This window comes from Microtus oregoni, unplaced genomic scaffold (assembly GCF_018167655.1).
Source record: "Microtus oregoni isolate MIOR12 unplaced genomic scaffold, Mior012 000054F_ref0000373, whole genome shotgun sequence".
NCBI classification, from domain to species: Eukaryota; Metazoa; Chordata; class Mammalia; order Rodentia; family Cricetidae; genus Microtus; species Microtus oregoni.
Genome location: NW_024543830.1, coordinates 9,310,569 through 9,441,382, shown reverse-complemented (window position 1 = coordinate 9,441,382; position 130,814 = coordinate 9,310,569). Strand labels below are relative to the sequence as shown.

Genomic DNA, 130,814 nt, shown 5'->3' with positions numbered 1-130,814 from the left:
ATCCTGGAGTCTGAACACCCTTGAGAGAGCGTGTATACCAGGGCAGCACACTGGATAAAAATGTCATTATTTGATTCCTCCAGATTCCTTGTCTTCTTCCGTCTTGCTGGTCAGGATTACCTAGTTCCCACTTTGATCATTACAGATATAAAGAGCCTTTACTGTTTTATTTCATTTAATGTATTTGAATACAAGCTTTTATTCTCACCCTTCCCATCCTTCTCCTACCCCCACCCACAAACAGAAGGCTGGATTAGCTGAGACCCACCTCCATCTGGAGCAGGACAGTGTGGGCATGAGGAGGTTGGCTGGCCCCTTCCTGGTGCCTGCTCTGCAGTTTCAAGTTACTTACAAGTACCAGCCATGGGCTGGGCAATGGTGGTGCACGCCTTTAATCCCAGCACTTGGGAGGCAGAGGCAGGCAGATCTCTGTGAGTTCGAGACCAGCCTGGTCTACAGAGCTAGTTCCAGGACAGGCTCCAAAGCCACAGAGAAATCCTGTCTTGAAAAACCAAAAAAAAAAAAAAAAAAAAAGGGCAAGTACCAGCCATGAATGAAAGAGAAATGTTTCCATTTTTGGATCCAATCCCCGCCCCCTTTTGGAGACTTCGTGTATGTTTGGTGCTATCCTTCTCACTCTTTGTCCACTTGGGGCCAGCAGGGGGAAAACACTCTAGAAGAGATGAAATCCATTAAAATGTAAGTTTGGGTATGAAAAGCATACTGGGAAAATCTTAGAAGTTGTGTTTTTATATTGTGCACTTTGGTTCCCTTTCAAAACATCCTTCGGTGGCTTGGCTTTAGATCCACTGCAGAGTGCTGATCTAGCATGCTTGAGGGCCAGCATGACAAAAAAAGAATCAATGAAGCATGAAGTCATCTTTCCATTGTCAGAGATTACAGCATCCAAGAGTTCTACTCTTGAGAGCTTTCTAGGCTTTCCTGGTCCTTCGTTTCCCGAATCATTTTAGGTTGTATCTTGTATGTTTTAAATGTTCTGCTATAAAACTTTAAGTTCTATTCAAATCTTCAAAAAAAAAGAAAGAAGAAAGAAAAAGAATTGATTCTGATAACAGTTAAATAGTCCCTTTAACTTCAGCTTGCATACACTGGGCCATTTTTTTTAAAGCATCCACAATGCTAATCTGGCTATTCCTGCCTGTGTAATGCCCTGTCTGAAAGCTGGGAAGTCTCTCCCCAGGGTTCAGTGTTTAGAGTCTTGACAATGATGACTCCAGACAGAACCCATGCTCTTTGAAACCATCCCTGTCTCCTGTCTGCTTCGCTGTGATGCTCCACGCTGCCCTGCAGCCTCTGGATTCCAACATCTTCTTCTCCACATGCTCCAGTTAGAAATTCCAAACTTCCTCTGCTCCTCCCCCACACCAGGGCCAGCAGCCTCCTCTTGGCTGTCACTAACCTGATGACAGGTAAGAGGGTCAATAGGACTCTGCCCTTGGGGAATCCTCTGAGTACCTGGGGAGAAGTAGGGTGCCAGTTCTTGGCTGGTGTTGTCCTAGGATCTGTCTTGTAAAAGGTAAAAGCATTTGCCCCCTAGAGCCCTCCTTTCCAAAGAAGCTGGCTGGCTATCCTTTGGGAATCTTCCTGCTGGTCCCTTGATTTCTTGAGCAGGTTGCTCTAGCTCCTGCATCTCATGTATGTGTGTGTGTATATATATATTCTTCACAGACCTCAAAAGAACAGTACTCGACTACATATGGAAAAGCATAAAACCCAGGATAGTCTAAACAATCCTGTACAATAAAGGAACTTCTGGAGACATCACAATCCCTGACTTTAAACTCTACTACAGAGCTACAGTACTGTAAACAGCCTGGTATTGGCATAAAAGAAGACAGGAAGAACAATGGAACCAAATAGAAGACCCGGTGTCAATTCACACATCTTCGTACCCCTGATTTTTGACAGAGATGCAAAAAATATAAAATGGATAAAAGAAAGTATATTCAATAAACAGTGCTGGCATAACTGGATCTTAACATGTAGAAGAATAAAAATAGATTCATATCTATTGCCCTGCAGAAAACTCAAGTCCAAATGGATCAAAGACCTCAACATAAAGTCAGCCACACTGAACCTTATTGAAGAGAAAGTGGGAAGTACACTTGAACACATTGGCACAGGGGAACATTTCCTAAATATAGCCCCCAATAGCACAGACACTGAGATAAACAAGTAATAAATGAGACTGCCTGAAACTGAGATGCGCTTCTGTAAAGCAAAGGACCCAGTCAACAAGACAAAATGGTAGCCTATAGAATGGGAAAAGATCTTCACCAACCCCACATGAGACAGAAGGCTGATTTCCAAAATATACAAAGAATTCAAGAAACTGGTCATCAAAAGAACACATAATCCAATTAAAAAATGGAGTATATCCTACTGCACGTACTGGCTTTGTGGGAGCCTAGGCAGTCTGGATGCTCATCTTACTAGACCTGGATGGAGGTGGGTGGTCCTTGGACTTCCCACAGGGCAGGGAACCCTGATAGCTCTTTGGGCTGACGAGGGATGGGGACTTGATTGGGGGAGGAGGAGGGAAATGGGAGGCGATGACGGGGAAGAGACAGAAATCTTTAATAAATAAATAAATGGAAAAAATTAATTAATTAATTAAAAAAGAGAGAAAATGAATATTTGAGAATACATAATATATAATAATACAATATAATGTAATGGTATAGTATAATATAATATATTATATAATGAGAATAAATAAATAGAAAAAAATGGAGTATAGACCTAAACAGAGAACTCTCAACAGAGGAATCTAAAATGGCTGAAAGATACTTAAGGAATTGTCAACATCCTTAGCAATCAGAGAAATGTAAATCAAAACAACTCTGAGATTCCATCTTACACCTGTAAGAATGGCCAAGATCAAAAACACTGATGACAACTTATGCTGGAGAGGATATAGGGTAAAGGAAACACTTCTGCATTGCTGGTGGGAGTGCAAACTGGTACAGCCCCTTTGGATATCAGTATGGCGATTTCTCAGAAAATTAGGAAACAACCTACCTCAAGACCCAGCAATACCACTCTTGGGTAAATACCCAAAGGATGCTCAATCATACCACAAGGACATGTGCTAAACAATGTTCATAACAGCATTGTTTGTCATAGCCAGAACCTGAAATCAACCTAACTGCCACTTGGCCGAAGAATAGATAAGGAAAATATGGGACATTTACACAATGGAGTACTACACAGCAGGAAAAAATAATGACATTTTGAAATTTGAGGGCAAATGGATGGATCTAGAAAATCTCATATTGAGTGAGGTAACCCAGATCCAGAAAGATAATTATCATATGTACTCACTCATAAGTGGCTTTTAGACATAAAGCTAAGAAAAACCAGTCTACAATTCACAATCCCAGAGAACTTAGACATCAATGAGACCCTAAGAGAGACATGCATGGATCTAATCTGTGTGGGAAGTACAAAAAGACAAGGTCTCCTGAGTTAATTGGGAGCATGGAGACTATGGGAGAGAGTAGAAGGAGAGGGGAGAGGAAGGGGAGAGAGAGGAGAAAAAAATATATATAACTCAATAAAAGCAATTAAAAATTTAAAAAAGAAAACTTGCAATGAGGAAGATGGTGGTGTAGGACTGTAGAAGAAGATCAGGGACTCTGCAACTCTGCTGAGTCGAGGCTCTTCTGTGTTGGGAGTCCCAAGTGTTTGGTCAAGACTTGCGGAGTGTAACTTTACTAGCATAGAGTGTAACCTTCATCCAATGGAGGGGGGATCTGTGAGTTATGTATGTGAGTGCACGAGAGAGAGAGGAGAGAAGAGAGAGAGAGAGAGAGAGAGAGAGAGAGAGAGAGGAGAGAGAGAAGAGAGAGAGAGGAGAGAAGAGAGAGAGAGAGAAGAGAGAGAGAGGAGAGAAGAGAGAGAGAGAGAGAGAGAGAGAGGAGAGAAGAGAGAGAGAGGAGAGAGAGAGGAGAGAAGAGAGAGAGGAGAGAGAGAGGAGAGAAGAGAGCGAGAGAAGAGAGAGAGAGAGGAGAGAGAGAGAGAAGAGAGAGAGAGAGGAGAGAAGAGAGAGAGAGAGAGAAGAGAGAGAAGAGAGAGAGAGGAGAGAAGAGAGAGAGAGAGGAGAGAAGAGAGAGAGAGAGGAGAGAGAGAGAGAGGAGAGAAGAGAGAGAGAGGAGAGAGAGGAGAGAAGAGAGAGAGAAGAGAGAGGAGAGAAGAGAGAGAGAGAGAGAGAGAGAGAGAAGAGAGAGAGAGAGAGGGGAGAGAGAGAGAGAGAGAGAGAGAGAGAGAGAGAGAGAGAATCTCTTAATTCTCCCTAGAAGAAAACAGGTGTCTGTAACTCAAAAAGTAGAGAACCTGGTATGATAGACCTGATACATGAGGACCTAGAGCAGAGGACATGTCTCGTGGATTTTAGAGGAAGTCCTTTATGGAGGGAACAGAGTTGAATGTGTCCTAGGCTGGAGAGAGGAGGTAATGGGACATTTTGTCCAGGTCAGAGAGACAGCATGTGAAGGTAGGAGGTTAATGTAGAGTCTGGACCGTGGTATTTGTTCGATGGATAAAGTAGCAAGCTATGAAGGAACATTCCAGAACCCTGTAGCTGAGTCTAACTGCAATTCCCTGGCCCTTACCCCCATCCCAGGGTGCAATAGCCCTTGTGTAGGGCAGTGGTAACTCTGGCCATTCAATATTAGTCATTTAAGTAAAAACTAAAGTTATTATCTCTGAAGTTCACATTGTAAAAGTTTTATTCCTTAGAGATTTCTAGGCTAATTTTGCACATTGTCATTGAAACTCAGCGGTGGGTAGGAACCTAGAACTAGTTACCCCAAAGACACAAGAAGTGTTTTCTTGGGCTGGAGAGATGGCTCAGAGGTTAAGAGCATTGCCTGCTCTTCCAAAGGTCCTGAGTTCAATTCCCAGCAACCACATGGTGGCTCACAACCATCTGTAACGGTGTCTGGTGCCCTCTTCTGGCCTGCAGGCATACACACAGACAGAATATTGTATACATAATAAATAAATAAACATTTTTTTTAAAAAAAGAAGTGTTTTCTTCTTGCCAAGGCTTCCAAAGATATTTGTAGAGACTAATTTTTGAGCAATGTAGAATAAATACCCTCAGTCTTGTCTCTCTGTCTAATTGCAACCCCTGAGTCCCCAAAGCACATCACTGAACCCTCATAAATCTCTGAAAAGTGGGCTGAAGGCAAAGGGGGCAAGGATCCCTGCACTCAAGGGATGTGCTCGTGATGATTCCTTTAGGGATTTATAAAATCTCTTTATATATGGAAGATCTTTCCATTTTCTGATGTCTTCTTCAATTTTTTTATTCGAAGATTTAAAAGTTCTTGTCATACAGGTTCTTCCACTTGTTTGGTAAGAGTTACTCCAAGATATTTTATGCATTTGTGGTTATTGTGAAGGGTAATGTTTCTCTGATTTCTTTCTCAGCCCATTTATCATCTGTGTAAAGGAGGGCTACTGATTTTTTTGAGTTAATCTTGTATCCTGATACATTATTAAAAATGTTTTTGAGTTGTAGAAGTTCCTTGGTAGAATTTTTGGGATGACTTATGTAAACCATTATATCATCAGCAAATAGTGAGAGTTTGACTTCTTCTTTTCCGATTTGTATTCCCTTGATCATCTCATTAGATGCCGAAAAAATTTTCGACAAAATACAACATCCCTTCATAATAAAAGTCTTGAAGAGAGCAAGGATACAAAGAACATACCTAAACACAAGCCAACTTAATACAGCAAGATAACAGTCAACATCAAACTAAATGGAGAGAAACTCCAAGCAATCCCACTGAAATCAGGAACAAGACAACTCTCTCCATATCTATTCAATATAATACTTGAGGTTCTAGCTAGAACAATAAGACAACAAAAGTAGATCTTTGCTTTATTGGAAACATCTTATTGAGTGAGATAACCCAGATCCAGAAAGACAAATATATCTATTCACTCATAAGTGGCTTTTAAACATAAAGCAAAGAAAACCATTCTACAAATCATAATCCCAGAGAACCTAAACCACAATGAGGACCCTAAGAGAGACATACATGGAACTAATCTACATGGGAAGTAGTAAAAGACAAGATATCTTGAGTAAATTGGGAACATGGGGACAGTGGGAGAAGGTTGAAGGGGAGGGGAGAGGCAGGGAAGGGATCAGAGAAAAATGTAGAGCTCAATAAAATCAATAAAAACAGAATTTGTCTCTTTGCTATGTGCACACCATGTCACTACCACTGCTTAGAAGTCCCATTGTCTGTGACTATAAATAAATTCCTCTTCCTGACTCTTCTGACTTAAATACCTTGGTTAATCTTGGCTCCCTTGCTCTTCCACATAGCCTTTGAAGTCAGTTTTTTGACTTCCAAGACATGCTGGGATTTTAACTGAATTCTTGAAATCTGTGGATTTATTTCTTGGAAAAAAATTCTTTGTATCTGAAGTTTCTTAACTACAAACATTGTTTCCATTATGTTGTTCATCTTCACTAATAAATGAATAAAATGGTCTATATATCTCTTATAGATGTTATAGTCACTTTAGTTTTAAGTTGCTCTCTCTCTCTCTCACACACATGCAACAAAGAGAGAGAAATGTAGTAAATGTTACTTTCTTTTAGACTGCATTTCCCCCTACTTTATTGCTAGTTTATTAAGAATGCCCCTGACTCTTTGTGAGAAAACAAAAACGTTTGGTGGCAATAATGGTGAGGGTGGCAACGACTCACTCATTGGCTTCAGTTCTGTTCACAGACTACACTCTCTGTTGGCCACGGCACTCCAAGTTTACACACAGCTTCTTTGCTCTCGTTGCTGACCTTTGAGTGTGAACAGAGTCCAAGGTTAGACAGGCAAGCCACACAGAAGCAGAGGCACGAGGCCAGTCAGTTGAGTGACGAGAATTGAACGGAGCCAACCTGAGTCTAACGCATCAGTTGCGACAGCCCTAGCAACTGTATCACCTGCCTTAGCTTTAACGGGAACAGTAAGAGCAAAGCAAACACCACAAGGTCTTCCACTGTTCTGTGTTTTCTGTCCCTCTGATTCTGTATACAGTGGTATCTAATGTGGCTTAGATCCACTGTCTGCTTTAACTAGTGTAGACCACGGGTTCTCTAAGAGCCTGAAAACCACTGCTTGCTTAACAGAACAGCCACTGCCCTCCCTACTGGCTGCAGCCTCCTTCCACTGCCGCCTGGCTCGGTGATAATTAAGACCCTGTGATTTAAAAAGGGTTAAGGAGAGGGCTGTGACTCCCAGGATTCCATTTCTCCTCAAAGAGACAATTGTTCTGGTTTGTTTATTTTTATGTGGCTTCACTGATCATGTGTTAACCGTGGCACACACCAGTCAGCCAGCTTCGTGATTAGCAGAGAAATGCTTTTATTTGTGAGCATGCTCTTACTCCCCCAAATTACATAGCAGATGAAAACAAGGTCATGCAAGATTTCCATCCTGATATAATAAGCAGCCAGCATACAGTAGATGCATAATCATTCACTGAGGTTTGCATTATAAAGCAACTCCATTGCAAACCTGGCAAATTTAATCCTCGCTGGGCTCCAGGAAGCAGATTGGGCAGGTGCCACTATGCCCCTTTCATAGTGAGGAAGGTGAGCTGTAGAGAAAGTGACCTGTCCAAGGTCACAGTGCAGCGGAGCACAGCTACAGCTGGACCCCTGGGGACTGACTTTCAGCAGCCCGTCCTCTTCACCCCCACCTGTTTCCTTCACTGTAGCTTTTGCCTTCCAATGTGCAGGGGAAAAGCACACCTCGTCCCTGCTCAGATTTCCCACACTGAAGGTCATGTCCTACTAAAGCTAACACTGAGCATAGAAGCCAGCCAGCCCAGCCCACCCAAACCCTGACAAGGACTGCTTTGCTCCTTGTATTGTTCAGTTTCCTAGTTAAAAAATGTTTGGAACCAGGTGTTCTAATCAGGGTGCTGTGAACCCAACTCTTCCCCAAGACCGGGGGGGGGGGGGCTTCTTGTGTGTTGAGTCTTGAAGTCACACAGGAATGTTTTAGGACCTTCTGATGCTAAGGACAGTCTGGAAGGCAACGGTTCCGAGTGTTTTCAAAGGGCATCCTGTGGGAAGAAGCATCTAAACTTCCTCAGCAGTGTATCTGTTCTCCTCGGAACAGGAGTGTGCTCAGCTCCCCCCGCTACCTGTGTATGTGTCCTGTTTTATTATGTGATAAAATCATGAAGTGTTAAGCTTTGTGAACTTTTTAAATTTTATCTTTTTTTAAAAAAAGACAACAACCTATCTTTTTCATTTTACATGCCAATGCCAGTTCTCACTCCCTCTCCTCCTCCCATTCCCTCCACCTTCATACCTTTCCTATGTCTACAGATCCAGTTCAGTGAGGTCCAAATGCCAAGGAGTTCTACGTGTTACTCACTGGGGTATTGCTTTATACTTTTCTCAACCTGCTCCTTAGGCTCGGTGTCGGGAATCTGTCACTTCCTGGAAAGGTGGCCTCTGCCCATTCTGTAGGAGATTAACATGGGTGCTGTTTCTTCTTCAAGTGTTGACAAGCCTCCTGTTAAACCTATCCTCCTCCCAAGAGTTGTTTACAGTGACCCATCCTTATCGTGTCTGGAACTTTGGGTTTTCATATGGTCGCTGACAGTTTCTAGTTCTCTCTTAGTCGATGGCATTATCAATTTCGTTGATCTCTCTTTTAAGATCATTTTTGGCTGTGTTGATTTTCTCTGTCCTTTGTTTTCCATGCCACCGATTTCCAGGCTTGTCTGTCTGTCATTTCTGTCCTTCTGTCTATGGCAGATCAACTGTATGCTCTCTTTCTCTTTCTAGCTTCCTAATGCAGAAACGTGGGTCATTGATTTGGTCTTTTCTTGTTTTCTAATGTAAGCTCTCAACTTTTCTAAACTTTAATATTAGTAACACTTCAGTTATATCCTACAAATCTTGCAAAGTGTGCATACAAATGTCATTTAGTAAAAATATTATGTACTTTTTTGCAATTTCCTCTTTAGAAGTATATTATTTAATTTCAAGGTTTTTTTCTACATCAGGGATTTTTAAACTCTTTTGTCCTTGTGATCCCCTATTGCCTCAAAAAATGTTTATGTGACCTCAGGTACATAGGTATATGAAGTAGTCCTATATTTGTTGATAATAAGCCATAAATAAATTAATTTTATTCTAGAGCAATGGCTCTGTGATAGAGAGCACTGGCTGCTCCTGTAGAGGACCTACTTTTGCCTCTGAGCATCCATATGGCAGGTCACAGCCCTCTGTACCTGAATCCCCTTCCAGTACCGTCTTCTGACCTCCACGGGCACCAGGCGTGCACATGGTGCACATACAAGCATGCAAACAAAACACTGATTCACACAAAAATAAATACATCTTTAAAACAAATTTTAAAACATTTGTTTGATATTTGACCAGTTTTTAAAATTTTTGCATGTAATTTTAACAATTATTAAAGAGAAAGCAAATTTGCATACTAAGGAGCTGGGCATGCTCATTTGTTAATACAGTCCAACAATATGCTAATTTACGTGCTGAGGAATGATTGTAGGAAAATATTAAAGACTTTGCTTTCAATAAGTAAGCCACTGTATTTATGTATAAGAGCAGACAACTTTGTATTACAGTAAAAAGCAATGAAATTCATAACATACAGTACTCTGGGGTGGGTGTTTCAGGCAGTGTGTGCTGGTGTTGTATGGCCCAATGGCATGTACTATACAAAGAGTCATATGGTATGTGTTCACAACCAAGGCTGTGGTGTGGTCACTCACATGAGTTCTCATGGGGCTGTGACCCACAGCTTGAGAAACCCTTTGCTCTAAATATTCTTTTGTTAGTGTTCGATAGCTGACTCCATTGAGGGTTTAAGATGTACACTCTGCACATCGTGTTATCCAAAATTTTCTTAGTGTTACTACAGGAAATCTATTCCATCTGTTCCCTTGCTGCCCAAATCAGAACTTTCCCTATACTAACTTAACTTAGCTGAAATCGGATGTTTCCTGTCCTGATGGCCTGGTCCCAAATCATCACTCAGAGGTTTATATTAATTACAAATACGTGGCCCATAGCTCAGACTTATTACTAGCTAACTCTTACACTTAAATTAACCCGTATTTCTACTTATGCTTTGCCATATGGCTCACGGCTTGTTACCTCCTTTTTTACACATCTTGCTTATTCTGCAGCTGGCTGACGACTCCTGACTCCACCCTCCTCCTTCCCATCATGCTCAGTCTGGCTTTCCAGCCTAATTTCCTGCTTGTCAACTTTTTATTAAGCAATGAGAGTAATACATATTCATAGTGTAGAAAAGGATTTTTCCACAGCACTTAGCTCTTTTTTGTAGTTCAGAGAACTGAACTCAGAGCCTCATGCTTGCTCTATGCACAGCTCCTTGAATCTTTTGAAGGAAAACAATTCTACCTTGCTGGTTTCTGCACAGTACTGCATATCACACAGCAGAAATTAAATGGATTAAAAAATTAATTTATGTTGCAGACAGAAAGGAAGAGAGAGAGAAAGAGAAAGAGAGAGGGGTAGAGGGAAAGAGAGGGGTAGGGAGTAAGGGAGAGAGAGAAGACTCATGGCAAAGAATCCAAATTTGCCCTCTGGTAACTCAGGGTAAGGTGTGAAGGCAGTATATAAACATTTGACTCCCTACAGTTTGTTGATGTTGTTGTTTGTTTTTTACTGATGTTATGGTTCGATTTGGTTTTTCTGGCTGGTTGGTTGTATTTTTTTTTTTTAGTCAAGAATTCCTATGTAGCCCAAGGTGACCTCAAACTCACTGTTTTCTTACTAGTGCTAAGATTAAAGGCATGAGATAGAATAAAGGTGTGTGACATCTCACCCAGATTTTTCTAACAGTTCTTTTTATTTTAAGAGTTGTGTGTGCATATCTGAGTTTATGAATGAGTTACTTCATGCATGCAGGAGCCCATGGACATCAGAAGAGGGTGCTGGAACTCTTGGAACTTCAGTTATAGGCAGCTATTGTATGCTACCATGTAGGTGCAAGGAACCATATTCAGGTCCTCTGTAAGAGCAGTCAAGTGCTCTTAGCCACTGAGCCATCTCTCCAGGCCTTCCCTTCAGTCATGAAAAGAACCCTAGGAAGACTGAAAATGCACATGGAGTTTGAACAATGGGTTTTATGTCTCAGTTTGCTAGGACTTCACAGCTGCAGTCTCCTTTGTGCAAGTAGGAAAGGTTGTTGGTCTTTTCTGACCTGCTGGTTTTTATGGGAAACATTTGCCTTTCTCGGGCAAGGGAGAAAGCTGTAGTGAGTTGTAAAGGTGCAGAAGCCCAGCCAGAGGAATTGTATTTCTGTCTCCTTCGAGGGGTTGAGGCTTTGGGGAAGCTGGTATATGCTGCCCCCACCCATTGGCACCACCCCCGAACACACATAAACACAAGGAAAATTTGTATTTCCAGACAGAGCTCAGGTTCAGGCAGTTTGGAAACTCTTTTGCCTGTTGATATGGATGTTGGTCCCAGGTGTGGGGCAGGGCTAGGTTGTTTCCAGATTGGTTTTCCAGGTATCATAGATCCGGTGTGTTTGGACGGTGGCTATGCAGTGACAGATAGAGTCTCGGTCCTTCAAGATGAGATACACCTCGGACAAGGGCTAGTGGCAGCCAAGTCAAACAGATGAGCAACAGATTGAATGCAGAGTGTTAATGGACTGGTGTCTGTCTCCAGAAGGGATCTTTCGCCTCACCAGCTTCTGGCTTCTGTCCCGCCTTATTAAGCATTTTTATTAATGCTTTAGATAAAGACATTGATGGCGCAGTGATAAAATTTGTGGCTGACAGGAAGTTGGAAGGGATGGCTAACACAACCGACGGCAGAACTGCGTAAAAGGATCTGATGGTCTGAAACAGTGGATCAGATCCAACAAGGTTACACATGGTTAAAATAAACAAGCCAACGTGACAGGGTGCAAAGCGGTGGGACAGACGCCGTCTGATAACAGCCTCGATGAAAATGTTTCAGACGTTTTAGTTGATTCTAAGTTCAAAATGAATCACTAGTGCCCTGTGAGCTTCAGAGGGAAAGGTAGCCAGTCTTCCCAGAGCAGGTCTGTAATCCCAGCACCTGGGAGATAGAGGCAGGTGGATCTCTGTTTGAGGCCAGCCTGATCTACATGGTGAGCTCCATGCCAGTCAGGGCAGTGAGACCCTGCCTCAAAACAAATAAATAAAAACATGAGGCTGATGATGCTCACTCGGATGGCTAGAGAGAGAGTGCTATGACCCCCACCCTGTATGTCATAAGTTCAGCTCATTCCTTACTGGGAGAAATTACAAAGGGCATCATGCCCAGGCGTCCCAATAACTAGAATGTTCTGACAGTAGGTTAGAATGTCCCCAGGCCCTGAGGCCCCAGCAGCACAGCCACCCTGAAAAATTTTCAGGAATAGACATAGGACTTTCGGTTCTATGTCAGATGGAAGACACTTTCAGACACAAGGGGGATTCTCTGGGGTTCTAGCGTCTTCCAGTCAACAAGGAAGCTTTGCTTTTTTTTTTTTATGTTTTTGTCTTTGTCTTCAGACTTTCTGCTTTTTTGTTTGTTTCAAAACAGGATCTCACTCTGCAGCTCTGGCTGTCCTGGAATTCACTATGTAGACCAGGCTGGCTTTGAACTCCCAGAGATCCACTTGCCTCTGCCTCCCTAGAACTTGGAATTAAAGGTGTGTGCTGCTATGTCTGGCTCAGAATTTTTGTTTGTTTATTTGTTTTGTTGTTGCTTGTGTTTTGTTTTGCTTTTTTGTTTTTTTGTTTGTTTGTTTTGACAGGATAGCAGGCCTAGCTGGCCTGTAATTTTCCATAGACCAGACTGGACCCGAACTAGCAGAGATCCGCTAACCTCTCTCTCCCAAGTTCCTATATTACTCAATGACTCACTTGGCTCTGGTCCTAAACCCTTATTCTCGGGGATGTCTGAGTATGAGCTACTGTTTGATCACAAACAAAAGCCCCAAGCCAATGCTTTAGACCTCCCCCTGTGCACAGAAAAACTGAAGGAAGGGATACCAGGCCAAACAAGCAAGCCTCCACCTCCCTGTGGGTGGCCTGTCTTCTCGGTCATCTTACCAGGTTCCTCTTGTCAGGATTTCATATGCAGGCTACAGCCTTCCAACCCGGCTTCCTCATCCCATGACTCCTGTGTCATTTCCACTAATGGAGAGAACTGCAACAGGAATGATTATAACTGCAGGCTGAAAATGAATGGATACGTTCAGCACTGGGGGCTGAAGACATTTTGCATTGGTAAATTACATGATCTATATATATGGACATTGGTTCCACCATTTTGTTTGGTTAAGACCTCCTTTCCCTTCCAAAATCCTCAAGTGGTTTCTTTTTTTGTTTTGCTTTCTTTTTAATCTTTGCTGTGTGAATAATTAAGATTTGTGGCTTCAAATCAAATGTATTTTAAAATTACAGCCTTTTTCTCCTTGTAAGGGAAGGAACAATGAGTGCCAGCAAGGTGGACATTTCTGTTATCCACCCAATCCCCAAAGCCACCTGAACAGTTTCCCATCTCTCAGCCAGGGCTGGAGGAAGCAGGCTCTGCCCAGCGTAATGAGACAGCACAGGCACTGTAAGTAAATAGTCTTGGGACCGCGTGTGACAGTCTCAGGCTGCTGGCACATTTTGCAACGGAACCCCACATCGTTTTAATCATGCGTGCCAGAGAAGAAATTCTCTTTTTCCTTTTTCTTCTCCCGCCCCCAGGACACATTTTCCTCCATATCATTTAAACATATTAACTCACTGTTGGTACGCAGAGTGGGCGGCGGGTTAGCACAAGATCTAATCAGACCGCGTCTGCAGGTCTCCCAAGGCCTTATTCTTTCTGTCTCTTCCCTCTGTTTTCTTGTTAGAGTGAAGAGCCCTTTTTTGACATCCTCGTTTGTTCTGCTGTGTAATAGCACAAGATCTTTCGGAGCTGTCGACATCCACTCCACTCTGGAGAGCTGCAGAGCCAAGCCAGCAGAGCAATCATAATTATGCCCAAGCGGATGGAAGGGATACAGGGGCTGAAAAGGAAAACAAGAGAAAATGCGGCTTGGTGTGTGTGTGTGTGTGCGCGCGCGCGTGTGTGTGTCCATCCTCTGTGAACATGCACACACACTAAGGCCATGCATACACTTAGATATCCTTGTGGGTCTATCTTTTTATTTTAATGAGAGTAATAGTTAACTACTAATAAGTCTCAGAATTTTCAGGGTCTCCACACACCTCCATTCCCCAGGTACATGAAACCATGTATGCAGTGACACACTACAGGACACTGTGGAGGAGAGATCTTTCACCTTCCGCCCCTTACCCCTGTGCACAGCTGGGAGGGAAACCTGGAGAAGTCTCCTTCCCAGACACTGCTTTCTGCGGGGAGTGAACACGCTTGTTGGAAAGCTGCTGTGAATCTTTCTTGGTTGTTAAGGTATTTGTTATAAAATAACTGGTCTGATGAGTTTCTACCAATATTAAAAAGAAAAGCTGGCATTATCAGATGCCGAGTGATTGCCGGGCGTTCAGCAAGTAATCACATAATCATGTGTCCTTCAAGAACCTGACAAGATGAGGCCCGAGGGATGGCTTGGTGGTTGAGAGGGCACACGGCTCTTGCGGGGGACTCCAAGTTCAGTTCCCACCACCACCAGCTCACCAACATCTGAAGTTTCAGTTCCTGGGGGTTCTCTGGCCTCCGAGGGCACCTACCCTCACGTGCACATGTAAGTATACACACTCATGTGCATACAAAGGGTTCTTTAGTAGGCCTGAGCATGGCTAACATGGCACCAACAGGTTTTGCCTTTAATCCTTCTCTCTCCCTTGCTAAAAACTAGCTGTTAGACTATATTCCTAAAGGTAGCCCCCAAGGTTTATTCCCTTATTTGGCCACTGACTCATTCCTAAGACTGATCACTAAGTGTCAACTATCAAAACACCAAGGCTCAGAAATCAAAATTCACACTTTGGCTACACTGGGCAGCTTGTTCAATCAGGACTTACCAACCTAGCACAGACTCCCTCATTTCCCCTTAAAAACCAACTCCTACAAAACATCTGCTGCTGCTGCTGCTGCTGCTGTTTGCAGTCTGCCTTTGCCCTATCCAGAGGCAGCCCCTGCCCCATGCTTGTTTTTCCAGGATAATAAATCTCATTTGCGCTGAGAATTTGGTATCCGGGTATGTCAATCCAATAAAGTGTATATAATCAAAAATAATAAAAAAATACATTAAAAACCCAACTCTATAAGATAGATGTTTCTCTCACCCCATATGTAGATAAAATACTAGGCCCTTTTCCCAGGGAGAGAGTGGTAAGTCCTTAAAGGCTCACAACCAGGAAGACAGAGAAGCCAGCTTTCTGAAGGCTGTGTCTACACAATAACAGAGGGACTGGCCCTGTCATTTCTTTTGTGTCTTCATCAAGCAGAAGAGTTACCGGTGACAGGTCACTCCATCCCAAGAAGCTGCCTTTCAATGAGGAGAACAGAAAAAGGAAAGAGGTCCACAAATAGAGGCCAGACCTTTTCATTGGGTTAATAGACAGTTTTGCAGAACCTAAGAATCCCACTGACGTCAGTCAGGGTCTGGGACAAGCTGTGACCGTGCCTGAGTCTTGGGAGGCCTGCCCCTCAGCAGAGGTGAGATTCAGCTTAGAGAACACACCCTTCTTGCCTCTGCCTTCTGCCTCCCTCACTCAACCTGATTCCTGCTCAGAGCTTAAACTACATCGGCACTTTCCACAGCCCAACCCCTCTCACCTCCACAGGACTGGCTTCACAAAGTCACATGACTCGCTGCTTTTACCAAGCCCCTTTTGAAGCATTCCTTTGAGCTTAGGAGGCCAATGGGACTGCATTTCCAGTGTTGGCATCTCAGGTGTCCTTGAGCTAGTAAACCAGTTGAAGTATAAAAGGAAAGTTTCAGTTGGGTCTGGTGGTACACACCTCTAATACCAGCACTAGGGAGGAAGAGGCAGGGCTGTCTCTGTGGGCTCAAAGCCAGCCTGGTCTACATGAGGAGCTCCTGGCCAGCCAAAGCTACCTAGTGAAACCCTGACTCAAAACAAACAAGAAAGGAAGGAAGGAAAGAAGGGAGGGAGGGAGGGAGGGAGGGAGAGAGGGAGAGAGGGAGAGAGGGAGAAAGAAAAGGAAAGAAAAGAAAAGTTTCTGTTAGTCAGTTTCGTATCCTTGGGATAAAATGTCTGAGACAACGCCCTGTAAAAGAAGTGTTCATCTGGGCTCCTTTCCTGAAGTTACAGCTCATGATGCTGTTGCTATGGGCCTGGGGCAGCTTAGATTATCATGGTGGGAAGGTGCAGCTGAGAGACCCTGTGCACACTGTGGCAAGCAATGAAGCAATGTCAAGAAGGACCAGGGTCCCAGGTTCCAATATACCCTTCACAAAGCCACCCTCAATGGCTTATTACTTTCTTCACTTGGGCTCTGCCTCCTAAAGGTTCCAGTTGCCATTGGTAACAACAGTCTGGCCACCAAGCCTTCAACACTTGGGCCTTTGGGAGTGTTCAAGATCTACACTCCAGTGGTCTCCGTGACATTTTGACTATTGCTGTCCATGGAAGAGGGAGGAGGAGGCCTTCGGAATCTGCGTACAAGGCTGGACAAGACTGGGACCATAAGGAGAGGCTTTGCTTGCTAGCCCTGCTCGAGATTTTAAAGTCAGGCATTTTTGCACAGGAAGGCACTTTGCAAAGTTACCAACACTCAGCGATGTTTTAGCAAAGGAAGGTAAAATCGTAGGATGAAAAAAGAAGGGGAGGGGGTGTTAAAAAAAAACAGCCAAACAGGGATTACTCTTAGGAGAGAGAGAAAAATTCTAGAGCCAGAGAAGGGGAATCGTGTGCACCATCCTGTTAGCAGCTGCGCTACTGAACGCCACCCAATGGGGAGAGCCAGCAGCCAGGGAGACTGCCAGGGCAATAACGCATCGAGAGCCGGCCAGGGCCACTCTGAGCAGAGGAGGAAACCGGAGCACACCTGGGACCAAGGAACAGCGCCAGAGTCCCTCACAGCCGAATTAACATTGATTAACAGCTATGGGCATGGCACCCTTAAGTGTGTCTACGCACAGGGCCTGGAGTAGTTCACCAAGGAGGTACACTGAACCTGCCAAGCTTGGGTGGGAGCGCATTCCGTACTCATTGTACAAACAGGGAAGCTGCCCCAGCTCTTTGAAAGTGGCTCACTAGATACACCACCCAAGAACTCCAGTGACAAAGAATTCAGAGGGGCTTCGTAAAACTCTGCACAGTGACCCGGCGTTTCGCACTAGTCTCGTAGTCCCTCACAGTCTTTCTAGAAAGTTCAAATAGTGCACCAAGTATTTCCCCTGCTCCCTCCTGTGAGGTGGCGAGGTCTCTGAGATCTCCCAGGGGTGAACAGACACCAGGACCTTGTTGTCCTTCCTGTGAGGTGCACAGATGCACAGGGTGCACACCGGAGCAGCTCCTCCTGGTGGGCCTTGCAGTCAAAGGCCACTGCCTGGCTCAGGCCTATTCAGATCTCACATTTGCATATTGCTGCCCTGCGGGATGATGCTCTTGATTTAATTAATAGTTTGTTTGTTTGAATAATTTCCCTCAGAAAGGACTATTAGCACTTCCAAAGGATGTTAACAGGACCCTCTGTGATGCTGAGTAAATACAACTCTAGAGGCTCTCTTTTTCCAGTTTGAAAAGACTCAGTAGTGTGAAGGACTCAAAAAACGTGATCTTTCCCTGGGGAGGAAAGTGGAGGCAAGTCCAGTCTGGAGCTAGCACGCTGTGAAAAGGCAAAGAAACTTCTAGAATGAATTGATTTTTTTTGTTTGTTTTTTTGTTTTTGTTTAAAATTACCTGAAGTGGGAGGGGCCTTTGCTGACTTTCTTCCCCCTCCCTCCTCCCAACTTAAAGCTCTTAAAAAAACAAAAACAAAAACCTGCTGGGCTGTTGGCTCTTTTTTCTCAAGTGAATACTATTTTCACAGCTGGAGCGGTTGGTTCTACATCAGGGAAAAAAGTTTGCAGAACAGTGAGTTTCCTACTACTGCAGGGAAAGGAAGGACCAGAGGGAGGTAAGAAGGAACGAGTAAGAAAAGCGTGGGTGTGTGTGTGTGTGTGTGTGTAGGGGGGTCCTTTTAGCCTAAACCCCATTTCCAGTCCACTCTCAGCAGAGGAAATATTGCATTCTCCTTGAGCTTCTGAGAGCCACATTAATGTTTAAAAAAGAAGTTTCATTTGTGTATATTAATACAGTTTACATATTAAATAACACCATGGGAGGATGACAATTCATTGTAGTTTTAAATAGGAAAAAGGGGAGAGAATTTGCAGGTTACAAACCCCTCTCCCACAAACAAATTTTTTTGTTTATATTTATTTTTTGGTTTTATTTTTACATCCCAATCAAAGTTTTCCCTCCCTCTTCTCCTCCCAGTTAAAAAACATTATTTAAAATTACTTTTTCTAGGGAGCTGGAGAGATGGCTCAGTGGTTAAGAGCACTGACTGCTCTTCCAGAGGACCCAGGTTCAATTCCCAGCACCCACATGGCAGCTCAAAACTGTCTGAAGATCCAGTTGCAGGGGATCTGACACCTTCACACCAATGCATATAAAATAAAGTTAAATAGAGCATAAAAATATTTTTAAAAACTTATAAAAAATTACTTTTTCTAAGTGGGTCAATGTGGCAAACATATTCTTGGTGCCACTCATGGTTGATGGGATTAAAAGCCAGCTCAACTCTCACAGTCTCTGCCTCTCAGGAACTGCACTCGTTCAATTCTTTTGGAATGCAGAAATGGTGCTTGCTACTTCGATACCCAGAAATCTGGATTCACAAGGCCACTGTGAAAAAAGAGAGAGAGGGGGAGAGGGAGAAGGAGAGGGAGAAGGAGAGGGGGAGGGGGAGGGGGAGGGGGAGAGGGAGAGGGAGGGAGGGAGAGAGAGAGAGAGAGAGAGAGTTAGAGAGTTAGTTTTGTCTTTTCCCATTTCGCCCTTCCTCATTACCTAACTGTAGTACTCAGGAGACAGAGGCAGGCAGATCTCTATTAGTTCAGGACCACCCTGGACCACAGGAGACTGAGCAAAGCTCACACAAAGGAGATCCCAGCACTTGGGATCCCACACCTTTAATCAGCACTAGGGAGGTGGAGACTGGAGTGATCTGGCTGGGCAGAGAGGAGAATATAAGGCGGGAGGAGACAGGAGCTCAGGGCAGTCTGATGGCCCCTGGAGTCTGAGGTTGCAGTCTGAGGACAGGATCACCCCTTCAGTCTGAGGCTAGCTGGCTACACTGTTTCTCTGATCTTTCAGTTTTTGCTCCCTAATATCTGACTCTGGGTTTTTAAGTTATTAATACCAACTAGAATTCATGACATTACTTTTTCTTGGTCTCCTTTCTAAACTGTAAACTACCTAAGGTTCTACTCAAGAAAAAAAAAAAAACGCCCTCATAGCAGGAAGCCCAGGAGAGCTGGCCAAACCTCGAGGGGCTCAAGCCTCAGATTAAACAAAATCTGACCTGGGGCTTTAGTTCAGTAAAGAGTTGAAACCCTGCAATCCCTCCCTAGGGCTGCAAACCCAATGCTCGATATCCGGGGCATGGAACTTCATGGCATCACGCCCACATCACGTGGTTTCCGGTGGGCCTGCTGAAGGAGCATGCTCTGTAAAGTCTTTCCTGCCTCTTCGAGTACAGGTTGGCAGCTAAGATTTTTAAATGTATGTTTTACTTGTTTAAGTACTGAATTTAAATCTTTTTTCTTTTCTTCGTGTGTGTGTGTGTGTGTGTGTGTGTGTGTGTGTGTGCGCGCGCGTGAACATCTATGCATGAGCAAGTGGAAGACAACGTGTATCCTCCTCTCTTTCCACCTTACTTCCTGAGACAGTGCTGAAAGGCCAGCTCATCAGCTGGCTCCTGAGATCTGCCTGTCTCCACCCGCAATGCTGGAATTATAGGCAAGCGAGACCATGGCCCACTTTTACGACTGTACTAAGGAATCAAACTCAAGTTATCTGGCTTTCGTGGCCAGTGCTCTTGCTTACTGAGCCATCTCCCCAGCCCCCAAGTCTCGTTTTCTGAGGTACAGTGCCAGGTTCTTTCTTATGGTCATCAGTCGGTGTAGAGGAGGACGTGTGACCCCACACTGACAAAATAAGTTCCGATATTAAGAAAATGTCACCAAGGCAATTGGAATGACTTCTTCGCTTCTTCCCATGGGGCCTCAGAGAGTGGTTATTCCTGCCTCTCCCAGAAAGCTTGAGGCTCCTCCAGGGAATCTGCCTCCACCTCCTTCCTACCTGACTACCCAGAGGAGGGACTGCATTCTTCACCTCGGCTGCTTGCCAGCATCTGGTTCAGGCCAGTGAAGGAACAGGAAATGTACCCTACATACCTCTGGGGAAACCATGAGTATTCTTCAGAGATTGCCAGCAGTCTTTCTGGCCAGCTGCTATTTCTGGGTGTGAGGTCAGCTGCCCCGAAGCTACTCTGCTACCAGCTGGGGATGAAGCCTCAAGAGGAAGAAGGCAAAGGGAAGAGACGTGCAGGGTCATGGGGTCAGGGTGTGGGCTTCCATGCACTGGAAGCTCGATGCGCCACTGGATTTCAGTTTGAGGAATTGTTTGCCATCCTCTCTTACGAGCCTGATGAGTTTTCTGCTGCTCGCACATAAAACAAACACTGCACGTTGTCAATAACTGAAAACTTCTAAGCCATGTTAATAAGAAGGCAACGAAAGATTGTCTGCATGAGTCGGAGCATAGCACCGACTAACCGGAGAAAAAGTGAGGAACAGACGGCTACGTAGCCAGGAGAACTTCCTCAGTACAAATGTCTAAGCTGTGGCTCAGCACTAAGTATAAGGCACTGCCGTCATTTCAGGTACTTAGAAAATGATTGAGTGAAATAACCTAAAGTGTCATCATGAAGAGTTGTACTCAACCTTGCTACATATGATGTTTTGTTTGTGTTGCTATCTCGACGGGATTTGGAACGACTTGGGAGACATACTTCTGGTCATGCCTGTGAGATCTTTCCCAGAGTGGTCCCACTGAGATGGGGAGACCCATCTTGAATGCAAGCAGTACCATCTCGTGGGCCTAGGTCTTGGAAGAGACAAAAATGAGAAAAAGAGCTCAGCGCCAGCCTTCATGGCTCTCCCTCTGTCCTCAGACGCCATGTGACTGGCCCCTTCATGTTCTTGCTACCATGCCTTCCCATCATGATGAACATGTGCTTTTGTCTTGTATTTTGTCTTAGAAATGAGAACACTAATACAGCACAAGTCTGTTTGCAGTGCGAAAGGTAGCTACCACATAGCATGCAAGTAAAAATGATCCTTAAGATACCTGGATTATAGACCAGAGACTTCTAAAAGCCCTAATAAGAACAGTTTATTTTCAAGTAGAGAAACACAGCGAAGTACAGTAGTCGGCATAAGTTATGTGCACCAATACCAGTTTAATACCTAAATATAAATGGAGGGCCTGTTCCCCATCTGGAACGCCTCCCCAGTCTCTGGTGTTTGGAAATGTATCAACATAGGATTAAGAAGAGTGTCTTAACCTCTTTGCTCATATTATCGCTCCTCCCTCTCTTGGGCTGGTCTCTAGTAGCTTGGCCCAGTGCTTCGCTGTGGATCACTCTATCTGCTTCCACCAGTTGCTGGATGAAGGTTCTGTGATGACAATTAAGGTAGTCATCAATCTGACTACAGGAAAAGGTCATTTCAGGCGTCCTCTCCACTGTTGCTTTGAGTCTTAGCTGGGGTCATCCTTGTGAATTCCTGGGAATGTCCCTAGTGCCAGGTTTCTTGCTATTCCTTGATGTTGATACCCACAGAAACAGATGACCTGAGCTAGCGAGAGCTCACTGACTCTGGACTAACAGTGGGGGAACCTGCATAGGACCAACTAGGCCCACTGAATGTGGGGGACAGTTGTGAGGCTTGGGCAGTCTGTGAGGCCACTGGCAGTGGGAACAGAATTTATCCCTAGTGCTTGCACTGGCATGTACAAGCACATTCTCATTAGAGAGCTTTGCTCAGCTTAGATATAAGGGTAGGGCCTTGATCTTACCTCAGAGTCAAGTGTCAGACTTTGTTGACTCCCCACGGGAAGCCATATGCTTTCTGAGGGAGTGCATGGGGTGGGGTGGGGGACAGGGTGGGGCAGGAGGAGGGGAGGGAGGGAGAATATGGATAGCTATGTAGAATGAGAAAAGAATGTATTGGCGCACGCCTTTAATCCCAGCACTCGGGAGGCAGAGGCAGGCAGATCTCTGTGAGTTCGAGACCAGCCTGGTCTACAAGAGCTAGTTCCAGGACAGGCTCCAAAAAACCACAGAGAAACCCTGTCTCGAAAAAAACCAAAAAAAAAAAAAAGATTCTTAATAAAAAAGAAAAAAATAAGGTCTGGTGTGGGAGAATTGTCTGCCTTCTGTCAACCCATACACTGCCTCTCTGTGCAGTACACACCAGCCCAAACACTGCTGCCTGCAATCCCCACGGTGTACACAGTCCACAACTCACACTGATGGAAAACTTTGGGTTTTCTTTTTTTTCCTGGGCCCTAACTTTTGGAATTGTTTGATCACCTTAATAACTGCTCTTAATTTTTTAAACAAAGCATATTTTTCAGTACTTAAATAAGGAACACATGCAAGCATCTCTCAGCCATTGGCTGCAACTGCGACACCTGCTGGCCGATAACGATTATTACACCTACTCCAATTCATTGTAATTACTTTATGACAGGTAAGATCTGAAAAACTACAAAAAATGACTGATAACATCCAGGAGTTCAATAATTATTTTGCTTATATTATGGAAGGTATTGTGCAAGACTTATGCTATCTTCCTTCCCTTTATTTGATTCTAGGAATTAGCTTTGTTTTCAATATTATCTTACAACATTCTGGCCAGAACTCCAAATAAGAACTTCAAAACAAACACACAAAAAGTCCCTATCAACTACTCAGAGACCATCTGTACTTATAGAAAACAGCAATCTTGAAACTTAACCATCATTTTACTTTTACAGGATTCCATAGACAAAACATCACCCCATGACAGCAAGAAGCAATTCTAGAAAGCAACATCTCCGCTCCCAACAAAGTTTGTCCGAATGGTTAGATAAACCATTTAGGGGTTGATTATTACTTGCATAGGGTTGGGGGCTGGGGTGGAAATTATGTAGGCCCAGAGATCTCAAAAAAGGGGGAGAAGATTGAATGGGATAATAGGTAAATTTAGTGTGAACTTATTTAAACTAATAATAATAATAATAGTGAATAATAGAGTGAATAATTGTGAGCTATTATTTATGGACAATTTATACTGGTAGAGTTTCTTATATATTGATAGAAGTTCAAATGATATTTGTTATTTCTGTTTCAATATTTGTGCATCTATGCAAAGCTATTTTGTCATATTATATGCATGCATATTTCTACCTCTGTTTAAGAAATTTTGTATATTGATATAGTTTTAGGATATATTTATCATATTGAATTATGTATTTCTATCTCTGATTAAGATATTTATACATTGTATACATTTTGATGTCATTGTCCTCCTTTACTGCACAGCTGTTTAAAGTTTGTTTAATATTCTGATATGAAGTTTTAGTCTTTAAGTTATATAGGTATTATTATAGGTCATTAGTCATTCATGTTTGTTATACTTTTAGTCAGACTAATTAGGTCTTTAGATACACAGAGATTGTATTCTGCATAAATAGGTAACCTTTATCCACTTTAAAGATCTGTAGAACATGGCACTTAAATAACTTAGGGTTCTGTTGATGTGAGACATGATTGCTCCTGGCAGCACCGATCTATTTCCAAGAGAATGTAGAGCACTGAAGACACTCCACTTGGAGTTTGTCTTCTTCTTGGCACAACAGGCCTTTTGGGCAAGAAACTGCCCATGCCTCGACCACTGACAAAGTGCACAATGTCCAGATTGGACAGCAGGATACAAGAAAAAAGACCGTAAAATCTTGCCAAGACAGGGTAAAACAGTTTTGAAAATTTTCCTGCCTGTGAAAATGGTCTGTCAGTTACTCTAGGCCTTAGCCAAAGTTGGTTGCTTCAATGTTGCAAATGACAGTTTGGGTGATTGCTCAGGCAGCTAGTTGTCTCTGTCATCTACTGAACATTTTGGAAGCTGTTTGATTGCACTTCCTGCCTAATCAAGTAATAGTATCTCTCGTCTCAGGCCTTCAATGGGGTTGAAGATTAGATAATCGTAGTTACCATCATTTTATGAGCTAGCCAAGACATTTCCAATATAAGACTTAGACTCCTTAAGATAGAATGTTTATTAAAACATTTAGCATATGTTCCTTGCTTAATATTCTTTATGCTGGTTGTAATTCTAATCTTATATTAATATCTGTTTCTAGCATATATAGTTTTGTATTGGGTTTGGAACTCTCTTATTTAAACAAAAAGGGGAGGTGCTGTAGGAGCTCCTTCCACTCCTTTAGCCAATAACCTTTAAGATATCGGCACACTTGGGCATGGTCTTTTATACTATAAATGCAGCTGTAAAGCCTGAGATGACTCTCTTGCTTCCAGCTCTCACTTCTGGCTGCTAGACTCTGTTCCAGTTCCCCATTCATGCAGAGGACTATGATCTAGGACAATGATCTCCCCTGAATAAATAACCCTTTATTTATTTATTTATTTAATTCTGAACTATCGTAGGATTATTATTCCACCATCACCAGATCTCATTACAGATGGTTGTGAGTCACCATGTGTTTGCTAGAAATTGAACTTAGGACCTCTGGAAGAGCAGCTAGTGCTCTTAACCTCTGAGCCATCTCTCCAGCCCCATTGTTACCTTTTTCTATGTTGTTTAATAAAAGTATTTTCATGGAACTGAATACAAAACCAATATAAATTATCCTAACACTCAGAAGTAAATTATAGCAAAAAATCGATTCTTTTAAAAGCAGTAAATCATTAGGAGAGAAAATTAAACTGCTAATAGACATAATCAATAGGTTCTTGGCTACTTGCCTTAGAGTTTCTATTGCTACTAAGAATCATTCATAACTAAAAGCAACTTGGGGAGGAAAGGCTTTATTTGGCTGACACTTCCACAGCAATGTTCATCATCAAAGGAAGTCAGGGCAGGAACCCTAACAAGAGCAGGAGCTGATACAGAGGCCATGGAAGGGTGCTACTTACTGACTAGCTCCTTCTTTATTATGGGTCTGCATAAGAGCAGCCACTAATAACCAAGCAACATTGCCAATACTAGGCTGTTTGGAAATCTCCCCTGCCAAAGCTGCCTAATAACTCTTCAGTTTAGCCTCAGGCAGATTTTTTTGGGACAAGGGTAAAAAGCAGCCACATTCTTCATCAAAATATTACAAGAACTGTCTCTAGGCCACGTACTAATATTCTTCCCATCTGAAACCTCTTGAGCCAGGCTATCATAATCTTCATTGCTCTCAGCACCACTGTCTTCTAGGCTCCTACTAGTATGGCCCATCAAGCTCCACTTAAAATGTTCAATTATTTTTCTAATCCAAAGTTCCAAAGTCCACATTCCTCCAAACAAAAGTATTATCAGGTGCTAAAATCCCAGTCCCTGGTACAAAATTCTGTTCTCTAGAGTAACAGAAATTGTGGAATGAACTCTCTCTCTCTCTCTCTCTCTCTCTCTCCATATATATATATACATTATATATATATATATTACATGTATATATATATATACACACACACATGTAATCTCTCTCTCACTCTCTATCTCCATGTATGTGTGTGTCTATCTGTCATCTATCTCTTTCTCACTTTCTATCTCTATTTATATCTATCTATCTATCTATCTAGCCATCTATCCATCCAGGAGATTTACTGGGGTGATTTATAGGTTGCAGTCTGGCTAACTTGGCAAGACTGGCTGTGAAGGGAAAGTCCAAGAATCTAGTAGTTGCTTAGTCAACAAGTTGGATACCTCAGTGGGTCTTCAGAATTTGCTGGAATCCTGAAGAAGTAGGCTCTATGCTCTCATGCCAGTGAAGGAATGAATGTGCCAGCAAGGTGAGGGCAAGCAGGCAAAGGGCAAAAGCTTCCTTCTTCTATGTCCTTACATAGGCTTCAAGCAGAAGGTGTGGCTTCCCACCTCAAGATCCAGATCAAAGGTATCTATCCTTCTACCTCAAAAATCTGGACTAGAAGTGAATTCCTCCACTTCACACTAAGAAAGAACTGTCATAGGTGTGTCCTCCATTTCTGGATTGGAGTTCATACCAGATGTAGTCAAGCTGATGACCAAAAATAGCCACCACAGCTATAGAATGATTTAATCAGCAAGAAGAGTGGGCTATATGAACATATTTTAAAATATTTAAATTTGTTTGTAATATGGCAAGAATATTCTTATTAAGAGGAGCAGTAGAAAGTCTGTGGATGTGAAGGTTTACCTCCCTAACACAGTGAGTGCTTAGGGTATATGGGGACCTGGGTTCAGTCACCAATACCCATCCCCTAAGACACTTACAGGGGCTGGGAAAGATGGGTAAGAGTGCTTGCTGCTCAAACATGAGCCCCTGAGCTCAGAATCCTAATACTTATTAGAAAGCTGAGCACGGCCAAAGGCTGGGGTCAGACACAGGAGAATCACTAGGACTCGCTGACTGTCCCTCACTGAGAGACTGTCTCAAGAGAATTAAGTAGAGTGTCAGAGAGCACGTAATGTCCTCTTCTGCATACGCACATGCACACACAACAGACACACAACATGCAACACACATGTACACACACCATAAACACATATACATGCACACACACATACACACATAACACACACATATAACACAAACACTACACACAACACATATATCACATAATACACATGCACACACAACATGCAGCACACACACCACACAACACGCATATACACCACACACAACACACACATGCACATACAGCATAAAACACACACATGCACACACACCATACAATACATACACATGCACACACATAACACACACATATAACATACACATCATATACACACAACACACATACCACACAATACACACACAGCATGTAACACACACCACACAACACACATATATAACATACACACATAACATGCAACACACACATCCTCACACACAACACACACATACGATATAATATGAATCTGTCACTCCAAGGAGACTGAGAATAAGGAAGTGAGTGTCAATACATCAAAACATACCTAAGAGTCAGTCATGAATGATAATAAACCAGAAATGCCCTTAAACTTTTAGCTTGTATATTACAAAAAAATTGTTAAAAATTTCTCAAAGCTGATGAGCATCTTAAACACACATGTGATGATACCATCAATGATCTTTGAATTTCATAAGCACTTTCCTAAACCATTATTTTAAAAAAATTGATCAGCTATGTTGTAGAAAAAACTGACTCATTTTCATATGCTCTTAACATATTTATCATGTGAAGAAATAATTTCCCCTTGGCCCAAAAGGAAAAATTACAGGCCTATCAGAGAAGTTAAGCAACAAAAAAATTTTAATTTTTTGGGGGGGGATTTTGTGATGTTTGTGGTTTAAATATTTTTAAATGCACAATTTTTCTTAAATAACCATGTTTCTTTCTCCTCTTCCTCCCCTTTTCTTTTCTCCTGGGTGACCCGAATTCCTATCTACCTGCCTTCATCATACTGGGATGCCAGGGGAGCACAATCACACCAGATTGCTTCCCCTGTGTACTGGGATCACAGGCAACACAGTCACACCAGATTGCTTCCCCTGTGTACTGGGATCACAGGCAACACAATCACACCAGATTGCTTCCCCCGTGTACTGGGGGTCACAGGCAATACAATCACACCAGATTGCTTCCCCCGTGTACTGGGATCACAGGCAACACAATCACACCAGATTGCTTCCCTCATGTACTGGGGGTCACAGGCAATACAATCACACCAGATTGCTTCCCCCGTGTACTGGGGGTCACAGGCAATACAATCATACCAGATTGCTTCCCCCGTGTACTGGGATCACAGGCAACACAGTCACACCAGATTGCTTCCCCTGTGTACTGGGATCACAGGCAACACAATCACACCAGATTGCTTCCCCTGTGTACTGGGGGTCACAGGCAATACAATCACACCAGATTGCTTCCCCCGTGTACTGGGATCACAGGCAACACAATCACACCAGATTGCTTTTTAATCTTCTTTTATTTAAACCTCTAAAATTATATGAGTATCAGATGCCAAAAGAAATAACTTAAGAGGGAATGATCCTAGCTCCATCTTCTTATTTTTTCATGCCAGTCTGGATTGATTAAGTCATTTTTACATAAAAAAAAACTCACATAGAGTACATTGAAACACAAAACAATTATTTCTAAAGAGAATGAAATGAACTGCATGGATTTTCATCACCTTCTCAGTCTTGGTGACTCAAATTGTGACCCCACTCTGGGTTCTGGTCTGGAACAATGGGAGGTGAGTGTGTTGGGGATGTATGTTAAAGTGGTTAAGGGTAAGGTTCTGGAGGCAGAACCTCTTAGGGTTTGTGGAGGGGAAACGTCCATGGGGATCATCTTCTTTCTTGGTCTCTTGGTTTCTTGTGGCTTTGATGACACAATAGCATTAATTCAGGGGGATTATAAACAGCAGAAAAGTGGGCTGACAATTCTGGGGCTGAGAAGATCAAGACCCAGTTACCATAAAATTCAGTGTCTGAAGAGGGCCAGCCTCCTTGTTAGCACAAACCTTATCAAAGGAGGAAGAGGGGGGAGTTTTCAAAGGGGTGCTAACCCCATCTCATGAGGGAAAAACATACCACCCTCAATGCTTTCCCATCTACTTAAAGGTGAGGGTTCCAACTCCAATTAAAATCCTAGCAGGACTGTCTAAAGAGCAGAGAGAAACTACTTTGGCCTGGTCTAAATACCAGCCATGGTACTAGGATAGTTTTGCGGTCACAAGTCACAGCTTCTAAATCTGAAGAAGTAGATGGAATATTAGATGGTTGCTTAAAGTTGTGTGAGGTTGAAATGGAGCTACAACTGTGGAGGGCTGTTTAAAGAGATACCATGATCATAATATGTATTCACAAATGTTACTTCCTTCAGAAATATATGTCACAGGATACCCGCTAACACACCGTAAATCTGTTCTGGTCATAAATTTCAATTCATCTTTCCTCTTCACAATGCCAACGAATTTGAATGGATTATTTGGATTGTGTTTCATCTCCCCGCCTTATCCTACAGCGAATACTAAACTTGACAATGATGACATCGATGTGCAATTTACAAAACAAGCAAAGGCGTTTAGTGACTCGTTCAACACACTTGCCCTTCAAAGCAGTGTAAACATGCAGGTACCATTTCATCTTGTAGACTGACTAAGAAGAACTGCTGTTGGCAGGAGAAGATGGGAAGCGCACACTCAAAGCATGAGCTGGTTGGAGTTCAGATGGGCACACTGTTTGGAAGGCCCGTGTGAAAGTAGATTTGCATTTACCCTGCACTGGAAACTAAACAGAGGCCTGCTCGGTGATTGTATTCCTAGCTAACATAAGAAATGGAAAAACCTGCCCAGGCACAGCGATGTATACCTTTATTTTTAAAAATTAATAATTATTTTTCAATTAAAATTACATCATTTCCCTCTTCTTTTTCTTCCCATCCGCCCCTTCCATGTAGGGCTCTGTCTCTCTCTCTCTCTCTCTCTCAATTTCCTGGCTTCTTTTCTTTAGTTATGGGCAGATAAAAGCAAAACCTGCTCAATCTGTTTAATGTTCCTACGTGTATATTATTTCGGGGCTGATCAGGCTCTTTCCTAACAAAAATTATTTCTCCTAATCTCAGCATTCCTTAGTTGCCTATAGTTCTTTGTTTAGGATTGAAGCCCCTTGAGATGCCCCACCTCCATGTTAGCCCGTCTGTTGATCGTCCTGGTTCTTGGGTTTTGTTTAGGCAGCCACAATGATGAAACGCCATGGATGGCACTTCCCAGCATTTGGTTTCAGGTTCCTGGATGGCACTTCCCAGCATTTGGTTTCAGGTTCCTCTGGCTCTTACAGTTTTTTTCCCCCGTCCTGTGGTGCTTTCTGAGCCTTCGTAGTGTTATGTATATAACTATTTCATCTGTCTCAGATTTATTCACTTTATTGTACATGTTATGTCTCAATTAAAAAAACTTCAAGGAAAACAAAAGTCTTTGGATTAATAATAGAGCTTTCACCCCCAAGGAGCAAGCAAGAAGACTACAAAGACATTTGCGCTAATTGTAAGATCATCGCTTGTGTTGTGAGCAACAATCTGGATATAAAGACACGAGGATGCCACTAAATAAATTATGACACATTAAAAAAATGACAAAGCCTTCATTAACTTTAGCCATCACAATACCTCAGGATGCAGGCTGAGACTCCTTGTTACCAACACTGACTTAATTAATGGCTCTTGTCTTTTTGCCTTGAGTTTCTGATGGACTGGCTATCATGTCTCTCTTGAAGGGATGACTATACCCAGCCTCGCCATGCCCATTTGTCTGAAAGGCCTCATCTGAGCTGACTAGCGACTCTGAGAGCTGGGTCTGGGAAGTCGATGGATACATCAGCTTCCAGCTGTCACCGAGAGCCACAATGTCAAGCTCGTGAGGGTCCCTCAGAGGAGCCTGGAGTTTCAGGGTCTGTGCTGCTCTTTGTCACTATGTAGAGCGACATAGCAGCAGAAAGTCAGGTGAGGCTGATGCTTCCCCCTTAGAGGATTTTGCCTCTGCTTCTCACGCCGGAGCCTGGTTACATGGCTGGGTGATAATTCGGTTTCCCAGCCTGTATCTCCTCTGCCCTTGCTCAGCTCTCCTTGTTTTCTGTGTGTATCTCCACTCTTCTCCCATTTTTGTCTGCTTCTGTGTCTTCCCTGGGTGAACCCCCTCCCCCACCCCCACTCTCCCTTCTCTCTCCTTCCTTCCCTTTTCTCTTCCTCTTAGTCTCTCTTGAGACAGGTCTAGTGGCCTGGTTGCCATCTGCTGCCTTTTTTTTATGAGGTTGAGATCAGATGGCATCTAATCGATCGTCGCGGTCTCCATGGTTACCAGGGTGACAGAGTACTTGGGAGAGACACATTCTCCAGCCTGGGGCTGTCAGACCATTCCTGAGAGGGGAAAGAAAATAAAACCTCTTCCATCATATTTACACATTTACATCTTTCTCAGAAGTGGCAGAACACAGGTCCTGGGTGTGGTTTTACATGGCTACCCAGTGGCTTGAGGCCAGAGGACCCAGAGAAGCTTCTGTTTCACACACACACACACACACACACACACACACACGCACGCGCGCACACACACACACAAGCACACACACACGAGACAGGGAGGGTTTTTTTTTTTTAAACCATGGAGTCCACTATCCAGACACAGAGACAGTCCCCTGTCTGTATGTCTGGGAGCTAACTCACTCATTCCAATGAGTTGCTAGCCTTTCAGTAGAGTACGGTGACAATTGCCAGCTATTTGCTTCATGAAAAGAAACAGCTATGCTGAAAATTACCATCACATAATCTTTAACTGGGATCAAAGGTCACGTTAAAGTTAGTTGCTCTTTGGCCAAGAACTGGTTATAATCCAGGAAAGCCATATGATGAGATATGACCAAAAGGACCTTTATTCTTGTTTGAGATATGACCAAAAGGACCTTTATTCTTGTTTGTAGCCCAGATTGATCTGTTGCTGAGTATGACCTTGAACTCCTGACTCTCCCACCTCTAAATTCATGCTGGGCCTTCATGTGTGTACCACTACTCTTGCCTCAGCATGAACCTTCTTAATGCAAAAGGTACCTGGGCTTGTCTGTGGTCTGCAAGGCTTTAAGACCTAGGGACTTCCCAACGTGCAGAGCCACACACGGGCCGTCTTATGTGTTGTGGCTCACACTCCAGTTCTGATTGACAGAGATCTAAGAAAGGCTTTGGTACTGAGGACAGAGAGCTAAATGGAACCAGGGTTAGCTATTTGAAGTAACTCTGAAAAAGGAAAACAACCACGCTGGTATTAAATAGTCAAAACTGCATTGGAAGTAGTGTACCTGACTAAATCCTGTGCCATTAGCAAGAGGCACAGATGATGGCGGCCATAGCCCGCCTTCCTCCTTTTTCTTCCAATTGTTCATGCTTTGGAATAACTACCTAAAACTCTGTTCTTTTCCAGCTTCCTGGAGAAAACCTGGGAAAATAAAGCTATAGTCCAGAAATGGGCCTACAAGTTAAGTAACATCTGTCCACTTAAAGAACAGATGTACCACACATGGGCAATGCTTCCTACTCCTTCCTGTCTCTGATTCCTCCAAGCCTTTTGCCTCTCCTCCTGTGCAGAATCTTAGCAAGATTCAGATAGATTCATCTGTAGCGCCTTTGGCTGTTAAGCAAATATCACACTGATATTTGAAATAGAAATGAGCCCATCAATTGAAGGAGAGACTTTAATATAAAAGGGAAATAATTTGTCATGGTCATGAACCTTCTATTCATTTCTCACCTCTGCATCTCGGTTAGTGCTAGCCTCCCTGTACTTCTCCCTACTGCCCCCAATTGTTGCTGCGGTCTACAGTGGACTGGCCTGGGAAGTCATCTTATTGGAGTCATGTCTTTCCAGTTCACCTTTTCTCCAGTCCCCATCCCAGAAAGCTGAACTCCCAATGTTCTGTCTATGCCTCTTACTCAGCATACACCATTATATGATACTCACCGCACATCCTTATATGATCATTGGGTATTCTCATCTCTCTAACTCGTGAGCTCCAGGGGGCGCACGCCCCTTATTTGTGGGATCTCCCTTAACTTCGTATTGAGATGCCACTCACTCTAAGTTTGCTAAAGACAATTGCAGCTTGTGAAACCTCGAAGGCAATGCACACCTGGCTTTCAGAGTTTTGCTTGTTTGCATTCATTCATTTATGTGTTTTGGATCTTAGTGTGTGTGTGTGTGTGTGTGTGTGTGTGTGTGTGTGACAGAGGTCCACAGAGTAACACTGGCTTCCTCAACTACTCTCTATTTTTTGAGACAGAGTCTCTCTCTAAACAAACACTCCCTGATTCTTCTAGACCGCCTGACTGTCAAGTTCCACAGGCCCTTCCCATCTCTGCTTCTCCAGTACTGGGGATACAGGCCCTGACCACCACAGCCAGCTTTGTATGTGTATGTTGGAGATCTGACCTCAGGTTCTCACTCCTGGGCTGCAAGCACTTTATAGATTGAGCCATCTCCCCAGCCCATTTTGTTTTGTTGAGACCAGGTGCCTCTCTCTGTAATCAAGACTGGCCTCAAACGAACAATCCTCCTGCCTCAGCCTATGGAGAGGCTTTTCTTTCTAAAGCTCTGAGCATTTCTTTGGCTTCAGTTCTTGACTCTGTGTCTGCCAGGAGCCTTTTCTTCCCTCCCTGCCCGTGTCACGCTTCTGCACAATCATGCTTCTGCCTTGGAGTGAAATAAGTCATTTGCTTCCTTCAGGACAACTGCCACAGCGCGGTATCAACTCATGCTCACCTTCTGAAAATTGAGTTTGTCAGCACTCAGCCACACAGCTGAGTGAAATGTTGTGTGATGCAGGCTGTCTCCTGGGAGGGAGAAACTGGCATAAACTACATCCTAATGGGAACCAGAAACAAAGAATCGCGAATGAAGTGTTAATTGCATTTATAAAGACGTTAACAAAGGAATTAAAATGGCAAAAGCGTCCATCCCCCACTCAGGATTCAGAAGAAAGAGCAGCGCCCAAAGAGGAATTTAACAATAACCGTAGGTGGCTATTGCTTGTCCACTGCAGAAAGAACTCTCAGCAAACACTCACGTTTCAAAGAATACTTTGACTCCATTGTCTTGAGTATATTAAGGAATGGATGTTCTAACCCATCTCACCTCCCCTTCTCTCCTTGCTTTTGGGTGATTTAAGTTTCCAGGGAATCTAGAGGTCTTACCACATTGCTCTGCCCGCTACGAGGATGGTGGTGAATGGTTTGGATCTAATCAGCCCTTAGGTTCTTATTGGGACAGGACACTTGTTGTCTGGGACACTTTGTTTGTTTGAAGTAAAATGACAAGACTAGGGAGTTTTTGTGATTCTTCTTGAATATTTTAGAGATATCCGCAGTGAGGGTGACCTGGGGCTCCATGCCCCGCCCCTTCCCTGGGCCTGCAGCTACTGACAGCAGGACTAAGTGAGCAAAAGGTCAGAAGGCTGCGTTGACTGAAGGTAGACCAGTAGGTGAACTGCCCGGTTTGATGAAGTCAAAGGCATGGACCTGAGCCTTTTATGGGTCCTCTTGTTGCACCCAATTTCACCTTTACAGATCATGCTACTAATGCCGGACAGTCACTGCATTGTTTGTATGCAACTGGTGACCAAGAGACGAGCGAGGTCAGTGAATCCCAGCTAATCCAGTGACCGGATCTTTCTCTGCTGGACATCACTGTAGCTAAAGGCTGTGTTTGCTGTGTTCACATAGGGCATGTCCTCTGACCTTCATGAACATTCCGAGACACAAACAGCAGAAGAGAAAACAGACACGCCAAGCCATTAAAAAAAAAAATCTGGGGTCAGAATTCAAGTACTCCGACAGTTTCTCTGCTCATGCTACGGTGTGCAGGAGTGTAACTCTCCCAGGATCTCATTTGCTTCAAATAAGAAGCCGGTGAGGGAAGACAAGCTGTATCAACAAGCAGGTCAATTTTTCCTGGTGTTGCATCAACTCACCCAGAGGAGAGGTCCTCGCTGCTCACCACCAGGCTCTAGCTGACCCCCTGGTTCCCTAAACAGTCACGTTTCTCTGTCTTTCCTGAATCTGTCGTATCGGTGGAGGAGGCACCCACCTGATGGTTGGTTTAAAATACTCTATCATGTTGGCTGCCTTTACGCTGTTGGGTGCAGGGTAAGTCTGTGGGGCAGAGGCACAGAATCAGGGACCTCAGGAGAACCCCCTCTCCAGCCCTCATATCAGAGGCTCTTTTCTGGTCCCTCCCAAACTGGGAACTCTGCTGAAAACATTGGAGACATTTTCTTCCAGACATGATCTCTGTGCTAATTTTGGAGATATCATAAATCCTAAAATGAAATCTCTGGATGATTTCTGGCTTTGCATTTGTTTTGGTTTATTTTCATTTTTTATATGCACACACATACATGTATGTGTGTAAACAACCATTGTTATTGTCTTATTTGTGCTTCATCATGTCTCTCATGAGCAGATTGTCTCTCTCATTAGAGCATATTGTTTGTAACACTTCAAAGTTTTCAAAAATGGAAGGTTTAATCCAATGCAGAACAGGATCTAAAATTATCTAGAGGTCATTCATGGTGTTATTTATATTAGAGTATTAGGTAGCTGCAGCTGGCACGAACTAGATATAGAGCCTAGGATGACCTTGAACTTTGAACTTCTGATCTTCCTGCCAACACTTCTGGAAGGCTGGGATTATGCTGCAGGATCTCCCATACGAAAAGCAGCTTAGACACGCATATGTAGCTGATCATGCCCCATAGCTCCTGATCCTCTTGTTTCTACTTCTGAAGAGGCGGGATTACGGGGTGTGCTACCTGTTTGCCACCATGCCCAACTCCGTAATTTGAATCTTGTGAGTCTTTTGTGTTGCTTTTAAGGTTAAAAGAAAAAAGGTTTGGCCTTAGCTGTCTATGGCTAGGAATAGGACATGAAAATGCAATGGGGAGAAAGTCAGGGGGAGCAATTGGCAACTTACATATTAAGTCAAGATGGCCGACTTTCAGGCCTTGCTCTGTGGGTAGCAGGATCCCTGATTGCTTCCTCTCCTTCCTGGCCTGGTTGCGCCTAAAGTCAGAGCACTGCTGGAGGACAGGGAGAAATGTGGCTGCAATGTGACCGTTGTTGCTCAACCACCTGCTAAGAGAGCGAGTGTTTGCAGCCATCTTTCTGTCATGCTGGTACCGGGCTGTGGAAGACACACGTCCTGAGATGCTACCTAATCCTGGGAAGAACAAGTTTCAGACATACATTCATTCTGCCTATGTTAAAATTATGAGAACCGGTTCGCATTTCTGAGTTACTCTCACAGGGTGAGCATGGCTGCTTTCCCACTTCCAGAAATCCAATAGACGGAGGGAGTTTCTCTGAGAGTGGGTCCCTGTGTACGTGACAGCCTAAGTTAGACCAGACTAAAGTTAAATCAAAACACAACCGAACAGCCCGTGTTCAACTTCACAGCATTAAGCGGTGCAGTTTTTCAGGCTATTTTCCTTCCCAGCAGAACATGTTATTGGACGGAACCATTCTTGTGCAAAAGGCGAACCCACGCATGTCACACAAGTACATCCTACCTAGAGGTTTGTAAAGAAATAGGTAAGGTTTCATTGACAATAACTGTGCGGTTAGTCTACTAGGGCCTGGCACGGAGGGGTGGCTGGGAGCCTTCTTTGTCAGAGTGTGAACTGGTCCTGTGTGTCACAGCAGAAGAGCCAAACTCTCTGGAGAAAGGGCAGGTGCAGACGAGCCATTTCCATTTTCCACTCCTGCAGCTCCCCGGCCCTCCATCCAGACCTGCCGCCAAGACATGCTTGTACAGAAGCCCAAACTGAAGCACACTTTGGATTAATTTCCTGGCCGATGTTTCTTTGCAAAATCCAGCCTGCGCTTCTGATTAAGGGCTTTCTTCCTTTCTGTCATGAATTTCAATGACTCTGGACTTTAGCGGCTTTTCCTATCAGCCATGACATTTAGTATCAGTACTGACCAAGAGAAGTAAGACTTCAGACCAGCCAGTTCTGTATCCAAGACCTGAAGATAAGTGCAGGATGCTGGCGTGGACATGGCTAGGTGAATGCCTTTAGTTCACGGTGGCTGACAGTTAGCAATCGGAAATACCCTGCAGACTAAAGAGAGGTCTCTCCCTACAAGGAAAAGATGGGGATCTTCTCCAGTCACCTGCCACTTCAGAATTGTAAAAGCTAGTCATAAAAAGCAAAGCACCGGCAAGCCTCTGCCCCTCTCCAGTGTGTCTCATTTCTGAGAGCATCTTTCCCAGGTCAGAAGATGGACAAGAATGCTTCTACAGGACGGCTCAGAGTTGTTCTTGGTGCGCTCTTAAGATATACAGATCTCTTGATTCTTATCCATTTTATTCTTCAGAGTGGGCTCTTTGGGCCTGTTTTATATTTTGATAGTCTGCAAGTCCCTTCAAACTGATTTTCACATGTGAGCATTTCACCCCTACCTGACACGGTGCTGAGCTCTTTGGTTCAGCTCCATCAAAAAACCAATATTTATTTGTTTACTTTCATTGTGTGTGCATACACATGTACTTGAGCAAATTTTCCAAGGCAAAAAGTACAGAGCTCAGAGGAGAAATTTTGGGGGTCAGTTCTCTCTTTCCCATGGAGTCTGTAATAGAATTCAGGTCCTCAAGTTTCCAAAGCGAAGGCTGTTATCTACTGAGCAATATTGCAAGTCCGTCACTAAATCTTTATTAAATGAATGAGCAAGCACGAGAAGATTCCTGACAAATGTGTCAAGGCAGAACTGTGTCACCTCTCAGCTGATGTCACAGAAAGGTGGAGAAAAGGAGAGGTGCGAATTTGAGAGTGTGAGCTGACTAGAAAGGAGTCCTTCTCGAGCTTCTTTGTGTCTTCAGAGGCTAGGACACTTGAGGAGCAACTGTGTGAGGCTGGAGAGATGGCTGGACAGAGAAAAGCACCAGCTTCTCCTTCAGACCTGTATTCAATTCCCGGCACCCACATGACAGCTCACAACAGCCTGCAACTCCAATCCCAGGGGATCCGACACCCTTTTCTGGCACCTAAAGGCACCAGGCACTTTGATCCCAGTACGCAGGAGGTAGAGGCAGGCAGATCTCTGTGAGTTCGAAGCCAGCCTGACCTTCATGGCATTCCAGGCCAGCCTAGGGCAACATAGTGAGATCCTATCACAAACAAACAAGGCAAAATACCAAAAAGTAAGCAATGACTATAAGTTCTGTATGGGAGAAAACAAAAAAGAACAACTTTGTGTTTTAGTTTCTAGAACCAAAGCTCTGAGAAGGCCAAGCCTTATGCCTCTCTCTTCTGGTTGACGCCCCCTGACTCTCGCAGGCTGCAGGCCCTCAGACCAGTGCATTTATTTGTGCTGTTTGGTCCTAATGGCCGACTGGAACGACGATGGAGTTCACTGAAACCGAACACGATTGGCATGGCTGAATTCAAGCCTGTGCACCTTTCCAGGCAGAATGAAAACTTATCGTGAGGATAAAGCGACCCCTGAACAGCCCCGTTAGCACATCCGACGCTTAAAGCCATTCCTGCCAGATCAAGCGCCAACTGTCTCCAGGGCTTCCAAGAAAACAGAACGTTAAGGATGTGTTAAAGGCCACGCAGGGAGGGACAAAGCACACGTGTAACCTCTCTGGGGTCTTGTCATGGCGGCCACCGACCGTCCATGCGAATTCTGCGACGCAGCTTTCCAGTTCGTGTGTCTTTAAATCCCTGCAGCTCACACTTGTTCCCGTTCCAACTGTTTTCTGGTGTCTCTCTTGCCGAAATGGTTTCAATTAGAGCCTGGAAAGGGTTGATACGGAACTCTCACACCATGCTTGCCAACATGGGAATTGGTTTTTCAACACTGATGTTTTTCGTCCAAAAAAAAAAAATCCCCTTTCTCACCCTTGAGTTAGAAGAGATTATTTTCAGACAAGCATTTAGCTGATTTTGAATGTCAAAGAAACTTGATTTGCAAACTCGTTAGAAACTCTTTAGTAAAAGCAGCCTAGTAAAACAGATGATTAATATTGGTAAGCTCCTCATTTGCATATTAATTAGTCTCCATACTCAACTAATTAAAACCATGCTTTAAGGACTATTTTCTAGATGGCTCCCCTTGTTTCAACATACATTCATGTACTTTAACTCAAATAGGATTTAGTGAGTGAGTCCGTGCTGAATACACTAATTCTGTGTGTGTCACCTAGGATGCAGCTCGGCACATCTGAGCAGCCATTTCAGGGGCCCACATTGCTTTTGTCTCAGGTGTATGTTCTTCTGGGTATAGATGAGTGGAAGGAAAACTATTGGCTTGTGAGCATTGAAATCATTAAAGGTACAAGAAAAGTACCAAACTTGTTCCCTCTCTAGTGGCAGATATACACACGTTGGAGGGGTGGTCTAGGGATCAGGGCCTCTTGACAAGTGTGTTTTCAAAAATACTTAAACTTAGCTAATGTAATAACTTAGTCCACTTTTTCATCCTTTGACAAGAACTAGTGTGTCTGGAAAATAGACTGACCTGTTCTAGGAAGTTAAACCTACAGAAACCTAACTGCTCAGGACTGCAAGAGTTTAGTTCAGAGACGTTGAAGGACTTAATTCATGGAGGCTCCGTGGTGGTACATATTTGTTTGCAATGTTCAAGAGCTTGGGTTCCCAGTACAAAACAAATAAAACTGCCTAGGATTTGATCTCTTATTGGTGAGAATGCATTTCCCTGCAGGCAAAACAAAACTAACTAAATAAATCAACAAAACGCCAAAAATATTTATGGGATCAACTTTGAAACGTACACTCTTCAACTGAAATTCAGGAGAAATTCTATTAGTGCAGTAACTGAGTGCCTTTAGCCGAACTGCTGAATTCTTATAGTACCCAAAAACAAGAATCTGTGTGGGACTTGTGTAGGAATGGTTATTAATAAGAAACCAGAAAAAAAGAACAGGTTCCAATCAGGGAATTTTCACAAATTTGGTTCAGAAATCCCGAATGGGAAACACCTACAGTCAGTCAGCGAAGGGGAGTGCCATAACCCGGCATGGAAGAACATCAGCCCTGTGTGCCTGTGACCCGAGTCTCTGCTGTGAGAATGACCTCCAATCAACCAGAACTGCCCTCATTTGCATGACCCTTCGTGCATGGCGACAATTGCAACAGTGGAAATTGTTTGCACAGCGGCTCAGGCTGATGTCCCCAAACTATACACTGGCCAATACAGACCACACCTTCATCTTTTTTTTTTAATTTATTTATTTATTAAGGATTTCTGCCTCCTCCCGCCACCGCCTCCCATTTCCCTCCCCCTCCCCCTCTCCCTCATCAGCTCGAAGAGCAAACAGGGTTCCCTGACCTGTGGGAAGTCCAAGGACCGCCCACCTCCATCCAGGTTTAGTAAGGTGAGCATCCAAACTGCCTAGGCTCCCCCAAAGCCAGTACGTGCAGTAGGATCAAAAACTCATTGCCATATCTTTAACATGATGTGAATTACAAACCAGGAAACTGGACACCAGGAAACTCTCTCTAAGAGAACAAACACTCTAAAATGGAACCCCCCCCCCCCCACACACACACCTTATTCTCCCCCAACCGTTAGTCTATCGCTCTCCGGGGCACCATGGAGCAATCAACTCTTTCTCCTGCTCTGGTTAGCCATGCAGGGATGCTCTTCTTTCTTGTTCATCGTCATCTCTCGGGAGCAGGTACTAGGTAAACGCTGAGTAAGAACAAGAAGGCCAGGCGAGCACCTGGGGACAGTAAAGCCTGCGTTGTGATTGTTGCTCACACTGTGACCTAAAGCCCCCAAATTTAGAAAGACTAAAACCAATCATCCAATCGTTCTCATGACTCTGTGTGGTTTGGGAACAGTTCTGTTCTCACCCCGTGTCCTGCTTAGCTTTGTTGTCAACTTGACAATACAAAGGGACACTCAGGCGAAGAACTGCCTAAAGGGATGCTCAGGCAAAGAACTGCCTCCCTAGACTTAGTCTGTGGGGCATGGCCATGGGGCAGTTTCTTGATTGCTAATCGACACAGGAGGTTGTTGTAGGTTATTTGTACACTGTGGGCAGATGTATTGCTGTGATTGGTGTAATTAAAAGCTGGCCGGCCAATAGCTAGGGAGGGTGTATAGGTGGGACTTCTTGGGGGGGGAGGGGGAGCGCTCTAGGAAGAAGAAGGCAGAGTCACCAGCCAGATGCAGAAGCAGCAGAATGGGCAGTACAGAGAAACAGCAATGAACCATGTGCCAGCACATAGATTTAAAAAATATGGGTTAATTTAAGTTATTGGAACTAGTTAGGAACAAGCCTAAGCTGAGGCAGAGCATTCGTAATTAATAACAAGTCTCCATGTTGTCATCTGTGTGCTGGTGATCCCAATGAGAAAGTACTGCTACGGGAGGACCCACTCCAATGTGAGCAATGCTGTCTCTAGGCAGGTGGGACTGGGCTGTGTATGAAAGGTAGCTGAGCAAGCCAGAGGAAGCAAGCCAGTAAGCAGTGTTCCTCCGTGGTCTTGGCTCCACTTTCTGGTTCCAGGTTCCTGCTTTGAATTCCAGTCTTGGCATCCCTTGATGATAAACTATAACCTGTAAGCAAATAAATCCTTTTCCCTACAAGTTGCTTTTGGTCAGAATATTCTAGAACAGCAGCAGGAAAGCAGAGTAGGACATGTGGGCTTGCTCCTGGCACTATGTTGACCTGGGGTCCGCCTAGGGGTCTGAGCAGGGAGGGTCGAGACTGCTGAGAATCTGGTACTTTGGCTCTGTTATGTCTTCCACCCTTAAGCTGGCTCCGAAGGCTTCCTGACGTGGATGTCACAAAGGCAGGGCTGTTTGGAGACCCTGGAAATAATGAACTGCATTTCTCAGCCTTCAGGAAGTTGTTATTTAAGGCAGATAAGTGAATTCACCACCATCCTACACTGGCAAACGTGCTGGAGGACAGCCAGCTCCTGGAAATACCAATGTTTACAATCCTAACCACTGGTAAAGATGACCCTTGTTTTCTCCAACAGCCAGAGTTTTTCCATTCTAATTCTGTCAGGGTAGTAGGGATGATGGGAAAACTGTTTTACACAAAATTCTTAACTCTATGTAGACACGAATTTAAAATATATAGCCTTTGTTTTGGTTTTACTTTTAAAAAAACTATAGCCATTTAAAAATCCAAATCAACCTTATAAGTGAATTAGATGCCAGCTAGGGTTTATAAGAAGAATTGTAAATCTGAGCAATTAATTATTAAGCACTCAACCACCAAATATAGTACCTGTGGGCAGAAAGGCCTCTCCTGTGAGACGGCGGAAACTAATTGGAAAGCGGAGTCTCAGGGACGCCACACTGGGAGACATGGGGTGCCCAGAGAGGTCTGTTTACTTGGCCACATTAAAAGGTAAAGTGGAAATGTAAGAAGAAAAGTATTTAAGCCCCCATGGGAAATCTATTCACTCGGCAAGGATGAGAGGGGGTAAAAAAAAACCTTAGGTGATAATGAGAATCGGTGAGAAAGAGGGACAGCAGTGAGGGTGAGGGGTTTACCGCGGGCTGTAAGAGTTCAGAGCCTGAGGACTTCAGACCCTGAGAGAGCACAGACTTGACACACTACACTGTAGATGCTCAAAGCAGGAACACAGTAGATGAGTGTTTGCCCTCAATTTGAGAAAACAGGATTTCTTGATATTTATACATATTACCGAAAACTAATACTTAGCGTAGACTGAATGTTTACGTTTCCCCCATCACCCCAAAATTCAGTGGTAGAGACCCCAGTGGCCCTTGTGATCACATATGGGAGATGGAGCCCACTGACATATTAGGGTTATATGAGTTCACGAGGGCCAGGCTCTGGTCTGCTGGAATCAGTGCCACTGAAGAGGAGACGGCAGAACATGGTCTGTGTCCCTGTTTGTGCATGTAAGCACCAACAGAGATGGAGGCTACTTGTCCACAAGCTGGGAACAGGGCCCCTACCTGACTTAACAGTCAGCACCTTGATTCCGGACTTTGCAGTTGTTTAAGCCACCATCTGGGGCTTTTTGTTACAATGCTATGTTATGCCAGCCAGAGCAGACCAAGACAACACCCAGATGTAATGTTTTTATATAACTAAATTTTGGCTCTATTTCATACACACATGATTATATAATAGTGCATAGACAATACACTGTATATAAATAAAGCATCCTCAGTTTGTAACATATTTTTTCAAAAAATAAAACGGCAGAAAATGTACTTAGCATGAGTGAGGTTCTGGATTCAAACTTGAGCACCTAAAAATATAAAATAAAGTGACAGAAATGAAGCTATCGGTGAAGGCAAAATTATTTGCCAGTTGGATAAAAACTGGCTATGTTCATGGGTCAGAGGACTTGGGTCCTGGAGTCCTGGTCAGGACCCATACATCAATGTGGTCGTGTTAGAACCAGCAAGTCGGGGGTATAGCAAGGGAGTATTGGGTTTAAGCACAGATGAGGAACAAAATCTGTGCTTTGTTTTCTCTTGTTTTTTTGTCTTTCTCTCCAATGGACTAGTTTCACCATTACTTCCAAGGGCATGCCTCCAGTGGCCTAACTTCCATTAGGCCATATCTCCTAAACAGTTCCAGGGACCAAACTCTGAACACCATACAGAGCCAAATGAAAGAGAGTAGATCAGTGTGCCTTGGGTTTAGGTGAAACTGTAGCTACAGATTGAACATGAAAGCAATGCGCTATTTAGTGGAGTGGTTCAGTGCCTATAGAGTATGTATAAGACCTGGAATTCAGGCCTTAGCGACACACACACACACACACACTGAGGGCGGGAGTGATGACTCAGAAGTTAAAGCATTGGCTGCTCCTTCAGGGGACCCATGTTCAATTCCCAGCACTTACATGGCAGCTCATAACCATTTGTAACTACAGCTCCATAGTGTCTGACACCCTCTCCTGGCCTCCATGGGTACTGCATACCCATGGGTGCACCATAGACATACATGCAGGCAAAGCACCCATACACATTTTTTTTTAAATCTCAAAAAATTAAACTGACATAAATCATAGGAAGTTGAAATCAAGAATTGGAAGAAGGCAGTCTATAGGATTTTCTGCTGCTGGGCAGGGTCTTCCTCCATGGTGCCAAGATGGCTGTCATGAAGGCTGGAATTCATGAACATGAAAAGAAGCAAGGACAGTGAGAATCTGTTTGGACTCAGGACTTCCCTGTGGTAGTACCATGTGCTATGCTGGGCCAGTGGTGGCCAGATGGGGCCTCCTGGGATGAGTAGCAACAGCCATAGACACTGACATCATCTGGGCCCTGGCTCTCCCTGCCTGGGAAGTGAGGAACAGGAAGGGCCCAAAGGTCCTGCTAGAGTTTGGAGAACTCCAAATCCCTACTAGTTCATTTTAATATCACTCTCTCAGTTCAATTTAGGCCAATAAATCCTGAACTATGATCAGGGACATGAGCACAGAGACTTACAAGTAACATTTTTAGAGTTGCTTTTTGTGGGGGTGATGGTTTTAGTATTGTTGTTGTTGGCGGTGGTGGTGGTGGTGGTGGTGTGTGTGTGTATGTGTGTGCGCATGTTATTGAGCATGTATGTGGGTGTGCAGGTATATACATCCATGTACATACATGCACAGGCCAGAGTAGGACATTAGCTGTCTTCTATGACCCTCCACACCTTATGCCTTGAGACAGGATTCTTCACTGGACCAGAAGCCCACCTTTCAACCAGCCTGGCCAGCCATAGAACTCCTGGGATTTTCTTTCTGCAGCTCCCCAAGGCTTGTGTTATAGACACACATAGCCACAACCAGTTTTTTATATGGGTGCTGGGCATTCCAACTCAGGTCCCCACACTTGCAAAGCAAGTGTTCTTTCCCCTTCAGCCATCTCCCTGGAGATTTATTGAGTTCTTAATGTGAGCCAGTACTAGGACAAGTCCTTGAGTTTGACATGTCTGTGCTTTAAAGATGAGCATGCCTCTGTAGCAGACACCGGTCTCCTGAAAAGTCCTGGAGCTCTTCCAGAAAACCAGCTTAACTTTCCCCCTACTTTCTCTAGTATAAATTAAGGTCATAGATTGTACTCTATAAAGTGCACACCACTGCTTGCTACTGTAGAAGTTGGTATCAAAGGCATTGATCTTGGAGCCCGTCCAGAGGATTCTGCTTTGGAAGGGCCTTAAAGATATTGATCATTTCTTAGTGTATGATAAAGTCACAGGCCAGAGAGCCAAGGTTACCTTTAAAGTATGGCTCCAGGCAATGGACTCATCTTAGCCAAGTGACCCCTGACCTGCACTGGGCGCATTGTGCTTGTCTACCTCCAAGGCTTCCTGGGAGCAGCACCCACCTCTGTTTAGATCTTGTACCTTGGGCACACATTTTTTACACTAATTGTCATAATGGAAATACAATGGACAACTTGCCTGAAGCCATCAAATTAGAGTGACCCGTGGCTCGAGCAGCCCCTCTGGAAAGCTGAGCCATAGAGATAGCTCTTCTAGGAACTGGGAATTGGGAAGCTGAGAAATTGAGGATGCTCTCAGAGAAGCTGAAGGTACAGGGATGGATGCTATGATGTCAAACACTGGAGCATCCTAGGAAAGCTCACGTGTTCTCTGTAGACCAGAGGCTGGGATGCAGATGCCCTCCGGACAGACCACCAACAGAATGCAGGCACTGAAGGGCAGAGCCTGACAATTTCATGTTAAAAGCTGGGCTTTTATAACCTCTTTGCTCCCCTCTGTGGATGAAGGCAGAACTGAGAGTCTTCTCACTCTGCAAATGCCAAAGCAGAAACAAAGAGCCATTTTTTTTTCTTTTAAAATTTTTGTTAGCACACTCTAAGCATCCCATTTACTTTATAGCAGAAAATAGACATTTGCTGACCCAAAACCCATCCAACTTAAATCTAAGGTGTTCCAAATGTTCTTAGACCCTTCCTCTATAATCCCAGGCGAGGTCTGAGGTAAAAAGTGGAGTGGACAGCCATCTTGCTATTGCTTAGCTAACAGCTACCACAGTCCTCTACACGGGAATCCCCCATACACAAAGGCCAGCTAGTGAAGTAGTGTGGAAATAGATTAGGGTGAAAAATTGAGGGGGGGGGGCGTCTCCTTTTGCCCAAAGACAACTGCCCTGTGTGGAGGCTCTACAGATGGCTTCACCTCAAGCTGTTCTCCACGCCGTTCACGCCCTGACGCAGAGAAGCTCCCTTGGCTGTCCCTTCCACTCCCCTCCTCTCGGGGCCCTTTACTATGCCTGGCATAACACAGAGAGAAGGTTAGTAAAGAAAGAACTGTGGCACAGAGCTTCAGCCCCTAGACGGCAGAGACAAACCAGGTTCAAATCTTGCCTGTGCAGCTGAACAATACCTTCAGTTTTCTGAGCTTCGTTTCTGTCATCTGTAAGCCTAGGTGACATTATACATTTCTACCTGCAGGACAGAGTGAATGGATTCACCGAGCAAAGTACCTCCGTGAAGGGTCCAGGAAGGTGCTTAGTGCACAGCGCCCTATAGAAGGGTGATTGCTAAGCCAGTAATCAGCTCACTCCACGGAGACAGCATCTTCTAGGAAAGATAGGCAGGCTGCGGCAGAGCTTAAATGAGGTAGATGAGCTTTCCTGTTACAGGAACATGTTTCCCTCGCAGGGAATTTCCATTTTTCTAATTAGTCTCTCCCAGGCAACTGACTATTCTAAAGTAAGAGAGTATTTCAAATTATAGGTAACTTGCTTTTTGGGGGGAGGGGGAATTAAATACATAAATGTACCATCTAAATAGAGGTTAATTAACTGCAATTTAGTCCATGGAAATCAGTGCAAAGGAGGGGAAACAGGGAAGTTTTGAGGTAGTCAAGCTGAAAGAGTTGGAGCTGAATCCCAGCTCTGCAGCCCTTAATGATTTCATCTCAGGAGGGCTCCACCCTCCTGCAGGTCAGTGTTGACAGAACACACACGTGGCTGTCTCTCAGAGACATGCCATGCCAGTGAACTAGGGTAACCTAGCACCCCAAGGTCACAGAGCGTTTAGTAATGACTCTCCAGATGTTTGCATTTAAATCTGGGAACAGATCCATCAAGCCTGAACACAGAGCCCGTCTGTATTTGACCTAGGACCTGGTGGCTTCTATTGGTTACAATTCTACCTAGTGGGATATTCAGGGTCCCCAGGTAGCAGCCTGCTCTGGAGCACTACAAGAGAATAAATACATAAGAGGACTGGATCATCAAGGGCCCCTCCATTAGGGAAAACCGCTCTACAGGTGCAAATGGTCTCTGACAGGTGACGATATCATAGTCTTCTGCAATGGTCGACATTTGTGTGATCGTCTCTGAAAGACGCTGAGAGAACAGAATGTGCCCGCGGTCAGGGGAAAAGGGTCTCAAACAGGGCATCACAGTATCACTCCAAGGTATTTGAAAACGTGTCTCATGCAGACTGGGAAAGAGGCCCAGCTCCTCACTTGGGACCACCAGAGACCATGAGAAGAGTCTTGCACGGAGGAGGAGAACGTCAGGTGGAAGTATGCTCCTATGCACTGGGGGATGAGGTGGGATGCTGACCTTTGAAAAGGGGAAGGTCGGCAACACCAGACTGTCAGGGAAGGAGTGAATGGACACACGACCCGTGTGCTGCAGACACCATAATATGGAAGGCAGGTGGTCCCCAACCATGGTGTTCTGTGATTGGCTGCAGGAGCCAGGTGCTTGAGGTCAAGCCCTGTTCTCCAACTTAACCTGACAGTATCCTCTGGGTGAAACAGATGCCATCAGCAATGTGAGGGTAACGATATTAACACACAGGTGTGCCTTCACGACTGCTGGGCACACTTCAATACTCTGATGCCTGACACTGTCAAACACATCCCTTGAAAACAACTTCCTTCTTGCTCCCAGTAGTAGAGGGTTGAGTTGCCCCAAATCTACTCATTACAATCGTTGTAATTGATACCTTTATGTTTTCATTAACTGTGAATTTACTGAGAGACTGGTAAGTGACTGACGATGCTTCTTTTCAAGACTATGCAAGGCTTTACCCAGAGACACTAGCAATTTCATCAAATACCAGCACCCTGTTCACAAATTCACGCCAGGGCCGCTGTTCTTCTTTTTTTTAATATTTATTATTATGTATACAATATTCTGTCTGTGTGTATGCCTGCAGGCCAGAAGAGGGCACCAGACCCCATTACAAATGGTTGTGAGCCACCATGTGGTTGCTGGGAATTGAACTCAGGACCTTTGGAAGAGCAGGCAATGCACTTAACCTCTGAGCCATCTCTCCAGCCCTAGGGCTGCTGTTCTTGTGTCCCCATGTCAAGACTCCCCACACTCAGATGGTTTAATTTCAGGTAATCTGACTGGGGGAAAGTGGCAACTTAGTTTTCAGTTCTGAGGAGAGCAAAGTTGAGCCTGTCTTTGTATTCTCGTAGCTGTTCTGGTATCTTCTTCTGAGAATTGCCCACATGAAGGTTTACCCCATCTATCTATTGGGTTTTGTTGTCCTTGTCGCTGTTCATTTAAACTTGACTTTTATATTTTAGGCCCGCAGCACTTGCTAGTGTTGAATGTTGAGAGTTCCTCCTCTCAGTTAATCACATTTGTTTGGGTTTTCATAACTGAGCAGAAATCTTGCCTTGTACCATAGGGAGGAAACTTGGCTCATTTATGGATTCCTTTAACCTTCCATGAGGCTAACCTGTCAGGAAAAGAAGCCTGCCTGCTTAGGGACATGTGTGCTATTTATCTCAGTCTCCGCTGATCTCTTACACCCAGTGTCTGACATTCAATCAAAACATAGGCTTGAAAAAGAAAGAAAAGAAAAATCAAGGAAGAAAACAACAGCACCAAGCAATTGAAGACCTACTTCAGAGATGGCTTGATGCCCAAACTAGCAAAAGGGACTTCAAGGAGTAACAAGAAATATGGTGAAAGGTCAGCCCTCTTGAAAGCAACTAAAAGTCAAGAAGTTATGAAAACTGAGTCTTATAGAGTGCTACCTAGCACTAATAAATGCGTTCTGACTCTGCTCCCTACCTACATCCATTCTGTTTATTATCTTTATTTCTGACACAGACCTGTTCTACCTCAAGACTGAGAATCTAAAACAGAAAGTGAGGAAATATAACTGGACTGGCAGAAAGATATTCTAAGGAGATATTTGTGTCTCTCCATCTGACTATCAACTGTTAAGACATCCCTACCCCACCAAGGCCACACCTCCTAATCCTCTCAAACAGTTCCACCAGCTGGAGACCAAGGGTTTATATGCATTCTGATTCAAACCACCACACTAAGTCTCTAAAAACTTTTCTTATTGTAAATATTTTCTGTTTTGTCTTTCTTTGTCACTAATTATTTTGATGATTTGATCAATTCATTAATCTCTTAGTTATCTGGCATCCCTGGGATGAAACTGAAGGAATGAATGAGGTTTACTTTCTTATCAGGAATAGAAAACCTTGCCTTTCATGCCTTAGCTATGATCTTCAAGCAGTAACCACGCTGAGGGAAGCAGCCTTCAGGAGGACCCCTAGAGCTTGCGAGACAGACAGCCTAGAGGCTTCTTGGTGAGCTCCAAGCCAGAGACCGTGTCACCAGAAAGAGTGGAGGGCACCTGAAAAAGAACACCTAAAGTTGTCCTCTGGATTCTGCATACAAGGGCAAACACTCAGCAGAAATGTGCACCTACGTACACATAAACACACAAGCACACACATACACACACATGCGTATGTATGTACACACAAGAAAGCATCGTAAGTGTAGTTAAATGGAGAGAACTGTAGTGTTCTATGAAACAAATAGAAATATTTCATTCGAGGGCACTGCCACAAAATGAAACATTGTCTAAATCTGTGATTATAGTATCATCAAGTACATTATATAAGCGAAAGTTCAATCCAGTATTTGTATCACTGTCCTCACAATCAAGCAGGCTTATTTTCCTGCATAGGAAATTGAGACAGCTGAGGGGAACTACATTCCTCTGGGGGCACTGTCAAGGCACTATTAACAGCTGTTAAAATCACTATTAGCACGGTGATAATTTCCCCAAATTCTTATTGTAAATACTTTATAATGTTCCTTTTCCTGTAAATAAGCAAAGATGTTGGGAGGTGCTGCCAGGTGAATCCATAACGGCTGGACTCTTCCCTTGCTGCCCCGGCTACCTTGAACAAAAGGACTGTGGGCCAAACAACCAGCCAGATTATTCTTATGCCCGCACCAGCATAAGAACACTCCACCAATGCCTTAGGGAAACTATACCACGATCCCAGCTAGTTGCCCCAGCTTCTGAAGGCACCACCTCAGTCAGGCCTGTCTCAAACAGTTTGTGCCCAACATTTGATGCCATAAGACTTGATGAAGTCTAGATCACCCTGCAACCATTTCCATCTGTGCCAGAGGTAGAGTGCTTTTCCTTCACAACCTAGCGGAGCCGGAGCTAATGGAACCATGCTGTGAACCAACCTTCAACTTCAACGGAGGAGGTTACTGTGATTGGTGCAACCCTTACTTCTGTGATTGTGCAAGCAAGCTGTTTGGCTCCCTTAGCCAGTTGCAACAACCCTTCTATGCCTTCTCCCCTGATGTGGCAACATTAAACCACAGAAAAGGTTCAAGTGATCGTTTTCAGTAGAGCGGGCTGTGTGCAGAAGGTGCAGGAAAAAGAAGCAGACAGTGACAGGGGCAGCAGAGCAGCAGCCCGAGCTCAGCAGATTCCTGTTGAGATGCAGAAATGGTGGAGGTGGCCAGAGACTTGACAGGTGAAGAGGCTGACCTGCGAACGGTGGAGAACAACCAGTCACCGAAAAGACGGAGCCCGAGACTGTCAGCTGAGAGCTGCAGAAACTGCAGCAGCAGAAAACAAGAGACACGAGCAGCCCCTCAAGGAGATGCTACTGTAACACTGGTTGTGATGAGAGGCAGATGAACAGGCCTAGACAGAAGTCAGCACAGGAACCAAGATGGTGAAGGCAAAGAGATGGTGGAACCAGAGGAGAGAAATGTCAGGCCCTGGTAACTGGAACAGTTCCAGAACTGTCGAGTTTTTAGAGTCAAAGGTCTCAGACAGTCCGGGCCCAGGAGCTGTAACTTTGACAGCTGAGCAGCGCTAAAGAATCTTGATACTTGGGCTTGCCAAGATGCTGCCGTGCCAGCTGCTGTCAAGGGCGAAGGCATCCCGACTCCCTGACTCCACCAGAACCACAGAGCTAAGGGTCCATCTACCTGAGGCCTACGTGAAAGCAGCGGGGTGACAGCCCCCAAAGAGTAAAGAGTAAAAACCCAACAACATTTTGGTGTACCAACATGAGCCTCAAAGTTCCATGTAGGGCCTGAGAAAGCTGGAAAAAAAATAAAAAAAGGATATGACTCCTTTAAGAACCTCCACCATAAAGCAGAGCACTTAAACAGCCCTTTTCAAGCTAAGTAGTAACAAAAACGCCTGTCTCTGGCATTCCAGAGCTGGGGGAATGAATGCAGCTCTCAGTCACCTCCCTCTGACTGGGCACACCATCTTTAGGCTTGGCTCTCAAGCTGGGGAAGAGGTTCTAACTGCTCTGCTTATCAGTTTAAAGGCTCCTGCGGTCGAGATTAAGAGATACACAGTAACCAGGTCGAGACTGAAAACCGCTAAACAGGTTACAGTGTAGTTAACAATGTGGGTAGGCCTAAGAAAGAAAAGAGAAAGAATGTAGACAGTCATAGAAAGAAATGTGGAGTTGGTTTTTTTTTTTTATTGTTTGTTTGTTGGTTTTCTCAAGACAAGGTTTCTCTGTAGCTTTGGATCCTGTCCTGGGACTCACTCTGTAGACCAGGTTGGCCTTAAACTCACAGAGATCTGCCTGTCTCTGCGTCCCTGAGTACTGGGATTAAAGGCATGCACCACCACCATAAATTATTTAAAGAGAAGAGTGAAGTAATATGAAAAAAAAAGAATAAGCCACATAGAGATGGAAAATATACAGGGAGTTTGGATTCTGTGTGTTGCTGTATTGACCTTGAATTTTTTGATTGCTACTTCTTTCTCTTTTCTTTCTTAGGCCTATGCACATTGTTAACTACACTGTAAGCTGTTTAGCGGTTTTCCAGCTGGACCTCGTTACTGTGTATCTCTTAATCTTGACTTCATGAGCCTTTAAACTGATAAGCAGCACAGTTAGAACCTCTTCCCTGGCTTGAGAGCCAAGCCTAAAGATGGTGTGCCCAGTCAGAGGGAGGTGACCGAGAGCTACATTCATTCCCCCCAGCTCTGGAATACCAGAGACATAGAACTGAAAGTGGGACTGCTGAAATAAGTCAGACTATATACTTTAGGAATGCCTTAACTTTAAAATGGAAGTAAAAAATATATACTTGTCAGATGGAAGTAAAAAATGCTTTGGGGAAGAGGTTATGCTTTTGCTTCTACAGGAAATGAGAGGCTGTGGATTCATTCCAGGTTAATATGGCTCAGGTTTGACTGGGGGAGTCCTCCTAAATCTTGACACATGATACATATCAACAAAGTTATAGCTGGTCTTCCCAGGACTTGGCTATTATCTCAACTTTTTCAGGATCCACTAAAGATAACTTCACTCACAGAAAACAGGAAGCAGTCTAAAGAAGAGGATGCATACATTCCCAAGAAGTGGGATGGGTGATTGTTGGTTATTTGGTGGGTTATGGATGTTTGTTATCATTTAGGGTAATAAAGGAACATAGGATAAAAAGACAACTATTAATCTCATATATTTTGCATTGGCATGGATTTTGGAATACAAATTTAAATTTATTTTTGTTATACTGTATGTATACTTCTACACTTGCTTGGAGTATTGTGCTTGTGCAGCTCATTTTAAAACGCAGTGTATAATTAAAGAACGAGGTTAGTAGTTAATCTCTAATAATCACACTTGTAGTTACATTAGCTATGTTTTCAAGGTTAAATGACATATTTTAGAGAGATAGTCGATTTTCAAATATTTCAAAGACCCATAGACTATGGCAGTTAAGCTGTTTAATAACCTAAGGTTTTTCATGACAATGAGACACATCTGCTACTGGCAGCACCAATTAACTTCAGAAAAGGATGATGGGCATTAAAGAAACTCCATTTGGAGTTTGCTTTCAGTGTGGTAATGCTGGCCATTTGGACAAGAGACTGCTCTTTCCTTGACTGCTGACAGTATGCTGTACAAGAAGGACACATAGGAAAAAGACTGTTGAATTTTGCCAAGACAAGGTAGGACAGTCCTTCAAGATTCCTGTTTCACAGAAGAGTTTGATAGACATTCTGCAGGACATACAGGAAAGTGACTGCTGAACTTTGCCAATTCAAGGCAGGACAGTTCTTCAAAATTCCTGCTTCACTGGAAAGCCTGACAGATAGTCTAGGCATTTAGGCTGAAGATGAATACCCCAACATTGCAACTACTGTCCAGGCATCCAGATGTCTCTGTTGCTAAATAATATTGCATTGTCTTGGGGTCTTTGATGGAGTTAAAGACTAAATAGAGTTATAGTTTCCTTAGTTATGATAGAAAGCAAATTAGGTATAAAACTTTGGAATCAGTAAAATAAGACAGATAATGGACTATTTTCTGTGAATTTGCTAAATAAAAATGGACTGAATATTATAAATGTAATTCTTACTCTTGATGAATGTTTTGTGGTATATAGTTTTCACTATGTTAAAGTTAAAACCTTTCATTTTTTTATTTACACAAAAGAGTGAAATATTGTGGAATAAATTAGTTTAAGATGTGTTACATTCATTTATTCTATGGAATGTTTGTTTAATGATGCAAAGATGTGTTGCATTCCTTTATGTTGCATTTGTATAACTCTGTAAAGCTGCGTTGCTTTGCCTAAAACAATTGATTGGTCTAATAAAGAGCTGAACAGCCAATATTTAGGCAGGACAGGGATAGGAGGAGCTGCCAGGCAGAGAGGATAAATAGGAGGAGAAATCTAGGCTTGAGAAAGAAGAGAGAGGAGTGAGAAAAGGAAAAGGAGAGGAGGATGCTAGGGGCCAGCTGTTAGGATCCAGGCATTATGCTGGCCCCTATCACCTGGCATGATGAACCCAGGCAGTACCCTGGCCAGCCCAGGGTTCTACATGCAAAGGTCCCTTTAAGAGGCAAACTTTGCCCACTCCCGTTCTCTCTTCTCTTGCTGCTCTTCTGAAAAGGCAGGCTGGTCCTTGCCTCTTCTTCCTCTTTCTCTCTGTATTTCTCATTCTCTCCTCACTCCCCCACTCCCTTTATCTTAATAAAATTCCCACATAAGCTCTGCCAGCAAGGTCTGTCCCTCACCTGCTGTGGGCTCTCACCTGCCGCATGGCTCCTTGGTCCGACAGCCAAGGTCTCTCTCATGCAGTGCCGTTTTTACAACATTAGCCACCCAGCCATACAGTCAGCCATGGCGTAAGAAGGGAAGAAAGACATAAATACAGAATAAAGACAAGTAAAAAGCCCAGAGGCAAAATGTGGAAAGAGAAACAAGTTGATTTAAGTTAGAAAAGCTGACCAGAAACAAGCCAAGCTAAGGCCAGACATTGGTAAGTATGAACAAGTCTCCATGTATTTATTTGGGAGCTGAGTGTTGGTCTGCCCCTCCCCACACCATGGGGAAAAACCTACACAGAGGCATTTTCTTAATTAAGGCTCAATCCTCTCTGATGACTGTAGCTTGTGCCAAGTTGCCATAAAACTAGCCAGGACAAAGGGTAGTGGAGTCCACACAGCAGAGCAGCAGAACGAAGAACAGAACATCAAATGCAAGGCCGAGAGTCAAGAAGTTGAGAGCAGGAGCAGATGCAGAGCAGGGGGATAGAGGCATGGGACCTGTTCTCACACGCTGTGCTTGATATCCAAGAAGAAAGACAGTGAGGAAGTAAGATGGTAACTGGTGGCAGTGGTGGGGGTGGAGCTTAGAAGAGAAGCCCAAGACTGAAACATACATGTACACTCACAGCACACTAATAGTAGATCTTCTTCCAACATCCACACAACACATATACACACATCCACAACATACAAACCCACAGTATACACAGAGATTTTGTTTCTGGTGTATAACGAGCGTTGGAAGAAGCCATGAACCTTAGCTCCATAGAGGAGAGAAACAGGCTTGAAATGAACGCTCTGGGGAGTATTTAAAGATGGGGTTGAAGGATCAAATATGAAATAGCCACGAAAGTAAGAGGGAAACAGAGGGGTGCCATAGGGTGGACAGCACAAGGAGGAGTGTTCCAAAAGGGTAGAGGTGCAAGCAACGTCAAATGCCACCAGCAAGATGTCACACACATGAAGTTTGGAAGGTATATTTCAGACTAAAGTCACTATGATCTCAGAAAATGCAACTCTAGGGAAGGCTGACCTGCCCTCTGGGAGCCATACGCACCCAGGATAGTAGTAGTTCATCACATTTGTAGAGGATAACATCATGTGGCAATCTCTAAGACTGCACACCCTAACTGCACACCAGGTGAGTTTCTAGAAGCTTCAGTAGAGTTATGCTTTTGTAGGAGGGCATTAGTAATGGGTTCAATTTCAATGGAGCTCAAAAAACAAGCTTCCCAAGGCTCAGGCTGATAGACTAGTAAATGAACTACCACACGAACAAAATCCACCTCCTTTGAAGGAGGATGACAAAAAGGGATATATATTTCTAAAGTGCAATAAAAGATTGTGAAACAAAGTCAGAAATGAAAAGATGGTGAATTAACACAATAGCAAATAAGGACTTCAAACCAGTTATGAACAAAGCACGTATTTAAAGGAAAACATAGATATGATAAAAAATGGTAGGCAAAAACAAAAAATAAAAGCAGTCATTTTGAAGTTCTTTTTCAGTAACACCACCCTATACACACACACAGAGAGGGGGGGGGGGGTAGAGAGAGAGAGAGAGAGAGAGAGAGAGAGAGAGATGCTAACCCTATAGCCTCTTTTCTGTAAGATTTTTTTTATTGCAGGTAATTTTGAGTTTGTTTTAATGTACAACTGTTTTTTAAAATTACCTAGAGGAACATACCATCTACACGTCTAGAATGACCTGACTCATGTGATAGCAGGTGTGATTATGAGAGGAATGGAGACACACTTCTGCTTTCCTTGTTTCCCAGAACTTGGAAGACTTCTGCACCCCAGGCCTCTGCCCAGTGGTCCCCAGAACAGCAAAGTAATTAAGGCTCCCTTACCTAGTTAGTCCTTCGTACCTGACCCACCCATTCTAGTGCAGGTTCTCTTGACTGCTAATCATAGTCCCCCCCCCCACACACACACACACACTTAAATTGCATTTGTTTGTGACTAGATCTTAGTTTGTACCTCTGGTTGGCCTTGAAGTTGCTCTGGAGGGCAGCAGTTTGTCCTGGAACTCTCAGAGACCTGCCCCTGCCTGAGTGCTGGGATTAAAGGCTCACCCCCCCCCATTGACCCTAATTTTTATTTTCTTTATTGTGTGCATGCGTGCACCATGGCACATGTGTGGAGGTCAGAGGGAAATTTTGTGGAGCTGGTTCTCTCCTTTCACCTACGTGGGCTCTGGGGATCAAATTCAGGCTGTTAGGCCTGTGTTGCACATACCTTTCTCCTCTGAGCACCTCATCAGCTCTCTCTCCTGTGTTACATGATCTTCTGGGAACTTAATGGAATGTAAGAGATGTGTAAAGTAAATATATATATATACACACACACATCTCAATTGGAAAGAGATTCGCCTTCAAAAGCTCATTTGAATTATTTGTGAGCCTATGGCAGCAATGCTGGGTTTAGAAAATTTGGAGTCTCTCGGGATGCCAGCTTTTCTGATTGTTCACATGGTTGAGCACTCGGGATCCACGTGTCCCTTCAGTTTACATGGTTTCTCTACAGGTTGAGCATCTCCAGTTGCTCCAAAGTCCAGAACTTCTTCAGCACGTGCATAAAAACACTAACAGATAATCCTATATCTGACCCTGTGGGGCTGGCTGGTCAGAGGACAATAAGACAATAAGCATACTATAAAATAGCCACCAGGCTGTGTGTTAGGGGTATATGGAATACGAATAGACTTCATGTTCAGTTTTGGGTCCCACCCCAAAACATTCCATCGTGTATTCCTATATTTTTGAATCTGAAAACCAAACAGAGATCTTGAAACACTTCTGGCCCCGAGTATTTCAGATAAGGGACTCTCATCCTATCCTACAGTTAAACTTTAAATTGCTGGAGCTGTTCCTCTCTAGAACCTTTAACTGGAAACTCATTTACTTCTGTATGTCCTCCATGCAGTAAGGGGACTAGAGGTCATGTTTTTAGCTACTCCCTGGTTGAAGGAAAATGGAAACATGGGTCTCAGTTGAATGCGTCAAGCTGTCATGCTTATATCCAGTACCAGCTGGGCACCTGTTGGCAGGCCAGCGAAGAGCTCCGGGGAGAAATTCATCTTGCCCTTCTACACTTGACAACAAACAGACTGTCTCTCTCAGACCGTCCTCCCTCTGTGCAAACCACTTCATTACATGAAAAACCTCTCTGCTTAAGTGTTGTTTAGATATCAGCTTGCATCTTAATATCTCACAAATTAAAAAGAAAATTAACACGGGGCCGATATCTTTCCATTTTATGTTGTTTGAAGAGACAACCATCTCCTTGCAACAGATCACGTTTCGTTTTTTTGTTTGTTTGTTTGTCTGACTTGTTTTTGCCTCAGAAGTAAAGCTGAAAAGAGTCAAGAGAAAAATAAAACGTAAAAACAAATGACTTTACTTCAACTCTCTCTAATTATCATTGCTACTATTTCATTTTACGCCACAGTCATTTTGTTGCTAAAAATATCACCTTCCTTACTATCCCCCGCAACTTAGTTGTCATTTCATTCTTAACAGACAATAGATCCACAGTGGGAGGATGACAAAGAGGAAGAGGATGGTCATCAGGACACAAACTGGCAAACACCACATTATTAGAGGCATGCCATTGAACAGAGAGGCTAAGAGTGCACCTTTAGCAACCCAGCCCCCAGTTTATGATCCATCATTATCTTGTAGTAATAAGTTCTCCAGTGGAAACATTGGGTTCTTTGCCTGCAAAAAGTGCCACACAGAGTAAGTCAAAGGGATTGGATAGCATTTAGTGGGTTGTAGAACATTTAGGGAGGTGGGCACCGTAACTAGCCATACACTGGACTTATAATAAGCAGGTCTTGAGGTATAGTTCCTTTCTAGGTCAAAGGCAGGATGGCCATTATATAAGGAATAACTCTCCATAGACACAAACAAACACAATTCCATTTTTTGGCTTCAAATACAATAGACAAGGACTCTGCCTGTGCTTGTGTCTGTAGTCCCATTGTTGAATTAATATGTGTGTCCAGCTAGGGCTTCTGGTTTAGGAGAAGTGGCAAAGTACTTATTTTTGCTTAAGTCAGAACCCTGAAACTGTTGTGGAAATGGGGACACAAAACATTGATTTTCCTGACAAAGAAATCAGAACACACGGATACCAAGCTAATGTGTATGAAGAGGAAATGGTCCACAGGCAGCAGCCTGTACCCGAGAGTGTCTGTGGTAGGGCACACGGGTGGGGACATACACTTTTGAGAAGTTACTTTTATTCGCATCTCTATTGTGTGACTTTGCATATATTCAGTAGCCATATATTCCAAGCCTCTTATTTAACCTCCCTCAGCCTTAACCCTGTGTGTGTGTGTGTGTGTGTGTGTGTGTGTGTGTGTGTGTGTGTGTGGTGTATAGATACATAGGGGTGCTCATGCACGTGTGTACCCCTCTTCCCTTCTGCAGTTAAACTGCTATACCTGGCTTTTACGTGGGTTCTGGGGACCCAAACTCAGGTCCTTTATGCTTGCAGGACAGAGATTCTAATGACTAAGCCATCATCCAGATCCCAGACTTACATTTGTAGGTAATGGGGGCAGGGGTTCGATTCAGTGATTGCTTAAGAATATGGTATTCTTCCAGGCCAAAGAGGCTTGGCTGGAAAAGGTGCTTGCCTTGAAGTCTAGCCAACTGAGTTTGATCTCAGGAATCCCTGTGTGGAAGGAGAGAACTGAGGCTTACAAGTTACCCTCTGACCTCCACATGTGTGCTGTGCATGTATATACATAATAATAAGTACCAAGAAAAAATTTAAAATGTGGTATTCAAATTATGTTGGTATTTCTGGGAGTGCTCTGTCCTGTGCCCTTGCTTTTTCTGAGAAAGTCTATTACTTTTTCTAGATCAGCAAAATGTCCAGAGGCCTAAGAGAAAGGCAAAGAATAACCTTGGCCATCTACTGCCGAAGACAACACATATGTCATCAAGAATGGAGAAGTCCAGCTGGTGTCTAACTAAAGCCTTCACCCCTACTGACTAGTATTCATGGTACTGGAAGGTACTCTGCATACTATCAGAGGAGAAATAATCAATAGTAGTCAGTATCCTCAGCTATAAACCTCTTGGCCTATTTTAGTGACTTGCCTACAAGATACACCAGTGCAATAGTGGCACAGATGTTATAAGAATAACCAACAACTTTCCGGTGGATTTAAGGCCCATCCCATGACATGGAACTCATCCCTGACACTGCTAAAGGGGCCAAGAACCTGAGACTAGGTAAGTTGTAGGCCTAGGGGCAATCTAATACTATCATTCTGTTATAGGAATATAATGATAAAATGATCCCTAATGGCATGCCCATAGAGTGGTGCCTGGCTCTGACCTCATCAGAGAAGCTTCTTCTTGCAGTACACTGAAATTAACACAGAGCCTGCAACCGGACCACGTGCATAGTGTAAAAAGACGTTGGAGCACTCAGTTCTAAGTGTGATGTCTTCATCAAAGCCCTCCCTTCAAAGCTCAGGGATCTATGCAGAAGAGGAGGCAGAAAGATTTTAAGAACCAAAGGTGATGGCTGACTCCAAGAAAACAGTGTATTCAAGACAACAGGGCTGGTGTACACATGAACTCACAAATACTGGGGGCACCCACAAGGCCTGTACAGGCTCAAGACAGATAGGGTCCCAGCACTGAGAGTGGGTGATACCTGATGGCAAAGGAAAAATCAGTTTACTCCAATTGAGTCTCACTGGGTATATTAATTATATTCAGGGCAGGCCTCACGCCCAGGCATAGTTGGCCAACCCGAAACAAACTCAATAGTATTTTTGTAGACTTTTTGTTTCATTTTGCTTTGCTTAGACATTTTTTTTTTGTATTATTGGTCTTTTGCTTCTTTGATTTCCATTTTTGTGGGGTCTGTGTATGTGTTATTTGTTTATTTGTTTGTGTGTTTGTTTAAAAGAGAGAGATGAGGAAAAAGATAAAGTTGGGTGGGTAGGGAGGTGAGGAGAATCTGGGAGGATTTTGGGAAGGGGAAAATTATAATCAAAATATACTATATGGAAAAAATCAAGAAAGAAAGAATGTTGGCTATGGCAGATTATCTGTAGAACTGAAAATGGCACTGAGAATATTGAAAGTTGTTGGTTGGAGGAAAGAAGTTACAGGAGGACTTGATTTGCTCCATTTGGCTGAGAGCAAGATGCCCTTCTTATGTAAATTAAGACTGAGAAAGACAATGAGTTTGTATTGTTTAAAATGCAATATGATCTTTTGGCTCAAATAGCTGTAAGGCAGTAAATTAAGGATTAATTTGGTTTGGAAAATCATGTAAATTCTCTTTGTGAATTTGTGTATTAATATAACTTTATAGTAAACTTCCACCACAGGGGAGAAGATCCCAATTCATTCTTCTGTGGCAGATAACCCTAGGGAACAGAGCCATTGGACCAAAGAAGATATAATGGGTACCATCTTCCTTTACAATCTGCTTTGGCCACTGTTTTGATTTGGGATTGATTTCATGTTCAGATAACAGAGCAACTCTGTAGTTCTCCTAAGCTACAACTTCTTCCTCTTCCTTGCTCTCAACCCTCTATCCCATTCAGCATTACCAGGAAGAGGAGGTCCTAACCAGGAGTCTAAGTGAGCTCTGTGGTCGGAGACTGCTCATTTGTTTCCCAGCCTCCCAGACCTAAATAGTCACACAGAAACTATATTAATTACACTGCTGTTTGGCCAATGTCTCGGGCATATTTCTAGTTAGCTCTTACATCTTAAATTAACCCATTTCTATTAATCTGTGTATCACCATGAGGCTGTGGCCTACTGGTAAGTTTCTGGCATTCCAGCATCTTTCTCCTTCAGCTGCTACATGGTGTCTCCTTGACTCCACCTACTCTCTCTCTCTCTCTCTATACATATATATATCTCTGTTTAGATTTCCCACCTGGCTTTACTCTGCTAAGCCATTGGCCGAAATAGCTTCTTTATTAACCAGTGGTAATAAGACATATTCACAGCATACAGAGGGGAAACTCACATCAGAGCCCAACAAGATAAGGACTTTACCTGGTTGAATGCTTTTGTTACTGCCAGAGCAGACTAACTTTTACTGAGTGGGCGATCAGCAATGCTGCAATGATGGGAAAACGTGGGAGATTTTCAGAATCATGACAGTTTATTTCTGAGCCTGAGTAGACCAAGCATATTAAACTCCATCCTCTGAAACCTACAGAAATTTCTGTTTCCCAAAAGCAATAACATTGCTGTTCTCGATTTATAAACCGATGGAGGTCAGCTCAGTGATACATGGGTTATTTTCACCCTTGTGCAATACTCCACCGGCTGTGCTGGCTTGGGGTAATTCCAGTAAGTCTCCACATTTGATACTGGGAAACTGTGAAGCATTTACTTCTATACAGGGCAAATTTTCATCCATCCGATTGAATCAGAACCTCAATCCATGGAGCCCATGAGTATAACAAATTCATCATTTCATTCTCTTTCCCCTAGTTATAGAACTCTTCGATGCAAGAAACAGCAGCAGCAGCAATAATAGAAACAGCAGCAACACTGACGTTTTCATTAAAGATGGGCACTCAGGGATGAATCAGGTGAATTAAATGAATACCCTATTATCTAGGCTCCGTGCCTCTTGGACAACATGTAAAATTAGACTCTTAGCAAGCAAAACACTCTACTATCTAAATTCAAGCATAATTAATGACTAATTTTCTCATATTTTATCTCTCTCCTGTAACCTCCTGGATCTCAGCATAGCTCTGTTTATATTCTGATTTTACTGCTAAGGTTAGAGACCCAGAAATGGCCAGTTTCTCCATATTAATTGGGGGGGGGTCCGTTTTAAGGTTTTTCACCCATTTGACAGTGGTTTGTGAATGAAAGTTGCTGCTTCAAGAGCCTAGACAAGAGAGGCATCCATCCCACTGGAAATCCTGTTTTCTTCTTTCTCCCTTGTTTTCCTGCCTTTTCCTCGTTGACATCCTAGACATCTATCTGGGAATACTATTGTCTCCCTTGTGGCCTGTTCCCTCCTATCATTTATGGTATATGGATTTTTTGGGTCAATTTACTACTGACACAGATATGTGTAGACTCGCTGTCTTTATCAAGGTAAGTTGTAATTGTACACTGCTCACAATATAGTGTTATCTTAGTGTGAATGAAGGTTTGGTCCCCCCATCCCCAGAGGAAAATGTTCTTCAGATGAAAGAGAGACAGTTGTACCCCTGGGTATATGTCGCTTGCTTAGAATACTCACCATACACTAAATCTGTTATCTCATAGATCAAACTTCAGTAGTCATCTGGGACACCAAACTACCATTGAGACAAAAGGCAGGCCAGTGTTTAGCAGCACAGGTTCACAACTGAAGAAGCCAATGATAGATTACATCTGCTTCAAGGCTGATCTCTTTCTTTCCTCTCATGAACCAAAGGGTATTTAATAGACACTATATTCCAAACATTGTTCAAATTTTTTAATTATTAAAAATATCAATGTGTATCGTTCCTGATTTGTAAACAGAAGATACAGGTATTATAAAATGATGGTAGAAAAAGAAAGACTTAAGGAAAATCAAAATGAGGTGGGGGGACTGAAGGTCAGAGGGGGAAAATGGAACTCATTGCTGGGAGCCACAGATGCAATACCTTGATCCTCAGGAGAGCTTTAATTAGTCTGGCTCCTTCCTGAGCGCATGCTCAAAGGCTCTGCTGCTAACTGTAAATTAGGGCATGGAAACACAGCAGGGGCCTGGCTGGGTTAAGGGGGGGGGAGGGCAGCATCTTAAAGGGACAACATTCATTTAACAGAGCAATGGCCTTTGGTCCCACCTTCTGCCAGAAACCTACTCCACAGTTAGGGTTCCTCCCTCAGTTGACAACACCCCAATCTTTGAGTCTGGCTTTCGGGGCCCAGTGAGGAGGTGATGCATGGCTTCACCCCAACTGAATTTGAAAATGTTATCTCTATCAGTTTGGGCTGACCACTTTAGGTTTGACTGTGTTTCTCCGTTCTGTCATTCTGCACAGTTAAGATCTCCAGCGGGTCTGGCTTTCATTTTCCCACTGCCCTTACATGTGTTTTTCAGCTCACTGCTGCCAAATTGAGATTATTAAAATCAGATCTCTCCAATTTAGAGCAACACCACAACCCGCTTAACAGGTAGGGCAGTGCCCAGCTTCTTGCTGCTACTATTTTCAGAAGACCTTTTCTTCTTCTGGCCTGTGTGTCCATATATATATATGTGTGTGTGTGTGTGTGTGTGTGTGTGTGTGTGTGTGTACATAGATATATATATGAATGATTTAAAACAGGGACTACACAGAATAGGCTTTAGTCAATTTAAAATGTTTCAGTATTTGGGTATAGGATACAAGAGTACACCTTCTACATAAAAATATAATAATTTAACTATATGTCATATATAATGTTAATTATATTTTTTTTCTCACTTAAACATTTCATGATGTCAAAAAAAAAAAGGTTTAAAGTTAAATACACATTGTTTCTGGATCTCTGAGTTTGAGGCTAGCCTGGTACAGAGCGAGTGCCAGGACAGACCCGGCTACACAGAGAAACATGTCTCTTGGTCCAGAATGGAATGAAGCCTTGTTAAGATTTCACGTAACTTGAGCACAGATGAGGGAACTGGAGGGAGACAAAGATGACCCCGCAGGCTTTGAACGAACGCTTGCACACAAAGCATGAATGTCAGAGTGCTGTTGCTAGATTAGACACCGAGTGAATTAATATCCCACAGGGCAACACAATCACAGATCATCTTTCCTGTTAAGTGTAATCGTTCTCCTCTCTCCACACACACAAAATCTGTAAGCCGACCCATCAATTCCCAGTTTGTTATGAAGAGCATGTGGGCTTGGCCTGTTAAGTAATACACCATCATTACAATAAAAAAAAAAACAGTTGTTTTTGCCTTATCATTTCTATGTTAAGGATAATTAGTAATAAAAATTCCTGTTTTTCCTAGCCCAAACCCTTCACACGAACCTTGAGTCATTGGGTTAGAGATTTGGGAGCAGAGAAACTAAGACTAGTACATTATGCTCTCTGTTTTCCTTCATCCTGAAATGGGGACCCACATTCCCTAAACATGGTCCTCTCTGCTCTTCCTTCATCCTGAGATGGGGACCCACATTCCCTAAACATGGTCCTCTCTGCTTGTCCTTCATCCTGAGATGGGGACCCACATTCACTAAACATGATGCTTTCTGCTCTTCCTTCATCCTGAGATGGAGCCCACATTTCCTAAACATGGTCCTCTCGCCGGGCGGTGGTGGCGCATGCCTTTAATCCCAGCACTTGGGAGGCAGAGGCAGGCGGATCTCTGTGAGTTCGAGGCCAGCCTGGTCTACAAGAGCTCGTTCCAGGACAGGAACCAAAAAAAGCTACAGAGAAACCCTATCTCGAAAATAAAAAACAAACAAACAAACAAAAAAAAAACCACATGGTCTTCTCTACTCTTCCTTCATCCTGAGATGGAGCCCACATTCGCTAAACATTCACTTCTGTTAAGTCTTCCTAAAAATAACCTCACAGACATAGCCAGAAGGTTCTCCTAGGTAATTTTAAAACTTGTCAAGCTGGCAGTATTTATCAAACACTTCCGGAACCTGACATGATTATATTCTCCAGAGTTTTCTCAGACACAGATTCCTGAAACCTTGTATAGGTTTTTAGTCACTTTGCAAAGAGAATATACAGGTTCTATCTATATAGAAGGTATAGATATAAACATTGTGGAAAAGTGCATGGTTATGTAGGTGTTAAAAATGTAGATGTAACTTCCAAAACATTAATAGTGATGTGATCCATAGCTCCCAGAGTAGCAAAAGGAAGACAGATCACAAAAGTAGATATAATCCCAGCACTCAGGAGGCAGAAGCAGGTGCATTCTGAGATGAAGTTCATCCTGGTCTACAAAGTGAGTTCTTGTCTTAAAATAAATAAAATAATCCAACCGATGGTCAAGAAAGTTAAAAAGAAACACAGAATGGGATGGCAAAAATAGGTTTGACTATATACTTCACAATAAATAGAGATTTATTCTCCTACTAAAAGCCCTGCAGCAGTGGTATATGTCTTTAATCCCAGCACTCAGGAGGCAGAGGCAGGCCAGTCTGGTCTACATATCAAGTTTCAGGCCTGCAAAGGCTAAATAGGAAGACCCTGTCTTCCTATTACTAGCTGCTGAAGTTCTTGGTGCCTTGACTTCCCCACAATAATAAACTGTAACTGGAAATGTGAGCCAAATAAACTTTCTTCCCTTGGTTGCATCTGTCACAGTATTTTATAACATCAACAGGCAAGTTGAGTTATGGTTTTGATCAATGGTCCTCAACCTTCCGAATGCTGCGACCCTTTAATACAGTTCCTTGTGTTGTGATGACCTCAACCATACAATTATGTCGATGCTACTGCTATAAACTGTAATGCAAATATCTGATATGTGATCCTTGTATAAGGAAGGGTCTTTCAGCCCTTGAAGGGTCCTGACCCACAGGTTGAGAACGACTTGTTTAGCTGCTTTGAATAGTAAGCAACTGCTAAAAACAAAACAGGATTAGGAGTAGGGGTATAAGGGGACAAACACTGGTAATATGTCCCCACACCTCTCCATCCAAACTCCACTGACAGACCTTGGCGACCGTGACCACCTGCCCTGTCTGTCCCTTGTCCGTGGCCTTCCTCTGCTTCGTGCGAAGGGGCGAACCCCGCGGGACACGGCGTGGAGCTCCCGGCCCCTCCCGTGAATCCCCGTGGCCGCCCGCGCCGCACCCACTTCCTCTTTCCTTTCCGCGCGCCAGCCAACCGCTCGCCCCAAAAATTCCTGTCACTTCTGACAGGAAGCGGGGAGGCCGCGCCCGAGAGACCAGCCAAGCATCTCCGGGGCGCCCCGGGACGGGACGTGGTCGTTCTGCAGCAGCGCCCGGCCTGGCCTTGGGCCTGGACCTGAACCCCGCCGGCTCCTCCACCCCGGTCGGCCAGGTCCTCGGTCCCCGCCCGGGCCCCGGTCGGCCCGGTGCTCCCTCCCTCCTGCCTGGCCCGATCCTCCCTCTCTTCCTCCCCGCCCGGCCAGGTCCTCCCTCCTTCTCTCCCTCCCCGCCCGTCAGGTTCTCGGCCCCCTCTGAGCCTGATCCTCAGGCGCGGTGGCGGCCAGGTCCTCAGCCGCCAGCCCGCCATGGAGGTGGAGGAGGCGTTCCAGGCGGTGGGCGAGATGGGCCTCTACCAGATGTACTTGTGCTTCCTGCTGGCCGTGCTGCTGCAGGTGAGTCCCTGGCTCCCCACGGCCCACCGGGCGCTCCGGGCTGGGGCCCCAGGTACCGAGTGAGAGCGGGCCAGGAGGGGTCGGGCGCCCCGCACTGGCGGGCCAGCCACTGAGCTCTCCCAGCCTGTCACCCCAGCACCGACACATAAGCGCCAGAGCTAGTTAAGGGACGAAAATCATTACCTGCGATCTGCCGCAAAAATGAAAGGGGATCGGTACCCTAAACCATGGCTCTATCACCTTGCAGTCTAAGACAGACGGTGCAGATCCACAAAAGGTCAGATCTGGAGGCCCTCTCTGAGCTCCAGGGGACTTATGCACGGGATTCATTTCTCTGTGGTTTAAAGTTCTACTGGGTTATTCAGCGCTGAGGCCAGCTTTGGTCTGGTGCTATAGGGAAATAATACCATCTACATATTGCATAGAATTCTCAGAACCCAATTGCACTCCTCAACCTAAAACTTGATTCTAGGGGGCCTTAGAGATTCTCTCTTGTCATCCCAACACTGTGGAAACTGAGACAGGAGGATGCCTCTCCTTTCAGGCATATTGAAGGCCAGCATGAGCTACTTAGTCCCTGGGATGCAGGTCGATGGTAAAGCCCTAGCATGTGCAAGACTCTGATTTGATCCCTAGCACCAGGGCTGGAAGGTGAAGCTAGCTAGCTCCCTTCCCAGGAGTCTTGAATTCCCGGCATGAAGTGGGGCGTGTTGAGGAAGGCTGATGGCTAAGCCAGTAGTTGAGGTGTGATGGTGTTGTTCCAAGGGAAGTTCTGGCTGGACACGGATCTAAGCAGAGCCTACAAGTTGCTTCAGTGTTTCAGTGATACTGATGCAGGAATGGAGGCAGCGAGGTAAAAGCTGACTTACTCATTCTCTTTTCCCATTGAAACTCCAGAAATTCAGTCGATTTCACCACCAGCCACAGAAAATGGTTCCAGCGATGATATATGGAAAGCCTTCTCTGAGCAGACTGGAAATTAGTTAATACAGAGAAATAGACTTGTAACTGTGATGTCTGATCTTTGTAGAATGGTTTCTTTGACAATAGTCTGTCTAACCAGGAATTCCAAGTATATACTCCCTCTCTGGGCAATCCCTTTGGACCACCTCTCTATCCACCCTCCACTTCCTACGCTTAGTGTTCTCATTTGCTTAGCCAGGTGTCCACCAACTTAGAACAAAATTTTCTTGAGTGTGGTACTGAAAAGAGAGCATTCTGGGCTGGGATCTGTTAACTTTCCTGTACGTTTTACTCCCCAACTGCCAGCTGGAGATCCAACCCCAGAACCTTGTGCTTTCTATGCCAGAGTTTTTCTGCTGATCTCCAGTCCACCCCAGTCCTCCCATACATGTATTAATGATGGACCTAGTTCGTTGTAGTTTGTTAAGGAAGAGTTCCAAGCCTTGATAGCTCACTAACCCGTGATTGACATATAGTCATTATTTGCCAGGTTTCAGGGTGTTGCTGGTAGTGGGTGGTTGTCTTGTAGGTGTGGGCTGTCTCTGTCGCCGTGTCCCTTCCTCCCATTGAGATAACTGGTTCTTCTGAAGTCCTGTTATAAACAAGAGGTAAGGGGCATACCATAAGCATCAATAAAACCCTTAGTGAACCATAGTCTAAGCCCAGTCTGCAGCAACACAGGGCTTCAGCCATGAAGAGAATCTCTTCATATCTAGGGGCTCAGCTATAGAAATAGAAATAGAAAACCTATTTGTACCTAGCAAGAGATTTCTAATTGTGACTCCGAAACATAATGGCTCATCACCAGGGTTCTCTGTGAATTGGGATAAGTTTTATGTTGCTTCTGAACTTAGAACTTGATTGAGCCTTGTATTAGTCTGGGTTCTGTAGTGGAAAGAATCTATCTTTCTATCTATGATATATATGTGATATATCTATATATCTATATATCTATGATCATATATATATATAGATAGATAGATATAGATATAGATATATATCTGTGTGTGTGATTTATTAGAATGGCGTACAGGCTGTGATCCAGTTGGTCCAACAATGGCCAACAAAGGTCCAAGAATGTAGTAGTTGTTCAGTTGCTGAGGCTAGATGTCTCAGCTGGTCTTCAGAAGCTCAAAGAAATAGGCTCTAAAGCCAGTAAAGGAATGGGCTTGCCAGCAAAAGCAAGAGCAAACAGGTGAAAAGCAAAAACTTCCTCCTTCCGAGTCCTTTCTATAGGCTGCCAACAGAAGGTGTGGCCCAGACTAAAGGTGGATCTTCCCAGTTCAAAAGATCTAAATTAAAAGAGGCTCTTTCCACTTCAAATGACTTAATTAAGAAAAAATAGCCCTCACCAATGTAACCAGCCAAGTGGGTTTTAGTTAATTCCAGATGTATTCAAGTTGACAACCAAGGATAGCCATTACAGGCCTCCTGAAGGTCATGATGACCAGGGGACTTTTGGCCAATTGTTTATACCACTTTAAGTGGGGGGACGTGAGCCATACTTCCCTCAGTTACATTCTCAGGAACAATGGTTGCCTTGGTCTACGCAGGTGTATAGCACAGATAAAATTGCAAGTCCTTTAGATACCTTCCTTTTGGGGAGGCAATAGAGATATAAGGGGCTCCAGGCAGTATAGCAGGCTTCTTAGAATCTGGGATATTTCAGAAGTAGAGTGTGGTTTGGAAAGCATCTAGTCTGATGCTTCCGCAGCATTTAGATCTCAGGAGCATGCTTGGCAAGGCCACCCACAGCTCTTTGACAGAGCAGGTGTCACCTTCCAAGGAAGCACAAAAGAAGTCATTACAAATGGGAAAGCAGGTGATGTGACTGGAGTAGAAAGAACTCTGGCCCTGGCATGCTATCTCTGCTGCAGCACGGTTGAGTGAGCTTATGCAAATGACCCTCAGTCCACACCCTGCCTTTGGAGGTGGCTGTCCACAAAAGTTCGCTTTGCAGATTTGGAGGTATTTCCCTAGTCCTTAGCAGTCAATACTCTATCTGATCAACAAGACTATGAGACCAGTATAGAGCCAAACAAATTAATTAAAGAAGCATTTATAGCTATCCCTGTGGATTCCAGTTGGAAGTAGTAGTAGTAATTGGCATAATTCGTAGACCTTGAGGTTTTTAGAACGTTAGATTGTGTCCTTACGACAGTCGGAAGCTATTTTATGACCTGTAGGTAATCAAACTGAAAGGGACACAAGTAGGGGAAAAAAAAGAGAGGTTGTAGAGAAAAGAAAGAAAAACGAAACAGTTCTTCAAAGGGCCTACCAGGGTCACAGTTTGGTATATATCCCTTCAGAATTTTTATTAAGTAAATATGAATATAGCCCTTCTTTTGCAGAAATGTATATTACCGCCAAGTTTTGTCTCTTGGCAATGTTTAGACGCCTTGCTAGTGTTGAGAGGTAATACCACCAGAGAACACACACAGACACCCTTAAAACCCAATAGAAAGTCTATATTGCCAGCCAGCAGCTGCACAGGGTACTTGCCCAAATCATGACGCCCCAAGCCTCAGTGTTCTTTTTTCTTTATGCACAAACTATCACATCCTGACACACTTTGGTTACTAAGAACAGTTAACAAGAAGCCAGAAGGCAAGGTTGATACACTTTACTGGGTCCTGAAACTACGGACTAGGTCTTTGGTGGATTTGGTCTTTGTTCCTGTTTTGGTAGGTGAAGGGGCCTGGCTGATAGGTTCTAAGGTCAGAATGGTGCTTTCCACATGGCATCAGTTGTGCTAAGGTTGGGAACCTGTTGCAATAGTCACAAGTCAACAGCTTCCTATTTTATTTTTAACAACTGCGGCATACGATCCATTTTATAGGACGATACCTTAGCCTGCTTATCAGTTTCTCGTTTTCAGTTCAGAACCACACCCAGTGGTGCTGGGCCCTTCTTTGTTCTGGACTTTACCTCTTGCCTGTTGATGGGCACTCTTCTTCTCAGACAGGGAGAAAACATCACCTAATAACACTCCTTTATTTCACTGTATTTGTTATTCATTCTGTTTAAATATTTTAAAATAATTTTAAAGTACTTCAAATAATGTAGAGAGTAATTCACAAACACCCATATACTTAATTTCAGGTTGAATGATACTAATATTTTTCCATATTTGTTTAAGATTGTGTTGTAGTTTAGCGTGTAAGGCAGGACAAATAACACCTGAGGTGTGAAATTACGCACTAACTAAGGAATGACTGCCCTGTTGGGATCTTACCATGCATTGTTACAGGAGCTGGTGTGTGTGGTGTTGGGGCTCAGACTTGGCAGGGCAGGCTGTAGGGAATGGAGGAGATGGTCAGAAGCCTGTCAGGACTGACTAGAGTCTGTGCTATTCCCACTGCTTGCCTTCTCAATGAAAAAGATGACTCTGATCATAGACTTAAACATTTGCCTGGCCAAGAAATCAGAACAGGTAAAGCAGATCCGGATGAAGGAGTGCTTGCAGGCCCAGCTGCTGTGCTGGTCGACTTGAACCAGCTAATGTATGGCAGTGAACGTGAAACACAAAAGCACCCACCCCAATTCAGCACAAAACCAAAAATAGCTGCCCTTTACATCCACACCTCTCCCTCAATCTTGCTTGTAATATCTCTTTGCGGTCATCCTAGACAAGAACATCCTAGGCAGCACTTGACTTAGTGATGCTGTAGGTATCTTTGGGAGTTCCATCTGTCAAATGACAGCTGTATTAATAACAAATTGTACTTTTATGTTTATTTACTTGAAAACAAATTTGAATTGAGGGCCGGTAAGTTAGTTCAGCCAGGTAAGGTGCCTAGTACTAAGCCTGAAGCCCCGAGTTGGATTCCCTGGACCCACACGGTAGAAGAAGAGAACCAAATCGTCTTACAATTTGTCCTCTGACCTCCATACTCACACTCTCCCCGCAGAATAAGTACAAATGGGATAAAACTTTAGAAATTGAATTGATTTAGAAGAAACTCATGATTATAGCACATAGAAAACAGACGAAGGGCACTTGCAGGGACATCGCACGACGGAGTCTGGAAGAAACTTGAGTTAGCTCTAGGATGTTTCCCTGAAAGCCTAAGCAGTGTTCTCTTAGCTCTCCCTCCTCTGACTGGCCTAGTGTTTTTGCCAAGGATTCCTTCCCCCAAGCTTTACCTCACCCTGCAGCAATCTAATCCTTATATACTATGGCATACACTTTCCCTGACCACCCTCATTTAACTTGAAAGAGAGAAATAGTTACTGATAAGAGAATTACCCCAGAATCTTAGTAAATAGTAGGATAAAGAACAAAATGCCAGAACCAGTTTTTTGGCTTATTTTTTATTGTTTTAATTTATTTGTTTGTTTTTATGCTTATTTTTCAGACATGGTCTCAGTATGTATAGCCTTGGCTGACCTAAAACTCATAGAGATCCTCCTGCCTCTGCCACACCAAATGTTGTGATAAAAGGTGTGTGCCATCATGCCTGGCCCAGATCACTGGGTTTGATTATCTTTCTGCCATACCATTCTGTAAGGAATTAGTTTGAACATACATATGTATGCTGTTCTAACAGTAGTATACAGGGTGTTTAGAGGGATACAGATTGGCATGAATGTATGAATGTTACTTTCCTCTCTCTCTCTCTCTCTCTCTCTCTCTCTCTCCTTCTCTCTCTCTCTGGTTTTTCAAGACAGGATTTCTCTGTAGGTTTGGAGCCTGTCCTGGAACTAGCTCTTGTATACCAGGCTGGCCTCAAACTCACAGAGATCTGCCTGCCTCTGCCTCTGCCTCCCGAGTGCTGGGATTAAAGGCCTGCTCCCCCCACTGCCTGGCAAACGATAATTTCTTTACAGTTCTTTAAAAAGTTAGCGTTAACTCTTATCTATACATATGGTCATGCAGAACACCAATTCCCCAGTAAGTGATGCACCAAGCCATTGACAGTAAGGAAGGAGACTGGGCTTTTTTGCAGTCTTCAGAAAGATGAAGCTTAGGTTTAGAGAGAAATTTGAAGATCATTTTAGATGGAAAACACCATGGCAGAAGTGGAGAATACCGCATACCTGTGCTCCAGTGCATATCGGATGGAGCTGGAGCAGCGACTCAAAAGTTAGGAGCCCTCGCTGTTCCTCCAGGGAAAAGTTGTGTATGTCACTCTGGGAGAGGTACAGGCAGGCTGCTGGGGAGTTAGTTAAAGTTTAGGGGAAGGAACTCTTGGCATAAGCAATACTCTAGTCAGAGGAGGGTAAGCAAATAGCACACTCCTTAGCAATCCTTGAAAATATCCTAGAATAAACTCAGTTTCTTCCAAACTCTGTCATGTGCTGGACCTGAGTTTGCTCCTCAGCACCCGTATGAGACAGCTCACAACTACCTCTTCTGGTCTCCACTGACACCTACACACACACACACACACACACACACACGCACTCACGCACCACGTGGCATACATTCACAAAGATGCATGCACACATAAACTCCATTAAAACAAACAAATAACCAAGTGACACAGAGTCTATTCTTAGATCTGGTAAGAGACAGCGTGTCTTCGCCCTGACCAGGCAGTCTCTGCTGATTAAAGTCTGGGAAGTCCTGGGTGACACTGTTGGCATAGTACTGTACTACTTACTGTTCAGAAGAGAAGCATCCCATTGGACCCTCTGGAGAGGCTGGTTAGATAGGAGTGCCTGGGCAAAGACATACCGTTAAGATCCAGTTGTCCTTCGAGAAGTCGTGAGGTTTGGAGAGCGTGACTGTGGCTAAGCCTCAGTCTCAGGTTAAGACCCGTGTGCCCTCACAGCTCATGGTAAGTCACGCCTGCGAGTGAGTAGGCCAGTGCAGACCTCTTCTGTGTGAGATAGTTAGCAAGTGGGTCGTAGGAAGGTAATCCCGCACCCATTGATCTGACCAGAGCAGTTTGCTGAGGAGTTTTGGGAATCTGAGCTGGTGATGCGGTGTAGATGGAAGAGAGGAGAGACGAGAGGCACCGGTGATTTAGGATGTGTGCATACTACACTTTAAACCTCTCAAATACATCCCCCTCAGCAAGTCCCTCAGCCAATAGCTAATAATGCTCTCCACTCCAGACGCCGGGCATGTGGTCTTGCTTTCACGAGTAGGGGCTTATCCACACAGTGCTTCTGGCTGACCAGTTAAACAGCAGAGTCCTAAGTGCATAAAATGCCAGCAATGGAATCAACTTTGATTTTTGTCCTTTCTGCTCCCCTGAAAAGGATCTGCCCCTAAAGTTAGGTGAAGCCATTCTCATCTTGGTTTTGTGGCTAGAGGAACCCTTGAATGGTTTTTAATTGCCCCGTCTCTTGTTCCGACTCACAAAGTAAATGCCAGACATAACCATGACTTCACAGTCTAGGGTTGGGATGGTTTCCTGGGAAATATTATGAAAGCCCATAATGGTGTTGCTACAAAATTACTTTAGAAACCTTCACTTTGAGACACTTAAATTTTCAATGCCCTCGAGTCATTTTTGTAGTTGTAATTACACTGGGGCGAGGGGCAGGATGGGAGGAATCCAGTCATCTGTGGCACTTGTTCTTCCCCGGAGCTGGACCCGGAGGAGATAAGGATTTATGTGAGATGCTGTTCGTCCCACGCGGAAGGAGAATAGATAGTGGTTTCTTTACTGCGGCCCTAAAGCACCTTCGCTGATAGGTGTGATTTCATTAGACAAAAATGGGGGTGAGTAGGCACATGGTAGTGGCCGAGTGATAGTAAAGAACGAGAGATGGCTTTTGTTCCCTGGTGGGGGGGCAGAGTCGGATGTGTGAACTGTGGGGAAGTGTCACAGTCAAAAATGGCAAACCAAGGAAAGGCACCCCTATGTTCCGTGTGGGTGATATAGCCCAGGGCTGCTTATGTCACCTTTGACTTCCTGTGACCATGTAACCCCAGGATGTACCGCAGTATGGAAGACCAACATTAATGTAGCTATGGGTTTGGGGCTCCACCTCGCTGACCTAATCTCACGGTGCTCTTGTATAATGTCTATCACACAGCATGGCTGCTACCTGCCTGCTGTGTCTCCCTGGTGAGAGCAAAACAAGCATGACCATTGGCGGGCACTGCGTAGAAGAGCTGCATAGTTTTTTTAGCCTCTCTGTTAACATAAGATGATGAACCCATGTATTAAGGACCTTGAACATATATGTCTACATGTATGCATGCACACACATGCTTGTTCATAGAAGGGGCCCAGATGACATAGTGAGAGGTGGGAGGAGGGCAGAGGGGATGAGAAAGATAGATAATAAAGCTTATTCTGCTTACAGACAGCTAGGAATGAGGTGGGGGTCACACTGCTTCAGACATGCTGATTAGCTGGTTTCCATCGTTCCCTATAAATAAAGCAATATAATGGCACCCCTTCATTTTGAACCACTTTCCCCAAATTGTAGTATATCCCCTGAACAGTGACCTTCATAGTGAGGCACACCTTAGGTGAGAGATCCCTTTAGAGCATTTTCTCTTTTCTCTAGAATATTGCTTATCCTAGAACAATCCAGACAAGAATATTATGTGCTAATATATATTCAGCAGAGACCTATCCTAGGAATGGAACATAGCCAGCATTATAAAAGCACATGCTAATGTCCTTCTTGGTCACTTATGCATCCTCCTGTTGAATAGGGGGACCCTGGATTATTTACTTTGGAGGCCAAAAGGTGAATCCGAAAGAACAAATGTGCAGGAGCACAGCTTCCGAGCCACTGGAGAGGAAGCCGAGTTGGTGAGGAAACCAGTCAATGAGGCTGACTTTCAGAGGATGGGAAGCATTTTAACATTGCTGACAGGAGATGGTGCCTTCAGGGAGAGGAGCGGAAGGCACAGCCGTAGAAGGGGGCACAGTAGAGCGGGAACGTGGCCGGTTTGTTTTGCCTGATGAAAGGCTACGCTTTGAGTCATCTCCTGTGTTCCCTCGGCCCATGTTTTTCATTTCTGTATACCCATCAATTAGATCTCAGCAGATTGTAATCAGAGGGGCAGTCACTAAATGGATGAAAGCGGCTCCATGATTATAGCTACTGCTAGATGTGTAATCTATTTGTTCTTGTGATTATTAAGGTTTTTATTGTTTTAAGCTGATTGCCTCCTCTTCTAAAATGTCCTTAATAGTATGCAAACAAGGTCCAGAGAGCATGGAAGCCTAGGAACATATTTTCCTTTGCACCTTATAGTAATCTCACAGTGTGTGGATCCATGGTAGCTTTGCCCTTCTCCCAAAACGTCCACAGTCCATCCACTCAAAATAGTTTGGGACGGCTTTATGTCCCCTCAGCCTTACCAAGAGGGGAAGAGTCATAACCCTGGTTTTGCATTAGCTTCTAAGAAATGCACAGAATGTCATGACTCCGTTTCTCTTCTGGACTAATTCCATTGCCTACCACTGATAAATGACCCCACTGTGGGCGTCTGCTTGTCTACTGTGCAAAGAGCCCCCAGCTAGAGTTCTTGGTGAACTGAACAGGAATCTTCTGACTGACAGTCTTCATGTGCCTCGGTAGCTCTTACAGTGAGTCAGCTCATGGCCAAACACTGATAGGAATCACATACTCTGTATTTTTTTAGACACTCTGTTTAGCAGTATTTTAGGCCAAGTTCAAAGTTATCAGGAATCTTTGTTTTTTCTTTTTTTATTCTTTCTTTCTTTCTTTTTTTTTGTTTTGTTTTTTTGTTTTGTTTTTGTTTTTGTTTTTCGAGGCAGGGTTTCTCTGCAGCTTTGGGACTCTATCCTGGAATTCACTCTGTAGACAATGCTGGCCTCTAACTCACAGAAATCTGTCTGTCTCTACCTTTCAAGTGCCGGGATTAAAGGTGTGTGCCACCACTGCCCGGCTTTGGAGAATCTTGATTGTCGTAATTTTCACACTAATTATGTATTTTGATTTTTAAATCCGAAATAATCATCCAACAGTGAGAGCTAACATAAACAGATATCCATATTAGTAAAGAATGGCCGCAACACCCCATAAACCCAACTACGAGAAGTCCCCAGATCTACAGAAATCGGCAGATGGCTTATGTATTCAATAAATATTTCTTAAATGAATTGGTGCTTTATCTTTTCTGTTAGTGGACAGTTATGGTTAGATTAAACCAAGATTGTACAGCTACAAGCTGTAATCTGAATATGCCTGAGATTCTGAATCCTTCTACGTGTTATGAGTTGCATGTTACATTTTAAAACAATGTCCTCTTTAGGTAATGAGTCCAAAGCCAACAGCTCCAGGTAAGTGATTATTTGAGCTGAAAACACTGTGCCGAGAAGGAAAATAACTGGAATACAGTCTTTTAAACCAGAGCCAGTGACGCGGGCTTTGCTGCCAGTGTTTACAGTATCACACAGAGCCTGCAGCATCAAACACATCCCAGATGTGGAAGGCGAACTGACTGAAGAAACACAAAGTGCTCCCCGGTGGACTGCTGATGGCCCTCTCATAGCATGGGATGCTGCTTCTTCATGTTTTTCTTCCTGGCTTCTTCTGTAGCCCATTTCTAGCTAACACAAAACAAAATACAGAAGCAAGACACCCCTCTTTCCTCCCCCTCCTCTCTCTTCCTCCTCTCTTCTTCTTTCTCTTCCTCCTCATCTTTTTCAGTTATTTATTTTCACTTTGTGTGTGCATGTTTTGCCTGCATGTATTTTTGTATACTATGTGTATGTCTGGTGGCCTGTGAAAGTCAGAGAGGGGCATAGGATTCCCTGGAACTGGGGTTGTGGATGTTTCTGAACTGCCCTGTGGGTGCTGGGAATGATATCTAGGTCCTCTGGAAGGAGACCTAGCACTCTTAACTGCTGAGCCATCTCTACAGCCCTTTCCCCCTTTTCCTGTCTTCTTCCTTCTCTTCTATGCCTCTCTAAGTTAGGGTATCGTGTATTTTAAGCTTTCTTGAACTCACTGTGTAACTGGGGATGAGCTTGGACTTTGGAGCCTTCTGCTTCTACCTCCTAAGTACTGGAATACAGAAGTGATGTACCAGGCATGGTTTATGCAGCCGTAGGCAAGCGCTCTACCAACTAAGCCACACCCCTAGCCCAGTCACTGTATCTTTCAAGGTTTGCAGGCTTCCCAGGTTTTCCACACAGATGCCCACGTCTGCAGCATTGGATTCTCTGTGTTTACTTTCAGCTCTATGTGGCCACAGAAGCCATCCTCATTGCACTGATTGGAGCTACACCATCGTATCACTGGGACATGGCAGAGCTCCTGCCCAACCAGAGCCACAGCAATCAGTCGGATAGCAAAGAACAGGCCTTTGGGGACTGGCTCCTGACCGCCAACGGCAGTGAGATCCATAAGCACGTACATTTCAGCAGCAGCTTCACCTCCATCGCCTCCGAGGTAAGCAGACCACCAGTAGGCCGCCACATTAGCCAGGCGACATGGGGATAAGTTCCGAAGAAGCCTCTCTTTGACTGTAGAATCCTTTTAAAGGTAAATTAAAAACTTGTGTCTCTCTTACTACAAAGCAAGGGGACTACAAGTGGCCTAGCTGTGCCTTCCAGAACTTGTGTTTTGGTCCCATGCTGTATGTAGACACAAGACACCTTGATCACACAAGATAAAGTACAGATGCCTCCCCGAGTATATGCAGGAAACCCTGCTCTGGGGGTCCACTGCTGACCAAGGGACTCTGGTGCAGCATAGACACCAGAGATGAAGCAGTTGAGAGCTGTCTGCCGAGGGTAGCCTTAAGAAATCCTGCTTTGATCTTTGTATCTCCATGGCCCAGTAGCAACTGGTAGCCACCCACCACTAGCCTCTTAAAAAGACAAGTAGCATCATTGATTGTTTACTATAGAGCAGGCATTGTGATATTTTATAGGTTTGTCTTATTTACTCAGAGCAATTTTATGGGGTGGGCTGTTCTCTCCATTTGGCAGATAGAGACACCAAGACTGAGGTCAAGCTTGAATCCTAAGGACAGTGTTGGTATTTAAATAGATTTGTGCTGAGGAGCCTGTGTTCTTCATTCCGTTTCCAAGAAAGAACATGCAGTCTGCATCCAGACTGGGTGCACATGGCTTAGGTTCTTTTCGACTGGTAACCACAGCCAAATATTTTTTCTACTTACCTGAGAATAATTTCAAACTGACAGAGCCGGGAATGTAGCTCAGTAGTAACACGCTTGCCTGTCATATGGGAAGCCCTAGGTTCTATTTTTAGAACTCTTCTCTTCTTGGAGGAGATTCGGGAAGACATAACAGGCCTCTTCTGCCTTATTTTCAGCATGGGATTGTTTGTTTTTCCCAAAGACTTACTCTGCGTCTGCTGTATGCACGCTGTCTCCTCATCCAGACCGCGTGAGTCACACGTGAGCTGTCAGGCTGCTCCTGCCTGGCACCTCCGAGGTCTGTCGGGGTTGATTGAATTGGTAGGTAGAGGTGGCTTCCAGCCTCCCTGTTGTTCTGCAAAGCACCATTCCGGCAAGAACTGGCAACAGAGATTAATGGTTCGTGAGCATGGCTGGGAGCTCAGGCGGATGGCACGCTGGCCACTCACAGGTCTATGCATCACGTTGGGTTCATCTTAATTGTGGTTGACATGCAGCTGCAAGCCAACCCCCACTCCACTTCTTAGCACTGATTCATTTTTGGTTCCCCCTCCACGTTTCAATTGTTTCCACAGTCTTCATTTTGGAAGTATTGCAACAGTCTGTGGTATATGCATAGTCCAAGACATGGCTCTTGGTGAAGTTCTTTAGTCTAAAAATCAACGTTTAAAAGCAAGGTCTTGGGCCAGCATGATAACGATTCAGAGGGTAAAGGCACTTGTTGCTTAGCCTGACGACCTGACATGCTAGAATGAGAAAACCAACTCCTGCCAACTGTCCTCTGACTTTGACAAATGCCGTGGGGCATACATGTCCCCCACCCCACTAAATAAACGCAAATAAAATAAAATAAAATAAATAAGAACTTTCATTTGCCTGTGTAGAGAGAGACCAAGCTAGTGTTTATAGAGCTTTACAGTCTAGGATAATGTGTTAAAACCCACAGGTTATAGCTTCTACCAGCATTTTATTGTACTTCTTCTTGAAGGAACTGTTTTATGGGGGGCTTGCGAAGGGTGAATAAAGGGTTATGTGATTAACACGGTATTTAATTTTTTAAAAATCCTCTAATCCAGGAGTCTTGACTATTCTCAAATGAGCTAATAGCCATTGGGGTGGATTTCTGTGGCAGATTGCTGTCTGCTGTATTCAAATTATTCCCTGAGCTCTGAATCCTACAGAAAACACCAAATATCATGGAGACACACAATTATCATGCTTAATTAATGTTTGCAACCAAAAAGCGCAAGGTTGGAATCTTTAATATCATTGTGGATATTGAAGAGCTGAAGTTGACTGACTATTATCTTGAGATTAATATATTTTTCCTCAAGCAGGACCCTGGGGTCAAAAGACAGAGTATTAAAACTATTTGAAATATTCGCTGCAATTAATTGCTGCCGGGGCTAATTTTTTTTTAATGTCTTGCTTCCTTACGCCTGTGCTACTGATTGTTATCGCCTGCACACTTCACCCATTAAGTGGTAATTCAGAGTGACAACTACATGGAAATGAAGCGAGTTAGTTAATCACCATGAAACCGCTCTGGAAATGCCCTGTCCAAGTACTCTTCAGTGGCGGGAGCGCTCACTGCCTGATTGGCTCCCGGAGGGAGGCTCCCTGCACAAAGCTATTTGTGATTTTCTTTTTTTTTTTTTTATTATGGAGAAGACAAGGGCAAAGGGGTCGGTAAGGATGTTTGTGTGGACTTGTTATCAGTACCTGCTCAAGGTCCTGGAGAGCCCTCAAGGTCGTTCTTCAGGCGTTTTAGGGAGCTGCTGTTGGCTCCAGCAGGGCAGTCTTGAGATACCCACAAGATAAGAGTCTGGCCTGCAGAAGTGGTCTCTGTAGTTTGGTTTTTCCCCAAGTGTGACTTCAAGCCGCAGGGAGCTGTATCAGTGAGCATAGGCCAGTCTTGTTTACCCTTGTTTAGGTGGCCTGCCATAGCAACCAGGGACATTAGCTACCTTTGTCTTCCTTTGCGTTTTGACCTGGTGGGCTGAACAGCCACCGCTCTGCCCCCATTTCTTGGAATGCTGAAGAGGTACTTGTGAAATATACTGAGTCCCAGCACAATCCACCAGAGAGTCATGGTCCCATCGGCTGAGGGGTGGCATGGCTCTCAGGCCAGCTGGAGTCATTGCTCGCTGCATGCTCATGGCCATTGTTCTTAGTAGAAATCTTTGTTCACTAATGAACAGGCTTTCACGAGCTAAATTAAAACACAGTGTTCTTTAGACGTCAGATTGGGTATTGAAAGGATAGCCCCTCAAATTCCAAATGTCTCCCATACTTCGTTTGATGAGAATGCCACCCAGTGGCTCTGAAGTAAAGATAGTCAGGTAGTCTCTGGGTACTCATAAACCCTATCCTAAGGCTTGACGCAATGACACCACAGTGCTGTCGGTGTGAGGCCCGGTAGCACAGGTTGGAATCCCAGCAGTCAGGGAGCAGAGGCAGGAGGAGCACTGCCGGTTCAGGGTCAGCCAGAAACAAGAATCTACTGTTTGTGAAGATGCTCACTCGTTGCATACATAATTCAGTGAGTGTTAATTAGTGCCGGCAGGCGCTGTAAGATTAGCACGCGGGTTACAAATGTGCCCTCAGGAAGCTCAGTGTCATTTGGGAGAGACCAGGGAACACATGGCCCACTGCATCATGCAGAGGAAAGTGTGGGACGATATGGCAGGGAGGAGAGACGGTCAACTCCACCGGGGAGTGTCAGTCAAGCTGGGATGTGGACATTGTTACAGAGGATGAAGTGCAGCAGGAGGAAGCTGGCTCTGTGGGGAGAGGGAGGCCGGGGCCTACCTATGTACAAAGAATGGTTAGTTCCCGACAGGAGTCAGGCTTTCTGGCAGAAATGGAAATGTTTGCTTCCCTCCGGGTGGCCATGCTCTCACCTGGGCTCCTGCCAGGCAGGTCATGCATCACTCACCTGCCCTGGGCCTCCTTGGAGGAGGGAAATGATCTATACTTGTCAAAACCTACTATGCACAGCTTTTACTTACCACATACGGCTCCTGTGTTGAGATCGTGTGTCTCAACTACTTCCATGAAATGCCACCATAAACTAAGAGGATAAGTAGAAGAGAATAGGCCGTTTAGGCCACAAGGGGAACACTAAGCAGATAGACCTGTGACTTTCCTGATTGGCTGAGAGTCAGGCTGCCCACACTGAAGTTCTCAAAGCTAGCAGAGAGGTCCTTCTGCTCCCCCCAGATCGCTAGGAGTATGCTTGCTGGAGAGGCATGCGCTGCCGTGTCCGTGCTCTGGGGCCGTCTGGGAGCACGGGGCAGTCCGGGAGCGTGGGGCGCTCCGGGAGCGTGGGGCGGTCCGGAAGCGTGGGGCGCTCCGGGAGCGTGGGACGGTCTGGGAGCGTGGGGCACTCCGGGAGAACGGGACAGCCCAGCAATACGCAATGTGGAAGGAAAAGCGGGCATCTGGGGCCAGTGTCATGTGGAGACCTGAGTATAGCACACAGACTGCAAGTCGGTGTCACAAACCCAGCACCAAACCAGAAACTGCATTGGGCATCTGCATTTAAGACATACACACCACAGACTGAGGCACACCCTGGGGCATAATCCTAGCCGAATATGAAAACTTACAGTAAAAAGTGCTATGGAATGTAACTCCAAAGCATTGTCATGTTTGCCCCCCTGTCAATCTTCTGTTTTCTGAGCAGAGGGCACAGAGCATCTACTGCCTTTCTCTCTCTTCCTTTCCAGCAATACCTTATACTTTTCCTCTAAGTCAATGCTTCTCAGCCTGTAGGTCACGACCCCTTTGAGGTCAACTGACCCTTTTACCGGGGTCATCTAAGACCATCAGGAAACACAAATATTTGCATCATGATTCATAACAGTAGCAAAATTACAGTTACAAAGTAGCAATTCAAATAATTTTATGGTTGGAGGTCACCACAATGCAAAGAACTGTATTCAAGGGTCACGGCCCTAGGGAGGTGGAGATCACTGCTCTAAGTTACAGGACCTGCTTATCCCTACTTTCCTTCCGATGGCTGATTTTCCCGCATGTTTCCCGAGTAGAACAAATGCTGAGGGCTAAAAATAGAAAGTCTTTCCCCAGTATATTGTCGAGTCTGTGCGAAGGGAGGCTGTGGGGACAGGAGGAGAATAATGTGTAGAAGTCGGTTGGATAATTATCTAGCTGTAAACTGTGCAGCCTGCCTTTTGACAGCTCTTTGATGTCTGTATTTCTCATTACTTGGCTGCTAACTTTGCTTTTCGAATTATGCCTTAGCACGGAGTCCATTTTAGGGAAGTGCATTGTTTTTCTTCCAGATGACCATATTTCTGCCACGTCAGAGAAATCATTGCTTCAACTTGACATCTCCATAAAGATGAAGGCTTGATGAATTGAGGACATGTTGAAGACACATCTATGGCCCCCTTTAAAACTCACCACTAAGCTTTCTTCCACGTTTGGTTGGCGTCATCCGCTCCAGCAGGCATTAGTAATTCTTATCCCAAGATAACACAGCCTCTCTGGACACCAGGTCTCCATGCCTAGCTTGAGTCCGCTCTCTTCTAGAGGCCCCCATCCTGCCCAGGTCAGCCTAGGCTCACTCGCAGCCTTGGACGAGCCTTCCCACTGTCTGCTTGCCATCTCCATTCCATACTCTGCGTCGCAGCCAGGGTAGGTTTGTCCTCCGTGGATCCGTACGTAAGTCCCGTATTGGGACACCCATCTCATCTCAGCCTTTAAACCAGTAAGGATGAAGTCTGAACAAAATCCTCTCCCAAATATGTCAGTGGTAGCCGGCCAAGAGTCGGTCTGTCTTCTCTCTCATCACCTCTGCTCTCCCACCTTTCCTCCCCTTCAAAGAGCTGGAAGGCTCTGCTGAGCACCTGTGCGAGTCCCGCAGCTGTGCGAGTCCCGCGGCTGTGCCAGCCATGTTTATACTCCTTTCAGCCTTTATGGCGGGGGCACCTGCTCTTGTTTCTGCCCTGAATTATGCCTGACCCGTTTTCTGTAGAGTGAACGAAGATGTCTCTTTTTACCACTAGGCCCTTCCAGTCCATTTTGAAATAGAATATAATAAAATACTCATAGGGTCTATTTAGTGATTAGAGAAGACATATCTATAAAAGTAGATGTCTGTTGGCTTAGTCAGGTAAACATGAGAGGCTAAAAATATTTGTCTTTTTAGTCTTCCTTTCCTACTAATCCATGTGAAGAGAAAGCGGGATTTTGCATTTTGATTTGCAAGTGATTTTTTTTTCAATTTGAAATGAATTAGTATAAAAAGAACATTCACTCTCACTGCTTTAGAATTTGGCCTTCAATTAACAACAACAAAAAAATAATAGGAGAGTCACTACTTTAGTAATCTCTAGCCAATAAGAAATGAGTGACTTACACATTTTGATTTTTAAAATCTGAAGATTCATGAAAATGTTTCTGGAGAATGTCAGAGTCACAATTATATTTTGATTGTTATAGCTTAATTTCTTATGTCCTGGTGATTTCCTGGTTTGGATTTTACCTTGGTACTAAATAACAACCACAGAGTCAAAGAATGAGCTAGCGACTGATGGTCTTCCAAGCCACTCCACGCATTGTGTTAAGATACAAGGATCATCTCTTACTGCATCTTAGATGAGTTTGGACAAAGTAAAACCATTCTAATCACACGATAGCTAAGTAATAAGAATTAACTGATGCTTTAGAGGAGTTGAAAACAAAATATGTAAACCAGAGCCAGGGTAGGGCTGTGGAAAACTTCTGTCAGCTGATGTTCCTGAACACTCACTCCCCCGTGCCTCAGCGCTGAATTCATGGAGCTCTGCTCGGGAGAGACCCCAGACTCTAGCTAGCCACTCTCGAGTTAGCTTTGCAAAAATCTGCTTTTCCGCCTTTATGCTCATTCTTGAATGTAGTCCAGGAGAAATGGGAGGGTGCCTTAGCCTAACCAGCACTGACTCGGAGAAAAATTAGTAGAAATTCCTTTCACACTTGGAACTGGCAGCCCGAGAAGCAGGATTTGGAATTTGCTGGTTAGCCATCCCTTGGGCCATTTCTTCAGAAAATCCTTGTCCAAGCTGACAGCTATTCAGTTGCTGAGGGATGGCACTGTAGCCTTCTTAGCGGCTATGAGAAATCTGGTAAGTACAGTCAATGGACTCGTCGTTTCCTCCTGACTGACAGACCTGACTCCCTGTCCACCCGAGTATCCTGGAAACAGACTGGAATCCTAAAGCACAGAGAAATTAAGACTAAACTTTCAAGCCAGTTTTTAAAAGCGTTTAAGCCTGAGCATGAAGGGCAGGATGGATATAGCAAGTGTTTGAATTAAGAGGTTAATTGCACTTAAGAGCCATTCCATTTGGCCCTGTTTCGTCTGTCACGGGAGCAGGGCTGTCTCTGGGATGGATGCTGAGCTGGCTTCTCTAGGACAACATGGCAGCTAACGTCTCATTTTCCCATTTTGGAATATGTCACCCTCGTTATTCCTTCCGCATTAAACATCCGTCTACAGAACTACCAGTGTATCCAAAACGAATTAACTTTCCGCAAAGCAAAATTCTTCTTCAAATGCCAGAGCTCTCTTCATCTCTCTCTTATATGAAATTCTAGCACGTATTATAGCCCTGTCTGTCATGATCCTTAGAACGGACTTATCGAGACCTTCATCAACCCAGGCTTATAGGAGATACAGAGCAAGGAGAGAGATTAGATGTGCTTCTGAGGCCCCAGTGAGTCGTCAAAGCCTGGGGAAGGGGCAAAATAAAAAAATAAAAACACAGACAGGCACCCAGAAAAGTGCCTCCTTGTGCCTTCTCAGTGAGAAGGGCTCTTAGGTGGCTCCGCAAGGGGGCTAGGAAGAGAAAAGGCACACCTTTGCGTCCTCTGAGGGTCCACCTCTGGGGCGTGCTTTACTGCCCTTCACTGGTGACCGTCACTGGCTAGGATGTCAGAAAATGGTGCTGAGCAGAGTGAGGCTGCCTTGTGCTGAAGTAGATCACAGCCCTCTGGGACGTTTTCATCGTGCTAAAGATGCATGGCACAAAGGTTGCCATTTTAGTGTTTAAGTGTGCAATTCTGTGGCCTTAATATATTCACATTATTCTGCAACCATCACTGTGGTCTGTCTCCAGAATGTTTTTATCATTCTACATGGAAAGTCTGTTCTCATTAAACAGTGACCCCCTTCCCCCTCTTCCCCTAACCCCTGGAACCACTGTTCTCTGGGAAGCTCACTCTTGCAGATATACCTCAGATGACTAAAGTCATGCAACATTTATTCCTTCTAGCCTGGCTCGTTTCTATAACGTCTGAAGTTCATCCAGGCTGTAGCCCCAATCAGATTGCATTAGTTATAAAGGTTGAGTAATATTTTATTTACGTGAGTATGGCATTCTACTTGTCTATTGATCTGTTGATTGACGCGGGTTACTTTCACTTTGATTATTGGAAAGATGATGTGTTAACCTGGGTGTTGACAGAGAACCTGAATTTAGAATATGCTGCTCATGGATACTCACCCAGAAGAGAATTGCAGGATCTAAATTTGTGTTATTTTTCTGTGCCCAAATGTTTTGCCTGCATGTATGTCTGTACAGAGCTCTCAGAAACAGAAGACAGCATTGAATCCCCTGGAACCAGAGCTACAAGACAGTTGTCAGCCACCATGTAGGCCCTGGGAAGCAAACCTCTGTCCTCTGCAAGAGTAACCAAGTGCTCTAAACCTTTTGGGTCATCTCTCCACCTCCCTCTCCCATTTTAATATTTTGAGGAATGTGTTCAAGGAAGTTTAAATATACTAATCTGCTAAACAAAAGATTTATTCGTTGACTACTTCATATGTGCCATGTGATGTCTAAGCATCAGAAAAATGGAAATAGAACAAGGCTTCTCCTCTCTGGACACTGCCAAGGAGGACTTGGGATAAGGCCACAGTCAGCAGTCACACGGGTAATTAGCACCTGAGTGCTGTGTTTAGTTCTGTTAGGAGTATATGAAGAATATTCTAGAAGTATACCGTAGCATCAGTGGTTCCCAGTGTTTCTGAAGCTGTCTCCTTGGATGTTGTCTATGGTGAATATTGTACCAGATCTTGGCTAATGGTGACGGACGCGGTGGAGTTCCAGTGTCTGAGTCTGTGTTGGATACTAGGCTTATTAGTTCTGTGTATATATTGTTCTCTGTGGCCTAAATGGACGCCTCGTGTTTTTTTTTTTTCTTCTAGTGGTTTTTAATTGCCAGCAGATCTTATAAAGTCAGTGCGGCCAGCTCCTTTTTCTTCAGTGGTGTGTTTGTTGGCGTCATCTCCTTTGGTCAGCTTTCCGATCGCTTCGGAAGAAAAAAGGTCTATCTCACAGGTAACCTGTCACCACGCCCTTGCACTGAATAAGAGGTTTCGTTTCCCTGATACTCTTAGGAAATAATAAGGTATCCTTCAAGTTCTCTGAGTCCTCAGGTGGACAGAACTTCTGTTAATACACTGGCGAGAGGCCACACTGCAGCCAGCCATGGCTCTGGCCAAGTGGTTTTCCGGAACGAGCTTATTTCGGTTAAAATACATTTTTTTTGACAATGCTTTCTACAACCCCCAAATCTAAGCACTGCCCTGCTTCTAAAGAGAGCAGTGGAAGATTGCCACAAGATTGCCGCAGCTCCCCTTCCTTTGCCTGCATCTCCCTGTGTTGGTTTATTTCACGTGTGCTCTATAGGCTTTGGCGTAGCGGTCTTGACAGGCAGAGTACGAGCGAGGATTTTCCTCTCCTAGCGTTATTATGAATAACTGAAAAGGGTGTGTGACTGACAGAAACTGTAAAACAAAGAAAGCAACCCTGGCTTTTCTTTGTAGTTTTCAGGGCAAATTGTTAGTGGGGAAATGAACAACATAGCTCAGGACATTTATGTTTGCAAAGGTTTGTTTTACAAACTGATGAATAGAATTTATTTATTTTTTTCAAATGCTGCTTTGCTTCTGGGTCATTGAATATTGTTCCTCTCTTCCCAGGTTTTGCTCTTGACATCTTATTTGCTATCGCAAATGGATTTTCCCCCTCCTATGAATTTTTTGCAGCGACTCGCTTCTTGGTGGGCATGATGAATGGAGGAATGTCCCTGGTGGCCTTTGTCTTGCTCAATGAATGCGTGGGCACTGCCTACTGGGCACTTGCAGGTACTGCATCACTTGGTGCCGCTCTGGGTGTGAGTGCCTCTGGGAAGCCATGCTGGGAACCAGCTTAACCAGAGTCTGAAAACACACTTGAACTTGAGGCAGTTCGTATCTCCAGGTTGAGTATTCCTTACCCTAATGCTGGGGGCCAGAAGTGTTCCACATTCCACATTTCTATGCATGACGAAATACCTTGGAGATGTGGCCCAATTCTAAACACAAAATGCATTTCCATTTCACAGATGCTTTATGCACACAGCCTGAAGGTGATGTTGTGCAGTATATTTAGGTCTCTATTTTGGGCTCAGACCATCACAACCAAGGTAAAATATGGATTTTTTCACTTGAGGAACGGTGTTAACTCTCAAAATGTTTCAGATTTTGGACCATTTGGAATTTTTTTTTTGTGTGTGTGTGTGTGTGTGTGTGTGTGTGTGTGTGTGTTAGGGATGCTCAGCCTGCTCAGACTTGCCTTCTCCAGTGTGTTCTCAGGATGCCAGCGATCATGTTATCATGTTCACATTCTTTGGCCTGCCTCACAGACGGTGTGGTGGCCACCCACCTCATGACCTGTCTGCAGATGACTGGGAGTGTCCTAGTTCTCAGAACAGCATTCATCACTTTCCTCTTCCCCTGGGAAAGAGTGCAGGGCGGAAAACACTGGGTGTTTTCCGCATCCTATGGACCCTTACTTATTTCATGGATTTCCTCGTTTTCACTCCTCTCTCTGGTCACTAGAGGGCATTGGTGTAGCATTTCTTACTGAGGCTGAATTTCTAAGTCGAGGCCATATTCTATATTATTTCTAATCATTCCAACTAATGTACTCTTAACGCCACACATACACCAAAAAGAATTACTTGAAATTTTTACATTTATTTATTTCACGTGTGTATATGTGTTCACACACACACATGTGTGAGCACACGGACTCGTATGCGCATGGTCAGAGGACATCTTCAGGAGTCAGCTCTCTCTCTCTCAGCCCCGTGTGGGACTTGGGATTGAACTCAGATCATCAAGCCTGGACAGCAAGCACCTTTACCCACTGAGCCATCTCACTAGCCCTTTGAGAGGTCATCTTAGGTAGAGTTTCTATTGCTGTGATAAAACACCATGACCAAAATCAACTTGAGGGGGGGTAAGCGTTTATTTCACCTTATTATTTATAGTCTATCATCCGGGGAAGCCAAGGCTAGGACTTAAGGCAGGGAGGAACTGAGGAAGAGCCCATGGAAGGGTGCTGCTTATTGGCTTGCTTTTGATGGCTTGCTCACAGCACCCAGGACCACCAGCCTGGGGGGGTCATGTCCCACAGTGATCTGGGACTCCTCATATCAATCACCAATCAAGAAAATGCACCGCAGGCTTGCCCATAGGCCAGTCTCGTAGGGGTGTTTTTCTTAGTTGAGGTTCCCTCTTTCAAAATGACTCTAACTTGTGTCAAGTTGACTTAAAAACTGGCAAGAATAGAGGTTGGGGACTGGAGAGATGGCCCAGTGAGTAAAGTGTTTGCTGAGTTCAGATTCCCCACCCAGGCATGACAGTATGTCTGTCCCTTCTGCTAGAGAAATGGGAACAGTAGATCCCTGGGGCTCGCTGACCAGCGAGATGAACTGAAGTGCCAAGGTCCTGATTCAGTGAGAGACCCTCCCTGTTCCAGACTATAATGTGGAGAGCAGTAGAGGAAGACATGTCAGCCTCTGACCTTCACATGCACAGGGACATGCACCTGCACACACACACACATCCCTACACCATACACACACTCAGACACATGCACACACGTGCATGCACACACATAGACACACACATTATGTGACTTCAAATATCGTCTGAGAATGCCTGTCTAAACATCTACATCTTAGATTATAAATTTGCTCTGATAACTTTTTAAGATTTAAAAAAAAACTTTCATTGACTTAGAACTAATTCACTTATTTAAAATATTTCAGATTGTAATTACATTTCTTCTTTCTCCCCAAACCGTCTCATATGCTTCTCCCTATTCTTCTTCAAATTCATGCCCTCTTTTTTATTAGATGTTATTGTATGCACATATGTATGTATGTGTGTATGTATGTATTGGCATACATATATATTGGATTTTTATTCAAAATGCAGAGGAAGGTCTTGGAGCTTATGTTAGGGACCTCATACAGAAAGATTGTCCTCATTGGTCGGTGACACCAGAGAAGAGAAATATACACTGTGGGATCTTTCAGGGACTGTGTGAGCCCGGTGGTGGTTCAGGCAAGGTGGGGGCTATAGCAGAGAAAGAGGGGGAAGACTGAGTTGGATTTGGGTGGCCATGACCTGGAGAGGAGTCAGCAGAGAGAGGGAGAGAGAGGCCTAAGGGAGACTTTAGGGTTTGGGTCTGGAAACTGGGACAGTCACTGGTGCCTTTCACATAATAAAGTCAGAACTAAACAGTATTTTCTGATCTGCCGACATTTAGCCAGGTTCTCACTGAGCAGGGACAGGAGACTTGCAATGTTTAAGAAATAAGTGGCAAACCAATGTGAATGGAAGCATAAAGGCCCCCCAGGTACATAGACATTAAGTGAACTATACATGGCATTCCAGAATTATAATAAAGGACTTGAAATACCAAATTTTTCATGGTTTCAGCCAAATTTCCCAGAAGGACCTTCTTATCTGCCGCTCTTTGCCTTATGCCTGCATTGACGCCACCGTCTGGACCCCTCCCTCTGTTGTCATCACACTGTGTAAGGTCGCCAAATGACAACATATCTTTGAATCATCTCCTCTTGCCCACCATGTCCTTTTGGTGGTACCTTCTTCCATTGGCTGTGGCAGAGTTTAGCTCTAAAGAGGCAGATCCAGGGCAAGCATTTGCTCAGCATTTCACGACAGTGCGGCTTTGCTTCGGAGGTTTCTGAAACCAGGAAGTCTGGTGTTTTCCACCTCTGCTCTTCATCCTCTCCGAAAACTTTCTCAGTTGGAGATGAGACCCAGAAGTTCCTAGGGCAGTTTTTGAAATTACAAGTTCTGATTGGTCAAGATAAGGTTACTCTTACAGCTAAGGGAACTGTGATCGGTTCTCTCGAGCTACACAGCCAGCTCTCCAGGATAGTGTGGTTGAGAGGTTGACATTAGAAAGGAAAGTAAGGCAGAACCATCTTCTAGAGTGGATGCTCATAACCAGAGGCTTCCAGATGTCCTCCCTGCCCCGCCCTGATTAATGGCGAGAGAGTGTAAACCCAAACCCACACTGTGATAGGGTGCTGTGGTAGCTAACGCAATTGTCAGCTTGGTGTGTCAGGAAATACTTCAGTGAGCACACTCTGGGGCATGTCAGAGACTAACTGAGGAGCTACGACCCACCCTGAAGAAGGTGGCACCAGCCCATGGGCTAAGGGTGCAGGCTGAATAAAGAGGAAAGCAAAAGAGAAATGAGTGCCAGCATTCACCTCTCTGCTTCCTGCTGTGCCCAACCGGGAGCAAGCATCCTGACATTCCCACAGCCATGCTTCTCCACATGACGGACTCCAACCCTCTCGGAGTTACTGCTTCCTGTCAAACACATCACCACGGCGAGGAGAAAGGCAGAGAGACCACGAGCATAGCATTGTGTGACAAGCCTTAATTTGAGGAAATATTGGTAACAAAAACTACCTTTTGAGATCAGTGTTGTTATGTTTCGGTGATGAGAAGATGGAAGCTCACGAAGACAGTGACTTGTTCAAAAACACACTGCTGCACAGTGGCTCTCAACCTTCAGTACAGTTCCTCATGCTGTGATGCCTTCCAACCATAAAACTGTTGTTGTTGCTACTTCATAACTGAAATTTTGCTACTTTCTGGGTCATAATGTAAATATCTGATAATGCGGGATATCTGATATGTGACCCCTGTGAAAGGATCGTTTGACCCCAAAGGGGTCGTGACCCATAGGTTGAGAACCACTGCTGTAGGATTTGGCAAAACTCAGGTTTCAACTTGATCCCTCTGAAACCAGCCTGTCCTGTCCCCCGACTGTGTTCCTTTTGTGTGTGTCATCATAGGTGAATACTGCGTGGCTGGGGAGCCTTGTCCTTGGAAGCCAGCCAGGTGCTATTTGATGCAGTATAATAAATCCAAACAGCTATTGATTGTCTTAAATCTCCAGGGGACTCCATACTGTCTCTATTCCTTTACTTGCTGAATTGCTACACACACACACACACACACACACACATACACACACACACCCTTTGGCTCTTTCTTTTCCTAGACAGGGTAAACAGTATATTAGTCATCTTGTGTCATACAGTGATAAGCTCTGAATGGTGATCAAAGAAAACATTTGCTTATAAGATCGTCATAGAAAAATTAAGATGAAGACAAGAAAAGCCCATCCAAAAGCCGCCTTTCCATAGAAACAAGAAAGGAGAAGGGAGTGGCTCAGAATGCCAGTGGACCTTGTACAGAGCCGGGCTTTGCCAAGTACAGCACACTGTGTCGCAGACACCTGCCCTGACCCTCACGCTGTTCTATTGCTTGCTCTGACTATGAGAGTTTGAGCTGTGGAACCCACATGGTGGAAAGAAGGAGCCAGCTACCACAAGTTGTCTTCTGACCTACTGAAGTGCACCGTAGCACCGTGACACACATAAGCCACACACATAGAGACACACGTACCATAAATACAAATAGAATAAACCTTAAAAAAAAGAAAAAAAGATTAAGACCAGCATTGCTGGAACTGCATGACTTGAGAGTCCCATCACCCACATTGAAAAATACCTCCAGCTTCAGCCATAGATGCAGGCAGAAGTCAGGGCAGCAACCAGTCCAGACAGCACCTGGCAGAAGCTTTGCACTCCATCCTGTCTACACCAGCTGCCCTTCCTCCAGTTTACAGGTTTCTGGCCCCTCTTGGTGTTATAAATTGAAGCTGGGCGCCTGCATAGCCTTTCCCTGTGTTCTGCCGCACACATTAATAGGGCAGGACTGATGACTCAAAGGAGGGCCTGCACACTGATCAGGGCGGGAAAGGGTGCTGTGGGTGGTCTTCGCCAGTGACAATTCTCTTTCCCTGCATTAGGATCCATCGGCGGTCTCTTCTTCGCTGTTGGCATCGCACAATATGCCCTGTTAGGATACTTCATCCGCTCCTGGAGGGCCCTAGCTGTTCTGGTCAACCTTCAGGGAACAGTCGTCTTTCTCTTATCGTTGTAAGTAGACTTTTCTCGTGGAATTTTTGTTGCACAAACAGAAGTATCTTAGAAGGATATGAGTGAGCAAGTAAGCAGCGTCTCTCCTTTCAAGAGCTTGCCTGCAGTGAATTCTGGGAAGAGCTAAACTGCAAACGCTCAGTTCTTGTCAGCTCCTTGGAAGAGAGAGATGCTATTTAGTTATCTTAGGATGCAGGTGTCTCATGTTTAGAGTCATCAACTGCATTTGGCCTTCAGGGGATGGACATTCCTTTCTTTTCTCCTTCCTTCCTTCCTTCTTTCCTTCCTTCCTTCCCTCTCTCCCTCCCTCCCTCCCCCCCCCCCTTTCTCTCCCTCCCCTTTCTCCCAGTGTCTTAATCTTAAAGCTCTTCCATCCAGATCTGGCCATGTGTGCAGCCGAGATCTGACGCTGCTGTGGAGCTGAACATGTGTCCACAGCTGTTCCTCTTACAGGAGTCTCAGTTCAGGGCCCCTAAGTGCAAAGTCCACATGAGATCCCTTGTCAGCAGGAGAGTTCCGAGCAGTACCAGAATGATTCCCCAGCCAGGGAGAACTCCAGTTCCCAAGCCGGGGTGAACTCCAGTTCCCAAGCCAGGGCGAACTCCAGTTCCCAAGCCAGGGTGGGTGCCACAAACAGTGACCCAAGTGTCACCTTACGGTGCTTGGCCCCACCTTCGGTCTACCTAACCAGCTTTAATGTGGCCAGCGAGCGCTGTTTCTTCCCTACAGCATCAGACTAAAATCTTTTGTGTAAACAAGAATTTCATCCAGTGATATCTGGGGTCTCTTTCTTTTGTGACTTAAAGTAAAACAGACCTGTGGTAGTATCTTAATTTCAGTTGCTCTGAAATTTGATAGCCCTTTCTTCAGTTTCTAAGTTGAGGTTTGGTGGGATCTGAACCTGAAATTCTCTTCCACGGTGTCTTTGAGAACAAGAGAACTGTTAAATGCAGAAATGAACATAACAGAATAGTTAACCTGTATTTTAAAAAACTCCATTAAAGGATTGAGTTTTGTGAGCTATAGCGAGGTAGTTTTATTATTATAAAGGGAAATAACAATTTATTAGCTTGCACATTGGACATTTTTGAAAGTAATGAAAGTGTGCTTCACATAGTAGATGGAGTTAATAAACAGTCATGTAAATATTGGTGAGTAAATGAGTTTTCTTTTCAAATATTTAACAAAGCTCATGCTCCTGCAACTAGCCTGGCTCTCATGACTCCTTCAGTCCAGGCAAATTCAATGCGTGATGTGAGCCATTGGCCCTTTCTCTCTGAGTCTGCAGTCTATGTTAGTTACTGCTGAGTGTAGATGAGGAAATGGTCTCACTGAGAGATGAATTCAGGACATGAATAATAGAAAGGAGGGAAACGGACTCATGAGTTCTAAAAGTATTCCCACTCTCAAATGTCATTTTCAATATGATTGGTGAAGTCTTGGGTTTTTATTGCTAATTAATATGACCACTGTTGGCCACAGGCAATCATGCCAGGATTTTGATATGCTTCCTGCTGGTTCTTTTTCACTCCTTCCAGTTCTGCCCCATTTAAATTTTGTTTTCATGTGTTTCTGTATATAGGCAGGTCAGCTGTCTTCTTCAAATCCTTTTTATTTATATTAAGAATAAATTAAATAATTGTTCACAGTAGCTCTATATTGTACATAGTAGTTCTATATTGTGCACAGTAGCTCTGTATTGTACACAGTGGCTCTATATTGAAGGCGTAAGTCATAAACAATGCCACACCAGTTTGGAATTATGATTAATAGGGTGATATTTATTTAAAGGGGAAAAAACTTACAGATCACCATCAGCCCTCTGCGCAACCAGGAAGGGAGTCTAGTTGCCGGAGGAGCAGGAAGTGAAGAGAGAGAGGAGAGGGAAGTGGCTGCTTTTTTAAAGGGAGAGAGACCACGCCCCAATGGGCTGGTATCTCAGCAGCGAGAGGCTGGAAGAGTGGGAGGACCTCCCGTAACACTATATTGTACACAGTGGCTCTATATTGTGCACAGTAGCTCTATATTGTACACAGTGGCTCTATATTGTATACATAGCTCTATATTGTACACAGTGGCTCTATATTGTGCACAGTAGTTCTATATTGTACATAGTAGCTCTATATTGTATACGGTAGCTCTGTATTGTACACAGTAGCTCTATATTGTCCACAATAGTTCTATATTGTATACGGTAGCTCTATATTATGCACAGTAGCTCTATATTGTATGCAGTAGCTCTATATTGTACACAGTAGCTCTATATTGTACACAGTAGCTCTATATTGTACGCAGTAGCTCTATATTGTACGCAGTAGCTCTATATTGTACACAGTAGCTCTATATTGTACACATAGCTCTATATTGTACACATTAGCTCTATATTGTATGCAGTGGCTCTATATTGTACACAGTAGCTCTATATTGTACGCAGTAGCTCTATATTGTACAGAGTAGCTCTATATTGTATACATAGCTCTATATTGTACACATTAGCTCTATATTGTATGCAGTGGCTCTATATTGTACGCAGTAGCTCTATATTGTACACAGTAGCTCTATATTGTATACATAGCTCTGTATTGTACACATTAGCTCTATATTGTATGCAGTGGCTCTATATTGTACGCAGTAGCTCTGTATTGTATACAGTAACTCTATATTATGCACAGTAGCTCTATATTGTACTCAGTAGCTCTATATTGTACACATAGCTCTATATTGTATACAGTGGCTCTATATTGTATACAGTGGCTCTATATTGTACACAGTGGCTCTATATTGTATACAGTAGCTCTGTATTGTACACAGTGGCTCTTTATTGTATACAGTAGCTCTATATTGTACACAGTAACTATATTGTACACGGTGGCTCTATATTGTGCACAGTAGCTCTGTGTTATACATGGTGGCTCTATATTGTGCACAGTAGTTCTATATTGTGTACAGTAGCTTCCAAAGAACAGTGTTGACTTGGTTGTGTACTTACTAGTCAATAACAATAATTAAATGCCAACAAGGAGGTGACTAAAGGATTTCACCAGACATTATAGGTGACTTTGATTAATAGTCCAGTGTTTTGCATGAGTGTCCTTGTCCCCAGTGGGTAAGTTCTGTGAAAGCTCCTTTTTGTCCCAGCACCTTTCCTCTCAGCACCTGTCATACTGCTCTGTGTAAAATGGAAATGCTCACGGAGTGGCTATTGACAGAACGACTGTCTAATGAGCTTCTGGATCCTGTAGTTTTATTGCTCACTATCCTTCTTGAGAAGTATCGGGAATTTGAGAAAACAGTAATCTTGTTCTTCAGATTTTTACTGAAGGCGGAGTGTCAGATTAGATTTTTTAAAAATAATGTGATTTGGTTTTGTGTTTAGTGAGGAAGAAAGACTTCTAGGCTGCAAAGATAGCTCAGTAAGTAAGAGTGCTTGCTTTGCACACCTGAAGACAAGTTCAGATCCTAGTACCCACATAAAGGGCAGAGTGTGGCCACATGCCCTGGTAACCCAGCACCGAGGACGGCAGAGAAAGGAGAGACCATACTAGTTCCGGGTTCAATGAGAGACTCTGCCTTAAAGGAATAAGGCAAAGAGTGAACAGATTAGAGGACCTGACATTCTCCTCTGGCCTCTAAGAGCACAGCATATGAACTGGTGCGCACACATGCACAGGCACACACGTGCACACATGCGCACACACGTGCATACATGCACGTACACACATACACACTCTAAGTTTTTTTAAAAGGGCTTTCATTCTGTCATGGTTTTGTCTTTGGGACAAAACCTCTTTAAATGTTTGCAGAATGGTGAAGCAAATCTACAGAGTATCTAAATTTTGAAACTGTGAAGGCGCTAGTGGCATCCCACAAAGTGGTTCAACATTCCATGGCTGTGTTAGGAAACCCCTGTTGTTTTGTAACTAGACCTTACCCGGGAAGTAATTGTATTCTTTACAGTCTTGGTGAGACAGGAAAGGTCCTCAGGACACTCTGAAGCTGGCACATTGGATTACAGAAGTGGCAAAGATGTGTTATACCATGTCATGCTTCTGTGTAGTCTAAAACTAACATCTCTCTCCTAAATAACATGCCATTAAGTTAAAAATACCTTTGAAATGTTTTGTTTGATTAGATAATAAAAATTTCTTTCTTTGTTTTTTTGTGGGTTTTTTGTTTGTTTGTTTGTTTGTTTGCTTTTGGTTTATCAAGACAGGGTCTCTCTGTGTATCTTTGGCTGTTCTGGAACTCACTCTGTAAAGTAGACTGGCCTCGAACTCACAGAGAGCTGCCTGCCCCAGCCTCATGAGTGCTAGGTTTAAAGGCGTGCACTATCACGCCTGGCTGATAATGAAGACTTCTGTCTCAATGGGAGATTTTCCAGAGCTTAAGAACCCAGTTGATTAGGCATGGTGGTACATGTCTGTAATCCCAACACTCTGGAATGTCTTAAATTCAGGACTATCCTGGACTATGTAGCTAAGGCCAAACTGTTCTACATAGGGAGACCATGTCTCAGGAAAAGAAAAAGCAAAAACATAAACCAAGGCTGTGCCTACTGCTGTGTTGTCTACCAGCGTGTAATGGGGATGCAGAGTGTGCCTCATCTCTGACCTATGCTTGTGAGGAATGTGCATCATACAGTACTGTAGAGGCAGGTGGATCTCTGTGAGTTCGAGGCCAGCCTGGTCTATGAGAGCTAGTTCCAGGACAGCCAGGACTGTTACACAGAGAAACCCTGTCTCAAAAAAGCAACAAGAACAAAACAAAAACAAACAAAGGTTTGCCATTCACTTACTGAAACTTAATTAAACAGAGATGGAAACTATTTACTATAGTGATATTTTGTTTGTGTTGTAACAAACAAAGCTTGCCTGAAGATCAGAGTGCAACGCTAAGCCACTAGAGGCCAGGCGGTGGTGGCTCACACCTTTAATCCCAGCACTTGGGAGTCCTACACATTTAATCCCATCACGAGGAAGGTGGAGACAGGAGTGATATGGCTGGGTGGAGAGAGAAATATAAGGCAAGAGGAGACGGGAGCTCATTGAGTCTCAGGTTTGGTGGAGACAGTTGCAGTCTGAGGATGAAGTCTGAGGTGGCGATCTGAGGACAGGATCGCCCCTTCAGTCTGAGGATTCAGTAGAGGTAAAAGGTCTCTCTCGTGGCTGGCTGCGCTGCTTCTCTGATCTCTCAGCTTTCACCTCCTGATTGCTGACTCTGGGTATTTTATTGTTAAGAACAATCTAGCCAGCTCTGAGTCCACTCATCACAATTAGAATTGTTCTTAACAATAAAATTTACCTTTATTAAAGCAATATTTGAAATGCATGTTCTCGGTTCCAGCTAATAAAAGGAGTCACTGTTTACCATCGTCCCCCTGTTCTCCCTCCTGTGTCCCTGGGGAAGTCATATTTCAGGCTTGTGATGGAACAGAGCTGTGGTGAGGGACGCCACCTACAGAGGGGGGCTTTGTCTCCTTCCTCTGCACGCACACCTGTATGAATATCCAGCCTTTAATGACGTCTCTTTCAGATTCATTCCTGAATCACCTCGTTGGTTATACTCCCAGGGTCGACTGAGTGAGGCAGAAGAGGCTCTCTACCTCATTGCCAAGAGGAACCGCAGGCTCAAGTGCACGTTCTCACTCACATGTCCGGCCAACAGGAGCTGCAGGGAAACCGGAAGCTTCCTGGATCTCTTCCGTTACCGGGTCCTCCTAGGACACACTCTGATCCTGATGTTCATCTGGTAATTCTGGGGGATGTTATGGAACCTTCAGTTTGAATGCTAGCGGGTTCCTGACAGCCTGGTCCTTCCACCGGGCTGCAGGAAGAGTGAGCTCTTGTCACTATGAGGCTGCCTTGTTAAAACCCAAACCAGACAAGGCCCCTATCCCTCAGTGCTTTCTGTGTGGAATCCTCTGATATCTGGGAAATGTTATCTCTGGCACTGATAGGCTTACAGGAGGTTGAAGGAATGGACAGAACCACACATCAAGTCAGTTGATGAAGGGTTGCCACTCTGAGCCTGATACTCAGTTGCTTAGTGTATTCCAGCCTGCCTCTCAGAATGCTTCTGAGTTGGATAAGCTGCATCCAGGATTCTGGGTGACTCCTTTTAAAGAATGAAGTTTCATGGAGACAGTTGAGGAGGTTCGTGTCCCAGGGTATAAGTGCACCGTGAATGGAGCTTAAGAGAAACTCTGAAAACCAAACCCGCAGTATAGTGCAGATGTTGCCAACTGGGGGTTCTTACTAGTTGGAAGCAGATGCCGGGTGCACAGGAACCCGGAGCTCTAGCCAGCTCTGAGTCCACTCATCACATGGCCCGTCAGCTGCATTGGAGGAAGTACTCACTTGTAGAGCTCCCTTTTGTGGTCTAAGGGAGTGAACCTAGTGCATTATACATGTCAGGCCAAATGTTCTACGGCTTTGTCTCTCAACTGTGTCCACAGTCCACTATAGCCTATCTTTCACAGCCCAGGACACTTGGCCCACTGCTGTGTTGAGGGAGCTGCGGGGCTGCATTCCGCCACCCAGCTCCTGCCACTGGCTAGCTTTACCCGAAATAACAACACACAAATTGTATTCTTTTAAACACTGCTTGGCCCATTATATCTAGCCTCTTCTCGGCTAACTCTCGCACCTGGACTAGCCCATTTCTAATAAAGTGTGTAGCACCGAGGTTCGCTTACCGGGAAGATTCTAGCCTACGTCCATCCTGGGCCAGAGCTTGATTGTGTCTGCCTCAGAGAGCAGAGCTATTGCGTCTGCCCAGGAGAAGGGAGCATGACATCTCTGCTCCAGAGAGCAGAGCTGTCGAGTCTGAGCTGCTGTATTTTCAAGCTGAGGGAAAAATAAAGTGTTCCCTTTGCCACTCAACCCTGAAGCAGCCACAAACATGCCAGGCTTTTTCTAGCAAGAGCAAACTAGAAGCAAGCAGTCAAGGAATCTCTTTAGCAGGCACTGGCCACGGTCAGCTGCAAAAGACAAACTAGTGGAGGTGGAAAGCCCAGATAGGAACCTGTGGGCTATCAGCTGGCTGCATTTGCTAGTCAAGACCAGTCTTATGGTCCTTAGGACCAGCTCTTCTGCACTGTGGTTTTAACACAGCAGCTGATGCTCCTTTCACCACCTCACTGGGATTTGGAGCTTCAGGTTGGCACTCAGCTCAACTGAACTCCTTGGCACATCGTTCCCCACTGCAGGACACAGACATGTGCCTGGCACAATGCCAGAGCTAGGAGGCGCTCCCTAAGTGTGAATTTCAATGATGGTGTGCAGAAATGAGTTACTATCTCTCAAGAGCCTCGCTCCTTGTTGATCTTCGCCGAAGGTCCCAATCTGCCGCAACACTGGCCATTTCTTCTCGCTCTGGTTTCTGTAGTGCATGGGCTTGTTCAAGATCATGGATGGGAAGTGACTAAGATCCTAGAGGCACAGAGAGCTTGGCATTTGTGGCCTGCAGTTACCTACCTGAGGATCCATCCATTCTCTAGCCGTTCCCTGTTGGCTTTCCCCATAGGAGGCTTAGTCCAGCCCTCCTGATAATATCAAAAGACACAGGCCAGTGTTTCCTAGATTGTTGAACCCAATAAAGTAAGAATAGGGCCATTGTTTCCACTTCAGTGCGAAAATGCTTGAGGAGGCAAGAACAATGTCTTTCCTCAAGCAGGAACTGTCCATTCATTTGTTTTATATAACACACGGACATAAATCACTCCCAAAGCCCCATTATGCCTTTGTTTCTTAATAGGATGAAAGTTTAGATCAAGATAGAAAAGAAAGCTCAGTGGGAGAGTAAAACTCATTATTTGTAGCAGAGGGTTTTATATGGAACAGGTACTGTTTAATCTCCTGGAAAATCTTGTTTCTGGACTTTTCTCTCACCTCTCAGTCCTTCTATCCCCAATGCAGGTTTGTGTGCAGCTTGGTGTACTACGGCCTCACCCTAAGTGCTGGTGACCTAGGGGGCAGTATTTATGCCAACCTGGCCTTATCTGGCCTCATAGAGATTCCATCCTACCCTCTCTGCATCTACCTGATTAACCAAAGATGGTGAGTATGGATGGCGGTGAGGCAGACCTAGGGGCTATGCATTGTAGCACACACATCGTCTTCCATATGTGCTTACCTGATTGTTACGCTCTCTGCCTGTAGACAGTGTATAGCCAGCACTGTTCATCAGTTTCTCTCAGGCTAAATGCAGCTAAGCTCACCTTTTATTGGAGTTGCTCTTGAGTTTTGTGTGTGTAAATGCTTATGTAGGCTTTAACTCAGTGTAAAAGGCACTACCATCTGAGGGGTTTTGAGTAGTCTATGCAGATTCATAGGCCTGAACAATGTGGTTGTTACTCCATGTAGATAGAATCCCGTCAACTCAGACTCCAGAAGACCTTATAAGCAGGAAGACAAAACTTGACAGAACCAGAAAGACTTCCTTCCTCCTAGGAACTACTTAGAAGGGGCAGAGTAAACCCTGCTTTTGCTGCTTGTGAGCAAGGGAGTGAAATTTCAACTGTTACTTTGTAGCCATCTGCCTCCAGGTCTGTTTATCCCTTCTGTTATTCAGTGAGCAAAGGAACCAGTTGAGTTCGGCCATTTCTTACTCCTAGACATTGCACATCATGATTAATCAGGAAACCAAGGTTCCTTTGGGGTTATGTAAACTCATTAATAAAAGAGTTTAGGAACAGACTTGGAAGGAGTTTGAGGACAATTTTCTTAGAGTTTGAAAGAAAAATAACAGGGCAGGCAGGCTGGAAATCCAGGGAGAAGGGAGAAAATAGAATGCAACACCTTTTGAGAATAGGGAAACAGCACTATTCAGAGTGCCAAGGAAAATGTGCTTAGCCTTTGGCCAGTATCTAAGGGAGAGATGAAGAGAAGGATCAAGAAACAAATGCTAAGTGCCAGGCCAACTTGTTCCAGGTTGTTGTTTATTTTTATTTTTAAAAAGCAAAGAGTAAGCACTCAGGAGGCAGAGGCAGGTGAGTTCAAGGCCAGTCTGGTCTACAAGAGCTAGTTCCAGGACAGGTTCCAAAGCTACAGAGAAACCCTGCCTTGAAAAACCAAGAAAAAGAAAGTGAAGAGTGAAACCTTACTGAGCAATAGGAGTGGGCTCGTGAGCAGAAGGAAGACAACAGGGAAGCACTGGACCATGAGCTGTAATATCCCGACTCTCCTGCCACAGCTGCCAACGTGTTCCAGCTGAGAGTCCTGCAGCTCAAATGCAGAGCTCTGTTCAGCTGGAGGTTTTTCTCCTAGACAGCATGGCAGTTGCCTTGTCTGAGTCTTCTGCTAGCGACCATCATTTCCTCTCATCGTGGTCCCAGAAGCAGATCAGCCATCGCACCCAGCATCCCTCTAAGAGTAGCACATCTACCTCTTTTGCAGCTAGCTACAGACTCCTCTGTATGCCTCTGGTGACCACTTCCAGTATCGCCAGGAAACTATTCACAGAATAGCCTTTGCCTGGGGCCTGCCCATTGTGTTCAGTGTTACTCAAAAACCGTTCCTTGCTAGATGTTAAACATAGCCTGGAAACAGCTGTCAAAAAGACACCTGACCTTTCCTTCTTTCCAGCAGCTACTGCTTCAAGGCAGGGCTGGAATATGAAGAGGGCAAGGTCGGTGCCTCTGGGGTCAAGCAGACCTGGGTTTCATTCTAGTCTGAGCCATGTGTTAGCTTCCCAACTGCAGCAAGCTCCCCCACGAGGCTTCCATTTATAATTATTCTAAAACCAGCCATCCTAAAGTTACCCTGACAGATTAGCTACCGGAATTACAATACTGAAGTTTCTAGCAGAGGACCTGACCTTTTGCGGTCCCTTGGAAAGTGGAGATTAGCGTAGCATCTTTCTTCTAAACCTGAGCCTCTTATTTGGAAATCAAAGTGTGTAGTACATTTTACTTAACTAGAAACCACTAACAAGAATTTTTTCCTGTTTATATTTCTAAACAATTGAAACAAATACAGACAGACAAAAAAGGCTCCCCCAAACCCTGTATTTAAAATTTCCAACCCCATAAGAGTTGGATAACCAGAGACCAACACAAACTAGAGGACTCCATTCTCTTCCTCGGTCTCCATCTCTAAAAGATGGGGCGCACGGTTGTTATTAGGACCGAGGGAGGTAACAGGTGGCGTGTGGTAAGATAGTCCTGCCACAGCCTGCACTCTACGAATACAATGGTTCTTTCCCTGTGGACGGGATCTGACCCGGCCATGTACTGGATTTCCTTTTCGTGCTTCTGTCTATCCTGGTCTGTCTCCTGACCAGCTGCATTTTCCACCTACTCAAAAAGAGATTAAGTCGAGGACACTTGAATAGGAAAGTTGGAAGATGGAGGAAAGGGAAGATGAGTTTCTAAGATTCCTTAGAGAAATAAGCGATTTCCTTCTATTACTTAGGTTTGGTCGGAAACGGACACTAGCAGCCTTTCTGTGCCTCGGAGGACTGGCCTGTCTTATTGTGATGTTTCTTCCCGAAAAGAAAGGTATGCCTCTCGCATTTCCATGAGGACTTTGAACAGCACTTCTATTACAGTGAATCTCAATGTAGTGAAGGGATTACCATATGCCATGCTTCGTTTCTATGATTGCATATTATTTAGCAATTGTGTGGGCTATAAATGGGCCAGATTCTTTGCATTGCCTGAACCATTCTCTGGGTGAATAATGTGCTCAGAGGTGTGCCATTAATTCTTTCAGGCTATTAAGCTACCATCTGGGGTGTCTGGGATGCAGCACTGGCGACGCTAGAGTTGTCTAGTTTATGACAGGGAAGGCCGAAGCCTCTTCTGCGCTAAAACGCCTTCCTAGCTGCAAATGAAGCTCACACTCCAGCCAATCTCAAGACTGGAGATCGGACACTGGTTCTCAAAGGTAGCTTTGGAACCCCTACATGTCTCCATCTGGCACCCCAAGGTTAATAAGTATAACAACAGCACCATAAGAGTTGCATTCCCTGTCCATCACAGTGGTTGTGCTCTTGGCCATTTTAAGGTGTGAATGAGGGCTGCTGAAAAGACTCGGGTGGTAACGGCCCTGGCCACCAGGCCCTGTGACCTCAATCTGATCACTAGTGCCTTTATAAAGAAGGTGAGAACAGTGCCTACAAGTTGTTATCTGACTCCCACACACGGGCTGTGGTACACACATGTGCAGACACATACACACACACAGAGAAACAAATGGATGGACATAATTTTAAAAACTAAGTGCAAATAAAGTATATTTGTAGGAAGCTTTGGTGTTTTTATAACTCTTTAGCTTTACTACACAGCACAGCTTTAGATGTCCCTCTGGGAGGGAATGTAGGTCAGTTGGAGAGTGCTCATCTAGACGGCAGGAAGCCCTAGCTTCAGTCCTCAGGACCATATAAACTGGAGGCATGGTAACAAATGTGTAACCCTGGCACTCTGGAGATGTAGGCAGGAGGATCAGAAGTTCAAGACCATCCTGGGCCACATAACAAGTTAGAGGTTAGCCAGGGATACATGAGACCATCCATTTAACATTGTTACCCCTAAATAGGAGTTCTGGAAAGCCAGATATGGCAGTGTGCTAGCAGTTCCAGCACTCAAGAAACTGAAGCAGCAGGATCCCAAATTTAAGGTTAACCTGGGGTTATGTAGCAAACCAGAGGCAGGCCTGGGCTACATAACAAGATGCTCTCTCAACAATAAAAGAGATTCTGCAGATACATAGGTACTTGCAAGATTCCAAGCTTTTTTGCTTGTCTTCCTTTTTTGGTACTTGCACATTGGCAGCATGACTGTTCCTGCAGAGGGGGATGTGGTTTTCAGTGAGGGGGTCCTAACAGCTTTGCTACAGGGCACATGGGCCGGTAGCACCCTGCGCTTTGTTTGAGAATTTGATTGCTGTCACGTGACTCTTGTGCTCTGGGTGAGAGTCACGGAGCTAGTCTGGCATAGCTTGGTAACTTCTGGAAAGCATTGTTCTTTCCCCATCAGAGTGGCCTGCATGATAAGAGCCCCTCACCAAGTTCTACTTCCTGGAGGTTCAGTTGTCCCAGGGTCTTCTCCGGAGCCTTCCAGGGTATCCATACTCACTTCCTGACCCTGCAGTCACCTGCTCCACTGTCACTCGCCACCTGAAGTTCTGTGCTGTGAGCCACAGAAACTGCGCCTCAGCTTTAACAGTGATCTAGGCCAGGATTGCACCGCAGCTGGACAGGGAGCTTTACCAGTTCACGGAAACTAGAGACTTCAGAATGTTTGCCCAACTCTTACCATTTGCCAGTGTCAGCACCCTTGTGCTGTTTGTCAGGGGCAAAGATAAAGGGCTTCCAGTTGTGGTGGCTTTATGCTCGGCGGAGCTTCTGTTGTATAGGCAACTTGGGAATATCATTTCCTACCCACACAGTCCTAGTCTGCACATCATCTCAAAGAGCAAAGTTGTGGCCTATTGCCGTAAACATCGCTGTGTCCCATCCCACCTCTGGAAGCCAGGCCAAAGACCTTTTCCCCTTACTTCTTTGCACATTCAGGTAGCCCACCTTTAGGACTCTACACATGACCCTCCCTAACACACACAAATGATCTCCTATCCAGATCAGCCATACGTCTTCATCTCCATCTGTCCCGAGAGTTGCTAGACCCCTCTGTGGCCATGGCTTGAGACACAGTGAAGCAGTGTTTCCCACAGACTCAGAGAATAAAACATGGCTGTTATGCTTAGAGAAAGTGGACATCCTGTTAACTTTTCAAAATTTCCTAGGAAAAAAATTCTATAATGTCCCTAAATAAATCATTTCTGTTTTTAATAGCCATGACTGCTAGAATGGTCATCTTCCAAGACAGCCGAGCCCACTTCCTCTCATTTGATTCCTCACCAGAAACAGGGAACAGACGGCCAAGTTTTCTGTGTATAATCCTTGCTGTTCTTCCTGGAATCCTCTCTGAGCTTAAAAAAATTCTTCAAACTATTCATATTCGCCCTTTAAAATGTTTTGTTTGGTTTCTTTTAAATCTGTTTGTCAGAGTTTTAAAGCAGAGGCTGTAAAAGTTCTGTTAAGTATGTATTAAGGAAAGACCTAGTGTCTGCTAGCAGCTCACGTGAGCTTGGAGACCATGCTTTTCTCCACCGTGTGCCTGTCCGCTTCGCTGAGTGTCCCCACCAAGCATCCACACCTGTGTTCTCTCCTTTCTGCAAGCTCAGGTGCCCTTTATCCACTGGCTTCCTTTTAGCATCTGCACATGGCTGTGACTCTCAGCTTCTGGGGCACTTGTGGATGCTGTGATAATGTATCTCTAGGAGACACAGAAAATAAACTGAAGACCAGATATTTAGTAGCCTTGGCCTGTGCCTTATAAGCTGAAATCTATAATGTTCCAAAGTCAAAAAGTTTCAACACTGAGAATTTTGAGCACTAACAAGCGTGGTGTCCCACATGAAAGATTCCACACTTGGCCTCCTGTGATGGGTCACAGTACAGGTGCACTGCAAGTGTTGTATGAAAATACCTCCTGGTTCTGTGTGTACAATGTTTATAACATGATTAAATCTCTTGCTTAGGCTTGGGTCCTATGCTCAAGACCCAATTTTGCTATGTATATACAAATACTCCCTAATCTCCCCAAACCAGAAACACATCTGGACCAAGCACTTGATCAAAAGACCCCTCAGCCTGTGTTAGAGAGACGCTTCCTATCCATATGTGTTAGCCTCCTGGTCCACTCTCCTCTGGGAATGTCAGCAGGAGTCACTTAAAATTTTACAGAGACTTGTCATTGGGCATTTTACTTGGCCTATATTCTTGCTTAGAGGAGGATCCTAAATAATCTTACATCTTTCAATATTGGTTGCTGTTTATAGAGTGTTGACTGAGTGCTGGATTCTACATATGTGAAAGTCATTATGTGTCACTTATCACAGGGGAACTAAAATTCAGACAGGCCAGGTAGCATATCCAGCTTTATAACAAGAGGCTGGAATTCCAGGCCTTCCTGACTCACCACCAAAACCATGGAGATGCATTGCCAGCATAATCACAAATGTTGAGACTGGGGTGTCTGAGCATTAACCCTGTGTGATTAGTGCCAGTTCTAAACTCAGCAGTGGCAGGCCTAGTGGAGACTAACCAGGGCTTAGAAGACTGAGTTAAGGTAGCACCGACCACCTGTAGACATGGCTCATGGCAGCTGTGGTCTCTGGAAGACAAAAGTGGGAAGGAGTGACATGAATGGGAGGACCACCAGACAGGAGTGGAGAATGTCATGAGAGAGGACTGGGTAGGATCACCAAATGGGCAGGGAGGACTGCCAGACAGGAATGGGGAGGACTGACAACCATGAATGGGGATAATGAGATAGAACTGGGTAGGACCACCAGATAGGAGTAGAGAAAATCAGACAGTAGCAGGCAGAGCCATCCCTAGAACCCAGGCCCATCAATGCTTTGTGCATTCTTTAGCTAGACATTAAGCATTAGAGGAGACAGCCCGGACTAAAATAGCCCTAAGTAAAAGGCTGTTATCCCTAAAAGTGCTCAACACAAACACTGCAGGATCACTGGTTCTGAGTAACTGATCTGTATCAGAGAACAAAGTCAAGGTAGCATTCAGAAGACATTAACAGCATGCAACACCTGGCCAGGGAACTGTCACGCATGGCTTTCAATCAGAATTTCCAGACACACATGTAAGAAGGAGAAAACCTCGACGCAAGGAAAGAGAGATCAACAGAAATAGCCCAGGGGTGCACTAGGAAGTGCTGTAACTATGCCCTGTGTGCTTAAGTAGGTGAATGTCAAAGCAGCTACTGTAACTATGTTCCATGTGCCTAAGTAGCCAAGGTAGCCAAAAGTCCAAACAGCTACTGTAACTATGTTTCTTGTACTTAAGTAGACAAATGTATACTTGGAATGAGCAGAAAAATGAGGCCATAAAGAAGACAGGCATAGAAAATCTAAAGAGCTACTTCCAAGAAGAGGCCAAGAGAAGAAAAGGTTAAAAAAAATCCTAAAGTGCCGGGCAGTGGTGGCGCACGCCTTTAATCCCAGTACTTGGGAGGCAGAGGCAGGCAGATCTCTGTGAGTTTGAGACCAACCTGGTTTACAAGAGCTAGTTCCAGGACAGGCTCCAAACCCACAGAGAAACCCTGTCTCGAAAAACCAAAAAAAAAAAAAATTCTAAAGTGCGGGGCTGGAGAGATGGCTCAGTGGTTAAGAGCACTGACTGCTCTTCCAGAGGACCCGGGTTCAATTCCCAGCACCCACATGGCAGGTCACAACTGTCTGAAGATCCAGTTGTAGGGGATCTGACACCTTCACACCAATGCACATAAAATAAATAAAAAAAGAAAATCTAAAGAGGAAGCATGCAGCATACAAAAGCAATAGTGATGGGACCCACAACAGACTGTATACCATGGAAGAAGAGATTCATGAATTACAGACATAGCAAAAGAAACTGTTCACCATGAAATGTAATTTAAATGAAAACAAACTGAATAAAATCTAATGAGTACCAGTGAATTGTGGGAAAATATCAGGCAGCCTGACATGTAACTCTGGTCTCATAGAAAAATATTATCTGCAGAAACAATGACTAAAAGCTTCATAAATTGATAAACCTTTAAACACATAATTGAAGAGTGGCCAACTAATGACCATGTAAGTATGTTGAAATAGGGCCACTTGTTGGTTCCTGGCTGCTCAGCCCCAAAATAATCACACAGAAACTGTATTAATTAAATCACTCCTTGGCCCACTAGCTCTAACTTTTTATTGGCTAACTCTTACATCTTCATTTAACCCATCTCCATTAATCTCTTTATTGCCATGTGGCCGTGACTTACTGGCCAAGTTATGGCATCTGTCTCTGGCAGGTCTACATGGCTTTTCTCTGACTCTACCTTCTTTTTCCCAGCATTCAGTTTAGTTTTCCCTGTCTATCTAAGTTCTGCCCTATCAACAGGCCAAGACAGTTTTTTTTTTTTATTCACCAATGGTATTCACGGCATACAGAGGGGAATCCCATAAGTATCCTAAATGTGTGTGCCTCTCATTCAGAGTACCCAAAGCAAAACTATGCAGAACTTGCCTCCATCCTTCAATTGTTGACACAATGCCTGACTGAAAAAGGATAAAATCGAGACACATCCAGCATGATACAACTGGTTTGTCCATACCTTACCCTACTGCAAGGGAACATGACTTTCATTTGAAGAGCCACAGAACATCTATGGTGAGATGCTGTAGGTAGTCTGGGCTATAAAACACATATAAATAGAATTGAAAGGATTGAAGACTTATAAAAGTATTACCTGACGAGAATGGAATTAAACTAGAAATTAATAGCAAAAGGATATTTTGAATACTAAACAAGAAAGCACACAGGTCAAATAAGTAACAAAGGAAGTTGAAAGATATTTTAGTTAAACCATAAATTAAATATGCAATATTATGTTTAGGAGGCCACTTGTTTGTTCCCAGCTGCTCAGCCCTGAAATAATCACACAGAAACCATATTATTTGCAATACTCTTTGGCCAATAGCTTAAGCATATTTCTGCTTCACTCATATCTTAAATTAACCCATCTCCATTAGTCTGTTTATTGCCATGAGGCTGTGGCTTACCAGGTAAAGTTCCAGTGTCTGCCTCTGGCAGGGCTACATGGCTTCTCTCTCACTCTGCCTTCTTTCTCCCAGCATTCAGTTTAGTTTTCCCAGTCTAGCTAAGTTATGCCTTGCTATAGGCCAAAGCAGTTTCTTTATTCATTAACCAATAAAAGTAACACATAGACAGAAGGACCTCCCACACCAATATTAGAACTCATGACATGTAGAAAAAGCAAGGTTTAAGTATCAACATTTACATAATTATCAATGATCAAGAGAACAGATTAGTAATCTCAACTTCTGTCTCTAAAAGATAAACTTTAAAAAGCAAATAAGGCAATCAGATGAATGAAAATTAAAAGAAATATAAGAAAAAAATAAGGAATGAAAACAAAAAAATGATTGATAAAATCAAGAAAATCAAAAGCCTGGTGTTTAGAACCAACTAAAATTACTAATAAACCTCCAAACTAATAAAAAATAAGGAGACAGAGATCAAAAATTTCAGAAATTAAAATGGAACCACCATTAAAGAAATTTTAGGCATTAATGGGAAAACATGGTGACTATTCTTATACTAGTAAATACAATTTAGGTACAGTCTTTATAGAAAAAAACTAAGAAGGCTTATGTGAAAGCAAGCAGATGATGTTTGTAGACCTTTGTCTGCTAGAGAAACTGAATGTGTTGTTAGAAATGTTCCCACGGAGGACTGCAGGCCCTGATGGCTTTGCTCCTGGGTTCTATAAAGCACATATTTCCCAGAAGGTCCCATTAGGCCAGCAATTACCCTGAGGTCCACGCCAAACAAAAGCAGGCTTTACCCCTCAAATGCAGCACCCATCACTGTCATTCACCATATTAAAAAATCCAGAAAGAAAAAGTTACATGATAATCCAATATAAGCAGAAAAGACACGTTTTAGAGTTTATTGCTTATAGTGATAAACCATTCACTATAAGCAATGTTAGCCGCTGAAAGCAGAGGGAATTTCTTTAACTAGGCAAGCAGGGTCAAGGGAGGGTCTAGCCAATGCTTCGTTTCCCACTAAAAGAGTGACTAATACTCTCTTGATCAGGATGTCCTTTCTCCGTGGCACATTGTCAAGAACATACCAGTAAATGCAAACAGAACAGAAGAAGGAAAAGGGACCCATGCTGAGACAGAGTGAAACAATAGAGAATTCTGAACAGTAAGCAAGATATCTACTAGAATTGACAAATGAGGGCTGGCAAGACAATTCAGCAGATAAAGGTGCTTGCTGCCGAGTCTGGTGATTTGAGTTCAGTCCCTGGACCTACATGATCGATCAAAGGGGAGAACCAAATCCACAGAGATATCCTCTGACTACCACACGCATGCAATGCTATACACACACAACTAAAAAAAAATTTAAATTTGAAACATAGAATTAATCAATGAGCTTGTCAGAATAATGTGACACATAGTTTTATTTCTATATATTATTAGCAAATAATATAACATGCAATTAAATAATAGTACCGGTAATAAAATTTAAAATTGTCTAAAGATAAAATTTCTGTAGCATTTGTAACATAAAAACCATGGAAGTTTGCTAGGAGGAACTAAAGAGGGCTAAATAACCGAATTGCCAATAGTAACATTCACAGATAAAGGGGTCACCATGCTCAAAGGTCAGAGCTTACTTAAGCTCTCCTCTCTTACCAAACTAATTTGTTGTCAACACAGTACCAAATGTCCAGGAAGATTATTTTAGTCATAGGATAAATTTGTGCAATAAACATGAATACTCAGAGGATTCTAAAGCAGCCAAAATAATTAATATCAAGAAAAACCCAATTGTAGATCTGCTTTCACATATTCTACAGTCATAGTAATCAAGATAATGTGTTATTGATGGGATAGATCAGGGAAAAGAACTGAATATTAAAAAGAACCACGATGATGAAAGCAGAGGCATACTGTATGCAGTAATATGCTGGAAATGGATGCCAGGCCTTGGTGCTGAAACTACCCAACTTCTCAAAGAGCATACAAGGGAGCAGAGTAGTTACTGGGTTAGTCAAAATTTCTTTTCCTTTTTTTTAAAAAAGGATACTTTTAGTCCTTTTAAACATGAATTAATTTACATATGGATGTTTTATCTGCATGTATTTCTGTATACCATGTGTATGCCTAATGCCCAAAGAGACCAGAAATAGGTTTTGGATCCCTCAGGACAGGACAGCTACCATGTGCTGCTGGGAATAGAACCTGGGTCCTCTGGAATAGCAGCCAGTGCTCTTAACCACAGAGCCACCTCTCCAACCAGGCAAAAATTTATTAACTAGTACATTAAAGGCACTAAAAGAGAAAAGAAGTATAACTTAGACTTGATCAAAACACAGACTTTGGCTTTATAAAAGATTCCACTGACCAGTGATTGTGATGCATGCCTTCAATCCCAGCACTTGGAAAGCAGAGGCAGATGGATCTCTGAGTTTGAGGCCAGCCTGAGCCTGGTCTACAGAGTGAATTTGAGGGCAGCCAAGGTTACATGGTGAGACGCTGTCTCAAAAACAAACATAAAAAAGATTTCATTGGACCTAGGATGTAGCTCAGTTGTTGGAGTCCTTGCCCAGCACACACAAAACCCCGGGTTTAATCCCCAACACCCAACACCACATAAAAACGAAGTGTGGAGTCAAGGCGCACACCTGTAATCCCAGCACTTGGGAGTTAGAAGCAGGAGGACCAGAGGTTCAGCTATATAGTAAGTTCAAGGTTAGCCCTAGAGTACATGAAATCTTGTCATAAATAAAATAAACAAATAACCACAGAAACTTTCTGCTGCCAGGTAGAACGGTGTGTGCCTGCAGTCACACCTATTTAGAGGCCGAGGAGGTCAGGGCCGACTAAGGCAACATAGGGAGACAGGTCTCTTCAAACAAAGGAAAAGCATCCTTAAAGAGATGAAAAGTAATGCACCGGCCAAAAGAAAACATGTGTAAAATAATGCATAATTAAGGATCAAATTCAAAATAAGGAAAGGAATCTTAAAACTCAATAATAATAATAATAACAATGACAGAATATTTAATGAGATACTTCTCCACAAAGTCGTTAGAATGGCAAATGAGTATGGAAAGAGAGGCTTAAACCCATCCGCCATTAGGAAAGTGACAAATCTGTGCTGAGATACCCATACACACATCAGAACAGCCAGAAATGGAAAACCTGGTCACACACAGCGAGGGCGGTGAGGGACAGACTGTGCTGCCGTTGCGTGTTTGCAGTGAAGCAGGGAAGGCAAAGGCTCTGCTGCAAGAACTCCTGGTGTGACTGACAGTAGACCCAAACTGGAAGGAACCCAGATGCCCACCAGTTGATGACCAGATTATCCACCCACATTGGACATTCCTCAACAAGAAGACATGACCTGTGACCTACACAACATGAATGCCTCTCATCATGCCAAGTGAAAGAAGTCAGACACAAAGTCCACAAACTGTTAGTTTGTCCAGGTGGAATTTTAGAAAAGCTGAGACTGGTGACAGAATTATGTTGTTGTTGTTGTTTTAAGAAGCAAAATGGGGCTAACAAGATGGCTCTGCAAGACAATGACACTTGCTACAGAGCCTGGTAACCCCAAGTTCAGTCCCCGCCACCCACATTGTAGAAGGAGAGAACCAACTCCCAACAGTTGTCCTCCAGCCTCCACACATACCCAGACACTTGTGTACACACACACACACACACACACACACACACACACACACACTAAATAAATGTAATCAAACAACAAATGGGTCTGCTGAGTGACTTTGTAGCAGAATACATTCTTGAGACCCCAGGTTCAGTGTTCAGTACCTGAAAAGGGAGAGGCAAAGCTAAAGCAGAGGAGCTGTGTCTGCCTGTTGTGCTAAACTGCAGGACATATAACTTCTTACTGTTTCTAAACATGAACAGCCAAAAGTTTGCAAGCAGAGATACCTGCAACCCAGTAGTCAGGAGGAGATGTCACCAGGAGTCAAGGTCAGCCTTGACCACACAGCAAGTTTAAGGACAGCCTGGGCTACCTGTAACCACGCCTGTCTTACAACACAGAAAAACAAAACAACTTTGCTTACCACCATCTGGTGAAAGAAGAGAATGACTGAGAACTGAGCTGAGGTTTTGTATTAGGAACCTACAGACTGTTGCTTGAACCAGGAGTTCAGGGCCAACCTGGGCAACCAAGGGAGTGTGAGTTGCTGAGAACACCCTTAAAGAAAAAACACAGGGCACAGAGTAGAAGAAAATGTTCATAAAATATACACACGATGAAAGATTGAATCAAAAATAGAGAATGGGTCTTACAACCCAGTAATAAATGGACAAAAGAGCCATTTATTCCGATGGCCACAAAAGGACTTCTGAAAAGTTTGGTACATTAAAGATACATGTGTTTTGCAAATCCACTTTTTTTTAAATCATAATTTCATTTTGATTTTCCTTTTAAATCACTTGCTTTTTTCCCCACACATACTTTGACCACTCATCGGTAATGACTGGCAATGTAGGTCAGGAAGGCACGAGACTGGCTCAGTGGCTGCAGAGCCTTCCGGAACAAAGCCAGCAGAGCAGCAGCTGCACGGGCAGGAATCCTAACAAAGAAAGCTGTCTGCTGTTGACATAAGCTGTCTTGGGGGAGAGGTGGAGTCCCCGCAAGAGGTGACTGCAGGTGTGTTGGCAGGAGCAGAGGAGAGAAGGTTCAAGCAGCAGATGGGGTTGCTTTGGCCTGTGGCCAGAGCCAGCCTCCCCAGATGAGCTATGGCTGGAGGTGTCTTCCACCTCACGTGGGAATCCTCTTGCAGCTTTGGACCCTGTGGGGGTTAGATGACAGTCTCTGTGTCCTCTGTGTGAATTTAAATGTCCAGATGGCAATCTTCAGTCCTGTTAGTAAAGATGTAGGGTGCCTCCATGTGGTTTTGAAAGATGCCACTGTGCCTGGGGCAGGGCGTGAGGGAAATCCATGCCTACCAAAAGCCATTTGCAGTTAAAAGGTAGTACACGTCAAAAGGAATAAAAGATATTTTTATTCTTGAGTCAAATAAAAATGACCGTGGTCCAGGAACCTATATAGATGCAGGGTGCTCAGGATAACACGTTCCGTTAAGGAAGCAGCTGCATAGGCTTTTCCTAGTCACAGAATAACAGAAGTAATAAATACATCTAATGTTTGCATTTGTGGGGACCGCAGACAGACGGGTTATAGCAGAGCGATTAAAACAACAGCAGTTCTGTTACAGGTTTCACATGTTCTCTGGTGGCATTCTTGTCCTTGGGGTGGGTAGGAGACATTGGCCCACTAGAATACATTCCAGAGACTTTTCTTTACAGTCGGGAGGTGTTGCATCAAACACAGGGGTGGGGATCCGTGACGAGTGAGGCTCTGAAGGAAGCCTGATGATCGGACTGCGCACCTGCACTATTCTAACCCATTGCTCCTAACGTGTAGAGTCTACCTGGGTGTCTTGTTTGTTTGGGGGGAACTTCAGTTTACACAAACAATTAGACATGTTTGTTTTGGTCAGTGTTACTCCGTACCTTTTCCAGACTCAGTTTTCTAGAAAATAGTGATGAGGCTCATATATATCCTCATTATTGGTTTACATGAAGTATATAATCTCATAAATTGTTACCAGAAGTGAGATCTGGTGACCTCAGAATCCCAGACACATACCTTGGAGCAATTGCTTATCTTTCTAGAAAGACCTTGTAGCTTAAATATATACCGCTTACACTAGCAAAGAACATTCCCAAATATCTTGGCAGCATTGAATGCAGCCCCCATGGTTAAGATGCCTGGTCTGGTCGTGGTCTGGTGGCGCCATGCTAAAGTAGATGAAGCTTGGTCTCACAATGAAGCAGGAGAGGAGCATGGTTATGGATGAGGATGTGATATGCCCTCCTCACTGGCCACTGAGGCAGCACAGACACAAACTATTCCCACAACATTCACGCCAGTTGGAGTCCCAGTGCCTTTTAGCTCAACAGACACCTAGCAATCAACCGTGTGGCCTATTCTACAGGGGATTCTGTGAGTCCAACCGGTATAAATAAGATGCCAAGATGGCATGAAATACTGTGAGATATCTTTTTGGCAAACAAAAAGATGGAAAGTGAGTAACAAGAAGAGTGCCTGAGGCGTGCTGGTCAGCAGGTGCAGGAGGAGTGGCTGTCTCATTGAGATAGTAAGGGAAGAGGGGCTCATAGGAACCACGGAGTCACAAGGAAGGGACAAGCTCTTGTATCTGGCGGGAATGTCAAGAAGAGAGAGGCGATTGCATTGGTAATCAGGACAGTGCGCTGAGGAGAGGATGGTGGCAGGCCAGAGGCTGCAGCTAGGGAGGAAGTGCAGGGGCAAGTGACGGGAGGAGGCACAAAGGGTATGAGCATTGCTTTCTTCTCACAAGGAGAAAACTGCATTTTGAAGGCACAGTTGCATGGATTTTTGAAAGGGAGACATTCGATATGTTAGACAGGTAACAACTATAGAATCCAGTTAATAAAGGAAAGAATCAGGAAACTAATATTTTAGTAAGGAAATGAAACTGAATTATTTTTCCATTTTATATAAATAGATTAAGGAATTCAAATCTAATTACCAGTTAATAACCCAAGCAAGAAATTGAGGAGAAAAGACAATTAGAAGTTTTTCCAAATTTCTTTCATCTTTTTTTCCTTTACAGTATACTGTTATATCTCTCAAAACTTTAATGAGATATTGCTCACTTCAATGGAATACTTGTATATTTTAGATTTTGAATATCCCACAAAACCCACAAGACCTGTGTTTGATCTCCACGTACAGAGTTCCCTCGGGAGGTCCTCACCATTGGGAGGAAGTGAGGCCTCTGGGAAACATACCCTTGAAGGGGATCTTGAGACCCCCGCTTCCTTTCCTCTCTTGCTTCCTGGCCACCACGAGGTGAACAAGTCCCATCGTACATTTCCACCGTCATGCTTTCGCCTCACCTCAGGGTTAAAGCAACAAGGCCAACCAACCATGGAGAAACCCCTAAAACCTTGAACCCAAATAAACCTTCCCTCTCAAGCTGACCACTTTAGCTGTTGTTGCAATGAAGTAAAGCCAGCAAACACAAATATCCAGGTAGAAGAACTGCGGACAAAGGCGCTCAGTCTTCCCTTCCTGAGTAAGAGGTCAGGGGCAATAGCACCTGTGGCAAGTATGCTTACTTCCTGTCAGCACAGACGTATTCGGGGCTCCTCATGAATAAATGAAACTCACGTGCTCCTGAATCACAGACAGTGTGTCAGATCACAGGGGTAGCACTGTGTGTGTGCGTGAGTGCCTGTGTGTGCGTGTGCACACCCGCATGCATGCATGTATCTGAGTGTGTGTGCTGGGTAAAACCTTGTGGTAGGCTTATGGAGACGAATCTGAATGTTTCGTGCTCCTTCACAGTAAAATGTGTCATTTGAAAGGCCTGTTCTTGCTGTCGTCTTCACAAGCGTTATCTGTCCACCTCAGACACAGGTGTGTTCGCCGTGATCAACAGCCACTCCTTGTCCTTGCTAGGGAAGCTGACGATCAGTGCCGCCTTCAACATTGTTTACATCTACACCTCTGAGCTGTACCCCACTGTCATCAGGTATGGGGCTCGTGTTGCTGCATCCCATTCATGGCATCTGGGCTTTGTTAACTGTGCTTCTGAGGGCAGAGATGGCCTTCCTTACCTTCACATGGGCATCTGTCAGTCATGAAAATATTTAATCACCCATTGTCTAGTCACTGTTCTATCACGGTGAGAGACACCGTGGCCAAGGCGACTCTTAGAAAAGAACGCATTTACTGAGGGGCTTGCTTACAGTTTCAGAGGGTCAGTTGTTTTAGATGGGTAGCACGTGCTTATGTAAGAAAGAACATCTTCTATCCTAATGTCCCAGATTCAGGATGAGGCTGTAGCCTCAGCTCTGCTGCCTGGGCCCTGGGCTGGTTCTCCCTCTGCCAGTCCTGTGCTAATCTCCTGAGGGATCATTTGAATGAGCCCCTTCTGTTTCCTCATGCAAGAGCCCTAGGGGTGCTTTCCACCTGTTGACTTGAGGTCTCTTGCCAGAAACAGCTGGGTCTGCAGTTGTCTGCTTGACCCTGCTTGTTTCTGCAGCCTGATGTGGAACTTGGGTACCACGCGGTCCTCACAGGCGCACATTTCATGCTGGCAGTGGGGCTGAGACAGAAGTGGATGGCCACCCTAGCTGGAAACAGTTCCCTTCTCTCTGCTCCCTCTCTACCCTTTCCGCCTAAACTGTCCGTGCTGCTCTGGGTTACCTGACAGTGTGCACACATCATTTCCCGTTACCTGGCAGTGTGCACACAGCATTTCCTGTTACCTGACAGTGTGCACACATCATTTCCTGTTACCTGGCAGTGTGCACACATCATTTCCTGTTACCTGGCAGTGTGCACACAGCGTTTCCTGTTACCTGACAGTGTGCACACAGCGTTTCCTGTTACCTGACAGTGTGCACACAGCATTTCCTGTTACCTGACAGTGTGCACACATCGTTTTCTGTTACCTGACAGTGTGCACACAGCATTTCCTGTTACCTGGCAGTGTGCACACATCGTTTCCTGTTACCTGACAGTGTGCACACAGCATTTCCTGTTACCTGGCAGTGTGCACACAGCATTTCCTGTTACCTGGCAGTGTGCACACAGCATTTCCTGTTACCTGGCAGTGTGCACACAGCATTTCCTGTTTACACACCTGGCTTCCAATAGTTAGCTGGTTTTTAACAAATGGGCTGAGTGTTTGGATCACGGAGCCCTGGTCCTCTGGCCGTAGTATCTGATAGAACTAAGTCCGTCTTTATCCATAAGACATGCTCAGGTGCTCATTCCATGTCATGTTCTGTCTAATATGGCTGTTACTATCCTTGTGACTATTTCAGTTCATGAAAATTGCAGAAATCAGAAGTAGCTCTGTGGTTAAGAGCCCTGGCTGCTCTTGCAGAGGACCCAGGTTCAATCCCCATCACCCCCACATGGTGGCTCACCACTGTCTGTAAGTCTAGTTTCAGGGGATCCAACACTTTATTCCACCTGCCAGGGGTACCATGCGTGCACGTGGAGTGCATACATGCAGTCAAAACATTCATACACTTAAAAGTAAATATAAATCTTTTAAAAATAAATCAGTTTCTGCTGAATATGGTGGCTCATATCTTGAATTCCAAAAGTTGGGGGCAGAGACAAAAGGATTGCCACAGTTCAAGACCAGCCAGGGTCACCATAGCAATACTTGTTTTTTAAACAAAACTTCATTTCCTTATCCTCATGAGTCACATTTCAAGGCCTGAGAGGCCTCGTGTGTCTAGTGAGCTCATCGTGGTGGTGACCCCACAACTCTTTGGCCTCAGAGAAAGGTCCAGTAGGAGGCACTGTACCCTCTACTTAGGAATTCTTTATGATTTTGAGCTCATTGTATTCTTCCAATCCAGGATATTTAAACTATCCCCCTGATACTTAAAGATTTTATTTGATTAGTTAATTTGTTATTTTTTCTTATGTCTTCCAGGAATGTTGGCCTTGGAGCGTGTTCCATGTTCTCCCGAGTGGGCGGGATCATTGCCCCCTTCATACCCTCACTGGTTGGTTTGTACCTCCTGGTTCTGTTCTTCCTGGTTCTCTTCTTTGGAACTCATGTGTGCTTTTGTGTAGAAAGAGGTAATGAACAGGTTCAACCAAGAGCAGCTGCACAAACATGAATCTTGTGCCTTTCCCATGAAGAGCCCAGTATTCTGTCAGACAGATGGATTGGGGCGTTTCCCCCCATGGGTCTGGCTTTTTGTTCCTCTGGACTCGCTTTAGGGTCTAATGATACCAGCAATCCCCTTCCCGTAGACATTCAGAACTAGTTAATCAATACTTATGACGTTCTGTGGTATGCTGGGCCCTCTGTGAAATACTCCACAGATGTTACTGCTTGTAACCGACAGAGCTGCTGCAAGAGCTAGGCGTTGTCATCCGCTCTAAAGATGAGACGTGCCTTAGAAGCGGATTGAATATATGCTCACCACTGGGAAAGAAAACTGAAGGAGAGACACCCCTAGCAGCATGTGTGCCCCTGTCTTCTTTGGCATTTGGGGATCAGGAGAAACAGTGACCATTTTAAAATCCTTACAGCCTTAAAATGCTCAGGTTCTGTGAAAGCCCTGGGGCCCCTGCCCGTCTCTTCTTGGTTTTGCTAGGTAGAGGATAGACAGGAGCAGCGGAGCTGGGAAAGGGTCCTACAGGGTTCTGTTTTGTGAAGTGGAGCTGGGAAAGGGTCCTACAGGATTCTGTTTTGTGAAGTGGAGCTGGGAAAGGGTCCTACAGGGTTCTGTTTTGTGAAGTGGAGCTGGGAAAGGGTCCTACAGGATTCTGTTTTGTGAAGTGGAGCTGGGAAAGGGTCCTACAGGGTTCTGTTTTGTGAAGCGGAGCTGGGAAAGGGTCCTACAGGGTTCTGTTTTGTGAAGCGGAGCTGGGAAAGGGTCCTACAGGATTCTGTTTTGTGAAGCGGAGCTGGGAAAGGGTCCTACAGGGTTCTGTTTTGTGAAGCGGAGCTGGGAAAGGGTCCTACAGATAATCTAAGCCCTGTTTGTGAAGCCTGACCAGCTATTATAGAACCCAGCTTTCATGATAAAGGCTTTAAAAAAAAGTAACAGACTATCTTAGCCCTGAAACAATAAATGTCTTAACTGATAAACGGTCATGAGACCAATCACGGGCCCTTGAGCTGTCTCAGGAAGGACTCAGACACGTGGTAACCAAGAACACTACCATTGCCTCCCAGTATTGTGTCTTCTGAGGGTCAGAATGTCCCTTTGCTATTAAATGTCCTTGGGGCTGCAGTTCAGGTTTTCCTGCCACGGCAATAACTAAGGATTCAGACCATTTTCTCACTTATACTAACAAAGACTCTGAATCTTAAACCATTTATACAAGAGACTGGAGAAATGACTCAATGGTTTAACGCCAGTCCGCTGTTGGCGAGAACCCTGGTTTGATCTCTGCAGCCTTGTCAGGTAGTTCCCAACCTCCTATAACTTCAGGGCATCCAACACTGCCACAGACACCAGCCCATCTGCTCGCATACCCACATACACATTAAAAATCCAGAAATATTTTAAAAATATATGTTATTACATAATAAAATACCATTAAAATATTACTTATACTATGGCTTTGACACCACCTTTGAGGGATTTTCTAGAGGATCTTGAGAAGAAATAAACTAAACTCTACCTTTTAGTTTATTTCTTCTCAAGATCCTCAAGAAAATTGTTGGGAGCCTGTGCCTTGAAAGAAAACGTTGACTTGCCCTAAGAATACCTTTTGAATCTCTGAAGCAATTGCTGGTAGCACCATATTTAACTCAAGTAGTTTAAAACTCTGTGTACCATAGGACTTTTTCTTCAGTTTGTGCCCCTTTAATCTTGGGCCGGTCAGTGGTAATGTTACAACCCACTTGACCACTTCCAAGTTCATTATCAGCAAATAGTTCAGGGCCGTCTTCATAGGAAGAGAACACGGAGTTCACTGCGGCGGGAGCAGACTTCTTCAGGTGGAAGTGGACTCGAGTTCCTGTGAACTCTGCCTGTGAGGGCCTCTCAAGCTCACAGAGAGCCATGGCTGTGCCTGAGGTGTCTGCTCCAAGGCTTCTAGTCCATATTCTCATGCCGCCCTTTGGCTCACTCTGATCCATCTCTGCGTGCCCAAGGAGACATTCGGTGACTCCTGGGGATAATTGTCTTAGAGCCCAAAAAACCAAAACCACGGTGCATGGTGTCATCTAGCAGGAAGGTGCTGACCAGGCAGTGAGCATGGCAGTCCTCCGTCACAAGACTGCTGATGTCACCTGCTGAGAGACTGATAGGTTTCTTTGTTTTTGTTCCACTCCCTGCGCCCACAGAAGTACGTGCAGTGGTCTCTGCCCTTCATCGTGTTTGGAGCCACCGGCCTGACCTCAGGCCTCCTGAGCCTGCTATTGCCAGAGACTCTGAACAGCCCTTTGCTGGAGACGTTTTCTGACCTTCAGATGTACTCCTATAGGAGGTTAGGGGAGGAAGCCTTGTCTCTGCAGACCTTGGACCCTCCACAGGTAGAGAGATACTGCTGTAACCATCCAGATCTTCCACTTGGGCAAAAAGAGTTTCTGAAAAAGGAAAAACAAAACATAAAGTTCAGATTGAAAATAGACTAAAAATCAAAGGTGAACTGAACAGCAGATGTTTTAATAAATAAAGATGGTAGTGGATTTGTTAGCTTTCTTAGAATACTCTAGGTATAATTCCTTAGGAAAACAGCTGTCATCAAGATACGTTTGTCGGGGCTGGTTTGTAGTTCAGCGGGAAGGGTTTTTGTGCTAAATGCAGAAGGTGCTCTGGGGTTTGACCCCTGAAACTGGGAGTGGTGGTACAGACAGACGTGTAAACCCAGCCCTTGGGAGGGAGAGGCAGAAGGATGAGAATTTGATCTCAGCTACAGAGCAAACTGAAGGCTAACTTCGTTTAGGTGAGATCCTGTCCTCAAATAACGACAACAAAGCTGGCATGTGAGCATACGGGTGGTAATTCTCATTTAGGCATGTCATGACATCATTTTACTGCCTCTCCAAGATCTGCTTTGCCATTTCAGGCCCTGGACAAGGCCAGCCCCCTGGGGAGTGAGAGCGAGGAGGAGGAAGAGTTCTATGATGTGGACGAGGAGACCCAGATGATCAAGTGAAGGGCCCCATTCCAGCCCAGAAGCAAAGCCTCATCATCACGAGTGCCTCGGGGTCGGCTTAAACACCAGTGAGATCCTCAGCCCACTGACACCTTCCAGACACAGAGGACGCTGGAGGAGAGATTCTAAAAGGGAGAACCTTGGCACACCGAGAGAATCATTGCTAACTGTTCAGATTTGAGGCTGAGCTCACTCAGCACCATGCCTCTGGTCACACAGCTCCAGTTTACTGTCTAGGTGACTCACTCTATCCCATGCTGCTTCCCATCCTTGGGTCTAAGAGCAGATGCGTGAAACTGCTCGCAGATTTACCAGGGTTAGCCAGAACTCCCCCCAAGATGTCATCCTCCTAGTAAACTTGATGTCTGTCCCTGTCACTTGCTGCTCTCCACCAGGAATCTTCTGGCGCAGGGTGACATGTCCAGAGGCCCCAGCTTTCCATCAGTTGACCAAATGAGTCTTCAGCTGCTTCCCACCACTGATTGACAGACAGCGGCGCAGCTTGTGCCTTTAGTATGAGATCATTCGCTAGTGAAAGCCAGAATCAACAGAGCAGTTCACTGCCACCAGAGGACTGGCTGTGACTTGGTAGCTCCCTTTGACACTTGTGTTGTGCAATGTTTCCAGTTCCCATTTGGAAACACTTGGGAAATTTTCCCTTGTGAGATTCTAGGGTCAGCAATAACTTTCGAATCATGTGCAGTCCATAATGAAAGTCCACAAGCCGGGGAAGTCAGCAAGCGATGTGCTGACACTCTTTACCTGTGACTTAACCAAGAGTGTTTGCTGTCTTTGTGTGCAATGAGGGGTCTGAACTCTGCCCTACGGAGCCGCTACTTGTTTACTCAAAAGGCGTGGCGACTTTTAAAGAAAAAGTTGAGTTTTCATTAAGTGCTTCCACTGATTTCCAAATAAATCCAAATCACACTTAGTATTTGTTTCTCGCAAAACTTGAACACTCTCAGAGAGGCGTATATGCCGAGAGTCTGTGTGTGGTCAGTTGATCACTTTCCCAACCCGGGAAACTGCTGTGTTTAGAAAGTCTGTTTATGCTCATCTTCTGGGAAGAGAAAGCACATAAACGTGCAGGGAAGGTGCCCTGTGGATGCTTCTGGAAATCATGGAGACCTGCATCCTGTGGCCTCCTCCATGTTGTCTTGGTTTCCGCTAACACTATACCCACCTGCTCCTTCGTTGTTTTCCTTTACGCCCTTGCTGATGAGGGAGCCATTTCTACCACTGTAGAGAACACTGGCATTGGCCATGATGCAGCAAAGGCCCTGATATATGACACTGTGTCTAGGCTGTCAGGGAGGTTATGGAAGCATCGTGTCTGCAAATCTCAGCAAAGTGTGCCCCACACCCCCAAACTGTGGAGCCCCACTTCTCTCTTCTTTAGAAAATGGAGGTCGGCTCTCCTTAGGAAAGGAAAAAAAGCTTTCAGAAACACTTGGTTCTTGTCAAATAAAGTGTTTAAAATAAAGCAGTAAATTTATATATATAATTTTGATTGGTTTAATCTCTCTTTATAAGAATAATATAACCCATTACAGAAAATTTCATATTAGAAGTTGGAAATTGTATCCATCATCCAGCCCCCAAAGCAGTGCCATGGCTTCACTTCCCACGTATGTTTTCCTGCTCTCTGTTGCCACTGACGTTCCTGTGGCGTCCGACTGAGTAAGTGAAGGTCCTGTCCTTCTGACATGGTGTTTGTTTTTTCCCAACTAGAAGGTAGGACAAACCTCAGTTTGAATTATGTGTTGTGTAATAAGGCTGGACTGGCTGTTGGCTGCTCTTGTTGGATATATTTTGTTCTTCTCCCTAGATAGTCCTCTAGCATAGTTTAATAATTATTTCCACTGCCTTCAAAGATGGATTTTATTCCCTATGATAGCTGTGAATACATATTGATGGAACAGAATGTGCACGTGTATATACGTATGCACTGATGCAAGTACCAGAAATCTTCCTTGGTAGCTAACATGTCTTCTTTGTATAGATAGTCCACTAAAAGCATCTTTAAAATAACAGTAAGGGTATCTGAAAAGGTCATAAGGAATCATACTATTAACTATCTACCTAAAAATACCTATAATACATGGAACTCAGTGTATAAATAAACACAAATAGTTTAAATAAAATTTTTCCATCTGATCAGACAGTGCTCCCACCAAGAACCATAGACTAACAAAAAACCCTAACATTAGGCTGACAAGCCCTCTTCTGAGTTTGTCAAGGCTGTCCAAGACATCTCCTAAAACATCATGGGCTGTTACTGTTACCCTTTGGTGTCCCCACCCCCAGAAGTGGAAGGTTGCTGAAGACATCGTGCGCTTTGGATGCAGACCCCTGTGTGTGTGTGTGTGTGTGTGTGTGTGTGTGTGTGTGTTACACATATGTAACAATAAAAAGATGCCATGAATTTGGGGGGAACCATCAAAAGTAAGGGATTTTTCCCTCACAGGTGACAAGCCAAATGAAGAGCACATAGGAAAACTTCAGGTTTCAGGCCCACAGATCTAATGGCTCGTGCGGTTGCCGCACTGTGTGGTCCACAGAGAACGCTGCACTTCGCTTTCTGAGTTTTCATTTAAACCATGGCCCCTGAAGCGCCAGAGCTTACCCGCTCTGAAGCAAGGGAGGTTTTCTTCACCTCTCAAGATGACATTAACAAAATGCAAGAAGAATGGTTTCTGGAGCATTGTTGAAGTGACTTTGGCCCCAACAGGCACTGTCAATGCTGTCACCAATGAAGATACTTTCACTATATAGTTTATAATCTTTGCACATAAGTGTTGAGTAACTGTCACTCAAGGTTGGAATTGAAATCCCACTTTTCAGTAGCACTTCTTCATATGCTATTTTATCATTGGTCCTTAAGTTGCAAAGGTAACAAAGATGAAGGGATTTTTAAATTTCCTTTCTTTATTCCTTCCTTTCTTTCTTTTTCTTTCTTCTTTTATTCCTTTCTTTATTATAACAGTTTCTTTATTAATCCTTTGGGAATTTCACATCATTTATCCCAAGTCTACTCATCCCCTACACACCCCCATATTCACCCTTCACCCTTGCGGCATCCCCCCAAAAAAGGAAAATTAAAAAATCAACACAAAAACAAACAAAACAAAAACAAACCTCTTGGCTCCTCCGCCTTTCTCCACCTCTCCAAACACTTCATCGTAGTGACACCGGGAGCCTCAGTGTGTCACACAGCACACACTTTTGTCCAGTCAGCTTACTCACAATGTTCACTGCAGTAACTCATTGGGCTGGTTCAAGGCCTCTGGTTTCTGGTGCACCACATCACTGGATCCTCACCGGAACTCCTCCCAGACATCCTGTGGCCTCCCTGAGTCATGGCGATCCTGATGGCATCCATAGGACCAGTCCCGTCAAGTGCTCCAGCAGGTCATAAATGGGGTAGATGTTAGGGTGGGAAAACACAAAACCCTAGATGTAGGCTTGGGTGATAACTGAGTGGGTCATTCCAGGCCTCTGGGGCCACCCTTCCTCAGGCAAAGGGCAGAGCAAGATCACCTAAGCCTGAGCCATTGGGGCCATTTCTTCCATGCCTGTGGTGAGGGGTGGGACCATCTTTCCCAGGAGCAGAGGGGAGGGCCAGCTCTCCTTGGGGGGGTCAGGGACAGGTCTCTTTTGCAGTATCCAATGAGGATCATGGCCAGCTTTCCCAGGGCCATGAAGGGCGGGGCCGGCTCAGCATGGTCCTCAGATTTTTCATCACACATGGCTACATAGGAACCCCTGTGTAACATAGGGCCCCCTGTGGTAACATGGACCACAGACATCAACACAGACCCCAGTTACAGCAGGACCATGGACCCAGACATGGCCCTTGGCAGCAGCTTGGGTCCCTGTGGCAGCTCAGGTCACCCAGCTCAGTATAGCCCCAGCAGCAACATGGCTCTCAGACACCAACATGCCCTCAGCTGACTCTCCAAACCCCAGACATCTGCATAGCCCTCAGTAGAAACAGGAGCCATGGACATCAACTCAGACCCTGGCTGCTGTAGGGCTACCAGAAGGGAAGTATTACTGCCTTCCTCTTGTGAATTTATTAACGGACCACAGAATACAGGCCTTTTGTTCATACGAGCGCATTAGTAATGCAGTAGCAACTTTGACACATACAGAACCTGCTAGAAATCACAAGTGCTATATGAGATGGGTTGTAAGTAACAAGAGAGCCCCAGGAAAACAGTGTTAAAGAATACAAAGATGATGCATTGTGAAAAATCCATGGGTGTGGCACATGAGAAGAGACAGACTTGTAGCCATTTCAGTGGGTACAGCATTCAATGCTCATTCCAAATGAAAGCTATCAACAGACTAAGAATACAGGAAGCACTAGCAGGATGGCTCAGCCTGAACCTCAGTTCAATGCCTGGAACCCATCTAAAGGAAGCAGAGAACTGGCTCATGCAGGCTGTCTTAGGGTTTCTACATGTGCACACGCATGCACAGTGGTACACGTAGACATGCAAAGTAAAAATACAGAAGGCTGTGCTAGTAAAATAAGGGGTGTTGTAGTAGATACGATGAGGACGCACAGCACCTGTGTCCCCTGGTACCTCAGTCTTCAGACTTTCTTGATCCTAAACCACAATAAAAACTGTTATGGGGCCAACAGGATGGCTCAGTTCCTAAAGGCGCTTGCGGCACCAGCCTAGTGCCTGACTTTGGTCCCCAGAACCCACGTAAAAGTGGAAGGAAAGAACTGACTCCACAAAGCTGTCTTCTGATATCCACACGTACACTGTGGTATGCACACACCCACACACATACATCACGCACACATATGCAGCAAGTGCACAATTAAAGACACATTTATGTATGTGCTCGTGTGTGCAAATGTGCACACATCTGCGTTTCTGTGGGTGGAGCCCAGAGGCGGGCGTGGAGACTCGCCCTCTATCAGAGTCTCACTGAATTGGAGCTCCCCACTCTGGCTAGATTGGCTGACCAGTGAGGCTCCAGGGCCCACCTGTTTCCACCTCTGAGCAGCACAGCTACAGATGCACGCTGCTGCGTTCAGCTTCTACACAGATGCTTGGGATCCTGATTCAGTTACTTATATTTGCAGAGTGTGTACTTTACACATTGAGCTACCTGCCACCCCAGCCCAAAAAATGCTTTTATATATTCTCTCCTGTCTCCTTAAAGATATATGAATGTGCACAAAATGGAAAATAAATTTGTGTATAGCTATTATAAAGGATAATTCACCAACAGTTTTGTTTCTCTTTTTTGTCTTTTGTGACATAAATCAATTTCAAGATCCATTAATGAGTTGTAACACTATTTGAAAACACTATTATTCTTGTATTGCAGAGGCTCTAAGGCTAAAAATGTACACTGCCTGGACTTGCAGCTCTGCTTCTTGATGCAGCCTAGACCAGCCAATCAAACACAGAATTTGAAATATTGACGTGAGCGAGAGATCTGCTTTATATGGCTGGGCTTCATAGTGGTGGAACCATTTGATTTTTTTTAAGGCACTATTACCAGAGATATTGATAGTCAGTGGCCATGATAATTGAAATAATTTTATATAGACTGAGATAATGTCAGAATTCACATTGAAAATTAAAGATAAAAAAATAAAGATAATCCTTAACAAGTAGTAAATAACCAGACTTCCCAGATATCAAAATGTGAATGGTAATCTTGATCAAAGAAGATGGGTATTACAAAAAAAATTCCAGAAAAATTAGTCAAATACTGAAACTGAAGAAAAAGGAATTGACTGGCATCCTGATAGAAGCATAAATTTATTCAACTGGATTTTTAGCAAGTCAGGTTGAAAGTGTGTCTATTCCATAATTATGGACACTTTTTCCCCTCAGTTTCATAACATGACTCACTGCAAGAAACATAATTTTGCACAGTGATAAACATCATGTTTGAACACACATGCAAACATAATTCTATAAAATAACTACCTCCGTATCCACACGGTTCCACGCTTTCTGCTTCACCTTAAAGAGCAAAGAATACTGGTGACAATTCTGAGATGATTCAGGACACGCGAGGTCAGAGCATGCAGCTGCAGAAAGCAGACATGCTGTCTTAGCTGCCGTGCTTCTTTCTGAGATGATTCATGACACGCGAGGTCAGAGCATGCAGCTGCAGAAAGCAGACATGCCGTCTTAGCTGCCGTGGTTCTTTCTGAGATGATTCAGGACACGCGAGGTCAGAGCATGCATCTGCAGAAAGCAGACATGCTGTCTTAGCTGCCGTGGTTCTTGCCTAGTGCACATACATGCAAGGAGATGTGTGCAAAAGAAGCCCCATTGTGGCGTGATTAGTTGTTGCAAGCAAATGAACGTATATATGTATATGGACAGCTTGGAGAATGCATATACTCTGTTTTATATGCCCATGATGGAATAATAACAGAAGTTTAAATACCGAGGTGAGAAGGTATCAAGAGTGAGTGACTTTGGGGTAAGGAGAGTCAGTTTTCTTTAAGGCTGTGGCTCCTGATAGATCAACCATGTTTCAGTGGACCCCCCCCCCAACACACACACACAAGTATATAGATAGCACAAACTATAGTGGATGGGCTATTAAATTTCTTAAAGGGGACATGAAGTTGGGAGGGGGATAGAGAGGATCCGGGAGGAGTGGGGGGGGGGTGAATATGATCGACATACATTGTATGAAATTCTCAAAGAATGAAGTTATTTCTTCATAGAAGAATGAGTGACTGGGGTGCTTACTAAGTTAAGAAATTCCTATTTGTGCCATGCTTCCCAATCAGGACAATTAGTATTATGTTACACAAATGTAGACGCCTTGTGCTTATTTCTCCCTCTTTGTAGATAAGTCTGTCCTTGTGGCTACACGACAGCCCAAATTTCTCCTAAAAGGGAGACTTGCTTCTGTAGAAACATCTGGACAATTCTAGCACTTATAAAGGTTAGAAGAGCTTATGTATTAGAAATAGTAAGGGCAGATTTATCCAAAGGACCTCAGTCTAGACCATGTCAAATAATTGCTTCTGTATAAAACTGGCTTTCAGAATCTCTGTCTCAGAGCATAAAATGAAGAAATGGAATTAAGTGATTGTGTATGATGTGCGCACACACACGTGTATGCTCAGCTTAGAGAAGAGTTTAATAGAAGAGTTTCCAATGCAAGGGCAAAGGATTGGGCAGAGCAGTGAGGGGACACCTTGTAGGACCTGTGAGGCTCACCTCGGGGAGCAGCATCCAGACTGAGGTGTGCCAAGATACCTTACGTGTACCAAAATACCTCTCCAGACACTCAGAAATCGGTGAGTAGCTGTCCCCTCGGAAGAGGAGGGCTTCAGAATGACTGAAACTGTGCCTATTCTTGGCTATACTCATATCAGATTCCTATTGCTTCCTAGAGCCTTGTTCATTATTACAAACTAATTTTAGCAAGCATGTAGCTGCTTGCACGCCTCCACTGTGTGGCAGGTACCAGGCCCATGTGTACCTGAGTCTGAAAGAAGAGGTACTCAATACCGCATACAAATGGAGTGCCATCTGCCAGACAACCCCTCCCACAACATCCTAAGGCCCTGAGGTTGCCATCAAAGTCTTGTCTTACCGCCCTGAGGAAGCTCCTGAAAGGGGGGGGGAAAAAGATTAACCATGGTCAGCAAATGCTTTAAATTCTCACATGCCACCCCACTTCCTTGAGAATACAAAATAGCAAGAAAGTGGCCTGGAATGGATGGATATGCCTATAATATATGTGTTCTGATGTCACAGTTAGAACAGGAAATTTAATTCTGGTGTTCCCAGGGAAGAATGGGGCAGAGGGCAGAGCAGGAGCAGTTAGCCTTCAAACGGTCTTCTCAGGATTCAGGAAATCAGCGCTGCCAGTATAGTTTACTGGGGGTCAAGGAGGAGAGGCAGGGGTGGTGCAGGAAAGACCTGATGGTTAGGAAGTACCCGTCACTTACACATCACATCCCATCACCTCCGAGGGTTTCACTGGTCTTCGGGAGTGATGTGGAGGTGTGTGCAGGGGTCAGGGAGCGGCCCCCATCTCCCATTGCTACTGGAACAAATTACCATACACACCCTGAGTTCAGACATGATGGTTCTGGAGGTCAGAACACAAAATGAGTTTAAAACTCCTTCAAAATGAAGGCATCTGCCCGCGGGACTGTTTTCCACATTCTCCAGAGAAAAATTCATCTCTTCCCTCTGCTCTGGCTGCTTCCCTAGGTTGCAGCATTCCTTGGCCTGATGTCATCACTCATGTTCAATGAAGTGCCCCTGTGTCCCTCTGACCTCCTGCCTCCCGTGAAGATGGGTTTCTGTGTATCATTATCAGTCTACCCAGGGAATTCAATCTAATCTGCCCATCTGCAGGTCTTAGCCCTAAACACACCCCAGAAGTATCTGTTGCGAGAAAAGATAATGTTCAGGAGTTCTGGAGATTGGAATGCGAAAGACTGAGCCATTTGCTCAGCCCGTCACCTCTGTCTGTTAAGTAGAAAGAGCACTTCAGAAGCTCGGGGATACTGTCAGTTTAGTTCCAAACATTTGGAGATCAATACATTAAGAAAACAATCACCAGTGTTAAATCAATGTTTAGATTTCTTCTGTTTGTTTGTTTTCTGTTTTTTTCGAGACGGGGTTTCTCTGAGCTTTGGCACCTGTCCTGGAACTAGCTCTTGTAGACTAAGCTGG

At 44.3% G+C, this 130,814-nt stretch overlaps 1 protein-coding gene across 2 annotated transcripts; it reads left to right on the top strand.

Annotated features, from left to right (window-relative positions):
* The first annotated feature begins 66,039 nt into the window (after nucleotides 1-66,039).
* Nucleotides 66,040-122,450, top strand: Slc22a15 (solute carrier family 22 member 15). Of its 2 annotated transcripts, none has more exons than XR_005973034.1 (12): nucleotides 66,040-66,452; nucleotides 77,541-77,753; nucleotides 86,681-86,813; nucleotides 87,458-87,622; nucleotides 92,670-92,799; nucleotides 98,332-98,547; nucleotides 100,716-100,856; nucleotides 103,212-103,297; nucleotides 116,884-117,004; nucleotides 118,931-119,007; nucleotides 121,307-121,495; nucleotides 122,032-122,450. XR_005973034.1 is itself a non-coding variant. In XM_041638283.1 (12 exons), the coding sequence occupies exons 1-12, from the start codon at nucleotides 66,366-66,368 to the stop codon at nucleotides 122,119-122,121; spliced, it is 1,644 nt and encodes a 547-aa protein (XP_041494217.1). In that variant the 5' UTR covers nucleotides 66,040-66,365; the 3' UTR covers nucleotides 122,122-122,450. The 2 variants fall into 2 exon arrangements, 1 of the variants encoding a protein (XP_041494217.1); XM_041638283.1 differs by having other exon boundaries at nucleotides 118,931-119,003.
* The last annotated feature ends 8,364 nt before the right edge of the window (nucleotides 122,451-130,814 follow it).

Excerpts from the sequence above, each read along its gene's own strand:
- Slc22a15 (XM_041638283.1), top strand. The coding sequence starts at position 66,366 with ATGGAGGTGGAGGAGGCGTTCCAGGCGGTGGGCGAGATGGGCCTCTAC. Across the intron at positions 92,800-98,331 it reads GTCGTCTTTCTCTTATCGTT|ATTCATTCCTGAATCACCTC; the intron begins GTAAGTAGACTT and ends CGTCTCTTTCAG. Across the intron at positions 98,548-100,715 it reads CTGATCCTGATGTTCATCTG|GTTTGTGTGCAGCTTGGTGT; the intron begins GTAATTCTGGGG and ends TCCCCAATGCAG.